At 50.2% G+C, this 140,318-nt stretch overlaps 5 protein-coding genes, 1 long non-coding RNA gene and 2 other non-coding genes across 15 annotated transcripts in view; 2 read left to right on the forward strand and 6 right to left on the reverse strand.

Moving 5' to 3' along the window:
• Window positions 1–28,068: 28,068 nt before the first annotated feature.
• Cdkn1c (cyclin dependent kinase inhibitor 1C) lies at window positions 28,069–30,753 on the reverse strand. 4 transcript variants are annotated; one of them, XM_055614667.1, is made up of 4 exons: window positions 30,622–30,753; window positions 29,552–30,444; window positions 28,880–29,018; window positions 28,069–28,758 (listed from the first exon to the last, which is right to left on the reverse strand). In XM_055614667.1, the coding sequence occupies exons 2-3, from the start codon at window positions 30,435–30,437 to the stop codon at window positions 28,885–28,887; spliced, it is 1,020 nt and encodes a 339-aa protein (XP_055470642.1). In that variant the 5' UTR covers window positions 30,438–30,444; window positions 30,622–30,753; the 3' UTR covers window positions 28,069–28,758; window positions 28,880–28,884. The 4 variants fall into 4 exon arrangements, with proteins under 4 accessions (XP_055470642.1, XP_055470641.1, XP_055470640.1 ...); XM_055614666.1 differs by having other exon boundaries at window positions 29,552–30,447; XM_055614665.1 differs by having other exon boundaries at window positions 29,588–30,485.
• A 2,152-nt stretch (window positions 30,754–32,905) lies between these two features.
• Window positions 32,906–46,474, reverse strand: LOC129682327 (uncharacterized). Its single transcript, XR_008720964.1, has 4 exons — window positions 46,390–46,474; window positions 45,945–46,030; window positions 34,380–34,434; window positions 32,906–32,991 (listed from the first exon to the last, which is right to left on the reverse strand). It is a non-coding gene; the product is annotated as an uncharacterized LOC129682327 (long non-coding RNA).
• Slc22a18 (solute carrier family 22 member 18) lies at window positions 44,482–69,270 on the forward strand. 2 transcript variants are annotated; one of them, XM_055614644.1, is made up of 11 exons: window positions 44,482–44,559; window positions 46,484–46,740; window positions 49,753–49,850; window positions 50,173–50,333; window positions 50,629–50,761; window positions 60,450–60,562; window positions 61,468–61,575; window positions 62,491–62,591; window positions 66,758–66,859; window positions 67,306–67,426; window positions 69,026–69,270. In XM_055614644.1, exons 2-11 carry the CDS (start codon window positions 46,621–46,623, stop codon window positions 69,211–69,213), a joined length of 1,245 nt encoding a protein of 414 aa, XP_055470619.1. In that variant the 5' UTR covers window positions 44,482–44,559; window positions 46,484–46,620; the 3' UTR covers window positions 69,214–69,270. The 2 variants fall into 2 exon arrangements, with proteins under 2 accessions (XP_055470619.1, XP_055470618.1); XM_055614643.1 differs by lacking the exon at window positions 44,482–44,559 and adding an exon at window positions 45,834–45,930.
• LOC129682409 (U6 spliceosomal RNA) lies at window positions 61,290–61,396 on the forward strand. Its single transcript, XR_008720973.1, has one exon. It is a non-coding gene; the product is annotated as a U6 spliceosomal RNA (small nuclear RNA).
• A 2,096-nt stretch (window positions 69,271–71,366) lies between the features above and the next one.
• On the reverse strand, window positions 71,367–72,302 carry Phlda2 (pleckstrin homology like domain family A member 2). Its single transcript, XM_055614645.1, has 2 exons — window positions 71,841–72,302; window positions 71,367–71,612 (listed from the first exon to the last, which is right to left on the reverse strand). Coding segments are annotated over exons 1-2 (414 nt in total). The 5' UTR covers window positions 72,254–72,302; the 3' UTR covers window positions 71,367–71,611.
• A 10,058-nt stretch (window positions 72,303–82,360) lies between these two features.
• Nap1l4 (nucleosome assembly protein 1 like 4) lies at window positions 82,361–118,750 on the reverse strand. 2 transcript variants are annotated; one of them, XM_055614575.1, is made up of 15 exons: window positions 118,695–118,750; window positions 109,728–109,758; window positions 107,878–107,936; window positions 106,143–106,242; window positions 103,763–103,904; window positions 103,510–103,596; window positions 101,279–101,410; window positions 100,015–100,086; window positions 97,289–97,428; window positions 95,073–95,218; window positions 92,771–92,793; window positions 92,234–92,353; window positions 89,730–89,759; window positions 89,040–89,096; window positions 82,361–83,398 (listed from the first exon to the last, which is right to left on the reverse strand). In XM_055614575.1, the coding sequence occupies exons 2-15, from the start codon at window positions 109,739–109,741 to the stop codon at window positions 83,360–83,362; spliced, it is 1,161 nt and encodes a 386-aa protein (XP_055470550.1). In that variant the 5' UTR covers window positions 109,742–109,758; window positions 118,695–118,750; the 3' UTR covers window positions 82,361–83,359. The 2 variants fall into 2 exon arrangements, with proteins under 2 accessions (XP_055470550.1, XP_055470551.1); XM_055614576.1 differs by lacking the exon at window positions 82,361–83,398 and adding an exon at window positions 87,490–87,525.
• LOC129682414 (small nucleolar RNA SNORA54) lies at window positions 99,253–99,379 on the reverse strand. The gene has a single exon (XR_008720977.1). It is a non-coding gene; the product is annotated as a small nucleolar RNA SNORA54 (small nucleolar RNA).
• Window positions 118,751–127,648: 8,898 nt separating the features above from the next.
• Cars1 (cysteinyl-tRNA synthetase 1) overlaps window positions 127,649–140,318 on the reverse strand; it is a 46,523-nt gene continuing 33,853 nt past the window's right edge. For 2 of the 3 annotated variants that reach the window (XM_055614689.1, XM_055614691.1), the window contains 8 exons: window positions 140,285–140,318; window positions 139,709–139,777; window positions 136,209–136,290; window positions 133,083–133,163; window positions 132,002–132,069; window positions 129,305–129,364; window positions 128,781–128,864; window positions 127,649–127,953 (listed from right to left, as the gene is read on the reverse strand). The exon at window positions 140,285–140,318 is cut by the window's right edge and continues 156 nt beyond it. In XM_055614689.1, the coding sequence (XP_055470664.1) occupies window positions 127,819–127,953; window positions 128,781–128,864; window positions 129,305–129,364; window positions 132,002–132,069; window positions 133,083–133,163; window positions 136,209–136,290; window positions 139,709–139,777; window positions 140,285–140,318 (613 nt within the window). In that variant the 3' untranslated portion in view covers window positions 127,649–127,818. The remainder of the gene's footprint in view (window positions 127,954–128,780; window positions 128,865–129,304; window positions 129,365–132,001; window positions 132,070–133,082; window positions 133,164–136,208; window positions 136,291–139,708; window positions 139,778–140,284) is intronic. The other variant, XM_055614690.1, reaches the window with a different exon arrangement.

Here is a 140,318-nt window from a genome sequence, read left to right on the forward strand (position 1 = left end):
TGTATTTGGGCAGCACAAATTGGGCTTGGGGGGGGTGTTTCTGTTTTCTTTTGGGGGAAAGTGGAACAATGGTGAGCAGGCAGATCTGAGAGGAATGGGAAGTGAGTGTGTTGGGGTGCATTATATGAAATTCCCAAGTAATTAATAAAAACATGTTGGGGTGGGGGGAATAAAGACCCGTGGTAGAAAAGTTAAATGGTTGTCCTAGAAGCCTCAGGACATGGAGAGATGACCTGCCTGAGCCAAAGCTGTCTTCCAAGGCCTTGGAAAGTCAGGGACCTGGGTGAAGAAAAGATGGAGAAATGTTCCCAGTTGGCCTGAGCACAGCTCCTCTGCCAGTACCACACAAGCTGGAAGTCACAAGCTGGCGCCATCCCTAGCTGAGGCAGCCACAGGCCAGAAAGCCTGCTGGTTCCAGGAAGCTTGCTGTAGCACCTGCAACATAGAAGGCCACTTGAATTTCAAAATGCCATTTATATACTGACAACTAACAAGACACCCCAAACATCATAGAATCCTTTCTGATTGTTTCTCAAGACTTTATCCTTCCCTAGTATCAACCCACATGAAGACAGAGAAAGAGAGAGGAAGAGAGGAGGGGCCGGGAAGAACAGGCAGAGCAGCAGGCTTTGAGTTCCAAGTGAGATGGACCACTTTTTGGTGGAATTGCCAGATTGAGCCTCAGCTAGTAGCAGTTCAGGATTCCAGGTAAGTATTGGCACCCATGGCTATTCTAAGACAGCTTGTGTCACAGTCCAGGCTCCCTGAGGGGTCAGAGGACCTGCCAGCAGAGGCTTGTGCGGGCACATGGGGAACACACATCCCAGCCTACAGCTCCCAAGGAGGCCTGCCTGAGGAGGCTCGGTTAAAATTGGAAGTGATCAGCCAGGCTTGGGAGAAGGACTTTCACATTAGAGAAGATCCTCCAAGGTGTGAGGGTGCTGAGGGCCCCAGCAGAGGCCAAGGGAAAGAGACTCCGGCATCACTGGGGAGCCAGGCCTGTCTTGGGGATGTCTGGAGGCCCCTCAATAGAGTCTTCCCTGATAGGAAACTATCAGCACAGTGACCAGTCATTAGGGTCCTGTTGAAGGACTTTGGAATACAGACCAAGGACAGTTATTATTCAACCTGGGTGTGCGCCAAGCAAGGCTAGCTCTATAGTGAGGGGCATAAGATCCTGTGCTTCATTGCCCAAAGGTGGGCCTATTCTTCTCCAGCCCTCCAGCTTGTCACTAAATGGCCCTGGGCAGACCAGCATGGCCTGCTCTATTCAGGAAGCTAACCTTTCAACCCTTCAACAGCTGAGAACAAGTGCTTATGAGCTTACAGGAAGAGAAACTGAGGCACCTGTGAGCTTTTCCTGGAGTGAGGGGTTTTGGCTATCACAGCCTTTGGAACATGAATGTCTTTTCACTTTCAGGGACAGGATCTCACTCTACAAGCCCAGGCAGACCAAGAACTTGCAATCTCCAGCCTCAGCCTCCCTAATGTTAGAACCACAGGCCTGTCCCTTTTAGGAGCTTGGATTTCTGACCTATGAACTTGGCTATGTATCTGAGTGTTATGCTTCCCACTCTATCCTATAGAATAAAATTAACGCTATGCTAGAACATTCTAGAATCTGACTATTTGCAAGTTGGGCATAGTTGGGGCTCAGTTGCCTGAGAAACAGCATCATACGTTTTGGAACCCCCGCCTACTTTAAGGCTCACCTATTCCTCAGTTCTAGAATGTTCTAGATGGCTCCCAAGTCCCCTCCAAAGGCTTGCCTCTTCTTTTAGTATTTTTCAAGGTACAAACAAACAAAAAGCTTTGTTGTGTAGTTCTCAGCACACCCTGAATCCAAAAGTGAGGAGGGGAGGCCTTTCTGTTCTTCAAATCCACCACCTCCAGTGGGCATACCTGCAGCAGCAACACCCAGGGCTGTAATGTCCCTGTGCACCCGCCTCTGCCTACCTTCTCTTTCTCACAGTGTGGGGCTCCGTAGCAACTATGCTCAGTTGTCCCTAGAGAGGGCTAGTCATTTATTCCTACCATGGGTGGGGCTGGAGACCGACCACACTCACTCCTAACACCAAGGCAGCAGCCTCTATGTCCCTGAGGTGGGGAAGAGGGGTGTCTCAGAAGACCCATTGTTTTGCCTGATTCCTGGCCTGATCCTGCAGAGCCACTTGGGAGAGTTGGATGAGAGAGCCAAATGAGTGAGTGATTCAACCCCAAACACCCAGAAAACAGTGGCTACATCCCTGAGCGGAGGAGTAGGGACAGGTGCAGCCCAGGAAGTGGGGAGGAGGGCAGTTGTGGTCCGAGGACTTCGAGCACATAAAGCATTTGCCACACATTCCCCCATTCCCAGCCCCCACAACTGTCTCCACAACTGGATGTGCTCACTCTCCATTCAATAGGTGGAGCCAGGCCGCGTCCAAGGACAGGATGCAAATGGAATACCTGGCAGAGATCGCCTAGGTTCCTGTTAGCCCATCCAGGAAGGTCTGCCCTTTACCACGGTGGAGGTTAGGGGATAACTGGTGGAGCCGGAAGCTTTCATATGCTGATAGCCTCGAGGCTACAGGTCACAGGAGGCCACACACACACACACACACACACACACACACACACATACTCACACTCACACAGCGTCCCTCACTGCTCTGAGAGCTGGCAGGCTGTGTCTACTACCTGAAGTCAGCTCTGCATAACAAGACAGCTCAACTCCTACAACTCTCACCTCAGCCCCAACTCTCATCTCTGTCCCCAGCTCAGCCCCAAAGTCAGCTGACTCTTCAGGGGTACTCATATATATCTGTAATCAAAACGAGGGTTTCTTTAATTAATCTACTTGGCTCATTTTGCACAGAGTTCAGGGCAGGAGGGGAGCCCTAGGAGACTGGAGGAAGCCATATCCCTCTCCTCTATACCACCCAGAACACCAATAGCTCCCCCAAAGTGCACAGAGAGAGCAACTCTCTAGGGATGGAGCTGTAGAAGGGCCAGCAGAAGCCAGTCCCATCCCCTTAACCCCACATACACACCCCTCTACCCTCCCCTCAGCCACCAGCCTGAGAACTGTTCTCAAAGCATTCTACCAGTGCTGTGTCCTGACTGCATCCAAGGGCTTCAGTTATGCAGCACCCAGCTGGCCTGGCTTCCAGAGAGCCCTGCCAAGGCCTGGCACCCTTGCCCCCAGTAGTCCCTCTCGCTGCCAGAAGCAGAGAGGCCTCAGGTCACCAGCAGATTGCTTTCTTGCAGCACTCTGGGCCCTGCTCCCCAGGGAGTCAGCCTCGGGAGCCATGAAGTCCTCCTCAGACCTCTGGAATCCACCTGCAGCCATACCTGCTCTAGGAAACTGAATCCCAGAAGCAGATGACAGCTGAGGGTGGCAGGGCAGAATGCCCATTCAGCCTCCACAGGAGCCAGCCTGCCAACGTGGCAACTGCTTCCCCACCTAGGTCCAGTACCATCAAAGCCTAATGAAATCCTGGGGAGGCCACACTAAGAACAGAAGGGTAGGATTACTCCACCCCAAGAGCCAGGACAACAGGGAGGATGGATGGGGAAGGAAGGCAGCTACCTCCAGAACCTCACAGACAAGGCAGCCCAGAGCAGAATTCGGGACTTCCCTACTCTGCCCCTGCTCCTGCCCCTGCTCCTGCCCCTGCCCCTGCCCCTGCCCCTGCCCTGTGCTATGATCTGGAACTAGGGTTGGGCGCTTATCCACCTGCCCGATTCCTCTGCAACAGAGCTAGAGAGAGCCGCTCTACCCTAAACGAGTAGAGGAATGGAAACCCAGTCTAAAGGTTTCCATTTATGAGGTGGGCAGGAAGCCAGAGGCTGACATTCACAGGAGAGGAACACAGGCTGAAGCCACTGAGGCATTGCCCACCAGTTGAGGTAGGCCTGAATGCCGCAACCAGGCCACATAACCCAGTGCTCTTTCCCTATTACCTGCTGAGCTGCCCCTCTAGCCAGGACTCCACCCCAAAGTCCCAGGCTCCCAGGCAGCCTCTCCTTCTGAGGTGAGGGCCACTGGACTGCCTGCCTCTCCACTCAGCTCCTCTGCAAAGCTGATCATCCTGCAAAGAGAACCCTGTGAGTGAGAGGTAGGAAGCAGCAGGAACTAGAAATCCTAACAGGAAATGCCCAGTCAGGGCCCAGAACCCTGTTCTCTACCTGCTGCAGCCCCAACTTCCCCAGCGCCACTGCCACTACCTCCGAACAAACTGGTTCTTCCTCGATTCTCTGTTTGCCAGTCTCCTGACCATCCTACTAAACTGAACACAAAGCCTTCCAAAGTGCGCCCAGACTCTCTGGTTTTCGGCCGATATGGTCCCCTACACATGAGATGGTGTCCTCCAAGTAGGTCACAGAGGGGACAGTTGACCAAAAGAACCCATAGAGATTAAGGAATGCTGCCCTGCAGAAAGCCAGCTCAAGCTGTGCCCCAAGACCTCCTGGGGACAACTACCAGGGAGCTACGCCCCCTCACAGCCTTCAGCACACAGGACTCGCTGTTTGCCTGGCCCCTCAGAGTGGAGGGTGTGTGGTGTGGATGAAGAGGCACTGGCTTTTCCAGTTCTCCACCAGCCCTTCTGCTAGCACCACGCAGCTCTACACACAGCAAATCCTCCTATGCCCCACCCGCACAGGATCACCTACGTACTCACTCCCCAGGGCCCCAGACACCAAAGGCACCCAGGACCCTTGCTGCACAAACTCCAAACCCAGCAGTAAGCCGGCTAGTTGTTATTCTGTGTGTCATTATTCAAAGGTAAATGCACACGCGTGACCTGGGCACACACATGGAGCTTGCCAAAGTAGGCGAGGCTAGGGATTGAAGTCAGGTCTTCATGCTCTCAAGGTAAGCACTCCAACAACTGAGTTATCTCCCCAGATCTTTATCATCCTTATTAATCACTCTATTGCAAGGCTACACCCATGCAAGCGTATAATACACTCTGAGTTACTCCCCTCCCCCCACACCCCGCCATCCTCCCTTCTCGCCTCCCTCCCATTACTCCCCCGGTTTCTGATTTATATTTACCACCAATGCATACGTGACTTTATGTTATCTCTGAAGTCTAGGGCCCACAAAGGACACCTGCAATATTTGTCTTTCTGGGACTGACATAACTCAGTTAACAAGCTTATCTCCTGCTGAATCCGTTTTTCTTCCTACCACCTCACTTCATTATTTTCTGTGACTGAAAAAAAAAATCCCATTGTATATATAAACCACATTCTCTTCACCTAGTTGCCTTCTCTTGCATAGCTAGACTGCCTCAGTAAGTCAGCCATTGTGCATAATGCCACGATGATGAGCAGCAACGTGCAGGTATCTTTGCGATGTGTTGACTTAGAGGCCTTTGGGTAAACAGCCAGGAGTGTATAGCTGGGTCATATGGAAAAATCCATTGTTAATTTTTTTGGACAAACCTTCATACTGATTTCCAGAGTGGCTGGACTAGTTTCATTCCCGCCAGCAGTGTTAATGTACAAGGGAACTCTTTTTCACACCCCGGCCAGTGTTTGTGGTTGTTCTTGATGGCTGCCATTCAGACCCGGGTGAGATAAAACCCCAATAGAGCTGGAGTCTTCGTGTGCCATCCACCTTGTCTTTCATTAGCCTAAAGCTGGCAGATTCTCCAAGGATGGCCCAGGGGTCTCCCTGTCTCACCTGGCCAGTGCTGGGATTATAAACCTGGCCTAACTTTAAAAAAGGGGGGGGGATTTCTGGGGACTGAACTCATATCATTATGCAAATGGAGTCACCTTCCCAACCCTTCAATGTGGCTTTTATTTGCACTCCTAGTGAAACTGAACAATGCTTTGTGTGTTTATTGGCCATTTGAAAGACCATTCTACTAGTTTACTGATTGAGGAGTTTTGGTGCTTTCGAGTTTATCAATCCCCCCAGCCCCAAAGACGAGATTCTTAAACCTTGGTCACTTACGCCAGGAGATGCCCCACAGGGCAGAACACCACCTCCGCCGCTGTCACGACCTGCTGACTGGGCCTATCCTGTCCATCTCCCCCGTGTTGACCAGACCTGAAGGTAAGCATCCCTTCTGTAGAACATCTTGGGGTGGGTGCCACTCCCCCCCCCACCTCCGCCCCCAACCCCACCCAGGCTGCTCTCCCAGCTCCCAGAGGCCACAGGGCTTCCTCGGCCTGTGCACAATGATTGAAATGCAAGGCCTGGGTAGAGATGCCAGTGTCCAAGGTCCCATGGCTTCAATCCCAGCTTCTTTGCTCCACCTCACAACCAGCCCAGGACTCCCCCTCCATTTCTGCAATGCTGAGGTTACAAATGAGTGCCACTATGCTAGTTTTTTTCCTCCCTACACATGAGTTCTAGGAATAGAACTCACACCTTCATCCAAACTAAGCCATCTACCCATCCCCACAGTGGTTTTTGTGTTTCTCTGATAGCTAAGACTGAACAATTCTTCCTATGTTCATTGGCCCACAGGTAAGGACGGGCCCACATCTAGGGAGGGTCCTAGCTGCTGAGCCACATCACTGATGAGAGAACCACAGCTCCTTGGTATATCTATGATTCAATGCCAGGCTGTGCCGGGAATGGCCCCATGCCCATACCCTTACTTCTCTGAACACCCTTGTCTAATATCTGAGGAGATGAGTTGAAAAGGCAATTCTGTCAATGAAATCTTCTTCCAACATTAGGTTTGCCCTTCCAACATTGTTACTCAGGGCCTACCTGCATCTCTCTAGCACTGTTCCCAGGTCCCAGGCCTGCTCTGCCCATCTCAGGATGAGCCATCTCTTGCTGGTCCTCTGCTTGAGAAACCTCACCACTTCTAGACTGGACCGCACACGATCCTCACCCCAAACAGCACCCCCAACACTCCCATTTGTCCACCGTGGGAAACTGAGGCCCACAGGCAGCTTCATACTGCTTTCCAGTCCAATGGAGGCCATGGGCTCTGCTATGGAGACCTCATTTGAGAATCTCCAGCGTCTGGGCCACACTCTAGAAAGTTCAGGGGCCTGGTAAGCCTGTAGAGACCCAAGCCACTGACACAGATCAGGGTCCTTGAGGGCTTGCAGTCATGATCTTCACTCTGAGGCATCCTAGATCACCTGGCAACTCTAGCGCGCTGGGGCCTCCTGGGTGCTGAAGGCAGAAGACTGGCCCGTTGGGGTCAGAGACTGATGGATCCGTGCAGATAGCTACCCCGTGTGTCTCCAACCCCTCAAGTCCCCAGCCAGCCCTGACAGGGCTTGGACAGGTATTGGGGCACCTGCCACCTGAGGAACTCATGAGGCCATGCTGGGCCTAGGGCCTGGCCTGGCCTGTTCCGGAGGCCGTGGTGCAATGTCGGGTGCAGGCGCCACACGGGGGTCACGGGCCTCGGGGTGCCGGGTCTGGCCAGGGCCGCCGGGGGCCATGGTGGGGGCGCGGGCCGGGGTCGGGGGTCCAGCGAGCTTTAATGCGCAGACAAAGCCTCATTTGCAGGTCAATGCCGCGGCACACTCGCCTCTCCCCTCGCCCGGCGCCCTTTGTCCGGCCGCGCCCGCTCCTCGCGCCAGATGGCCGCGGAAATGCTAATTTCGGGCGCCCCCCGCCCCCCGCGTTTAATTGCGCCTCCGCAGATGGGCCGCGAGTGTGCCGGCCATGTAGATGAGCGCGGCCGGGCCGGGACGCGGGGCTAAGGGGCTGCGGGACTGCGGGAGTGGGGGAGGGGGAGGACAAGGGACAGGGGAGGGGAAGGGAAAGGAGAAGGGTGGGGAAGCGAAGGGGAGAGGAGATGGGAAAGGTGGGGGAGGGCTTGTGGGGAAGGGGAGGGAAGGAGGGGGGAGGGGCGTCGCCCCACCCCCCAGCGCGCCGCCGGGCACGGGCGAGCACCCAGCGCGCCGGGCGCGCGAAGCGGGCTTTTCTCTTTTCATTTCTCCAAAATGGGATCTTAAGTGACTCTGAATGAAAACAAATTGGCCCGCTTTCTTCTCCAAACAGACTGCGCACGGGGCGATGGGGGAGGCGGGCGGTGGGGACACGGGACCCCCTGCCGGGCAGGCCCACAGCCTGCGCCCTTCCGCCCAGGCCTTGTTGCAGGGGCTGCAGATGTGGATCTCCCATAACTGGGAGCCCCGGATCCCCACTTCTCAATTAAGCAGAAAGCCGTCGCCGCCTCCCCAAGGCCCAAACTCTTCCAGGCTGGTTGGGCCGGCACTATGTGTGGTAGAAAGAGATGGGGTGTCATTCTCACCTCCTGCAGCCTTAACGGGGTGGGCAGCAGCAGAACTGGGCTAGGCTGTCTGTGCAGAATGCACTTCTGGGTGGACAGGTGGGTACAGGGATGGATGGTGAGTGGGTATAGGTAGCCAGATGGATGAATGGGTTGATGGATAGGTGGATGGGTAGGCGGATACATGGATGAATGCATGAAAGGATAGATTAGTATTGAGTGAAATACATGAATAAAGTGGATGGATGGATGGATGGATGGATGGATGGATGGATGAATGGATGGATGGATAGATGGACTGAAGAATAGATGAATGGATGGGTAGATGGATGAATGGGTAAGTGAAAGGAACTGGCAAGTCCCTTGTGGTGTGCCCATTTCCTACCAGGATGTCAAACCAGCCTTAGAGCCCCATACAGCCGTGATCTTCCTTGGGTGTGAGAGCACTATTCCCTTTCTCTGGGACATATCACTTAGAACTTTAGTGGGCTGTGTTTTTGTCATCTGTTCAAGTGAAGATGGATCCTAATTTATGTATGACACTGGGCCACTCTGAAGTCAGTTGACATGCAAGATCTGGCCCAACTGCTCCCAGAATTCAGTTTGTCTTCCAAGGCCTTACTCTCCTGGCCTGGGGGCAGACTGCAGCTCCTCCAGTTCCATCCCACAGCCTGGGCTGGCTAAATCCCCTTCTGCCTTACACACCTAGGCTTTAAACTCCTCTCCTCCTACACCTCCTCCTTGGTGTCCTTTGAGTGTCCTGGACCTGATGCTATTCCCTGGACTGTGGTCAGGGACCTCATTCTTTGTCTTACCTACCTCCTTGGCTCCTGCCTTGAGGAGTATCCTGCTCCCAAGGACTCTGCTGTTCCCCAGCATTCACCTTGACAGGCAGTGCCAATAATGACACGGGTGGGTAGGAAATGGCTCACAGGAAATGCACAGTCAAGAGATAGCATGGAAGTTTCCAAAGCTAGAGATGGAAGTAGTTTCCAGTTAATGTGGAATTCACAGGCCTCCTTCGACTTTCTTTCCAGCCCCTGCAGTCCCTTTATCAGCCAGAGGTCCCATCTCCCATCTGAGGCCCTACTCAGTAAAACCAGACCCCATCCCCATACAAGTCTTCATTGAATCTTGGATGAACAGTCCAGCCTGGGCCTCGATAGACACGCTGCTAAAGCTGCAATGTGCATGGCCAGGTGTAGCTTCTGGGGGGTGTTATCGTCCTCATCATATTATTTCTTCTCCGCAGAAGCTTCTAAAGCCAACCCCCTGGCAGCTGATCTTTTCCTGACACCATTCTGAATGGTGGGAATCTTCCATTTTATTTATTTATTTGGGCATGCAAATGTTAGAGGGAGGTGGGCATGAAAACGCATGTGTGTTAAGGCCTATGGGGGTCAGAGACTGTTGTTGTTAAGTAGGTTTACTCTATCACACTCTACCTTGTCTTTTAAATATATTTACTTAAAATTAAAAAAAAAATCAGGAAAAATTCAAAACTAGAGCACTGCCCATTTAAGAATTTTCAAGTATTAAGAATCAGGAATTGTGTTTTGTTTTGTTTTGTTTTGTTTTGGGGGGGGGGTTGCTGCTGCTGCTGCTGCTGCTACTATTGTTTTACCACACAGCAGTGTTGTTACCACAGGGGCATGAAATCACCAACACAAACTCATGAGGTGAAGAGAACTAGTGGAAACTAGAGAAGAAACAGAGGCAAGGACACAGAACAGTGAGCAGGTGCTTTGGGTGGAAGGCTCTGGCTGATGCTGAGCCTAAACTGGAGGTAGATATCTGGTCAAGGGGAAAGAAGAAAACTTGTAAGATTGGAGAGACGTACGTCACTGCAGCCTCCAAAGCAAGTCTCTACTTCTCATTCCCAGAATGATGTGTTCCTAGACTTCACCATAGCCTCCCCTGGAGGACTTGATGTCTGTGGCGGCTTGACTTTAGTGCCTACAGTAGGAACATTCCAGTACTCACAGCAAACATTGTGGACATTGCTTTTGGAAGGATTGTTGCTACCACCTCTTAGGTGGAAGGTCACTCAGATGGACAACATCAATGAAGTACTGCTGTGGCACGACTCTGACATCAGGGGAATGGCTGACATCATCAAGACTTTTGGTTGCATCAGCAGAACCTCTTCCATGCCAAGATGACATAGACTCAGTGGCAGCTCCGTTTCCTTGGCAGTTTCACTTCGCTACCACCTCTAGGTGATATAGGTGATAGGGGGTGTTGAGGCTACCCTCTGGATCCACCTTTGGGCCTGAGACCCACCTGACTTTTAGAGGCATAGGTCTCACAGAATTTGGAACTCACTGATTGGCTAAACTGTCTGACCAGTGAGCTCCATGGATCCGCCTGTCTCAACCGCCCCTCGTGTGGCAGACACAATCAGGCAGTTCTGCTGAATCTTGGATTCTTGAAGGCCACCAGTTGTGTGCTGTATTGCGCTGCATTTTCCCATGTTCTGTTTGTAACATCCTCATGTTCTGGGCCTCTTAAGCCTCTCACTGAAGTTAAAGATTTCTGGTTTGAACAATTGCAGAGGCCACCTGGAATCCGAGCATGTAGGAGGCTGAGGCAGGAGGATCTGGAGGCCACCCTGCCTTCTTAGCAAGTTCCAGGTCAGTTTGTACAGCATAAAAAGACCTTCTCTCAAAGAGGAGAAAGCATGTGAGAGATAGAAGTAGGAGAATCAGGAGCTCCAGGCCAGCCTGGTCTTCCTGAGACCCTGTCTCACAAGACAAAATGACGAAAGCATTCAGGTGACTCACACCTCCCTCAGCACAGCTTACCTGGGGAGTTCACAAATGTGATAACCCTTTAGTAGAAACCAGACTTTAAACTTTGAGTCTATACAGCTATTCCATTTTCGTTTTCAGTACAGAATTCAAAAAATTGTGTGAGATACTCCATGCTTTAGTGTGTGTGTGTGTGTGTGTGTGTGTGTGTGTGTGTGTGTGTAGAAGAAGTTTCCTAGGGAAATGCACTCCAGGAAGCCCAACACTCAGAAAGTGAAGGCAAGAAGATCAAGGATTTGGGCCAGCCTTGTGGATACATAGCAACTTTGAGGCCAGCCTGTGCTACATAAGACCCTGTCTCAAGAAAGGGAAAAAGGGGGGGGGGGATTGTCAGATGGTTTTGGTAGGCTGAAGGCTAACAAGAGAGTGTGAGCACCAGTTGAGTAGGTCAAGTGAAGTAAGGTGGGTTGAGAAGGCCACTGGATTCTGGACCTTGTCACTGTATTTTGGACTTACGTCATTTTCAACTTACAGTGGGTTTGTTGGTATATGGCTCTCTCAAAATACCAATGAGCCATCTCTGTGAGTGCATGTATGTTCTAATGCTTAACTATTTTTCCTCAAAGATGGATATGGTTCCTCTCAGTAGACGTGTGTGCAGGTCCCCAGACATCCAGCATCAGGCCATGGCAGAGGCAAGACTTTACTGAGGGAAATAATGCCTTTCTGTATTTGCCCTAACCCCACCGGCAGGCACATAGTAGTTCTACAAGCAGAGAAACACATTTTTATTTAGAGTGTTTTTTTTTTTAATATATAAAAAATGTCACTGACTCACCAGCCAGGTGACCTGGGCAGCAACAATGCTCCAAGCTGGCCTCTGGCCGATGGGGGCACCTGGGCCCCAACACATGGGGGAGTCCAGTGGCGGGACCATTTTATAAGAAAGCCTCTTCCAAATGCCTTCCTGGGGTGCCCAAGTAACTAGACCCCATTGGACAGAGGCCAGAGCAGACCACTTAATGCCAAATTCCACTCGGGCCTGCTCTCAGTTCCAGCAAAATTCCAAAGTATATTGTTGTTATTGTTATTATTTTTGCAATTACGTGACATTTTTTAAATGCCTGGAGTGTTTTTTCAGCCATTTTCATTAGCTCCTTCTCACTTTGCTGAAGAGGCAAGTCAGCATTTGGCTCGCCACAAAGCAATCTGGCCAAGGTTCAGAGAGGTCAGCCTACCCACCTGGGTCACATAGCAGTAGTGTAGCTGGTACAAGAACAGAAGGCATCATGCCCAGCCTGGCCATCCTTTTGGACTGTGGAAGATATCTGACTCATCAGCTCCTGCTAGGCTCTTATTCAGAGTTAAGAAAGTGTTCAAGTCAAGAGGATATATTTAAGAAGAAAAAAAATGAAGAAAAGGAGGGAGGGAATGAGAGAGGAAGGAGAAAGGGAACTTACAAGAGACTAAAGCACAAAGAATGGATACAGGGGCCTGGGGCACGGGAGCACAGGACCTAGCAGAATGGCATTCAGGGACCCCAGTGGAGAGCCAGCCTGCTCTGTCTGTAACTCTTCCTTTCTCACCTCTGGGTCAGCCTCAGCTTCCAAGGCACCTCCATGCTCAGTGAGGATGGGGTTCCACACACAGCCTGCTTCTACAGCCACCCTCTGGGGAGGGGGGTCGGGCCTAGGGAAACGGCAGGGTCTTCAGATGCGTCTCTGAGGAGCAGAAAACCTGTTCTAGTCAGGCACCTCATCCTGAGCCTCAGTGAAACAGCCCAGCTCCCACTGTTCTACAGAGGGACACAAGGTGGGAACCCAAGCTGAAAGCCTGAAGTAATGAGCTGAGTCAAGTTCCCTCCTCAAAAACAAACAAACAAAACACACACACACACACACACACCCTTCTGTTGAACTCTAACCTCAAAAGGTGATTCTATCTGAAAATGGGGTCTTCCTTATGAAGTCTTGTGGTGGTCCTAATCCACTCTGACTGGGGTCCTTGAGGAAGACTGGGGCATAGCCGTGCAGAGGAAAATCACATAAAGACACGGGATGGTGCGGTCTGCAAGCTGAGGACAGAGGTCCTGGGAGGGGCTAGCTCCTCAGCCCCTTTTTCTTCTGCTCTGACTTCCAGCCTCTGGACATGGGACAGGGGATGTGGACTGCTGAAGCCCCTGGCCGTGGTGGTTCCTATGAAAACCCAGCCTCCATCGCATCAGCCCACAGAGGAGATGCCTACTCAAAGAGACAGCAGCCTTGGCCTCTAGTCCTTAGGCAAGAGCCGCTGCCATCTACCTCTGGCCTAGAGACCTTTTTGCATCTTTGTTGACATGGCTCTAACCAACGTTCTTTAGAAGTCTCAACGCTAACATCTAGGAGACACAGGCCATGTGGAGGATCATGACAGCGTCCCCACCATGTTTCCTCACGCACCGAGACAGTCCGCATACAATCTCTGTGTCTCTTGGTTGCTAAGTGCTGACAGAGTCTGGCCCGAGTAGTAGAAAGATTTCTCAGTCTGAAGAGCCAGGATAAACGCTGAAGGACCAAGTCTTGCCTAGGCTATGGCACGGGCCGGTCCTCCCCAACTGGAGTTCAGTTGATCAGCTGTTTGTGTCCAAGTGACACGTGACACGGGGCCTCCCCTCCTATCTGTTTTTTCACCCACACAAGTTCAATTAGAATTTTGCTTTATGCCAGAGTGGTCTCTGACACGAACTATTCTGGTAGGTTCTGCATGTCTCGTCATGTCCTCTGGCCCGAAGTCAGTCCGCCAGTTTCAGAAAACACTCTCCTGTGCTGGACAAGGAGGGAAGAAGAAGAAAGAAAACATACAACATAAAACAAAAGCACAAGAAACAAAAGGGAGAGAGCTGGCTGCCTCTTCTGCAGAATCTTCCTGGAGGAGACAATTCATTCAGGGCAAACTGCTTCCTTTGTGCAGGGATTCGGAGAACATGCTGGTCGGGTTCGTCATAGATGTAAAGCCCCGTCTTTTCCTTTGATTCAGATATTTAAATTCTCAAATATATATTCTGTGACAATTGAATGGCAGCTGACCTCACTTACTTTCATAGAAAAAATTCAGAAGGCATGGGCCACAGTTAATCTAGGCCCCCGCCAGCTCACAGGGGCACAGTCAGTTGCGGGGTGAGGGGGCATAATCCTTTTATTCAGACATTTGGCTTAAAAGAATAACAAGGGGGAAAAGCTGGGGCGTAATTACATTGCATGGAAAGCAGAAAGATCTCTCTGTTTCTCTGTGTGTCTGTCTCCCTGTGTGTGTGTGTCTGTCTTCCTCTGTCTCTCTGCATCTCCGTCCCTGTCGCTCTGTCTCCCCTCTTTCATCTCCTCTCTGTCCATTAGAATTGGAGGCTCCTGGCCAAAGGCTATTTTCGTGGTAAAGGAGTGCTCTCTCCTCGCTGTCGCACCCACTCTGCCACCCCCTTTCCCAGGGAGTTTTGTGGCTGGGTAGGCTGCCACGGTGGGACCCATTCATTCATTCACCACGTCACTCATTCCCTTCATCCCAAGCAAAGACTTATTGTGTGCCAGGCTTAGCCAGGCCCAGGCTGGGCAGGTTTAACCAGATCCTACCAACACAGCTCTCTACTAAAAAAACCCTTAGAGGAAAAAAAAAAAAAAGCGGGGGGTGGGGGGTGGAGGAACCTAAGCTCCCGATAGGATAACATCAAAGTCCGGATAGATAGCATAAATCTTAAGGGGCCTCAGAAACACCTGAGTCTACAACGAAGGGGAAGGGGGCCCCCTTCCCTGGGCCAGCCAGGCAAAACTCTGGCACAGCCGGTGGCCAAATCATACTCCCAGGGCCCGGGTCCCAGAGGACCCTGGCCCAGTCCATCAGCAGGCTGGGCCTTTTAATGTTTAAAGATCTCTCCCCTCGTTTCAAAAAACTCCCTGACACGGTTTTCTGTGATGCGTGGGCTGTCGGGACATCTGTCTTCTATACCTAATAAAGTCGCCGGGACTCAGAATGAACTCCGCGTGGCTTTGAATCCGGGCTCACATATGGTTGGTAATTAGCTGGCTATCTCTTGGCGTTAAATGATTTTTTTTTTTTCTCGCCCGGTTCGCATCCATAATAGACACGAACAGAGTTGCGATTGTTCGCTGTTGCGGGACGTTCTGCGCCTGAATGAGCGGGGGGCTGCTGCGTCGACGCGGATTTGACATATGGTTGCGCGGAGCCCAGAAGAATGGGCCCCTGTGTGTTCGACCCGGACGCGGCGGCGCTGGCCGTGCCAGCCCGGCGGAGACCCGGGTGCCCGACGGCGCAGGAGGAGCGGGCGCCGCAGCCGCGGGCGCACCGTCGGGGCGCGGGGTCTCCGCAATCCAGTCGGGGCCAGGCGGCACGTGGGATGGGATGCTGGGAGTGCAGGGCCACCGTGCCGGGCGGGATGCTGTCGTGCGTGGATGGAGAAGCGGCTAAGTCGGGGTGGGCGCGTGGAGGCGTGGATGTGGTGGCTGGGTAGAAGGACAGATGGATAAAGAGATGGAGAGACGGATGGATGGCTGCAAGGATGGAGGGATGGATGAAGGGACCCGCGGCCCCGGGCCGGCCGTGGCGCCCGTGCAGGCCTCGAGGCGCGGCGGGGGAGGTAGTACGGCTGCCGCAGCCCCATTGTGAAGCGCGCGAGACAATGAGCGGCCCGAAGAGGCACCTGCTCGCCTGAAAGGCCCATAAATCGCCGCCGGGTCCAGCTGCCTTCCCGCCCCTCCCCGAGGACCGGCGGGCCGAGCGCGGCCAGGGCCGGGAGGGGGAGGCTCGGTCGCCGGTCCCGGCAGAGCGACCCAGGCCACCGTGGCGCGCGCCTGCCCTTGTGCCTCGGTGCAGCTGCCGGCACCCCCGACTGAGCCGCCGGGGCTTACTCCTGCCTGTGCCTTGGGGTGGCCTCCGGCAGCAGCCGTCCCTCCAGCAGGGAGTGCACCCCGCCGGGAGACTTCTGACCCACCACAATCGGGGTGTAACTAGGCAGCCTCAAAAAAAAAAAAAAAAACGAATTCTTGAGTTTTTGAAAGTTACAGATTCTGACTTGCACAGTGTTGGGAGCTTGGAAAAGTGTGGGTCTCCTTGTTTTTTCCAGGACCTGGGGAAAAACCGACCCTTGTGGTCCTCCTCATTTTGCTACACTCCCGGCCATTTGTATGAGTTCTAACGCTGCTTACTCAGGCAGGAACAGGCTGAAGCCTTGCCCTGCTGGTCTGGGTCCACTTCCAACCAGCTTCCCTGAGTCCTTTGAGTGGGGAAATGGAGCAGGCTCAGAATGAGTTCTGGGAAGTTTTCCTATGCAAACAGCACGAACTTCCCCTCACAGTAAGGAAAGCAAGCAAGCCCAGGGCTGTGGTCCTCTCCGGGGACCCTGCTAAGAGGAAGGGGCTAGTCTTCTCCAACGCACACATACCTCAGAACACACTTGGGAGGAGTAAGGGCTCTGATTGGACTGGGGGGAACTTTAAGAAGTTTGGACTGGCCGTGTAACTGCCTCACTGTTGGAGAGGAACACAGGGGCTGAGGTGGACAGGAAGTGGCAAGTGCCACCAGCAAGGCCCTGGCATTCTAAGGCTTCTCCTGGCCTCACCCAGGTTCATGGAAGATGCTTCTCTCCAGGACAGCCACAGAAGGCTCCTGGAAGGTCAGGAGCAAGGATAGAGAGCCCACTTATTATTTGGTTAGCTTAGGTTCGGGTTGGTTTTGCCTTTAAAGCAGGGTCTCACTCTGTAGCCCAGGCTGGAGCTCATGGAAATCCTTCTGCCTCAACCTTCTGAATACTGAGCTCATCAGCATGAGCTGCCCCCTCCCTTAGGAAACTGTATTTCACTCTACTCCAGATTGACCTGGAGCTCATTAGATAGCCCAGGATAGCCTTCAACTCTTGACAATACTCTTGACTTGGCCTCTCAAGTGCTGGGATTCCAGGCATCAGCCACCATGCCTGCCTGGAAGAGCCATATTTAAACGGCTAACAATTCATGACACAAGGGACAGGAGGGGCCAGACTTAAGCATGGGGGAGGGGATGTGGCCCCTGGCTGCACTCAAGCACGGCCACCATCCTCCCTCAGCAGAAGCACCCTTTCTGTTGGACACTCCATCTGTGTTCAACGAGAGCAGGGCTTGGCAGCTCCACTCCCTCTGGCCTCTTCAGGCGTTGGCATGCACCTACCAGGACTTTCTTCCAGGAAAAGGCATGTGTTCAGTCCCCAGGTCCTTGCCAGCACCAGCCCCAAGCTGGCTGCCTGCATGCACCCCACTGGACAGGCACACAGGCCACATCCTGGAGGCTAGAGGAGTTGGCACGGTGGAGCAGGACCACAGCAGGCTCTTGATAGGACAGAGTATATAACACACACACACACAGAAATGTCTAGGATTGAAGGTGTTACTATTTCTGACATTCTGGTGCCATCTCTATCCTTCCCCCATTCCCTAATAAAAGGCCAGCATTCCTCCTTCACCCTTGCCTCCCTCACATATGCGAATTTTTTCCATTTCCTTTGATGTCTTTTATAAGTTGCATCTCATTTCCTGCTTGGGCATTTCTAACCTCCAATGACTCCAGCTCAGGACACTTGCTGTGGCTGCCTGCCGTGGCTGTGTGGCTGGACTCCTTGACACCCCACACAGCAGCCAGTTTAAGAGGGTTCAGCCCTCTGTGTGCAGTGGCTATCCACCTTCCCCTCCTTTCTTCTAGTAGCTCCCTGGGAGGAATGGCCCTGTCCGTGGTGAAGGCATCATGCTCGCTATAGAATCTAATTCCTCCCCTAAGGTCTTTGACCATCTGCGTTATTCAAGCTTCCAACGTTATTCCCCCATGAGAGGACCACTTCTGTCCAATCTGCCACCTCATGCAGGCTGACCTGGGTGGAGGGGACAGACATCCCTAGCATCCCAAGAGCCCAGCTTCGGGGTTACTCAAAGCCTATGAGGGGTTGAGGCAGGCAGGTGGTAGATCAAGGGCAAGATTGGGGTGATACCTACTCAAGCCTGGCTCCATCAACCCTAGAACACAGCTAGAAAAGTGCAAATAACCCCTGAACTAAGCAACAGAGGGAAAACGAGACAAGTCAGCAGGTGAGGTAAGCCATCTTTCCCCCTCTTTCTTCCCTGTTTCCTTCTTTTCTTCCTCTTTAAAAAAAAATCTTTTATTATATTTCTATTCAGTGTGTGTGAGCACGCACCAAAGCCCACATGTGTGGAAACCAGAGGACAGCTTGTGGGAGTTGGCTCTCTTCCTTTACTATGTGGGGCCCCAGGGAAGTCAGGTGGTCAGGTTTGGCCACAGTGCCTGTATCTACTGAGCCCTCATTTCCTCCCCTTCCCCCAGCCTCTTCCTCCTCCTTCTTGTCGTCTGTCTTTTTCTTTTGGTGCTGGGGACAGAACCCAGAGTCTTTGCACATGCTCAGCAAGTGCTCTGCCACTAAGCTTCAGCTTCTCTTGTCTCCCCCAACCCTGAGTTCCTCTCTTCACCTTTCCTCCTTTCTCATTTAGTCACAGGTCTCTGACTTTGAGGCAAAGCACCACGAAAACCAATGTGAGCATCTAAGGGCAGACCCTGGACTATTGAAAAATATAATCCAGGAATGTAAAAAGGCACAGTCCAAATTCCCTGACCTGCTGGGGTACCATAAAAAAACACAACGAGAGGTTTCACTGTGTGAATGGGAAGACAGGATACAGGTCTCTTACCAAGGGACAGAAACTGGGCACTGCCTTTGTAACCTCTAGCCAAGCCCATATATATCACCATATATCACAGCTTACCACACAGAGGTGCCTGATGGCATCTAGGTAGGCCATCAGGAATGTGGAGTCCCTATGAACAGTGACTTTCTTCTTTTTAGGTGGTACTGGAGTTTGAACCTAGGTCCTTGCCCATGCTTGGTGAGTGTTCTTCCACTAAACTATTTCCCCCAGCTGCCCTGTGCACTATGACAAAACACTTAAGGCTGTGCTGTTTATGAAAAGCTGAAAAGTATATCCGGCATCTGAGAAGTTGCAAGTCCTGGACAACACATCAGGAGTTTAGCAATTGTTGTGGGTTGTTCTCTGCTTCTAAGATTGTGGCTGGTGCAAAGGACATGAGGGTGTTTGAGGCTTTGTGATGGAATCAACTCTCCCAAGCCTTAATGCCCAACACTATGACACAGGACTCCTGTGTTATAACACTGTAACATAGGACTTCCTAGACTCTGAGGCACCTTCACTTTGACCTCTCAAGTCTGCATTCACTCTATCTTTAAGGTTAAGGCCTTGTCATCCAAATCGTGGGCTTTCATCCAAGACTGAAAGTGAAATGTTAGGGCCAAAGGATAAAACCCCCATGAGGCCATCAACATGAAAGATAACCCCCTCCTGAGCCTAGCGATCAGGGCTGGGACTCCCTTCTACCTGGACAGACCAGGAAATGGCTCCCAGGTCTCACACCAGACAGTGGTGAGGATGGGGTTAACATCATAGGGGCCTTGAGCTCTGGACAGATGGGAGCCTCTTGGGAGACTAAGTGAAGACCAGAGTAAGTGTAATACACCCTGAGGACGCTAACACTGGACTCTTCATCCTATGCTCCACATCAGAAAGGAGAAACTGAGGCCCACAAAGGGAAACAAGGAAGCCAGACACATAGGGAGGGCAGGGGGAGGCAGTCTGTGGCAAGGAGAGGAAGCACAGAATAGGAAAGGCCCAGCATGACCACAGCCTCCTGCTGCCCAGAGCCAGACTGGACCCACCACAGCCAGTGTAAGCTGGACAGCTACAAGCCCTGTATTTGACCTGATACCAGCTAAGGAGTTTAGCATGTCCCAACCACCCAGCCTTGAGCCAACCATCTTAACCTAAGCCCCTGACCACAGCCCCCAGGGCCACCAATGTCCCCCGGGGCAGCCCCTTAGAATAAAATGAGTGGTTTCAACGGAAAGAATAAAAAGTTATATTTTTCAAAACTTACGTTTGTTTGTTTGTTTGTTTTATGGAATAGAGGATGACCTTGAATTTCCGATCCTCCTACCTCCACTTCTTATTCTGCGCCACTATGCTTAGCTAAGAAAAGATGATTTCTAACTGCAGACAAACCATTATGGTCCCAAAGGGCAGCTCATGGTGACTGAGGAGCCCAGTCTGATTCTCAGCTGGTGAGGTCCTCAGATTGCCAGGCTTCTTCAACCATTATCGTCCCCACATGTCCTTTCTTTTTAGTTCCTATTGATCACCCAAAATGGATCAATGACTCCGAAGCTCAGTAGCAACATAAAGACCAGTCAGAGCTCCAGAGCAAGTATAAATGGGATGCCCTCCTCCACCCAACAGGGAAGTGTGGTGCTAGATACATGGTAGTACTGAGTAAAAAAAAAAAAATTACCCAGCATCTCCTAAGACTTGGCCAGAAAGTGGCCAAGAGCAGGGCCTTACAGCGAACAAACGGTGTTAGACAGGCCTAGTTGATGAAGGGTCCTGGATTAGGAAATGCTGATGAAGGCCCCTGAACGTGGAGGAGAGGAGTCGCTTACTGGACAAAGCCAATGGCATGCACTTATCCAGTGAGCAACTGGAGGAAGCAGGGCGTGGGATTGGCTCGCCTCACTGCGGGGGAGGGTTCAGGGGCGACTGAGATGGAAACAGAAGCTTAAGATGAATAAAATGTAACCACTGTTGAGAGGCCTTGGAGAGCGGCCGCTGTTTGTTGCTTAGACTACTCATCACTGGCCCTGTTTGCAAACGTCCCTAAGAAGCTCTCGGGAAGTGTAAGCGATACTATTACAAGTTGCTGAGAAAAATGCAAGATCAGATACAAAGTTGCCAAAAAAGGAAACATTAGGGCCCAGATGGTTTTAAGGCCAAACCTGACAACCTGAGTTCCATCCCTGGAGCCCACACGATGGAAAAGGAGAGCTCACTCTCCCAAGCTGTTTTCTGACATCCACATATAGACTGCAGCATATGTACGCCTACATACACACATATACGTGCATACATGCCAAACAGATCAATAAATGCAGGGCCAAAAGATTAAAGGTTCCTTGGGTAAAGGCGACTGCCGCTAAGCAAGACGACAACCTGGATCCTATTCTCCAGACCCACATGGTGGAAGAGAAGAGCCAGCTCTCACAAGGTGGCCTCAGACTCTCACATGTTTCCGCGCACATATAACACACATGCACACAAACATTAAATTTAATAAAATGTGTAATGTAGAATCAAGTACAAAAACAGAAATTCGACACGTGTGTGCAAACATATACAAGCACTCTATGATAGGGCATGTGTGCATGCCAATTTGTATCGTGTACACACACATACAACACAGGAACAAAGGCAGAAAGAGCTGCCGGTGAGTACCTTGGCTAAGCGTTCCGGTGATGCGGTCTTGCTGGCTCCAGGATGCGGTGTCCTTGCCAACCTGTGCCAGCGGTCATCTGGTTCCTGCTTGCGTGCACATTTTCCTGATGTAGCGAGCAGAAAGTCATTTGGACATTTCAAACAGAAAACAAAAACAAAACAAAAACAAAACTTGTTTTGTTTTGTTTTTTCTTTTTTGACACATGATCTCATGCAGCCAGGCTACCCTTAAACTTTCTATGTAACAAAGATCACTTTCAACCACATCAACACTCTGTTGATGTGGTGCTAGGGACAGAATCCAGGGCTTCCTGTATGCCAGGCAAGCATTCACTGGACTGAGCAGCATCCCCACAGCCAAGTGGTTTGTTTTTTGTTTTTTTTAATCTCATCGTATTTTTAAATTTATCTGTGACTCCATGGTTAGCATCCATTAAAGGCTGTCTGTGTTTAACATACCACATGAGTTCTCTATTCACTGCTGACTCTTACAGCTTTCTAAATTTGGCCTGTTTCTTTTATTTTTCATATGTGGCGTGCATACATGTGATACGCATGTATGTGTACACACATGTATGATGTACATGAATGTGTGTTTACATGTGTGTGGCATGCGTGGTTCACATGTGTGTTCACATGTGTGTTCACGTGTGTGCATGGACACCTGAGGTTGACTTTGAGAGTCTTCAGTTTCTCTCTCTCTTATTCACAGTCAAATCCAGAGTTCAACGAGGTGGCTAGTCTAGCTAGCCAGTTTGCTCCGGGACTCTGCTGTCTCTGCCTTCTAAGTGCTGGGACTGGATACAGGCCATGATACACACCTGGCATTTACCTAGGTTCTGGGGATCTGAAGTCCTCCTTAGGTGACAAACACATTAACCATAGAACTATCCCTAGACCTAGTTTATGTGTTTGAAATTTTCCCGCATGTATAAATTTTCATCACATCCACCCCCATTACCTCCTCCCCGCACATACACTGAATTCACTGAAAGGGTTTTGATAATTTTTTTTTTAACTGCCAAATATTTTTGCTCAAGGGAAGATTTTTGTTTTTTGTTTGAAAAGCAGGTGACAATTATCTCAGGCCCTCAGGTCAACCCCACACCAAGAGCTGCTCTGGCCACCGTGGCTGTGGATTCTTTGTCCCTCCTGGCCCTGAGAAGTAGACTCTGCCTCCTGATCCCTAAGTCTGGAGGTCCCTGTGCTGAGAATGCAGCAGAGGTGGCAAGGTGCCGCGTCCAGGGCCAGGCTGAGCGGCTGCTCTGCTTCTGCCTGGGGCTCCCCAAACACGAGCACATGGCCCCTGGCATCCATGTGCTAAGGAAGCACAGACATGCCTGAGGAATAGACTAAGTGCAAGGAATGGGGGCGGGAGAGCTGCTGGCAGTTCCTTCCTGGATGCGGCAGAGGAGGAGCTGTGTTGGATGTTGATCTCCACCTCTGGCACGACACCTTTGCTATTGCCCCACGACTCTCCCAGCCTTCCCCAGACTCCCAGCGCATAACCACAGGCACTGTCCTCAACCACGCAGCACTGGATGGTTCTTGACTGGGCAAAAGACTTGGGACAGTATTAGCTGTGGAAGAGAAGAGGCGATCTGTACCTGACAACATGCCGTTGGTGTGGTACAGATAGCCATAGTGGGAGCTGGACAGCATGGGAACTGAGACAATGCTGAAGCCACATGGACAAAGGAGAAAGATCATTCCCACGGTTTTTAGGGGCAGTAAAGAGCAAATCATTTCTTCCCAGGTCCATAAGGCTGGCTGAGTAAGGCCACTTCCCATTTGTGCCCCATGACTTATCTACATTGCACATTCCAAGATAGTCAGTATCTCTACAGCTGCATTTGGTACTGGCAGGACCTGTCTACGACTCTCAAGGGTCTGTGAATCATTTCTGGACACATTTCCACATGTTCATATTTTGTAACTGTAACAAATTATATGAAACTGGATAGTTTATGAAATGAAAAGATTTGCTTAGCTCAGAGTTCTGCAGGTTTGAGGAGACGATACCAGGACCTGATAGTTTCTGGTGAGCTTCAGGGTATGTATATGGGAGAGGAAGAAATCACATCACAAAATGAGAAGCCAGAGAATGGCTGCAGTTCTTTTATAAGGGTGTACCACTATAAACTAAGGACCCCCAGCTATCTCCTCCATCCGTTCACACCAATGTCCTGGGGACAGAGCTGCCATCTCATGAGCCCTTAGGGGATACACTCAAACACTGTACACAAAGCACCAAGTCTCCAAAATGACAAGACATTGCCACCAGGCCCCTATTGACCTTCCTGCAGATGGTGAGCTGGAAAGTGTATCTGCCAACTTTGTTTTCACTGTGCCTCACAGCCCACACCCTCAGTGGCTGACAGAAAGCAAGAGACATTTCTCACTCTCTGACAGCCAGACTGGTGGGCTATGGCTGAACCCTCTGCTCTTTTCGCTGGGAAGGAGCAGCCAGTCTCGGATCTTGCCAGCCCAAGGCAGAGACAAAATGGCAGAACATTGGCCCAGGCAGGCTCATTTCAGAGGCAACATATTACAGTCATACTTCCCTAGGGGCAAGAGTCACGTGGGAAAGTCTAATAGAACACAGGAGAGGCAGGCTACCCTGTAGGGAAGGACAGCAGATATCTTGGTGCTAATGCAAGTGACCTCACAGCCAGTAAGAAGATTGACCACAGCTCTTGTTCTGGGCCAGGTCGAAGAAACCAATGGACTGAGAGAAAGCCTCAGCTGTCAGTGTCAATTTTTAGTTATGCTCTGTCCCACTCAGGCACAAGCTGGAAGGTGGGTTCCTGTCCTTCCTTTTTATTTTCCTCTTGAGATATGGTCCCCACTCTACAACTCCGGCTGACCCGGAACTCTTGAGGCACCAAGCGTGAGCCACACACTCATGATTCTCTAAGTTTGATTTTGTTGTTGTTGTTGTTGTTTTATTTTTGTTCTAGAGATTAAATCTAGAGGTTCTGAGCGGGTTGTTTTAGAGTATTATGTTTTGCCTAGAATGGCCTCAAACTCATGACAATCCTCCTACCTTGTCTTCTCAAGTGCAGAATGAACCATATCAACTTACTTTGTTGTTGTTTTATATTTGTTTGTTTGTTGAGACAGACGTCAGGTAGCTCAGGCTACCCTCTGTTCTTAAACTCACTCTCACTGAGGATGATCTCGAACTTCTCATCTTCCTGCCCACACTTCCCGAGGGCTGAGATTATGGGTTTGCACATTCACCCCCAGTTCATGCAGCACGGGGAGTCCGTAAATGATGAGCAATCTCTCTAACAGCTAAATCGCTCCTCCAGTCCAGACTTCCTTTCTTTTCTTATTTTCCTTACATCATTTATTTAGTGTGTAGTGCACGTGTGTGTACACAAGGCACACATAGTACAACTTGTGGGAATTGGTTTTTTGCTTTCCACCACCTGGGTCCCAGGGATCAAACCCAGGCTCATCATCCTTGGCATCAGGTACGTTTGCTTGCTGAGCCATTTTGCCAGCCAGTTTCTATCCTTCCGTTCACGTGAATTGGTGGTAGATGTGGTGCAAAGAGGAGAAGCCCTGGAAACCAGTCCTCAACAGGGACTCCCTCGTTGATGTCAGGATCAGAACACTGTAGCCCCTCTGGGAAGCAGCTTGATGGTTTCTCAAAAAAAAAAAAAAAAAAAAAAAAAAAAAAAAAAAAACAGGCTCCTTTCATAGGTCAATTGAGCTCCTTTGTATTTGCCCAAATGAACTGAAAACTTGGATGTATACAGATGTTTACAGGGACTTGAGTCAAACTTGTCTGAACTGAAAACAGCCATGATGCCCTTCAGTGGGAGGCAGAATAAGCCAGTATGGAGCACCCCTACAGCTACTATAATTGCGTGCTAAAAAGAAAAGAAAGCCATGGGGAGCCTCGGATGCATGTATCTCGTCTAAAAAGAGTGCACACAGTCATTCTGAAAAGGCAAGGCTACAGGGGCCAAAAAGATCAGGCTTGCCGGGGGTGGAGGCAGAGGGCAGATGGATTCCACTCTTTGATGGTGCGATAATGAACACAGGGCGTCACACGTTTGTCTAAACCTATAGCTGGAACAACCCACCAAAAGTGAGCCTGATTGTAAGTTGTGAACTTCCTTGAATAACAATGTGTAAAAAAAAGAAAGAAACAAACAAACAGAAGCCCAACTCAGTACTGTTGACCCCGGGGACGAGTCAGGCTCTGCACCGGTCAGTTCTCTCCTGTGCCTGACCAGTGGTAGAACTGGGCAAGCTCTCAAAGCCTCACTCCACACATCTGTGACGTGGGTGTGCTCAGACCTCACCACAGGGCTGTTAGGATAACCAACCTTCTCTGAGGCTCTCATGGCCTGAGAAGGGAAATCAGGGTGGTGAGCAGCCTGCATTGCAACTTACAACTTGGAGCAGGGAGCTTGTTTCCTTTCCCCTTCCTGCTTCCTGACTACCTGCTCCAAATCCCCATCCTTCACTTCAACTTCAGGAACCTCAGGCCTTCCAGCTAACAACATCTCCTGGCAGTCCCCAACCCCACCTCCAGCCACTCTAGCTCCCTATTCCAGGAATACCCTAGGCCTAGGCACAGCATGTTCCCACTGGTCTTGTGCAGTCAGCATGCGCTGGCTGCTGGGAACCCTGCTGTGCCGTTTTAAGCAAAACTTGGGGGTTGCTCGGCTGTCTCCAACACTGTTCTCAGTGTACTGTGGTTCCTGGGGTTTATCTTTGCCTCCCACACAGACGGTCTTGGGGGGCTCGTTCCTCTGGATTATTAGCCACACCACCCCTATAGCTCAGTACCTCCATGCGCTACCCTGCCTTCTTGCTGGCTTTCTTGCTCTCTGCCAGTAGTGGATCCCTTTGCTCCATTTGCCACTGCCTTGCACGAAATCCAACCCGTAGCCTGTCAAGCAGGCTCCGGAGGCCAGGGACAAAGGAGGCCCACCAGTCACACCCCAAAGCTCATACTCACCTTCAATAACACAACCCGTGCGGTGGTAGCCCAAGTCCTACCAAAGTCCCAGGCAGCCCCTGAGAGCCCGACAGCCCCTGTGGCCTCCCCTTTCTCCTAGTCCTCTGCTCCAGCACACTTATCCTTCTTCCCTTTCCTCCCTCGTGGTCCAGGGTTTTCTGCTATAGACCTCTGTCTATAGACCCCCTACCCACCATCTTGCGTCATCACCACTCATTAAATGGCTAATGTGTCAGACCCACCAACTGCCTTCCTTGTGGGCACAGGACTAGACAGTACCACATGACATCCTGCGTGCCCAGGGAAGCAGCCAGAGGACACCACATATTTCCCAGCTCTAACAGAGAAACTTACTCCCAAGGTCAAGGCTGGGGCCACCTGGGCTCAAAGCCACATGTGTAATGGTGCTTCCTAGGTCAGGCATCTTTGGACGTCTGCTAGAGCCCCTGCCTCACTCAAGAAATGACGGCAGCAATGACCTCTGTGTTCTCACCGGGCCCTGAGTGGTTTTGAGGAACACTCCCCCCAAAAGTGTCATAGAATTGGGGTTGCAGGCGGGCCGTGGGTTTAGTGTTTGTGAGAATCATAGCAGGAAACAGAGGCCTGGCTGACCTACATGCAGAGGCCTCACTGCACTGTGTGTGAACGCCACATAACTCATTCAGGTCCTTGAGACCCCATGGTTTCTGGCCCAGCATTCTCCTAACAGTCAGGACCTAACCCTTGCCTCCACTGCCCAGCGCCTCAAGGACCATGGCTACCCTCAAATCATGGAGAAAAGGGCCGCTCTAACACACAGGTAGATTCTGGGAGTTTCCCTCTCCCCACCCCCATGAGCACATACAGCGAGCAACTTTCCTCGCTGGGATCTAATTCCTGGGTCACCAGCAAGCTGAGGGCTGCTGCAGGCAGCAGGGCCTACCCTCTTAATGAGGTCTGCCTTCTCAACGGGGCGGGGGCATTTCTCAAAGCCTGATCACAGCTGGGCTCCTAAGGTATCCAGGGAAGGCTGAGTTAATTACACACCCCCACACGTCTCTAAAATCTTGGTCCGGTCTGGTAATGCCCATGAGTTCTTCTCTCTGGGCCACAAGGACTTTATGGGCCAATCTGTTTTATGTCATCTTTTTCCTTTTGAAAGCCGTCGTTCTCATAGGTTTATAAGCCAGGTATAAAGAACCCTTCCCCTGCTTACTAAAAGGGGTCTCACTGGATCCAGTGGGCCGGCGGGAAGCAGGGCATGGAGTTGTAGGAATCATAGCCTTGAATTCTCCCACAGAAGGGCGGGGCTCATCCCCCGCCGACCCCACCCTGTATTCTCTGGTGATTGTTCCTCTCATCCTCCTCCGAACTCCCTACCGAGTCATGCCTGCTCGTGGAGGTGCTCTGCCCTATGGACCTAGGGACCTTGGGGCTTTCAGGGCTCCACTGTGTGCCCACGCGCACATGGGCAAACTCTGCAGGTACACGGGAGCTTATTTTGCTCCAAGTCCTGCAAGCACCCATCTGGGTCCATCCAGAGTCCGATGAAAAAGTGAGAGTCTGTTGCAGGGAGATACACTCCCCCCTCCCACACACACACACACCCCTGAGTAGCAGGTCGGTAGGCCCCGTGAAAGCGGACCCCCTTTCTTGTAAGCAGCCAACATCCTGTCAAGTGGTGACGGCAAGGTTTGACGGACCCTCCCTTTGCCCCAGCCCGCATCCCCCCCATGTTCAATTGCCCCAGCTCTGGGCTCCGAAGGTGTAAAAGAACAAGCGGACTGCAAGTGTGACTTTTGTTGGGCCTCTTTATTTAGAACCTGGCAGAGGAGGAGCCCTGGGCAGTTGGTATGGGCAGCAAAGGAACCATTTCGACAGTCTGGTCACCAAGTTTAAGAGCAGTCTAATAAAGCGGGGGGACACTGTAATCTAACTGGAGATGAGCGTGTGGGGGCTTTTACACGACAGCCATCCCCTAGAGTCTAATATAAAAGGAGATTTACATTTGTGGGCAATCTGACGCTGGTGATTTCTAGTGCCTTTGGTAATAATCAATAACCCAGCAGTTGCGCGGCAAAGAGATCCACGCATGGATAAATACAAATATTAAGTTAGCATAATTTTTTTAACTTTTTGTACAAATATACATGTTTTTTTTTCCTTTTTCTCATCTTTTTCCTTCGTCCTACGTTTTCTAGTTTCTCTTTTTTATTTTGCACTGAGAGCGAGTAGAGAGATTAAACATTTTACATAAATGATTTAAAGCTTTACACCTTGGGACCAGCGTACTCCTTGCACTTGGCACAGAGTATTCTCAACACATTGCACAGTTTTCAGATTTCCACATAACCGTGGGCCGCTCTGCGCGGCCGTCTCCGGTTCCTGCTACATGAACGAAAGGTCCCAGACGAAGCCCAGAGTTCTTCCATCTTCCGCTGCCCAGGTGCCCAGCAAGTTCTCTGTGGCCGTTAGGCTCTAGACTGCGGGGGGAGGGACTCAGGTGAGCACACACACGCGGTGAGAACCCCCCACACACACCAGGGGCGGTCCCTCCGCGACCCTCATGGCGGGGGGTGGGGGGAGGGATGTCGCCGGACTCACCTAACTCATCGCAGACGTTTGCGCGGGGTCTGCTCCACCGCGCCCACCCCAGGAGCCACGGTAGGAGAGGGACACCCCGCGGGGACGTCGTTGGACGCCTTGTTCTCCTGCGCTGATCTCTTGCGCTTGGCGAAGAAGTCTGCGGGGCGACAAGCGCGCGCGCCGGTCAGGGCGGGGCCGGCCCCGGGGAGCCGGCGAGGGGACCCGCGGGGCGAGCGGGGCGCGGGGCCGGGGTGGGGGCGCCGTCCCCGCCCGCGCCGAGGTCCGCGGCGGGTCAGCTTTGTTTACGTCGCCGCGCAATGTGCTGTGTAAGCATTTCCCCTTGTCCCGCGGCCAAGCCCCCCGGGGCCGCCGCCGCCGCCGCCGCCGCACTTAACCCCCTCCACGCCGCGCACGCGGCGCCCCCAAGGGGGCTCCCGCGGGCCCGAGCCAAAGACCGCGAGCCAAGTGGGTCGCGGCCAGGCTCACCCTCCCACTGCGCGCTCGGGAGCCTTGGGGCTGCACCCCTTACCGGTAGGAGAGGGGTGCGGGCGCCAACCGCGCCCTAAGCGCCGCGGGCCCTTTAACGCCACGGGAGGAGGCGGGGACCGGGCGAGGCCCCCGAGGGCGAGGGAGAGCCCGGCCGGCCGGACAAAGCGAGGCCGGGCCGGGGCGGGGCCGTGCGGGGCTCACCGGAGATGAGAGGCCCCGACAGCTTCTTGATCGCACCGTTCGCAGTGGCCGCAGCAGTCCCGGCCGCGGGGCGTCCCGGAGTCCCCGACAGAGGCTGCTCCTTCGGCTCCTGGCCGCGCCGCTCCTGGTTCTCGTCCTGCTCCCCGTCCGGCTCCGCGCCCTGCTCGTCCGCCGCCTCCTCATCTCGCTCATCCGCCGGCTCCGCGCCCGGCTCGTCCGCCGGCTCCGCGCCCTGCTCAGAGCCCGGCTCCTCGCCCGGCTCCGCGCCCGGCTCGGCGCCCGGCTCCTCGCCCTGCTTGGGGACCTGCTCGGGGACCTGCTCAGGGACCTGTTCCTCGCCGTCCTGAGGCGCCACGTCCGGCTTCGCGTCCGGGATCGGGTCCGGAGTCGGGTCCGAGGTCGCGTCCGGGGTCACGTCCGGAATCGGCTCTGAGGTCGGATCTGCGGCCGGGGCCGGGGTCAGGGGTGGGGTGGGCTCCACGACCACGGCAGAGGCTGGGGCGCTGGGCGGCTGCTCAGGCGCCTCCTCTGGGCCGTCGGGGGACTCGCCGGCCAGCGGCCCGGGACGCGGGATGACAGCCACGGCCACCGGGGGAGGCCGGGAGCCCAGCACCAGGCGGCAGCGCCCCACCTGCACCGTCTCGCGGTAGAAGGCGGGCACAGACTCGCCGTCCACCTCCATCCACTGCAGACGGCCGGGACCCCTGAGAGGCACGTCCTGCTGGAAGTTGAAGTCCCAGCGGTTCTGGTCCTCGGCGTTCAGCTCGGCCAGGCGCATCCTCAGCTCGCGGCCCAGCTCCTCGTGGTCCACAGGCCCGAAGAGGCTGCGGCAGGCGCTGCTGCGCGCAATCACTGGGAAGGTATCGCTGGAGGCCAAGCGTTCCATCGCTGTTCTGCTGCGGAGGTACACGTCGGACATGCCCATGGTCGAAGGCTGTGCAAACGCGGGCGGCGAAAAAGAAGGGAGCGGGAGGAGAAGGAAGAGGGGAGAGGAGGAGGGCGGAGGCTGGGCGTGGGCGAGACCCCTTGCACAGCCCGCGTCCGACTATGCCTAGGGACGCGGCGGCTACCTGGCTGGTTGGTGGTGGACGGCTCCCGCGTCTTGATCGCTTGTCCTGTCCAGCTTGGGCCGCGCCCCCTCGGAGCTTGCCTGCCTGTTCGCTTGCTCTCAGTCGGGCCTAGCCGGCACCCCTCGAGCACAGAGCTCTCGGCCTGTGGAACGCCCAGCCCGCTGCGCCCCTTTATACGCGCTGGCCCCACCCCCGCGCGCGCGGGCCTCCTCGCGATTAGCATAATGTAGTATTTTCAGTTTCAACAACACCGCGGCCATTGGCGGACTCCCCCAGCCCCGCCCACAGAGGCCCGGCCCCACCCTGCGCTCATTGGCCGCTCGCACACACCCCCGAGGCCGGGCGGGGCGGGCGACGGGCGGGCGCTGATTGGCGGCCTGGCGGCGAGCGGGCTGCGCGGGACAAGGGGAGGGGCTCGAGTTAAAGAGCTCTGCGGGCGGTAACGTGACACCGCGACGCCCCTCCCCCTCGCCCCATCCCCCCCCGCCCCCCGCGGGCTCCTTTGTCTGCAGGCGGGGGCTTGCGCGGCCGCGACGCGCGCGCCCCCTCGGACCCTGGAACCGGGCACGGCCTCTCCGCGACGCCGACGTCGGTGCAGGTCCCTCAGCCCCCGTGGCCCGCGCTAGCGCTAGGGCTGCGCCAACTGATGGGGCTTTGACCCACCACTACCAGCTGGGTCCTAGCCCTGGCAGGACCATGCCTGGAGCCGCCCTCCGCTCCCAGGCCGAAGTCCCTGCCATCGAGGCGGCAGCACACCTGCTGGCCCTAACTAAGGGCCTGTAGCAGGGAGCTAGAGACAGGGGTCGGCTCCGTTCTTTTTCCCCCGAGGGACGGTACCGTGGAGATCTTAAGGGCCTGAACCCAGGGTCTGGAGCCTCATCTATGGGCCCACAGACCCAGGAAATGAGACACAGGCTGAGCCCATCCGGGCCATCACGACACTGATAGATGCCTAGGACCTTAGGTTTGGGTCAGGCTACATCCGGCCCCCAGTTCTGCTCACCCGGGTTGGCAGTGGTTGTGCTGGAAAAGAGGGAAAGGCCCACCTCTCCTCCACAGCAGTGCCTCTTGGTGGGTCCCTGGATACCCACACAGACACCCCCCCCCCCAACAACCGCCGCCGCCAAAAGGGGACCATTATTTAGGGCAGGGAGTCCAGAAGGTGATTCAGGCATGTGCCAGCAGCAGCAGGGCCCCCTTGTCCCTTGTCCCCTGTCCCCGTCCCCCACTCTCTAACCAGGACTTCCTTGAATGGCCCTGCAGAGCCCCACGCTCTCAGCTCCCAGCAGAGATGCCTCCGAGAATTCTGAGACAAAATCCTATTTGCAGGGTTAGGTAGGCCAGACCAACCAGAGGGTCAAGCGGTGATAACAGGTCTTTAGGCGCTGAAGCCAGGAGTCAGTCAGAACAGGTCGTCCCAGAACAGGTAAGAGGTTTAGAAGCTGCTCCGGCCAGCGCCTGAGACCCGTAAGGATTTATTTTTTTCTCAGTACACCATATTACAAATCTCATGGACATCGGCACATCACAGTATTTTTCTTGAAGAAAAACTAATGAAGGCCTCCAAGGGGCCCCCTGAGACACACACACACACACACACACACACACACACACACACACACACAAAAGGCTAAAATCAACAAGTCCAGGGTCAGAAAGAGGCAGAGCTTTGTTCTGTCTCTGTGTGGAGGCCGCACGGGCCTCCCCAGAGACCCTGGGCATGGGACCACGCCTGTTAGTCATCACCTGCCCCTAGGGTCTTCCCAACAGTCCAAATGCCCAGGCTGCAGCTGGCAAGGATGGCAAGGATGGAGAAGGCCCACTCTGACCACAACCTAGGCCAAAAGCTGCTGAGAGGACGGAACACACTCCCTGGGGTGCGGAGTTACCGTGTCCCGTTTGTTGGGAGAAGCAGTACAGGTACCCAGATGAGCTGAGCTGCAGGCTGCCTCACTGGGCATCGGCCTGGCTAGTACACCCCTACCCCAGGTTGCCTTTATTGCTTGCTTTCTACCTTTCTATTTGCCAGCGGATTTGTCTGCCTCTACCCGGGGGCACGCCACCCGTCTGCAAGTCTGGAACAGGTGAAATTCCACCAAGGACGGCATCAACAGGCCTGTTAAGCACACTGGTTCCGGGAACAGGGTTGAGTCCCGCACCTAGCCCTCCAACCCAAGGGACCCGTAGGTAAGTAGACGTCTGTCTGGCTACCAGAATCGCCTTCTGTTTCTGTCGCTAAAAATACACCCAGAGGAAGGAAAAGAAAAAGAACGTTTTTACTGTGTTGCTGCGGAGAGCTGGTGGGTTGGAACACTGGCGGGGTCTGGTGCCGGACTCACCGAGGGACTAGTTTCCTGGGCTTCCTTGGACCTGGAGAGGAGAGTGATGTTTCTCTCCTGCAATCCTCACCCATACCCTTGGGCAGGGGGCGCACTCCGCCTCTTGCCTGTCCTGAAACACGTGAGAAGACCACCCATCCAAGTCCAAAGACCAGTTTCGGCCACAGACCGTTGGCAAAATTTCCATGCGCACCCAACTGCACTGTGACCGTAGGAGCTGTTTTTCTGTGTTACCCACCCTGCCGGCCAGACGGGGAACCGAGGGCCTTGGCAAGGCTCAGGCACGGCCATTCTGCCAGTGATTGGAGTAGGAGATAAATTTTGAAGAGCTAGGGTGACTCAGTGGTAAGGCATTTAAGAAGTATGTACGCTGGCTCTGGGTTCCATCCCCAGCACGAAAAAATGAATGAATGGATGAGTGAACGAACGAACGAATAAATAAATAATAAATAAGTAGCTTTTGTGTCCTTCATCACTAAAAGTTTGGAGCTGACTCTAGGCTACAGTGTGGCTAGCGGCTGCAGCTGGAACTCCAGCAGGCAGGCGGACGCCGTAGCGGCCTATTCCGTAGACGAATCGGGCTGGCTGTATTAAAACATTGCTGCGGCAGGTCCTAGGTGACGAAGGCCAGCTTAGCCCACACTCTCCAGCACCTCGAATCGACTCCGAGATTTGATGAGTGAATTGTAAGGCCGGAAGGATCTTGGCCCCAACCCTCCTGCAGTTGAATTTTTAGAGGAGACCGGAGCAGCTAAGCCAGCTCAGTTTCCCCGGACCGTCCCAGGAACGCACTCCCAGCAATCCGCATAGCTGCTCAGCTGCGGGGCGCCCCCGAGGAAGCCCGGGGCCGTGCTCAGGGTCTCCCAACCCCTCCGGAGCAGTCGGAGTGCAGGCCTGTCCTTGGCTTCATGCTGCCCCCTGGTGGCCGACTTAGGCGGCACCGGTTTCCTAGCTACTCCTTGCCTCCCTTTCCTGCCTGCGTGGATAGCTCCCCTGGTCAGACACATCCCTGACCCAGAGCCCCAGGTTCTGGGGCCCTCCCGGGGTAACCAGCGTAGGGCTGAAACTTGTCCCCCTCTGGCCCTTAGTCAAACCCGCCCGAAGCTGCCTTCTCAGCTTCTGAGACCCTGAGCTGTCATATCAGATAAATTAAGGCCTTGGAGAATTTTCCATGAAGCCATGTCACCCATCCATCAAGGTGGAGAGTGCAGGCCCAGGGTCAGGACTAGAGGGAGAAGGCCGAAGGGCTGGGTGACACACTTTTTCTGCTTCTGGAGAGTCCTGGAGGGCCGTGGACAGAGAGCAGTGCTCCCATAATCCTTTTGGGGTCTCTTCATGGGGCTGGGAGGTGCAGCTGCCTGCTTCCTTGAAAATAATGCACCTTCCAATAAGCCGAAAGCGTCTCCATCTTGTGCCTACCCCAGGTTCCGACCTGTATCTTCTTCGGGCTCCCTTCCTCCTTTAGTCCAACACCCTAGAGAGATAGGACAGGGCAAAGACAAAGACTCAGAGAGGTTCGCCATCCTGCCCGAGATCACTCAGCAGTCAGGAGCAACGGCCGCTGCCCCGGTCTCGATCTTAACGAACGCTTGGGCCAAGCCCTGGACGGAGTCCGGCCCTGTCTGCGATGGCGGGAGCCCCTGGAATGTTCCCTCCACGGTCCCCCAAGCCTCCAAAGTCCTGCCGCCTTGGTTGGGCCGGAGGCTCCGAGGGGTGTGCGCGGTTTCAGAACCCCGCCGCCCCGGCGGTGAGCAGCGCCCGGCGCGCGCTTGGCGGGGCCCCAGGCAGGCGCAGCGCGAACGCCCTCCCGCACCAGTTCCCGCGCTCGGCTCGCCCCGCCTCCGGGACGGGCTGTTCCTGGGGCCGCTGCCAGACACGTCCTCCGCAGGTGCCGGCCTCTCTCCGGTGACGCGGCTACATGCGGCCCGGGCTCCGATTACAGGGCCTGCCTTGTACTCGGGGTCCGGGCCGGGGGTCCTCGCTCCCCAGGAATGGTTGGGAGGGGCAGGGCAGGCCGCGCAGAGGGAGACCGCGAACAAGGAACAGCCGCGGGCGGGAGCCGCCCCCAGACACGTGCGGCGGCCGCCTCGCCGCCGCCGCGGTTTGGAGGCAGGCGGGGAGCCCAACTGCATGGCTTGACTGGACTCAGGACCCAGTGTTTTAGAAGTCCAGGACCACTGGGTACCCCAGGATCCTGATGTCCAGTGTAGGGGATGAGGAGATCTAACGGGCTGGTGGGAAGAGAAGTCCAACCCTGGGCCAGATCCAAACCCCCGGCCTGCCCTCTTTCCACAGACCATGTGCAACCCTGGCTCCCAGGCCCAGCGGCCCACTTTACCAAGGAAATAACGTAGATCTTGTGCCCCTGGATTCTTCCCCCCCCACACACACACACACCCTTTCTTGTTGGTGCTAGCAGGACTCACAATCAGAAACTTCTGCCCACGGCCCACGAGGTGCACCCAAGACCCCATGGCCGTCCCTCTAAGACGCCTGCCTACCTTTGACCTAGCTTCCATTAACTACAGTGTCAGAGAGTCCAGGACCTGCTGAAGAGGCTAGGGGCTAATAAGGCCTCCCAGAGAAGAAGGTTCTCACACTCACCACACACACACACACACACACACACACACACACACACACACACAGACCACCAGACAACTTTAGGGGTAAAGGGGGTTGCCAAGAGATACTTTTATTTTATTTTATTTTATTTTATTTTATTTTATTTTATTTTATTTTATTTTATTTTATTTTATTTACCTTATTTTGAGACACGGTCTTCCGGCGGACCAGGCCAGCTTCAAACTCAAAATGTAGCAAGGACGACCTTGTAGTTCTTCCCCCCTTCCCCCTACCTCCTAAGTGCCGGGATTTCAGGTCCGCACTGTAAGCCTGGTTTATGTAGTTCTGGGGATGTGAGTGCCAGGCAAGCGCTCTAACACCGTGTCCCCAGACCACAAGACTGTTAGACAGTAGCTGAGCCTCCACTCCGTGTGACCTCACTCAAGCCAGTAACATCCCTGTGGAGGAACCAAGGCCAGAGAGATGGGCTGACTGCTCAGGAGACCACCATAAATGGAACAGGCTCACCTGAGCCCTCTCTGGTCAGGGCAAGGGGCCTTCTTCTCGCCCTTCATTCACCTAACTCCTACTATTCCCTTACACCCAGCCCTCCCTGGGCTGCATTTCAAAGAAAGCAGTTATTCAGGCTGGATGTTGGAGCGACAGTGCCTGGGACAGCTCCCAAGGTGGCAGTTTATCTTCACAGTGTCTCCTCCAGGACCCCATGGTAGGGTTCTTCCCTAGCTGGGTTGCTCGGAGGCCGCCGCAAGAATGGCAATGACAAACTTCAGCAAAGAGGCCTCCAGCCGCCTGAAGACCAAGGCTAACGTCCTGCTTCCCCCTGGTGTTCAAAGACCACATTACAACCCCACCCCAGCCGGCAGTGTGGAAGCTGGGCCTTGAAGCCGGCAACTGTGCTTCACACTGAAGGTGACTGGGCAGGGTCTTGCTGTTCCCAGGCTGCATGCCCTCAAATGACGATTTTTCCAAGGGTAGCCAGTTAGAACTGTTAAAATTCAAAGCCTCAGTCCTTCGGGAGCCAGGGCCATGACTCACACCTCAGCCAAACTGGCCCCTTAGCCGGTGAACCTGACCTATCCTGGGAAGCTAGTAAAATAGTAGGACAAAGGAAAGGAAGCTGTTGCAGGGGCAAAGGGCCTGCTCTAAAGACTAAGGTGCCCTGTGTGGTGGCACAACCCTTTAAGTCCAGCCCTCGGGAGGCAGAGGCAGACAGATTTCTGTGAGTTCAAGGCCAGCCTGGTCTATATAGTGAGTTCTGAGACCCTGTCTCAGAAAGAAAGAGAGAAAGAGAGAGAGAGAGAGAGAGAGAGAGAGAGAGAGAGAGAGGAAGGAAGAAAAGGACTAAGACAAGCTGGAAAAGAGGAAGAGAGTAAGACCCAAGGAAAATGGGGTCTTTCTTCCACCATTCCTAGCTTCTCTCACCCCCACCCCTCCCACCCTCCGCCCTCCTTTCTAGCCCCACCTGCTCTCTCACCATTCCCCCAGGCCTAGCCTGCCTCCAGTGTCTTCTGCCTTGTTTCCCTCCCCTGAATTTGCAGCACAAAGCCTCAGGCCTTAGAGCTCCAAATCCAGCTGGGCTGTGCTGAGACCTGTCCCCTAGCTCTCCCTTCTTGGGCCCGGGTGACCATGTGCATGGCTATGTGCGTGCTTTAAGGTACAAGGCACCACGGTGAAGGGTTAGCAGCCCTCAGGACACACCGGCCTCACAGTCAGAGGCTCTTGACAGGAGGGAGGCTGGGGACAGAACTCCCAGTCTGTGAGCACCCCAGCCTTCTCAGCTGGTTGTGGCAGAGAATGAGAGGGTGGGTGGGTGCTGAAGAGGCCACTGGAGCCAAGCAGGGAGGGCCTGAGGTCCCATCCCTGAAGGCTGTCAGAAGTACCCCCACCACACTCGCTCTGTGGGTAGGGGGTGGGGGGGGACCCAAGTGCAGGTGAAGGGGCAGGCAGAGGTGCCCTCGTGCACTGTATGACTCTCTCTCTGTGCCTCTGCTTTCTCATTTGTGAGGCTCCTGTGGAGGTTTGAGGACCACATAAGTGGCATGTGAACTGTCAAAACAAGCCTCCCCTTGAGGGTGCCCCACTACCTCCTTCCCTTGGTCGCCCCTAACAACGCGGAGAGGAACGCGCAGACCCTTCCAGGTGACCCCCTCCCACTGCGCCGCAAAGAAAACTGGACATTTCCTTTGATCCCCGGGCTGGGGGGATGGTGCTAAGGGGGACTCAGACAGCAACAAAAGCACTTGCACCGATAGTCACGTGGGGTCCCCTAATCCGCAGCCTAATTACCAGCTCTGACAACACAACCCCTCCCCCAGCAAGTCCGAAAGCCTCTGCACACACTTGCAAACACTCAGCACCTCTGGATGCTGATCCGGTGCGTCTGAGGGTTCCCGTGCTATGGTCTCTGTGCCAACAACTGCTTTCAATCCTCAATCCTCGGGAGAGTCTATGGGACAGAGAGCGGGGTTGACCTCCACAATCCATACGGGGAAAGCGAGGCTGGAGAGGACAAGAGCCTGATCTAAACCTGGCCAATCATTACTGTTGACCACAGAGGCCGCTGTGAACGCTCAACACTACTAACGTGCAACAGTTCAACCCAGGGAATGGTCAGTGAAGACTGAAAGTCTTTCTGACTTTTGGTCTTTCAGACATTTATTTTGGATTGGATTTTGTTTGTTTGTTTTGTTTTGTTTTGTTTTGTTTTGTTTTGTTTTGTTCTGACATGATCTCCTGTAAAGCCAAGACTGGTCTCTAACTCACAACTCTATCTTAGCGTCCTGAGTGCTGAGACTGAAGACAACACCACCAAGCCCCTGTTTCCACCAGGTCAGCGCTGAGCATTAGCTACACCAGGGCCCCCAAAGAGGACATGGAGGGTCTCCCCCTGGGCCTGACTGTCCCAAGCCAATGTTCTTCCCTGCCTGTTAAACCAGGGCACTGATGAGTTGGCACTTACTCTGGAACAAGTATGCCTAGAAGCTGAGCCCTCTGTGGGGAGGGGGGCTTCCAAGCAGGTGGGCAGGGAGAGAAAAAAGCCTCCAGTCAAGGCCCAGCAAGACCAGAGACAGAAGAGATTTCAAGGTGTTAACCTGTGTCACACCCAGAGGTGGAAGGGATCTGCAGGCAGCTGGATAAGAGATAGACCCACCCAGAGATGCCATGTATGACCGTGGCAGGCAGAATCCAGGATAGAAACCATGGCGAGGCTCTAATAGGCTGCCTTGGCTTAGCAAATTTGTTGCAAAACCAGTGGAAATAGAAAGACTCTGGTCTTCACTAACCATTCCCTGGGTTGAACAGTGCTACCTGAGGCCCTAGGGTCAGGGCAGAAGGGGTTTCAGAAACTCACCCAGCTGGCCAACTGTGGTGATGTACACCTTTAATCCCAGCACCCCAGAGGCAGAGGCAGCTCTCTGTGAGTTCAAGGCCAGCCTGGTCTACATAGTGAGATCCAGGGCAGCCAGGGTCTCATGGTGAGATCCTGTCTCAAAGATGAGAGGGGGGAGGGGAGGGGAAAAAAACAAAAGCACTGAAAACTGCTCTTCGCACCTGTAATTCCAACACTCAGGAGGCAGGGGCAGGAGGCAGCTTTGACTAGGCTACAGAGTGAGGCCCTGATTCAAAAAAATAAAATACAAGGGCTGGAGAGAAGGATCAGTGGTTAAAAGCACACACTGCCCTTCAGGACTTGAGTTTGGCTCCCCGCACCCACATCATGCTACTCACACCTGTCTCTAACCCAAAAGCCAATGTCCCTGGCCTGTGCAGGGAGCTGCACACATGAACACGTACTCTCACGTGCACAAGCACACACAAACACAGACGCAGGCATCCATAATTTAAAATAATAGAATAAATATTTTAAATATATACAAAAAAACAAGCCCGGCCCTTCTTCACTGGGTCGCAGGGGCAGCTGCTACAAGGGACAGGGTTCCCTGACACTGCTCTCTAGTCTGATTAGGAGGCCATCTGGGATATTACAGTGGTCTGTGAGGTTTCCGGAGATCAGAGGCGGGAGGGCCCTCCATCCCAATCAAGGCAAGAGTCTCCAAGCCAACTATGAGCTTCACCGGCTCCTACCCTGATCTCTGGACATCTGGCTTGGGTTGGAGGAATGGGACCAGGCTCTGAAGAGTAAACCTCAGCTATCACTCTGAAGCTCAATGGACACTTTTATAGACTTCTGGGAAAGCCTTAATCAGTCTCTGTTATCAGTGCCGGCCTGACTGCATAAACTCTCAGGGAACAGGCCTACAGAGGAGCTTAGTGGATGATGGGAAGCCATATGCCTAGCCTGGATCTCAAGTTTTGAAGCCCCCAGTCAGTTTACAGACTGTTTCTTTGGCGCCGACACCAAAAAATGCAACTGAGAATCTGCAGCTTTCTGGGAGCAGGGGAAAGAGCCGTAGACCTGGACGCCGCCTTCTGGCCAAGGTCTGAAACTTCACCCACTTTGACAGAGAAGGAACCTGGGGACAGACTGAGACCTCAAGAGCCTGAGCAGGGCTGTTAGGACAATATCGAATTCTGCCCCCTGCTCTACCTTCCCCCCACCCCCCCAGTCAAAGCCCTTTTGTTCCCAAGGATGTGACACAGACGTATTCCAAACTTCTCAAATGAATTGTTTAGACTTCACCATTGACCACACTGGAAAATGCTCATGTCGGGCCATAGGACTAAGTAGAGCACACACGTAACCGCACACAAGGTTCTGAGTTCTAGCCCAGCAGTCATAAGCAGACTCAGGCACAGCCCCACGCTGCCCACTCCCTTGTTGCCTGTCTGCTCACAGTTCCCTCTGCTGACAAGCCCAGGGCCCTCATCCTTCGGTAGAAATTCTGTTCTGAGGATAGCTCCATGCAGCAGGACTGGCAATGGGGTTAGCCCTCCTGATTGCTACCCAGTGTCTCAGGTCAACTCTTCTCTCCATGGATGTGTAGATCCCACTGTTGATGGCTCCTGACATACCTGAGACCCACTGCCCATCCCCTTCCACTTGGTCCATGGAAGAAGCTGCCTGTGCTGGCTGCCTCTCAGCTCCTCACTATCTCCTCAGCCAAGATATCCCTCTGCAAGCCTACAACAGGCTAGATCAGAAGCCCAGTGCTGTCAGGGGATGGCTTCCATGTTTGGTGGTTTGAAAGAGATGTCCCCCGTAGTCTTAGGTGTTTGGGTAGCTGGTCTCTAATGATGATACTGTTTGGGGGAGGCTCAGGAGACCTTTGAGGAGCTGTGTCACTGGAGGCAAGCTTTGAAAGTTTAAAGGCTCATACCATTTTGAATTCACTCTCTCTACTTTGAAGTTCAAGATGTTGAGTTCTTAGCTCCTGTCTCCAGCCATCATGCCTCTGTTCCACCAATATGAATTCACATCCTTCTGGAAACATAAACCCTAATGACCTCTTTCTTTCTCAACTCTAAGTTGTCTTTCTCCCTTGTGGTGTTTTAGCGCCTCTTAGAAAAACTAAGACAGAAGTTGGTACCAGGAGTAGGATATTGCTGTTACAGGCCTGACCATCCTGGGTTTTGGAAGACATTGAAAAAAAAAAAAAAAGAGCAGTTGAATGTGATAAGCAAAGCTTAATGGGCTATCTTAGTAACCTGGAAGAAATTAGTGCCAAAAGAAATGAGGACTGTGGAGGCCTGACTCAAGAGATTTAAGAAGGAAACAATATTAGCAAATGGGCTAGAGACAGTTCCTGTGATATTTTGACAAAAAAAAAAAAAAAAAAAAAGGATTTGCATTTTGCCCTTGTCTTAAGAGCTTGCCTGAGGCTAAATTTAAAAGCAACAGGCTAATTTTGTTAGTCTCCTCTCGACAATTCTCCTCTCGACAGAGGAGATCTTAAGACAGCCTAATATTGACTCTATTGGATGTTTATTATTAATTACTCTTCTGCAGGTCTACAATGAAGTGGGGCAGAAAGAAATACAAAATGTGCAGTTTGGAGAGGCCAGATTAATGCTACAGGCAAGGCTTGTGATGGAAGAGGGGCTGCAGTTCTAAGAGACTGCAAATCAGCACCATTAGGAGGGGCCTGATATGGACTGGAATAAAGCTAAGCTTCTAATTTGTAAAAGAGAGCAAAAACAACTGCAATCAAAGCTGCTGCTAAGGTGGGCCACAGGAGCCAGGATCTACCACAGGCCGGCAGCCAGACTTTTCAGTGCTGTCCATGTGGTGCTGGCTTTCAAGTCATGAAAGAAAAGGAGTCATGCAATCTTTCTCCACAGTTTCAGAGAGCTACTAAGGCCAGGCAACCGGTAGCAGGAGAGTCCCTGTCTGAAAGCCCTGAGAAGGTAAAGAGGCCCTGAAAGACCATTGTGGTGAGGCTGTGGAGGTAAAGCCTGTGTTATACTGAAGACTCCCAAATGTTGGGGTGCCAGAGCCATAGCATATCTGTCAGGGAGAGATGCATACAGGAAGTGAAACCAGCCCAAGAGAAAAAAGTATGTTGCAGGCAGCAAATCTAGAAAAGTGGAGCCCTCTAAGCCCTTTGACATGAGACATGGAATTACAGGTTTTAGAGTTTGCCTTGGTGGGTTTTAGTCTTGTTTTGGTCCAAGACTCATACCATTTTCTCCCTGTGTCCCCATTTCTCCCTTTTGGAATAACAATGTATATTCTGTGTCATTATATGTTGGAAGTATGTGATTTGCTTTTTCATATTGCATGGAGTTACAGTTAAGAGTTAAGTGCCTTGAGTCTCAGAAGACACTTTGGATTGCTGAACAGTGTGGAGACTGAGAGACTAGGGGGACTTTTGAAGTTGGACGAAACACATTTCGCTTTATGATATGGCCACAAAACCTATGCTGGTTTAAGATGAGATGTGCTCTAGAGTTTTGCTTGGACAATTGAATAAGCAGTTCCCAGTTGGTAATACTGCTGTAGGAAACCTTAGAAGATGTGGCCTTGTTGGAGAATAATACCATGGGAGCAACGAGTTTAAAGAGTCACATTTCAAGTTCATTCTCTCTGTTTCCTACTTACCGTTCAAAATACACATTCTCAGCTTCCAGCGCCAGCTGCCACGCCTCTGCTCTGCCATCATGGACTCTTATCCCTCTGGAAACATAAACCCATTAACCTCTTTCTTCTGTAGGTTTCCTCATTGATGGTGTTTTGTCACAGCAGTAGAAAAGTAACTAATACACATGTTGTCACAGCTGAGCTGTTATCTGTCTCTCTCAACACATACACTATCAACAAGCTAGCAAAGGATGCAGAGGTCTTGGGAGACAGTTCGGAGAGGGCTTTCCCAGAAGCAGCCTGGTATTCCAGTGCTGTGGAGGCAGGCAAAGACTGCCAACTCCTGGGGATCCCGGTGAGAGTGATGGGTGCTGTGGAATAAATAATTCCTGATAAATAATTCCTGTAAAGACTTCTGGTCTTTACAGGCCCCTACACACACACACACACACACACACGCACACGCACACGCACACACACACACGCACAAAGGACATAGACCCATTGCTCAGTGCAGTTTGATTACAGGATATGGAGAAACCAAGCTGGATCTGACCTTAAAGCTTCCTCCCTGCTGGCTAGCTTTTATAGTGCTGGAAGGTGTTTTGCAGGCCACAGGGGGAAAGAAGCCAATCATGGCCTTACCCAGCAGCAAACCCTGCACCAAACCAACCCACCAAACAAGATGTGTCCACTAATGCAATAGTGGCACACATGCTATAGGGGTAACCAACCACTCTTGGTTTGGACCGAGCTTTGCTCCACAGGAGGGAATTCATGCCTGGCATTGTAAACTCAGTCAAAAGTACCTGGCTTAGGGCTCATGGGCCCTAGGAGGGAATCTACTACTATTTTCTTGCTCACTAAATGCTATCAAACTGCCTTCTGAATGTCTGTTTATACACACAGATTCATGCTTAATCTCCGCCAGAGAAGCTTCTCTCTGCAGTGAGCAACAGCTGATGAAGAAACTCATAACTCAAAGTGCTAGGAATAAGTGATAGCTGAGAGCTCAGCTCTAAATGTGATATCTGTATCAACTTGACCTCCAAGGCTCAGGGGACATCAAAGACTAGGGCACAGAAAGAATGTAAGAGCCAGAGGATAGGAAGGAATGCCTTGAGATGATGTCTTCTGGACATGATACAGTTATTGTATCCATGAGCTCACGGCAGCCATGGTTCCCTGAACCAAGACTCAGTAAGTTGAGAGAGAGAGAATGGAAGAGGAAGGAGATATGTTGGAGATACGCTATGAGGGAGAAATGGGAAGAGATAGTTAGGTGTGCATATATTGAAGACACATTGTATACATGAATGAAATTGCCAAAGAATAAATAAATGATATTCTCTTCCTTTAAATAAGTCACAGCCTGCATACAGTAGGTGCTCAATGGTTACCGGATGAGGGAGGTTCCTGCTTCACCACCACTTTATTAGGCTCAGGAAATCATATAGGCAGTACCTTTCTTCTCGGGAAGCTCTGGGGTGTCCTGAACCCTAAAACATAGCAGTCACAGTGACTTCCTCTGCGTATGTGGCCATGCCCCTACCCCTCTATTTCTGCCCTAACCTCACTGGATCCCTTAAGTCCAAGCCCCATCAGGTGTTCTGAGTTGCTTGAGCTTGCCTCTGAGCCCTGCCACACTGTTCCCACTTCCTACACCTGCTAAGTCTGTGCTTCTCCTTACAACCCTATGACCCTGATGAGAAGTCACCTCTGCTGAGAAGCTGCCTCCCAGCCCTGCCCCAGATGAGAATCAGCTCTTTCTGCAGCTGTCTGGATTGTCCTTTGCAGAACTACAGCCATGTGAGTGATACTGGTCCCCAGAGAAAGCTTCTTCCTCTTCAGGAGGAGATTCCAGGTTCTAGGCTTCCCTGTTCCTCTCTAGCCAGAAGGGAAATTTTCCCACACTCCCTCACAACCAGGAAGTGCCCCGCCCTCTGGGAGCCTGTTTAGAACAAACACAAAAGCCAGGATTATTCTGCCTACCTGTTTCCCCCAGTTTGTGGCCACTGCAAGCTCTGTTTGTGGGTGAGTAGCCTCCCCCTTCTTGCTTATCAGGAACATCAGAGGACCCTTGCTTGGCCTTCCCCAACTGTCCTCAGGCAGTCTCACTCCTCAAGTTCTACCCCAAGGACCCTGGGATCAGTAAAGATATCACCTGCCTACTGGGGAAGAATTAACCCAATCAGGGAGCTTACCTGACAGGGACTATCTTGGAGTTCAGAAGGACCTGGACTCTGGTCTTCCCTCAGGAATCCTGAGATTCCTGACCCCCAAGCCCTCTCCTTTCCTTATCAGCCTTCATCTCATCCTTCCTGGAAGCCCTGGTTGACTAGATCTCCTCCAAGCCTCAGAGAGCTGTGGTGGGTTCTCCTACAGCCTCCTAGCAGAGGACCTGGGGACACTTGGAACACATCCATACTTGCAACACATCTCCCATCCCAATTCTTGCACTGGAATCTACCCTAAACAAACTGTGCACACCTGGAAACAGAGCCCTGGGCCTGGTCCAAGGTGCGAACTCTAATGGCCCTGCCCCTGACTGCCCGATTTAAGACATGTTCTCCCGCACCCCCTAGGCACCTCGTGTCTTCCTCACCCTGTCACAATTCCTCCCATTTCTGATCTGCTGAGCTGGGGAGAGCACACAGCAAAGGAGATCTGATTTTGACATTGTGGCCTATGGCCTGGCCCCTACTCTGCAAGGTGGAAAGGTGGGCGAGCGAAGGGGTGAGGGAGCTGCCTGGAAAGGAATGAGTATGGTTAGTACTGGCCAGGGCCAAACCCTGTGTTCCCAGCGATGTCATCAAAACCGCAGTGCTGTGTCCCTCCAGGGATGTGGGGACAGAGCAGACAGGGTGACATGGGGGAAAGAGAGCATTTCTGTAGCGCCCAGAAGCCTCCTGGTTTGGGCAGAGAGATCCGGCGCCCATGAGTTGCCCAGGCAAGTGTGGTATCTCTGTGCCTCCCCTGGCTTCTGCTTTCGCTTTTCTCCTGGATCCCCGAGGCAGCCTCTCTCCTTGTTCTCCTTCTCTTACTCTTCCTCCTTCTCCTCATCTTCCCTGCCCAACACTAAAGGGACACCCTCTGTTGCTTAACGGGTCAGAGTAAGCGAAGCGTAACACTTGGAAGGCTTAAGCCTGGCGAGGGCGGAGCCTCGGAAGGGGTGTTTGGATTGGCCAATGAATGCTCAGAAGCTGCTTTGCGCGCTCGCCTAGATCCCAGGGTAGTGGGGCGGGCGAGGTCCCCAGCGGGAGGCCCCGCCCGGGTGAAAGTGGGAGGACCCAATCTATTGTGGGGCGGGGCCTTCCTGGCTCACTGCGGAAGGGAAGGTGTCAGGAAACATCTGGAAGGGCTCACCCACCAGGAACACAGCCCACATTCTCCCGGCAAAGACAGGTACCCAGACTTACCTGTTGAGCTTCCAGACCCGAGGATGTCCATCTAGGTGCAGCTCAGAGTCCTTGACAGGATCTCGGGTGAAGACTGTCCTAGGGCCCTAATGGTGGAATCAATCAAAACTTTGAAAGGGGCTCACACTGGCCCCAACATCCGGTTCCCACCCGTTGAGGCGGTTGGGAGGGAGGAAAGGACCCCACTGTAAATTCGGCTGAGCTGCCGAAGAAGCAAGGTTCTCAATGGGGCAAGAAGACGCCTGCATAATGACTTGCATTAGCCCCATACCCACCAAAAGCAACAGCCAGAAATCAGATCTGCCTGCATTTCCCTCTAGAAATAAGGCATGAGGTCTCCCTGTGGACGGCACCTGGAGGCTCACCCAGATGCCCCTTTCAGGTGGGAGTGCTCCCTGCAGGGTTGGATGTGCCTGTCTCCTGTTCTCTGGAGGCCATGACCTACCAGGAGCTGGTACTTGACTCATTCTTGAAGGTCAGGGTAGCTGGCGAACCCTGGGAGCTCTGTAGTCAGCCACTCTCTTCTCCCTCTCCTGCAGGCACAGGCCATCCCTTCCAGCCTGGTGAGTCAACACCCAGTCAGAACCAACAGGACTTTTGCCCCTTGCCTGCTGCAGCAAGGCTTGCCCTGCTCTGGCTCAGGTCTCTCCAGGGCTCTGGATACCGCCTGCCCAGGATGGCTGGGCAGCTCCCTGGCAGCATGGGCGCTCTGCGCCGGCAAGGGATCATGATACTCTCCTATGTGCTGACTGCCCTGGAGCTAACGTGTCTCTTCATGCAGTTCTCCATCATACCAGTGAGTAATGCCCATAACCCACAGCAGAGGCCCCGAACTGCCTTCCTCCTGGGCGATGGCAGGGAGCAAGGTGGGGCTTGATGGGGACCCCTCCCCTCCTGCTGGGTAAAAGTTAAGGAACTGGACCCATTGATTACCCTCTACCAGTGAGTTGCCCTCTCTGCCCTTACTGAGATGGCACCCTCCTCCCATAACCACCCTTACTTGCTGCCCCTTTCCCCTGTTTTTCGCTGATCACCTCTGCCTGATACCTACTCAGCTCCTGTCCCAAAGGGCTCTCTCTATGCAGTCCCAGTCCTTTCTGAAACATCCGTGACTGTTCATCCCTTTGTCCTACTGGGCACTCCCTCTGTTTCCACACTTAATACCTTATTGAATGTTAGCATTCCATTGGTTTCTCTGCCACCCACCAAGATATGAGGGCAGGGACTTGATCCCACAGCCTTGGTGAACTCTCTCTCTGGATGAGGGCAGGGTGGGACAGAATAGTCACTACTGAGTACAGGGTCCCTACCCAACACCCTTCAGTTCAGTCCTACTTTTCACTATTAGTCATTCAACAAACCTTTGTGGAGTTGACCCACGAGGTGACTGGGCAGCTGCATCTATGAGAACTTAGAACTCAGAGGTTGACCTGAGTCCACAGACCACCTTGAAGTGCCCCCTTGGAGACTCTGAAAGCCCAAGCTGGCTTGAGTATTAGGTTGAGGTTGTCTCTGTGCTAGGCTTGGGTCCCACTCAGCCTATGGACCTGGCTCTCAGTGATGGTCAGAAGGTCAGGCTAGGCAGAAGTGAATTCCCGGGCACAAGGGAATTTTGATTTGAAGCCAGAACTCTGCTCACATTATAGCCAAAAGTCCAAGGTTCAGGAACACAGAGAACAGAGTTAGATGTGACCAAGAAGAATACTCTTTGTTCCCTGAGTCCTTTGTTCCCTGGGGCCCAAAAAAGCAGAGCTGCCTCTGCCTGCAGCTGGGGATATGGGTTAGAGGCAGCCCTGGCCTTTGTCACCATTCTAGGAGTGGCAGACACTCCCAGGTCAGGACCCCACCCTCCACCACCCCTCCTAAACTGAGCTCTGCTTGCTCACATATAGGGAGAATCCCCACCCCAAGCCTCCTTCCTGAAATGTGGGAGACTGAACAGGAGCCTTACCTCCCTCTTCATAAAAGAAGGGTTTGTATGAGGAGGATAATACATTTCAGCCTCAGGAACAGCCTGCAGGGACCTCCAGTGGCCTCCCAGAGAGAGGTCCTGGTTGGCCAGCCTATCCTCATTAAGTCCTGTGAACAGCCACTGGACTGTGACACAGCAGAGTACAAGGATCAGATGGCTGGCCCTCAGAGCTGGCTGCCGGCAGTGTTTGAGTGGTGATGATGTAAGAGTTACACTGAGCAGTGCAAGAAGAAATGGTTGGGAATGAGAAAGGGTGAGGGTAGTGTGGGTCTGAGGGCACATGGTAGATGGGGGGTCAGGACAATTTGGCTGAGAAGGCAACATGAGAGGGGAGGAGTGAAGGCAGCCAGTGAAGCATGGCCAGTGCAAAGGGCCTGGCATGGGGCTGAGCAGCTACAGAGGAGGCACTGAGATCCCAGGACCACACCCATCAAGTGATGAATATATTCCAGGATGGTTAGGGGGAAGCTGTGGAGAGGTGAGAATGTGAGGGTGAGAGAAAGGAGTTCAGGGATGACGCTGGGACTTTGGATCCCATCCTGGGAGGACAGAGATGCTTCCAGGTGCGAGAAAAAAAAAAAAAACAACAGTAGAGAGCTAAGTGACTAAGAGACCTGGCTGCTCTTCCAAAGGCCCAGGGTTTTATTTCCAGCACCTACATGGTGGCTCACAATCACCTATAAACTGTAGTCCCGGGGAATACGATACCCTCTGTGGGTACTACATATAGTGCAGAGACTATATGCAGGCAAAACAGCCATCCACAAAAAACAAAATGAAAAAAATAGCAATCAAAGAAGCAACCGTGGAAGAGCCAATCAGTTTGGAGGAGGACAGGTGCTCAGTTATTGCTACACTATGCTGAAGATAACTTCAGGCAGGGTACTGAGCAGAGGAGGCATGTGCTGGCAGCCGGAAGAGGCCTGGGGCTCTACGGGATGGGGGTGGTGACGTGAGAGGAGGCTAGTAGAGACCAGTGGACAAGGTAGAAGATCCAGGACAGTCTAAGGCATGGGGTCACAGGGGGAAGAAGCAAGCCACCTGAGGCAGGTGCCAATCGGAAGGGGGTCTTTGGGAGCGGCCCTTGAGATGACTGCTGGAGGAGAGAGGGATGAGGAAAGCAACTGCTTCAGGCCAGGCAGGAGAGACCTGGAGCAGCTGGACCAGACACAAGGCTGCGAAGACTAAACAAGGAGGCAAGAGGGAGAGTCCTAACAGAGCGACCTAGCTGGAATGAAAGACCCCAGGAAGGCCTCAAGAGAAGAGAAAGGAGCTGAAGGACTGTTATCCTTGGCCTAGGAGCCTATGGGGCTGGAGACTCAGGTAAAAGACAGGTGGGGCAGGATGGAGGAAGAAGGAAGGAAGCAGAGGTTTGGAGAGAGACAGCAGCTCAGGCTTCTGAAACGCAGCTGACGGGAATGGGGAGGGATAAGATCCTGGGATCCCAGGACTGCTTGGGTCCTCTATAGGGACACTGTCATCTCCTTTCTCCTATCAGAGAGTCACCTCCCAAGAGGAGCTGAGCCCTAAAGAACTCAGAGCAAGCTGTCTTGCTGGGCAATGGGCCACATCTCAGAGGTTATGAAGAGATGTTGGCAGTTGCTTGCTGGCCAGGACAACGCTATAAAAGCCTTGAAGCCAAAATATTGAGGATGGATGGTTCTTTGTGGCCCACTTGAAGTGTGTCCTACAGAGGGGGGTGAGCCAGAAGTCTTTGGCTAGGGAGGAGGAGCAGGGCCCCCACGGAAGGTCTTTTCCCCCGTGATACTGCCCTCTGTTCGCTCCCACTCCTACCCGTCTGAGGAGTTCTAACTCCAGGCCCTCCTTGTGTTTCAGTACCTGTCTCGGACACTGGGCCTAGACTCCGTCGCCTTTGGCTACCTACAGACAGTCTTTGGAGTGCTTCAGCTGCTGGGTGGGCCTGTATTTGGCAGGTATAGTATGTGAGGGATGCAGGTCCCCGAATCCACAAAAGCCTTCGCCACCCCCTCTGAGTCTGGGTCCTGCCAGGTCCCCAGAATCCCTGTTCAACGGAAGGACAGGTGCAAGAGAGGCCCAGTCCCTGGTTGGCTTCCAAATGTCCCTGCACCCCGAACTCCAGCCGGTAGGCCTACAGATTACTTCCTTGGTAGAAGCCCACATACCCACACATACCCTGGGCGGTCCTTCACCAAGGTCCAAGCCTACCAGCAGCCCTGAGTTGGGAGTGAGGAAAGGGCCCCGCCTGCTGGGGAGTGACCGGTCTTGTGGCCCCAGGTTCGCGGACCAGTACGGGGCAAGAGCGGCACTCTCACTCTCCTTCCTGGCGGCCTCGGCTCTGTACTTGCTCCTAGCGGCCGCCTGTAGCCCATCCCTGCCTGGCATTTTCCTGCTCTTCGCCTCGCGCGTACCCGCAGCATTCATGCACACGCTTCCAGGTAGGGTTTGGTGGGTAGGCCTGGCTCTAACGGGGTAGAGGGGAGAAATGAGCCTCAGGTAGGGGGTAGGTAGCAGGTGATGGATGGAGAGGTGGTGCGTGCTCTGGGGCAGGCCAGATAGAGTGGAGAGGTTTGTAGAGGTGTGGCCTGGCTGGAGGGGCTGCGGGGATACGGTCTGAGTGGAGGGGCTGCGGGGCATGGCCTAGTTAAAGGAGCTTGCGGGCGTGGCCTGGACCCCTGGGTGGACTCTTCGCAGGTAGGGATAGGGTCTAACTCAGCCCCCTCCCACCCGCAGCTGCCCAAATGATCATCGCCGATCTGACAGCGCCCGCAGAGCGACCCGCTGCCCTGGGCAGGCTGGGCCTCTGCTTCGGTGTCGGAATGATCTTCGGCTCCCTGCTTGGCGGGACCCTTAGCAACGCATACGGGTAAGTGGCCTGGCGACGCGGGTGGGGAACTGGGAAGGCACTGGGCAGACTGCTTGATCTCGGACCGTCGGCCCAGCAACACCACCGCTCTTGAGACTTGGTTTCCCCACCTAAATACCAAGCTTTTGGGGACCAGCCTGCAGGGCGGATGGGGCCTTGAGAGGGCGTCGCCACCAGACGTCGCCACCAGGGGGCACTAACGTGCCGCCCATGGGCTGTCCGGAAGGAAGAACTGGGATTGCTGACATTCATTCTTACCGCGGCCAAACCCATTCAAATTTCAAAACGGTCCCAGAGTCTCTAGAGGTGGCTGTACTCTGTGGCCGAGGCGGGGGAGGAGGGGTAGTGTTGCTGTGGCCAAGATCCCGTAGAGGAATAGGGAAGACCGGATACCTGGGTGTTATGCCCTTCTGACATATGGTTCCTCATCTCAAAAAGTTAGTTGTGACAGTGGCTTGCAGACTTGAGGGGATAAACTGAGCTAGGCTTCTACCAAGTGCCCCGCTCTCTGTCCAGGAGCTCTTCACCTGGCCCTGTCCTGGGGAGTCAGCTTTATTTCCGTCTGGGAAGATCCCCCAATACACGGTTCTAGGATAGTCTGTGGTGGGCTCTCCCGTCTGTCCCCTGCAGTGGAGTCAGACCCAGTTGTCTCTAAATTGCTGAGGATCTTTTGGGAGGAAAACCTCACTTTGGTCTTAGCACGTTTCCTTGCTCTTTTCCCCCCAAATTCCTGCACCACCCAGACCCTAAGAGTCAGCCTGCCGCCTGCCTGTCGTTCACACCTAAAACTCACATGAGTCAGCTGTGGTGCTGGGACGGGACACGTGCCTCATCTGGCAGGGACATTTACTCCTCTTCAGAGGAGCCTGTGTCCTCAAGATAGCCTTCCTAGTGCCTAAATATCTGTGCTTTAGGGGGACACTTTTGTCCCAACCAAACTCTCTGATCTTGGATAAACAATGCCATTTCTAGGTTCCCAGGGCTTTGACTTCCTCCTCGAGCCAGGTCCCTCTGAGGGCCTGTAACCTAGGCTCTCCACATTTCCTTAGACCAACCCCAGTAATGGTAGAGGCATCTGGGCGATGACTGGGCTCAGAGACCAAGGCATGGGCTGACACCACAGCCCTACCACAGCATGGTTTTACGGTGATCTACGGTGGTCTGTCCTGTCTGTTTGTCCCCCCCAGCGGGGACAAAACCGGCTTAGCAGGAAGATCTCTGTGGACATATGGCCCTGAATGTCCTCTCAACATGTGAATGAGAGCCTGAGCTTGTCTGTTCACTCGTGCACACTGGGCTCTAGATTCTGGAATACAATAAGGGATAAGACAGTCCAAGTCTCTAGAATGTCTTAGAAATGGGTCTGGGGTCCTAAGAAAGGTTTCATTTCTGCAGAAGGGGGCATAGCCACGCCTAGTCTAGCAGGCAAGCACACCATTAGGGGTGCTGCTAGTTTTTACTCCTAATGTGCAGGGGTCCCGTGCCTCACGTCGAGAGGTCAGAGTTCCATGGTCTGGTGTTTTTCCGTTGACTTCAGCGTTTGCACAAGATTGGCTGGTTTAAAGCAGTGTGACTGATAAGAAGAGTGCAATTTTAGGCAGAATTCCTGACTTTAAGCACGTATTTTGATTTCAAGAAGTGATGACCCTAGGGGAATTTGAGTTTCGGCCAAACAGCTCCTTCACTTTTTTTTTTTTTTCTTTCTTTCTTTCTTTAAAAAAATAAAAAGGATTTGCTGTAGAGCCCTGGCTGGCCTGGAACTTGCTATGTAGACAGACTGACTTCAACCTCAGAAATTGATCTGCCTCTGCCTCCCAAGTGCTGGGATTAAAGGTGTGCACCACCACAAACAGCTAGTTTACAGTTTGTTCGTTTGTTTGTTTTATGAAGTTTTGTCTTATTAAAAGGGTTGATAGAAGACAGTACATTTCCCCCAGGTGTTATAAAGTTGAATCGAACTCTGAGAGATATGGAAAGAACTCAAGATGGCGGTGGGGGTAGGTGATCATCAGGATTTCTGAGCAAGTGAATTTTGAGTAGAGACCCAATGCAGGAAAGGAGGGAGGCAAGTAATCAGAAGGTTCACAGACCTTGGGATCTAGGGAAGGAAGGAGGCCAGGTGGCTGCAGGGACCAAGGAAGGGGAAAAGCCAAGCCATGGAGCTGTGAAGTGGGGGTAAGCACACAGCAAGGAGATAGGGGGACATTCTGCACCATCCAAGTGGGTAAGGACAGTAAGTGGACCAGAGATGGCCATAGGGGTCAAGACAAGAAACAGATTCCTGACTGTTCCTGCCCACGGGTGGGAGGGAAATGCAAACTTGAGTCTCTACAGCAATGCGCAGTTTAAACTGTGCTCACTCTGGGGATTCCAAGCACCTGGAGGTCCCATGGGCACTCTCGAGCCAAAAGGCTGTGAAGGAGATGTACAGCCGAGCACCTCTTCCAGCGGAGGACAGTAATGGCTGCATCCTCCACGGCGCCCTGGATGCTCTTGGTCTTTCAAGTTTAGGAGGCAGAGGAGCTGAGGGACGTGTGGCTTGCAGGTGACAGGAAACTGAGCTGCAATAACAGGTTGACTTAAGCCCAGCAGGGGACAAAGGTCCCCCCTCCCCCGTGGCCATGGGGTCCATGGCTAGACCACAGGAAAGGAGGAGAGAACAGAGGAGTCAGCAAAAGCAGACTGTGGCTTTGCAGGGGAGAAGAGGAAGCCTAGGTGGATCTTTTTCAGAATGCAGGCACCCAGGGAAAGATAAAATTCATGGGGCCACTCTCCTGCTGCTAGGGGGGCCAGGGGTGCATCCTCTTACGTCGACAGGTTTTCCTCACATGTGTTGTGGGTGGTAGCGTGCAGTCATTGCCAGCCACACACACTTTCCGCCGGCAGCCTGCCCATCCAGCCCCTTTGGCCTCCCCTGAATTCCTGCATCCCAGCCACCGGTTCAGAGGATCACCACTCACTCCCTTCTCCCTCTCAGCAGCCCCCAAGATGGCCTGCCACACCTTCCAGGATATTCTGCCAGCCTCACTAAGTCCTTTTATCCCAAGAACTGAGACCCTTCAAATCACCATGGCATCTGTATAGAAAGAGGACATCCTCAACATCTAATTCAATGAATCGGGGAACTGAGAATCAAGAGGGGAGGCAGTCCAGTGCTCAAGCCTAGGGACAGTGAAAGCGGGGGGGGGGGGGGGGGGGGGGGAGGACTTCTTCAAGTTGTCACACATAAGACATTTGTCGGAACCCTCCTGATCAAAGCTGACCTCAAGCTGGCCAAAGTTGTGGGAGGTGCATGGGAGTTCTTTCTTGATGACTTATGGCTGAGGGGTCTGTCTTTGTCCCACCTAGATGTGACTAGCCTCACCCATAGCCAGGCAGCACCTCCGGGATTCATATAGCTGTGAGTGTGGGCATGTTTGTGAGGGCATAGAGGCCTGGGTGTTTAACCTGTTTGCAGCCACCTCTCGTTCCCATAGAGGCCAAGGAGGCAGCCCTAGGCCCCCGGGGTCCCACATGAGGGCTTTCCTCCTTGCTAGGCAGCCTGAACACTCCCTTTACCCTTTCACTTCCACACATGCTCCACCTTGGAGCCACCAAGTCTACTCCAAGCCTGACCTTGCCTCAGGCAAGAGTCGCCCATACCTTCCCTCCTTGATGGTAATCAAGGCCGCATAGGGGTCTTCCTGTCCCCTATCTCCCTGCTCACCTCTGGGAGCCTGTCCCCTTGGAAGGTCCCAACCATGCTCATCTCTGAAGCCCGAGGCTACAGGTGGGAGGAGGAAGTGGACTTGGCACTGGAGCCTGCAGGGGCGGGCACTGGTGTAACTGGTTTGGACCAGCCTAGTGCTCAGGACCAGGAGGCTGAGCTGCCCAAGGAAGGCCCTGAGCCCAGAGCCATTACCCACACATCAGCATGTGGGGGGTCCTGTGATTTGTCACCCTGAACCCCACCATCTCATAGCCTGGGGTCGGTCCTGAGCCACTGGCCCTCAGGACCCAGTTCAGGTATTAAGAGTCATCCTGGAATCTGAGCATGCCCAGGGCCACGGTGTAGGGCCAGAGAGGAGCCCTGCCTATGGGTGGGCAGTAGCATTTGTGAACTGGGGTGCCTGTCAACAGAGGCATAGTCCTATAGGCAAGATGCCCTAGTTATTTGAAAAGACCCAAGGATTGAGAGTAGCCAGAGCCCCAGGAAAATGGGGCAAAGTCCAAGAGGGCATTTGGGGGTGGTAGGGATACTACCTTTTCATTGTCTCAGGGTCCCCCATCAATACCGAGCACAAGACGCATGGAGCCCCCGTTGTTGGGGTGCTGGCTCTTTGGAGCTAGATATGCAGTGAGTGTGGAAGGTGGGTGAGGGTGTGTAGGCCCTGGGAGGGTTGAGGGCTGTCCAAGAGGGTCAGATCTTCAGTCTTTGGAAGTTGAGTCATCAGGTTTACTGATAGGTATCAGGAGAAGACCCTAGGAGACCTGTGGGGTTTAAAACAGCATGAGACATCTAAGCTCAATCCTGGGGGCTGTGGAAGTGACCTTGGTGACCGAGATCTGGGGCATGAAACAGTGACTGGCAAACTGGGCAGGCGTCAGCTGTCCCTGTAAGCCCCCAGTGGCTCTCAACCTTCCTAACACTGTGACCCTTTAATATAGCTCCTCATGTTGTGGTGACCCCAACCATAAAATTATTTTGTTGCTACTTCATAACTGTAATTTTTGAAGTTTTTGAAACTGGTACTGTTATGAATCATAATGTAAATATCTGAAAGGATTGTCGGACCCCCCCCCCAAAGGGGTTGCAGCCGACATGTTGAGAACCGCTGTTGTAAGCAAAGCTGAGGTGGTAGCCAGCCTTGGCTGTACCACCTCTCTAGGTACAAGCTTGCAGGTCCCATGGGGCTCAGACCAGGAGGTTCGGGGGAGTCAGAGGTGCTGAAGAATCATGCAAACCCAAAAGCAGGTGGCCCAGGGCCTCAGCAAAAAGAAGCTTCCTTCACCCATCCCAGTAAGCTCCAGCTCAGCCCATGGCCAACCAACAGGTCATTTGCCCAGCTGGACCTGCAGCCTAGGAGTCTGGGCTCTCAGGCACCCACAAAGAGAAGGAATTTGAACAGACGCCACCAGGTCTGGTAGGCCTATAAGGTATCTAGCCACAGACCCTGAGGGTCAGGTTGCCCCGAGATAACAGTGGCCACCTGCAAGCCCTCCTGGTTACCACAGTGGCTGTGGCGACCCCTGCTCACAGTCATACCCAGAACAGACCTCACGTTGGTTGCAAAATCTTATCTGGTCCCTCAGGCCTTAGAGCCATATTCCAAAGCCAGGCAGGAGGAGTGCTTCTCTCCCCTTAAGTCTGTAAAGGCCCCTCACCCCTCAAGTCTTCAAAGGCTCCAGGCAAGAAGAAACTGGTCATTTGGTTGGAGTCCTATGTCACAATGGAGAGGTGGGAAGAGGAGCTGGGAGGGAGCTCCAGGCTAGAAAGCACTAGGTAAAGGGGATTGAAAACTTGTTTGGGGGTTAGAGGAGCACCCCACCCATGGGACCAGATCCATCTTAGCCATGGGGCTTGCATGCCAGGCACTTATCAGGCAGGTGATGCAGGTGGCGGTGTCTCGCTGAGCCTCAGGCTGGGTGTTCAATGGTCCTCCGGAGTCTCCTGCCTCCACCTCTTGTGAAAGGCATCATATGCAAGCTGTCCTCCAAGTCTTAAGAGAGAATGTGTAACTAGAGGCCTTGAGCCTCATCTGCATGTTAGCCCTGGCATCAAGTCCTTGGCTCTACCATCCCCTCTCAGGGCCTTGGAGACACTGGGCAGGGGTCCAGGGTGGTGAGGAAGGAATTGCCATCCTGGAAACCCAGATAGGGTTGTGCAGAGTTTGTGCCGTGGCCTCCGTCAGCATTCCCTGGAGACAGGAGAAAAGAGCAGTGACTATTGTTTGCTGAGCTATGGCTGCAGTGCCAGAAACCTGTGGGTCACCAGGCTCCAGGACAGCCAGGACACAGTGGTGAGGAGACAGAGAGAGCTACTGGCTAGCCCTCATTTGCAACTGAGGAAATGCATTCAGGGAACCAGGGAAGACAGAGCAACAATGTCCACGGAGGACTCTAGTTCTCTGACAGAGGTATTCATGTGCCCACTCATCCAGTTTTCACACGCCCAACGGATGAAAAGAAGGTGAGGAGCAGGCAGTGAGAGGCTGAGCTAGTGTCCTTGAAGTCTTGGCTCAACTTACAAAAAAAAAAAAAAAAAAAGCATAAATAAAATACACCAAGTATGGTGGCAAATGCTTTTTTACTTATTTATTTGGGGTTTTTGTTTGTTTGTTTTTGAGACAGATTCTCACTGTGTAGCCTTGACTGGCCTCAAACTCACAGATATCCACCTACCTCTGCCCCTGCACCACTATGCCTTCTAGAGCACACCTTTAGTCCCAACACTTGGGAGGCAGAAGCAAGCAGATCTCTGTGAGTTCTAGGCCAGCCAGGACTGCATAGTAAGAGTGTGTCTCAAAAGAAAAGAAGAAAGAAAGAGAGAAAGAGAAAAAGAAACAAAGAGAATATTCATATTCCAGTAGCCACATGGCAGCTCAAAATTGTCTGTAACTCCAGTTACAGGGATCCAACACCCTCACACAGACATACATGCTAGCAAAACAACAATGCATTTGAAACAAAAATAAATTAATCATCTTTAAAAAAAAAAAAAAAAAAAAAAAAAAAAAAAAAAAAACAAAAAAAAAAACAAAGAAAGCCAAGTGGTAGTGACCCATGCCTTCAATCCCAGCACTTGGGAAGCAGAGGCCCGCAGATCTCTCAGTTTAAAGCCAGTCTGGTCTACAAAGTAAGTTCCAGAACAGCCAGGGCTACACAGAGAGATCCTGTCTTAGAAAGAAAAAGAGATAGAAAGAAAGAAAGAAAGAAAGAAAGAAAGAAAGAAAGAAAGAAAGAAAGAAAGAAAGAAAGAAGAGAAAGAGAAAGAAAGGAAGGAAGGAAAGAAGGAAGGAAGGAAGGAAGGAAGGAAAGAAAGAAAGAAAGAGAGAAGGAAAGAAAGAAGGAAAGAAAGAAGGAAAGAAGGAAATAAAAATATAAAATGGGGCACAAAGTGTAGGACGTTCCAGGAACCTGTCCAGTGTGGCCCTGCACCTGTGCAAGTCCCAGAGGCGGGACCCTGAGGGAGGCCCATTGGATGACAGGCTGGGGTGATAACCTGAAGGCCCTGGAGGGATGTCACAACATCCCATAATCTTGAAAGCCTTAAGGGTTGGCTGCCCTACCATTTTACTTCTTTTTTAAAGAATTTTTTTTAAGATGTAATTTTCGCCAGGCAAGGTAGTGCATGTCCTCCGCAGGTGAGAGTCTGCAAGTCTGAGGCCAGCTGGGTCTGCACAGCAAGTATTACATCAGCCAGGGCTCTACAGTCAGATCCGTACTAAAAAGAAAGATAGATATATACGATCTTAGTTATTTATTTATTTATTTTTAGGTTTTTTGGTTTGGTTTGGTTAAATTGGAGGGGGAGTTATTTGTTTTGTTTTGTTTGTTTGTTTTGTTTGTTTGTTTTTTCAAGACAGGGATTTTCCATGTCCCCCTAGAACTCAGAGATCTGCCTGCCTCTCTTATGAGCGCCGAGATTAAACACATAGGCCACCACCACCCAGCAATTATTTATTTTTACTTCTGCATGGTTGCCGTGTGTGAGTGTGAGGCCCGAGAAATCAGAGAAAAGTGTCCTGTCCCCTTGTTGGAGTTTCCATCATTGTGAGCTGCCTGATACGGGTGCTAGGAATTAAACTTGGGTCCTCTGAAAGCAGTAAGGGCTCTTAACAGCTAAGCCGTCACTCTGGCCCCCCTAATTTTTTGTATTACATGGTGTGTGTGTGTGTGTGTGTGTGTGTGTGTGTGTGTGTGTGTGTGTGTTGGAGCGAGCATTTGCTGCAGTGTGGTTGTGGAGGGCAGAGGACAATGTGCAGGGGTCAGTTCTCTCCTTCCTTCCGCTGTGTGGCTTCTGGGGCTCAGACTCTGAACATTACTCTCTGAACCATCTCACCCGATCAGAGTTCCACTCCCCATCCCCCAGCACTGGGGATCGGACTCCGGGTCTTGCACACACTAGGCAAGAACTTTAGCACTGAGCCACACACACACACCCCCACCCCCAACCCCAGCACTGCCTTTCTGTCTTGCCTGCTCTCCTTTGAGAGCTCTGTTTTGTGGAGCTCTGAGTGTGAAGACAGTGGCACCCCAGCTTTCACAGGCAGCAGCCTATTCATTCTGGGAGACTTGGGGGCTCAGGTTCTCCTGGGACCCTGCAGAGTATCCTAGCCGCAGGACCTGCCTTTCCAGAGAAGTACTGTCCTTTGATTTGTTGGTCGCCATTCAGAAGACAGACAGGGGTCCAGGAAGGGGTCCCCTGAGGCAACCACAATAGTCAGAACAAGATGCCCAGTCGCCCTGGGTGAGCAGGGAAAATGCAGGAGAGCTGCTGAGGTGGATTCTCTGTTAGCCGCCCTGCTGGTTTCCTTGGTATCTCCTGCCTACACGTGTATATCTGAGTTCTTGCTTAGGTATCCATGTACACCTATGCGTTCGTACGTGTTGTGCCTCTGTGTGTGTGAGAGAGAGATGTTCTGTATCGGTGAGCCCGTGTCTGCGTGCTTCTGTACACACGCCTATGGCTGTGATGTGGAGGGACGCAAGCAGCTTGAACTGGTCTTGTTTGGTAGACCTGGCTTTCACTCACGTCTGTCCAGGAGCATGAGCGGGGGCAGGTGTGGAGTGCTGCTAATGTCCTGAGGGCAGTGCCTTGGCAGTCCATGTGAATGGCTGGTCACATTTACCTGTCAGACCTTCAATGCAAGGTCCAGCCTAGGTCTATCTACTCAGGGGCTCCAGATTCTAAACATAGGGTAAAGAGTACCTTGCTGAAATCAGGGGTTGGCTTTGGGAAAGGGCCTGTGCAGAGTGTGTAGGAATTCACCCACCTGAGAAGGAAAGGGTGTTCCAGTCTGGGGTCCTTGGCTAGCTCAGAGAAATTCCCCACTCGGAGGAAGGGTTGGGCTGGGTGCTGGGAGATCTGAAAACCAGTCCCCAGGTGCCTGTGTTCCCAGAGGGACAGGCTATACTGGAAGTATTGGGTTGCTCCATGACTCATTGCAAGGCACCAAAGGGACAGTGAGTCTCTGGCAGGCAGGAAGTTTTCCCACAAAATCACTCATCAGGGGCCTGAGACAATGAACCTAAAGTCCCCAGCCCTTGCATCCCCTGACCCCTAGGGTGTAGAGAGGGGTCTTTCAGAGGAAGAAAGGTAATTTCTTAGAGACCTCCAGGCGCCTAGCCTATCCTCACTGGCGAGGGGACATTGCACCTGGTCTCGGGTCTCTAAAGTTGTTCTTGGGGACACCCGCAAGCTATCTGACCCTGGAGAACCTGGGGACCAACTGCACCCCAAGCGAGGCTGCTTTACCTCAGCCCTCTGGGCTCACATACTGCTCCAATCCCCACCCCACCCCCACGTCCCACAGGCTGCAGGGCCTGCATGTTGGGACATCTGTCATCTGATAAGTGTGCTTTAGGGGATCAAGTAGCTGGGACTGAGCACCCTTAGCAGGTGAGGCTTTAACCGGGCCAAAGGAGCAAAGGGTGACGGTGGAGCTGCGTTAGCATGTATTGCTGCAACAGCATACTCTTTCCCCAGGATCCAGTGTCCTGCCATTGTGGCTCTTGTGGTCACCCTCCTAGGAGCTGTCCTCAGCTTTACCTGTGTCCCTGTCACCACCAAGGAGGCCAGTGTCCAATCAGACCATCAGGGTAAGCCCCACCTGCCCACCGCTGGGTCAATGGGCACTACCTTGCCCCAGAAGCCAGCACCCTGGTCCCTCTACTGGAGATGAGGGAAAGACCAGCCAAGGGGTTCAGGGGACACAAAGAGGAGATGGGGTCTCCTCTCCACTTCTTGCTACTGATTCCTTGTGGGTTAAGCTGGGCACGATTATGGGAGTCAGGTAAGCCAAGTCACCGAGCAGGAAGGCCTTTTAAGGCAAGTCTAGAAAAGCCAAGGAACACACAGCGGACACAGGGATGTGGGCGTGGCTGCTAGTCTCTGGGGTGCTGAGTGTCCAGAGCCACATGAGTTACCGACTCAGTGGGTGATCCCACTGAGCCAGGCTGGCTCTCCAGATGGGTCAACTCTATGCTTTTGCCCAATGATTGACAAGGAGACTTCCCTCACGGACTCCTTGAGATAGGAGGCTATGAAACAAGAAGGAAAAACAGGGCCCCAGGGGACATCTATGCATAGCTGGGAGCTGGTGGCCAAGAGTGTCCTGGGTGTCCAGGCATGCCTCTGTGGCTGTCATTGCCTTCCACTTTGTCAAGAAGGTTGAAGATCTAAGAATGCTCCAGCAGAGCTGCCGGGTTCATCTTCTCCCTGCTCTGCCTGGGATGCAGGACTTCTGGGTTAGCCAACATGTGATGAGTGGCCCAATGCCCACCCCCAGAGGCTCTGGGAGGAGGCTGCCAAGAGAGTAGTCAGCCGCTGCTCACTTCGGCAGCACATATACTAAAATTGGAACGATACAGAGGAGATTAGCATGGCCTCCGTGCAGGGATGACGCACAAATTCATGAAGAGTAGTCAGCTCTAAGCCTGGGGGGGACAAGGTTGGCAGCAGAGCCCCACAACCAGTGTTCTGACTGATGTCCCCTGGTGGCCAGGTAGAACCAAGGCCAGCGTATTTGACCTGAAAGCTATCACCCGCCTGCTACTGCTGCCTAAAGTGCTGCCTGTATTCCTGGTCAAGGTCATCTCTGGCTTCCCTTCAGGTGAGTCTCACTGCCCCATCATCCCCACTTGTGTCCGGGGTCTGAGATGGCTGAGAACCCAAGCCCTGGGGACCCAGGTCTGTAGGTGATGCTTTGCTCTGCCTGTGAGTCCTTATTGTCCAGCTACACCTGTGGGGGCTTCCAGAACACACAGTGGGTGCAGATTGAGGTTGTGTGCTAACACAGAGGGAGGAGAAGGAGATCAGAGCCCTCCCCGCTGTGCCCTGGACCCTCTTGTGAATCATCACCATGGCCCACAGACCCCTGCTAACCTTAAGTCTCACCACCCAGGCCTGGCTTCCAGGGGTGCCACCTAGCTCTGAGAGGCAGCCAGACTTGGAGACTCTTGCTCTGACCATCTGGTGAAGGAACACAGAACCCCATACCTAGTCTGCTCAGCTTTGAGTATGCCAGAGTGACCCTATTTTTCAGGGATGGCCACACAGTCTGAAGGCTTTGTTTGTGGTACGGAGACTAGAACCCAAAGCCTCACAAAAGCCAGGCAGGGGTCCTACCACTGAGCTATTCTTGCTGCGGGTTAAGGGGTACTCTAACCCCAAAGGTTCTAGACCCCTGGCAGGAATAGAAGGGGCCACAAGAAAGTGCCCCACCTGCTGTCTGGGTCAGGGTCCAGCTATTGAGGCTGAATGTTTCAGCTACAGTGACCAGAACCGGAGAACACACAACCTATGTAGCAGGGGCCTCTGAGAGCTCCCGTTACTTCCTGGGTTCCCATCCTGGCACCTTGTGGCTTACAGGGACTCCTTAGCAGCAGCCCTTCAGGTCACCTTCTACAGAATCCCAGAGGGTGTTCCATGCCCTCCCTAGCCAAGCAAGTCCCCTCCCCAGGACACAGGGGAGAGGTGTGTGCTTCAGTGGGGCCTGGCAGCACAGCTGATCTGCTTCTCTATCCAGGACTCTTCATGGTGATGTTCTCCATCATCTCTATGGACTTCTTCCAGCTGGAGGTTGCACAGACTGGCTACCTCATGTCCTTCTTCGGGGTCCTCCAGATGGTGAGTAGGCACGAGCAGAGCACTGCCAGGCGGAGAGGACTCAGTTTCCCAGCATTAGTCTCTGGGAGACCTCCCTGGGTGGCCCTCCTGGCTCCCTCCTTTTCCACCTGGGAAGGTACTGTCTTCAGTGAGAGAGTGTCCATGGAGGCCCACACAGAGACACAGAGGATGGGGGGGGGGGTTTCTCAGCACTTGGCTTCCCATCCTACAAAATGGCAGAGAGCAGGGTCAACTCAGTACATGCCTCAGTGCTGGGCTGTAGACAGGTTTTGGAGGGACCGAAGACACCAGAAATAGGCACGTTGTGATGGGGGTCTGTCTGGAGCCAGTGTCTGCCCTCCCTAGCTGTGTAACAGCAAGTTTCTGGACTCCATCTCCTTTCTTCGTCAAGTGATGCTAAGTATGCTGCATGTTCCGTGAGGTAGCCAGGGATGCATGAAAGATTCTGGGCACTCGAGGAACATCTGATATGTGAAGAGCCATCTAATATGCTATCCTTATAGAAGCTAGGAGCTTCTGGCTGCTGGGAGTCTGGGGTGCCCTTGAGCCAGTTTGAAGCAGGGGATCACGTATTCTCTCAGCCAACCCTGCAGGGCCCCCTGGCTCCAAGGCCAAGGCCAGCATAGTCAAAGCCAGCTACCCCTTCTCTAGTTCCTACTGGCATTTGCCCAGACCCTGGGTGGCAGAGACAGGTGGTGATATGCCACCATGGCGCCGTGTGACTTGACTGTCAGTCCGCTGGTGCCCAGGAGTGGCTATTCTGAGACTTGCAGAAGAGGAGTCTAGATCACTCCGGAAGCTTGCTCACATTTCTGGCACCACTGGGCCATCTGTTCTCTGAGCTCCCAGGCCCAGAGCTGGCCTACTCCCTAACCATCCCCCCACGAAGGACAGTGAAAGCTTCTAATCTGCACCAGCAAGAAGGGACACACTGATGGGGATAAATAAAATAAAGAAAACCAACAATACTGACCAATGGCTGAGCGGAGCTTCGTCCTAAATGGACTGCGTGCTGAGAATGTAGCTCAGTTGATAGAATGCCTACCTAGCATGCACAAAGCCTGGGTTCCAGCAGCACATAACCAGACATGGTAGTTATAATCCCGACACTCAGGAGTCGGAGGTAGGAGGATCAGAAGCTCAAGATCATCCTTGACTACATAGTGAATTTTTTGGTCTAGACTGAGCTACATGATACCCTTCTCAAAAATTAGTGAATGAATGAATGAATGAATGAATGAATGAATGAATGAATGAATGAATGAATGAATTAGCCTTCCTTGCAGCCAGGCCCCACAAGCCTGTACTCAGTGTAAGTCCAGGCCCTTTTGAGACTCTTGGACACAGATACTTCTGTGGTCCATGGTTTTGGTGTGGTAACCTGGGATTGTTGCAGAGGTCTAGAAAGAGGAGTCCGGCTTGGGGACCTGGTGAAAGGGAGAATGGGAAGAGGAGGCAGAGGACAAGTGTGTCAGAGCTCTGGGCCCTAAAACCAACAAGGAGTGGGTAGACTTGTGCCCTTGAACAGAGGGTAAGGCTGAGAGCCAGGCATGTCCCAACCATATCAGGATGAGAGTGATCACCAAAAGTCCCCAAGAAGAACAAAATTCCCATTCAAGCCTTATCCTGCCTACGCCGTAAGCTCCTACAGGGGACTCGAGAGAGTGGCATGCAGGGAGTTCTAAGGTATGGGATTAGGATCACGGTTCCAGCAGGTGTACAGACCCTCTCCTCCCTCTCCCTCTGCCTCTTCCTCTCCCCCTCCCTCTTCCTCTCTCCCTTTCCCCCTCTACCCCTTTCCCCATCTCCCCTTCTTCTCTCTCTTTCTCTCTCTCTCTCTTTCTCACACACACGCACACATTGCTTGTTTGTTTGGGATTTTTTTTTGAGACAGAGTTAAAAAAAAAAAAAAAAAAAACCTGGCTGTCCTGGAACTCACTCTGTAGATCAGGCTGGCCTCAAATTCAGAGACCTGCCTGCCTCTGCCTCCTGAATGTGGGAATTAAAGGCATGCGCCACCACACCCAGCTAGTAGACCAGGTCTCTTGAGGACCCTTCAAGAGGTATTCCTATGGTAGCCCTGATACCTGACTGTCACCCAGAGCTTTTTCTAGGACACTCACCATGCAGAGGCCACTGAGGTGGGGACAGTACAGAGCTACTAGGGTACCAAATAAGATGCTGAGTAAGAAGAGAGACACTGGAAAAGAGGGAGGAGAATGCAGGCAGAAGGAAATAGCAAGGAGTGGAGGAGTGGATGTTGGGGTTAGGATCAGGGGTTGTAATCTCCATGGGAACAAAGACCCCGGTAGGACCAGATCAGGCAACATTTACAGGGGAGGGTGGCCTGCCGGTTTAATGGGAGTGGTAGAGGGTCTGAGGAAAGGAAGCCTTAGGCTTTAACTGCTAGGTAGAGGGGCAGCAGCAGGGACTGGCTTGGCTAGTTGGCTGACTGTGTGGGAAGGCAGAGGCTACAGCTGGGAAGACTGAGGGAAAGTGGCCTTCTTGGCTGCTTGACTAACCCCACTGTTTTGTCAGATAACGGCGAGGCCTTCACAGCGTCTAGAAGCTTATTTTCAATTTAATGGGGAAGTTGAGGCTGGGGTGGTTAATCAGGATGTAGGCCCAAGTGGCGGAGGCCAGGATTAAATGCTTCCATAAAACCAGTCTAGAGAGGATTTGTTTTTTTTAAGACATTGATGGTTCTGTAATAAGCAACCGGGTTTTGCCTGGCCTAAGTGGGGGTTGTGGCTGGACCGGTTTGGGCTCTATAGGCCTGAGTCCAACTCCCATGAACCCTGACAACCACTGGCCCCAGCAACCTGACAGCTTCTTGCTCGGACTCTATTTAATCCTGGCCTTTGGTCCCATCCACTTCCTTCCTGGTAGTGACGGGCACTTTCTATCTGAAAGAGGAGATAGGAAGCCTCACCCTGGGCTGCCTGGCCTGCTGAGTCATGTCTCTGGTGTCCCCCAGTGTCACTGGTAGGGATTCTCTTTCCTTTTTTGTGGAGAGGAATCACTGTCCTGTGACCTTGTGACTTTCTAGGATCCTCACGGTTCAAATGTTTCTTCTGGTGGCAGTCCCTGCTGGGAGAGGAGATCCTCTCAGGGATGTAGATGGTGACAGGCCCCCAGCCACCAGGACAGAGGTTTTCTTACTTTGAAGGTATCATCAGAATTATCAGGGTCAGAGCTTAGGTCGTGGTACCCTAACAACTTTGGCTCAGCTGCTCATTCTCAATATGTCAACCAAAGAGACAGGTAATGGTGAAAAGCAGAGAGAGGGGATTTGTTCAATGGGGCCACACTGAGAAGAGGAACAGGGAGGCTCAGTGACCCCCAAGTCCCTCTTTAGGGTATGGACATGAGGTTCAGGCTTAAGCAGAGGGCAGGAGGAGCGCATAACTAAGCAGTCCTGGTCAAGGGGTGGTCCTGTCTGTCACTCACCCATCACTGTCTCAGCAACAGTCTCTCTTGCAAGGTGGTCTGACAAGTTCTCAGAACTCTGGAAGGTCTCTGGAAGACAAGCTCCCTCTGGCTGATACCAGGTTTCAGCCTTTCCCTCCCCCAGCATGAGACTGCTGGGGCAATTCCAATCTCTTGGGATCCATTGTTTCAATAGTCTGATGGCTGAAGAGAGGCTCACGTGTCCCTTTAGAATAGCTTCTCTCCCGATAGAACTCTTTCAAAAGGCAGGCCATGGTCTAGAGCCGTGGTTCTCAGCCTTCCTAATGCTGTGACCCTTTAATACAGTCCCTCATGTTCTGGTGACCCCAACTATAAAATTATTTCTGTTGTTAGTTGGGCGGTAGTAACACACACCTTAAATCCTGTCACTCAGGAAGCAGAAGCAGGTGGATCACAGAGTTTGAGTCCAGCCTGGTGTACAGAGTGAGTTCCAGGACAGCCAAGGCTACCTGTCTCAACCTGTCTCAAAAAAACATAATAATGGTAATAATAATAATAATAATAATAATAATAATAATAATAATAATAATAAAATTTTCCTACTGTTATGAATCATAAAAGTAAATATCTGTGTTTTCCGATGGTCTTACACAACTCCTGTGAAAGGGTCATTTGACGCTCAAAGGGGTCACAACACACAGGTTGAGAACCTCTGGTTTAGGCTGTCTTCCTCTCCCCACTGTCACCCTTCCTAGGTGATCCAAGGCCTGTTCGTTGGGAGACTGAGCACCCATTTCCCAGAGGAAGCCCTGCTGCGATCCAGTGTGCTGGTCTTTGCTGTTGTGGGACTGGGCATGGTGAGAACACACACACACACACACACACACACACACACAATTTAATACAAAAATTATGGGGCTGGAGAGATGGCTCAGCCGTAAAGACCCCTTACTGCATGCACTTATGCATGAAGGCATGCATGAAAGCACACTCACACACACACATGAACATGTGCACACACATGCAAACGTGCACAAACACATACACACACATGCACAAACACATACATGCACACACACACACACAAACACATAGCTGCCCTGTTAAGCAGGTCTCAGCCATCCTCCACCCATGTCCTGTGTGTGCCCAACCCCCTGGCCTGCCTCAGGCCACATTGCACTATTCCTCCTCCCCAGCCCAGGCTTCTTCCACGGTGGAGCATTATGGGCGGGACCTCACGGTGGGTTGTCATATGGCTTTGTAACATCCCTGCTCAGCCTGGCTCTGCCCATTGCTCTGCCAGGTCCTGATGTCCAATATTCTCCACTTTTGCTTCCTGATACCTGGCCTGGTATTCAGTGTCTGTACCCTCAACGTGGTCACTGACAGCATGCTGACCAAGGCTGTGTCCTCTTCAGACACAGGTGAGCTTACTGGGGCCCCCACTTTCAGGATTTCTCCTGGTAGCCTGGGCCAGAGAAGGTGGGCTGACAAGAAAGAAGAGTCCAGGTAGAGATCCTGCCCCTTCCTTGTCCTGCTGATGAGTCCAGAGTCAGGCATGGAAACAGGTGGAGGGCTTCCTGGAAGAGGCATTTGGCTTGGCTCTGATCCATGCCAGAAGTTCACTAAAAAGAGGAAAGACCAGTCAGAGGTCAGATGAGCAAAGGACTGGACCTGAAAGACCTGCCAAGGCCACTTAGGAAGACAGCTGGTGGCTGAAGCAGTGAAGAAGCCAGAGAGGGCGAACAGCAAGGGACGCTTCCTAGTCCTGGACAACACAAGAGCTCAGCACTTCCTGACTAAAGGGTTTGAATCCACACAGCTAGGGGTATCTCCTAGCCTGGCCTCCAAGGATCTCTAGGAGGAGAAGGGGGTGTAAAGGCCAAGCAAGTGGAGGGCAGGGATGGCCAGGAGGAGCAGGACAAGCCACCAAGGCCACATCATACCTGCAACGCCATCTCTCAACACAGAAAGGGCAAGACCTGGTTTGCCTGGGAACAGGAGGTTCGGAGCGGGTGGTAACTGCCCTCTGTCAGTTAGTGTCTTCAGGCATGTAGGCAGTGAGAGAAGCTGCCCCTGAGTTTCCCCACAGCTGGCTCTGAGTGTGGAGAGGCCCTTGTCTTAGCTGAGTTTTAAAGCCTGGTCTCAGAAGTCCCTGGCCAATGAGCAGCAAAGCTCACTCACCTTCTGGAGCAGGGGGAGGCTGAGTATGACTCCCACCTGGGGATGGAAAGCTAGATGGGTGTGTCGGTGTGCCCGTGACTGCTGGCGTCCACTTGCAGTCACTCTAACAAGGTTCTGTGCAGGTATGTCCACACTAAGATAGCTGACCGAGAGGCATGGAGATGGGGGCTTACATGCTCAGGCAAGGACTCTGGTGCCCTGAGCTTGAGACTTAGATGTCCCCCTTTAGGCTCCCTGCAGCCCTGGCCCTGCCCTCGGAGATCTGTTGAATCCTTAGCAGGATGGTAGAGGGGCAAGAAAAGGAAGGGCTATAGGAGAGGTACCAGGGGCACCGTGCCCAATTAGAATGTCAGCCCAAGAGAACCCTACAGTGGCTCAGGGGACCCTCCATAGCCAAATCCATACTGGCCATCTCAGTCACCATTCGGAGAGAGTGTGAGAGCCAGCAGCCCAGATGTCCTAAGTGGAACCCAGCCTACGTATATCTGGTCTACACTGACAGGACTGGGAGGGTATGGTCTATTCCAGACCTTTGCCCTCTTTCCCAGACTCCTCCCTTGCCTGGAAAATATCTAGAGCAGGAGAGAGGCTCGGCTCCATCCCCACAGGGAAACTGACCCTGAGGGTGGAGGTTGCTGTGCCTAATTGGGGTTGGGGGAGGAGGAGGTGAGAGGCAGCTGTGAGGGAGATGGACAGGTGCTCTGAAAAGTGTCTCGAAGCATCTGCGAACGATGTGCAGGGCAGGTTGGGATGGGTAGAAGGCTGGGCTATGGCCAGAAGGTAGGTGGCCTGTCCAGAGACCTGCCCTGCCTCTGACAGCTATTCCCCCTTTCTCCCAGGGACCATGCTGGGCCTCTCTGCATCTGTGCATCCACTGACCCGCACACTAGGACCCACCCTGGGTGGCCTGCTGTACCGAAGCTATGGTGTCCCCGTCTTTGGTTACGTGCAGCTCATGGTGAACTTGCTTGTCCTATTGGTCCTCTGGAGGAAGCCATTGTCCCAGAAGGGAGACAGAGCCCGGTAACCACAGAGCCCAGGGACCTGGCCCAGTCTGTCAATAAACTGAACCTCCTCTTCTTAAGTTCTTGGGACTTTGCCTAGATCTGTGGGTAGAAAGCCTTGGGATCAAGGATGGAGCCAAGCCAGAGGGCTTTCTGAAAGAGCAACTACAGCTGGGCCCAAGGCTCTAAGGAGCACACATTTGCCCATCAGTTCAGGTCATTAATCTATCCCTTGAGTCCTCCAACACAGCCATTGAGGAATCCTCCAGAGAACCCAGACGGCTCTAGCATAGCCAAGAGACAAGGGTGTTCCTCTCCCCTGGCTCACACTGGGATCTGAAGTAGGTTGGTTTCAAGACAGGAGCCAGTTGTGATAGCGCATGCCTTTAATCCCAGAATTCAGGAGGCAGAGGCAGGCAAATCTCTGAGTTCAAGATCAGCCTGGTCAATATGCTAACTAGCAAGTTCCAGGACAGCTAGGGTTACACACATAGTGAGACCTCATCTTTAAAAGAAGAGGGAGAAAGAGGTCGTGGAAGGGGAGGAGGGGAACTAGGTCTTGGGGATGTGTGGGGGCTTCTGGGAACCAAGCACATAACCCCAGCCTTCCCAGCTTTAGACTACAGTGAGAACACTGGCCTAGCCCATCAAGCCTGGTCTACAGAGGGAGTTCCAGAACAGCCAGGGCTACACAGAAACCCTGCCTTGAAAACAAAACAAACAAACAAAAACTCCATACATGATTAATAAAATATAATTTAACAAAAACAAAAAACAAGCCAGGCACACACCTTTAATCCCAGCACTCCGAAGGCAGAGGTAGGCAGATGGATCTCTGAGTTTGAGGCCACCCTGGTTTACAGATTGAGTTCCAGGATGGCCAGAGCTACACGGGGAAATTCTGTCTCAGGGGTGGGGATAAAAACAACAACAAAAAAAAAACCAAAACAAAACAAACAAAAAAACAATCTTAGAATTCTCAAACCTCAGAATCCTGCAGTCCCCAAACTGTGTTATCCATCTGAAGTCCAGCTACAAGCTCAGGACCCAGTGTACACTTAAACCCCACCAGGAAAAGGGGCTCACCACCTGAGTGTGGTCATTTGACCATATGAGGAGCTGTGAGGGGGAAGGTCCTTAGAGGAATGGGATAGCAGGGTCCCGAGACCCCCCGCTGGTCACTTCTGCTCTTAGAAAAGCCCCTCCCCCGTTCGCTGTAAGAGAAACTTCCTTGTAAGAAAAAAACAACTCCAGCACCAAGCCTTTCTAAGGAGAAAGAGGTGCCCCTTCCAGTGCTGGCTTCTCAGGCCAAGCTGGGAGGCCTGTGGCACCCTCCATCATCATGGCATTTCCGTAGCCAGAGAGGCCCAGGAAAGACAGTGCCTGCTTGGGCAAGGACTCGTGTCTGTCATTAAGCCTTATGGGGCTCGTCCTCCAGTAAAACCTTGGGGGAAGGGCTATACCTCTGTAACAGGCCCTACCACCTGGCTGCCTGCCTACCTGACACAGACTTTGAGCCACTTAAGGAGAACACAGTCAGGTGAGCAGAGTTGACACCTAGCAGGTAACTTGAGAAGTGGGGTAGAAGTAGGACAGAGGGCTGGTGAGCTCTCAGGCTTCACACCAGTACCACAGGTCCGGGCCTCACCGCTCGGTCACTGGAGATAGCCAGGCCTGCCTCCCATTGGTGACAAAAGATGTACCCAGTGCGCTATCCCTGTTCCTAGACACTGGGCGGGAGGGCTGGTGGCTGGACTCTGGAGCCACTGGGGTCCAGTGATGGGGGGGGGGGGGGGGGGCAATGAGCAGTCAACGGTCCTTTGAATCAGCTGCCGGACAGACGGTATGTGGGTGGGAGGGAACAATGAGGGCGCCGAGTAGACAGAGCCACTGCTCAGGTGTCCAGGAGGCGTCTACTAGTGAGTGAACTCCTGAGCAAGCATGGCCACCAGCCACACCCAGGAGCAAAAGGTAGCCAAGCCACACCCAGAGTACTTCCTGACCTGGAGAGGCTGTGAACCCCACGGGAGGTGACAGTTCACGCAAAGGAAGTCTGAATGGCTCCTGGGATGTGGAGAGGGAATGATACTGGATGGGAGACCCTTCCACTCCCGCCCTTCCACTCCCGCCCTTCCACACACGCACACACCAGCAGGAACTACACGGACCGCGCAAGTTGTTAGAAAAATATGGCATTGTTTATTTGGAATGAAAACATGGTATAAAAATATTAAGACGGAATGGTGGGTTGGGAATAGTGACCATCGGTATAAAAACAGTCCAATAAGTTAGCGCGCCCGCACAGCAGGGCGAAGCTCAGCGAGCACGGGAATATCTTCAGTGAAGAGCGGCCGCGTCCTGGGCTCTCCTGTCTGACGCAGCCGCGTGGGCTGGTTCCCGGCTCAACAGGTCCCGTGCGTCTCTGTGGAGAGAGAACTGAGTCACGAGCTGTCGCGGTGCAGTGTCGTGACTCAAGTAGGGCGAGCGACTCCTGCCACGCGTCCCAAAGTGGTAGGATTCCCCACACTCTCCCCCTTGGCTTTTGGAATCGAAGTTTTCCCCCCTGGGCAGCACGAACCCTCATCCACACCCCACCCCACCCCCCGCCATGCCCCATACTCCGACGATGGCGGGTGATGGCGGTACTCACCACGGATCCCGGGTGTACTCATCACGGGGGTCCGGGTACGCGGCACACGCGGAGCGGTAAAAGCGGTGGCGGCGGACCTCTTCCAGAGCCCGACGGTTCTGGAAGTCGATCAGCGCCATGGTGATGGCGGCGTTCCAGCAGCTCTCGCTCGTGCATCGGAAGTCGATCTCCTTGTAGTGGTTGGTGACGATGGTGAAGTACACGTACTTGGAGGTGTGCTCCACGCAGTCCACCTTGAGGATGGAGTGGAAGTACAGCTCCTTGACGCGATCGCCGCTCCCGAAGAGGCGCAGGCGGTCGGCGGTGAGCACCGCGCGCTTCTTCTTCCAGACCTGGAAGAGGCTGTCGCTCCGCTTCTCCAGCTCGCCTTCGCGGATGATCTCGCCCTTGCTCTCCATGACGTTCGAGGCCATTTGGAAAAGCTGCACCAAAGGAAGCTCTCTGGCTCTGCTGCGGCGGGCCGCGGGCTCCGGCCTTTTAAGGACTCCGCCTCCAGGACTAGCCACGCCCCGTAGCCGGGCACTGTCCTGCCCAGGCAGGCTCCTGGAGCTGCCCCCACCAACCGCCCCGGGCTGCCCCTTACCCATTGCCTGGGGCTGCCGCTTATCGGAGGCCGAGGAGAGGAGGGGGGAGCTGCCCGGCGCCTCTCTGACGGGAGCCCCGAGCCTCCCCTCCAGCCCCAACGTCCCCTCCCATCCCGGGCTCCGGCTCCGCGTGCCGAGAAACGCACTGCAGCGACCCCGGCCCGCGGTGACTCACGGGGCCGGGAAGGCCCGGGAAAGCGCCCGGACCCCTAGACGGGACCACAGCGCTCAGAACCCCACTCTCAGGAGACCCAAGGCTCCTGAGCACGAGAGTTGTGGACCCAAGAGTTCTCTCCAAGCTCTGGCCGCCGCCACCTCCCACTTGGGGAGCATCCAAAGGCCACCCACTAGCCTTTCTTGGGAAACGGCTCTGCCACCCCTATTGCTCCCCGGAGTCGTGCCTCGAAGGAGTTCTCTGAGTTTCTTTTCCCTTCTGTAAAATGGGACGATGACCTTTATTAAGTTAGGCGGTGAGGAAGGGGAACGGCACCCCACAAGGCTCAGCCATGTTAGCCGAGAAGCCCCTCTCCTTCCGAGGGCCCTTGGGTGTTCCAATCTGGACGACGGACCCCTCGGGCTGCGACCCGACAATCCTGACTTGCAGAAAACTCAAAGGGCGCTAGCAAAGCTAGCCTGGGGAATGCCGGGACCCACCTAGGGGCCAGGAATGGCGGGGAAGGCTGACTCATCGCCTTTCGGTGCACGGTTTTATTTACCCTGTGCTTTTAAAGGTTTAATAGGGGCAGGAAGCTCCTCCACGGTTCCCAGGGACGGGAGAGGGACCCCTGTTGGGGTGGGATGGGGGGTTAGGAAACCCACCCCCCCCCCCCCCCCCCACCGCTGGAGAACCAGACACCCTGCTTCCAGGCGGGCTGGCTTCCAGGGAAAACGCAGGTCTCTCCATTTAAACAATTAAAATTTAAGACTGAAAGTTCAGTTCTGTGGCCTGGTGTGGTTCCGGGACGGGAATACCCTGCAATAAGGAGGCTGAGGCAGAAAATGACCACTCTAGGTCAGCCTGGGTGTTACAGTGAGTTCGGGACTACCCAGAGCCGCAGAGGAAAAATGAAATAAGGGGACTGGAGAGACGGCTCCGCAGTTCAGAGCGACTGCTGTTCTTGCCGAGCAGCTAAGTCTGGTCCCTGCTCCCAGGTGGATCTATCCGTAACTCCGTCTCCTGTCCTCTCTCCTGTCCCCCACCCAGAACACACACGCATATATAAAAATAAATCTTAGAAAGAAACGTGGGACCGGCCCAGGGGTAAAGAGTGCTTGTAGCTTTTTCAGAGGACCTGGGTTCCAGTCACCCACAGGGTGGCTTACAGTCACGCGTAACCCCACAGGACGTCTTCTGATTACATGCAGACAGAGTCACTCAAACACATAAAATGAACTAAATTTAATTTTTTTAAAAATACATGAACAACAAAAAGAGGCCCGGAACAGGCTGTTGACCTCGATGACTTGAGTTTAATCCCTGGTATCAACGGCTTGGAAGAAGAGGACGTGAGTTGCTCAGGTTGCCCTCTGACCTTTGCGCAAATGTTTGCTCCAGCTCTCACGCATACCAACGCAGTGTTAAAAAAAAAAAAAAAAAAATTCTTTTTAAATGAAGAAATAAATGAAATGAATGAAGCAATTCTGACTGAGGACCCACCGACTCTCACTGTGTTCCACGGGCCCCCTTTCCCCAGCACACACAGAACCCTGCCCTTCAGGATCCCTGAGGAAAAAGGAGCCTTGCAAGCTCTGACCATGGCCCCCGAGGGGAGGGTGTGTGAAAGAGCAGGAGCCTTGTCCTGGATATCTGTGCAAGAAAGGTGCAACAGTATAGAGAGAAAGGCAGCAGTCAGCCCTGTCTGTCTTCGATGAGAGCAGTCCAGGGGTGGCTGCGAGAATGCTCTTGGGACCATTTTGGGTAGGACAGGTAGTGAGCCTAAGATGGCGGCTTCCGGGAGAGTGTCGGCTCGCCCTAGCCTCCCTTCCCCAGGCTGCTTAGACACGCTATGGCCTGTGCTGCCTCTGTGTGGTGTGCTCCAATTAGTGAAGCCTGAGCCAAGGGGCCTCTCTAGAAAGTGAAGGGACAAGGAACAGGGTCTCTCTGCAGCTGCCCCGGCCACTCTTCCCATCAGCACTCTCCAGCCTGTTCTCCGTGCTCCGCGCGGCTCAGGGAAGCCCCTGCCCCAGGGCTCTCAGTCATTTGCTCCGGCACCTGTGCGATCTGCGTAAGTGCTGCAGAGGCAGGAGGGAGCTCTGCAGAAGTACAGCTGAGCGATGACAGTGTGAGAATGGGGGCGGGAAAGGGTCTCCAAAAGATTATGGAGGGCCTTTTGCTATCCAAGTTACCAGGCACGGTGCCCAGCTTCCACCACCATGCCAGGGATCCGGGCAGACTATTCTAACCTTTGTCACTGGAGAAGAAATAAGTGCAAGGGAGAGAGGGCCTGGATGACCCCCTCAGGGCAGAGGAGGCCGGTGAGCACTTAGAGAGGGTTGGGCAGGTGACAGCCTCTCCTTAATGAGAAGCCCTGCTGCTCTCTGGAAGTTAGGGTTTACCTGGGACAGGGTCCTGCGGGAGGGAAGGAAGTGGGGAAAGGATCTGGGAGGCTGGGCACAGGGCACAGAGAGCTCTGTCTCTCATCCTCCTGAGGGCTTTCTGTCCACACAATCCAGGGCCCTCAGACAAGGTCATCCCTGAGTGTGGGATGTGGCGGCTCCTGGAGAGCTGGTGCCCAGATAGGTAGAGCTGACTGACAATGCCAGTCCCTCGGCTGGTCACCAGACAGCCGTCAAACATCCCGTGGTGTAGCGTGGCCAAGTCAGTAAGAACCCTGTTGGTTGTCGGTGCTCCTGGGTAGGCAGAGACTTTTTTTATCGACACCCTTCGGAACACCTGCCCACACAGGTACTCAGAGCAGTGTTGTGTCAGGGTCACGCTGCCAGGAAGGTTCGGAACCCAACCCTCAGAGGCCATCTGAGTATCCTGAATAAGGGGACTGAGATGGCTGTTTCCCAGGCCGGTGGGGTAGGTGTCAGGAGAAATCTGACTCAGGAGCCCAGGAGAGAGGCATTGGGGCCCCAAGCCTTTCATTGAGACAGGGTCTCCTGCAGTCCAGGCTGGCTTTGAACTTGCTGTATAGCAGAAAACAACCCTAAGCCTTTGGTCCTCCTGCCCCCACCTGTCAAGTGCTGGTGTGCAGGACCCCTGGTTTTATGCAGTGTGCCTCAAACTCAGGGCTTTGACCACGCTAGGCAAGTGCTCTGCCAACTGAGCTACAGCCACAGCGCCCTCTTTTAATTTTTTTCCTTTGTTTACACTTGTCTATGTCTGTGCACAGGGGTTCTTGTGCCACAGCAGAAGGGGGTAAAAGGAAAAGTGTGGGGAGTTTGTTCTCTCCTTCCACCGTGGGTTCTGGGGACAACATTCAGGTCATCAGACATGAACAGCAATTGCTTCTACTTGTTGAGCTGTCTTGCAGCCACCCCCCCCCCAGTTCCTTTTATATAAACTCCCTTTTTAAAAAAAATTTAAATTAAAGTTGAAGAGATGGGTCAGGATTAAGCGAACAGGCCGCTTTTGCAGAGGAGCTAGGGTTCGTTCCCAACATCTACAGCCGCTCACAACCATCTAACTTCATCCAGTTCTTGCGGGTCCAGCACCCTCTTCTGGCCTCCTCAGGTACTGCATTAATATGGCGTACAGATGTATACACAAGCATTCATAGAAATCATAGAATCAAAATAAACAAATATCTTCAAATCCTTTAAATTTAATTTAATTTAATCATACTAGACATCAAATCCTGGGCCTTGTGTTACAGGCAAGAGCTCTACCTACTCCTGAGGTATTCCTCGGGCCCTGCCACCCTCATGTAGCCCTGGAAGTCAGGAGGCATAACCTTCAGCTGAGCCTCCACCCTCCTTCCACTGGTCAAGTGCTAGGATTCCAGGTGCACACCAGCACTCCTGTCCTCATGCAGTGCAGGGGACTGAACCCAACGTCTCATGCATGTTACACAAGCACTCGGCCGACTGACAGGCTCCTAACAGCCAAGAACAATCCTAGTGCAAAGAACAGACCTCAGTTTCTTGCAAGGATAAGCCTGGTGTAGACTGGGCTGTGCCCCTGGGAGGGATGTTTCGCCTGGCCTCTAGGTCAGCTGACACCCAAGGAGAGTCCAGTGTGGCCCGGCTCCATGCTCAAGCTGGGGTCCTCTCTCTTTCATTATGATTACACTGCAAAGGGGGACGGGAGGTGTGGACACTCAGAAAGGTGGGGTGACTCAACTGGTGTCACATAGCAGTCCATAGTATTCACACCCAGAAGTCTAATCAAGGGCTGAAGAGATGGCTCATCTCTTAAGAGCACTGGCTGCTGCTCAGTGAACCTAGGAGTTTGGTTCCTTTCCAGCTGCTTACAACTGCCAGCAATGCCTGGGGATCGGCTGCCCTCTCCTGGCCACAATAGGTACTGCGTACATGTGTCATCCACATGAATATCCATATACATAAATACAATTAAATCTTTTTCTTTTTTCCTTTCCTTTATTTTATATGTATGGGTTCTTAGCCTACATGCACATCTGTGTGTCACGCACATGCAGCACCCGCAGAAGCCAAAGGAGAATGTCAGATCCCCCGGGATTGGAGTTATAGATAGTGGTAAGCCACCCTGTGGGTACTGGGAATAGAACCTGGGTCCAGTGCTCTTAACCACTAAACCACCTCTCCAGATTCCCATTTATTTATTTTTTTTGATACAGGGTCTCATTGCGTAGCCAGTTCTGGCTGGCCTGGAACTGGCTACTAGAGCAGGTTGACTTTGAACTCAGGAAGATCAGCCTCTGCCTCCCGGTGCTGAGATTTAAAGTGTGTACCACCATGCCTAGCAAAAATAATCTTTTTTTTTTTTAAAGGGGAAGGGGTGTTGGTGAGATGGCTAAGCAAGTTAAAGTGCTTGCCATCAAACCTGACAACCTGTGCGTCCCTAGGACCCATGCTGTAAAAGGAGAACAAGTGATTTCTATAGGTTGTCCTCTGATCTCCACAAGCACACACACATACTAAATACATTTTTTTTAAAAGTGACTTTAAAAAAAGAAAAAACATGGCTCTATTGCACCCAGCACCTGGAATCAGGAAACAGTCCCTTAATCTGGTGTGGGGAATGTTAGGTTAGGACCTCTCTGACAGGGAGGGGTGGGGGTGGGGACAAGCCTCTCATAATCAGTCAGCATCACTGGCCAAGTTTACTAATATTTACTGGGGCAGTATCTGGATTGCCACAGCCTGAGCCAAAGGGTCTGCCCACCCAGGCAGGCTACAATAGGTCATGTGTCCCCAAACTTCCGGCCAGGACACTTGCTGCTCTGTCCAGCTGTCTGCCCTGTCCAGCTGTCCAGCCCCTTGGCGCTAGAGCTGAGCTGGGTGAGGCCCTGGCTCAGTTGGGAGGAACGAGGCACCTCTTTGAAACTCCCCAAATGAGGTCACCTCATAGTGATGAGGCCAGCACGATAGGCACCCGCCCAACCAGCCTGGTGAAGCAGCCAGCCCATGAGGAAGCTGTGTGGGACGGACATGCCAGGGTGTCGGAGACTGAATGCCATCCTGGGTTGTGAGCATGTCAGGGTGTTGAGGACCTCTTCTGGTGGGCTGTGAACTCACGAAGGCCTGGGGATGGCTCTCCTGCTCTTCTGCCTTCAGGGTGTCTGAGACTTGCCTCTCTTCAAGTGCAGGTAGGTGTTTGGGTGCACAGCAGAAGCCTATATCAGCACCTGATACCACTTGTCTTAGGCTACATAGTCCCTAATCTAGGATTTACGAGTTAGGTCAGACCTGGATCCTTCTTCCCCTCAGCTACAGCCTAAGCAAAGCAAGAGGCCTGGGACAGAGGAGGATCTATGCGCCCCACCTGATTCTCTGGATTCTTTGCTGTCATCCCAGCCTCAGCCTCCCTGAGCTATCCTCTCTATCCCTGGTTCCCATTTTCTGCAGCTGCACCGTACTGGCTCACAGGTGCTAGCAACCTAGTCAGTGCTGCCACCTACAGTAACCTCCTTGCTCTGCTTAAGTCCTCAAGGCCCTGTTCAGGGGTCATCAAATATGGACCTGCGATGTAGCCCGTGCAAATGCCCGCCAGAACCAGCCAAGGCAGTCAGATGATGCTAAGGACAGAATCTCCTCTGAGCCATTCCTTAGCTAAAAGCATGAGCTTTTCCAGGTGGCCAGAGATACCATCCCTAGTGGCCTCTAAGACACATGGAAAAAGAGAGTCCAGGTGAAGACTGAAGACAGACGGCAGTGATGGGGCCACAACCTAAGGACACTGGGGTCCTCTAGGGCTGGGAGCAGAAGGAAAGACCCTCTGGTCTGCGGGGAGCAAATGTGGACCTGTGTGTGGTTAAGGCCCCATCTGAAGAGTCATGGGACCAGCAGGTCTAAGGGCAGCCCTGGTGATCTCCCCCACGGGCACGCAGATGCAGCAGCTAGCAGTGTTTTCCAGGACCGCTCTTTTCAGGACTGGGAGTTGTAGATGGAAGTGACATGAATGGGCATTTGCACTCTGGGACGTGGGCAGAGGCTCCCTGGTGTTCCTCGGATATTGGTGGGGAGTCCGCTAGAAGCACTGCCAGGGCCAGGGCCAGGCCCGAGGGCAGGTTTTCCTGGCCTCCCACACAAAAGCTGTGTGGAAGCAGTGAAACAGCGGGGAAACGGGAGTGTCAGATGACCCTGTCTCCACCTCTGTCCTGAGGTGTGCCTCGGGGAGACAGCTGGAGGGGCAGTCGGCCCGGCAGGCCACTAAGGTTTCGGCAAAGGCAGGCTGAGGGCCCACCTGCTCACCCAGGATCACCCCCTTGCCTGACTACATATGCAGAGACCCTACTGCCACCTCTACATTCTTGGCGGCCAGCTTGAGAAGCCCCGTCCTGGATCCCATCCTACACAGAATCAAGCCCCTCACCGGCCTAGGGACTGGACCCCTCCCCCACACTGCAGCAGAGCTGGGAACAGCTGGCCAGGGGGGTAGGCCTTGTTTGAGTCTCAGCATATAATAGCCACAGGAGCCACCTGCCCTCTGATCCCCACAGGAACATGGGGTCTTAGGGTGCCAGTCCAGTCAGAGCCTGAGCATGTTGAGACCCAAAGGCGTCCTCAGGCTTGCTGGGGGCACCCTGCTGAGGACAGAAGCCGCCTCGCCTCCAGTATGTACGGGACTGGGAGGGCTGGTGTAGGCAGGGCTAAGACACTGGAGTCTTGGGAAGGGAGTTAGCTGACACTGGAGTCATTGAGGCACCCACAGGGAGAGTGCGATCTGCCCCGTGCACCACATATTGGGTTGTTATGGACAACATCTGGGCTCCACCTGTGAGAGATGAGTCAGCATGTCCACATGTTGGCACAGAGGCTCCACCCAGGCACTTAAAAGTGACTTGGACTTGACAGGTATTCCTAGGCCTCATTCTTCAGTCACTGGAGACCAAGAACTGTCTCTATGTTAGCGGCCGGTGTGCCCTGGGCAGTAACTTCCCGTCGGGACTTCAAGGTCCATATTTGAAAAATAATTCCACATAGACAGGAAACCATGCCAGGTGAACCCTAGGGCCCTGGAACACCTGCCAGGCCAGTGCCAGCTGGTGGGTGGAACCAGGCCAGTCTGGGGTGGAAGACTGTTGGTTCTGCCTGCAGGGGAAGGCCTGGAAAGTCACCACTGGCTTTGAGCAAGCCTGGGCCAAGATGCTCATTCACAGTGTCTAGGTGGCTGGCAGGAAGCCCAGAGCAATGCTGGAGACTGTTCTGGTGGCCTGGCCCTACTAACACAGACCCTCTGCAGGACAAGGTCTCCAGCCAGCTGGATCTGGAGATGGCACCCAGTGGGAGATCAGGCCGGAGCCAGGACTCAATAGCCAAGCAATCTGGAGACGGGGGTAGCAGGTAGACCCAACCGGGGAAGTCAGAGCTCCTACATGCCATTCCCACTTAACCCTCACCATGAGGCATGGGATGCCAACGTCTAACTCCTCCCAGGAAGGAGCTGGGACTGCACATTTCAGTAGCTGAGGCGGACGAGCCGGGCAGCATAGCATCTTGTAACCTGCGATGGCAGTGACCGCCTGTGGCTGAATGCCATCTCACCCTTCCATGGCATAGACTCTACCATACAGATGCAGCCGCTGCCTCGGAAGCTGCCACAAGAGCAGTGAGGGTTCTGGCTCGAGGCCATGCAGGAGGAAGCTAGAACGCACAGCCCTTGCCCAGAGGCTGCTTAGCTGCCTCATTTGGAATACTTCAATGACAGCCAGGTGCCTGGGGTACGGCAGCCCGAAGCCTAGGAGCAAATCTGGCTGCTGCCCCAAGTCTACTAGGTGGGCTAGTGAGGACAAGTTCCTTGGGGCCTCTGAGCACCTAACAGTAGCTGGTCAGGAATTTAGGCTCCATACTCATGAGGGGCCACCTCCCCCACCCGGTGACCCCAAAGGGCAAGCATGGAACCTCTGAGAACAGGCAGCCCTGCTCCATGAGCCAGTCCCAAACAGGGGGGTCCTTGAACACTTCATGCTCAGAAAGGAAACCTACCTCTATTCTGGGCCACTCGCCTCCACAGCTGCTCTCCTGATGTGTCTGTCCTCTACACCAAGGGTGGCACGGTCATGGCTCATCTGAGAATTCTGCCACAACACTGGGCACCAGTGTACTGCTGGCCTGTTCGACTCGCCTCACCCATTTGGGTGCAAACACCCTGTTGTGAATCGCTACACTGCTAGTGGTCCTTGCCGACTCTCCCTCACTGAGGCCTATTGCCCACAGGTGGTAAATTAGGAGCCAGAGGCAAGGCCAGCTCAGAAAGCAAGCCTTTCGTGCAAATGATGCCAGCTGGGTTGTCAGGCTAATGTGCCTCAAAACTACCCAAGCACATAATCTTGTGCAGTTACCTGATCTTTTAATAATGTGTGAAATGCATGTTTATAAATGAACTTAACTGGCTCAGATGGAGAGAATCTTTAAGTGGCCATTGCTCAGTGACTCCCAGACACGCTGGGCTGGCAGTAGGGGGCAGCACGCAGGGCTGTCACCACAGATGGGTCAGGATTTCCCGGGGGGACCACCACAGGATGAAGGGTGCATCACTGTCAAAGCCTGATTTCTCCTGCCACCGTGTCCTGTAGCTCTCAAGTGGCAAGGGACAGGGCAGATATGTTGGCAGTCTAGGGACACGACTTGTGGGCAAGAGTAAGCTACTTCTGTACCTAACTTTGAGCCTGCAAAGCAGGCATTCCAGGGATGAGCTCTTCCCCCATAAGGCTCAGTCAGAAACATCCACAAGCCTGACCTTCCAGCACTCTGGGAGGCTAAGGAAGTAGGGGTGCTTCAGGTTGGAGGAAAGCCAGGCCTATTGTAACATCTCATAGCCATTCCTCCCCCACCAAACCTAATAAAAAATTAAAAAAAAAAAAAAAAAAAAAGAAGAAAGCACTAATTCCTTGTGAGGTGTACATCTTTCCTGGATCCCGATCCACAAAGACACAGGCCCAGATCCAGAGGTGTTTTCATTTCTTATTGTACGAGTGTGTGCTTGCACATAGATCTGTGCACTATTCGCATACAGTGGCCACAGAGGCCAGAAGAGGGTACCAGGTCCCCTAGAAATTACAGATGGTTGTTAGCCATCATGTGTGTTCTGTGAATTGAACTCTGTCTGGAAGAGAAGCCAGTGCTCTTAACTGCCATCCATCATTATTCCGTCCCCCCCACCCCAACCATTTCCTAAGGTCTTTCCACAGTAGCAAAATATTTCCAGGGCCCCACAGTCAAACAGTTCTTTTCTAGGAATGAGCTTTCACAGACTCATCCAAGTGTGAAAGTCTTTGATCCAGCCACTCCAGAGTTCAGTCCAGCAGAGTGTGGCCAGCTGTGGGCTGTCAAGAAAAACAGTGCTCATTTTGTGTTTCACAACTTTAATAGAATATTCTAACTATTCTGTACAAATTGAAAACACCGTATTCAGTTACAAATGTGTTATTGGGTAAGGCTGAGCACACTCTACATGGCTGGTCACTGTGGACATGCCTGTCCCGGCTACCAGAGACCCCCAACCACACACTCGGATAACCCACACACACCAACCACAAACTGGTCACCAAACCCAGGTGTAGGCCTGGTATGCACAGTACAAGCTGAAGCTGTGCTGTACAGGCCGGAGATTCCCTGCACCCTGGCTACAGCCTGGCACCCTCCAGTGGGACAGTAACAGGTAGTCTGCATGGCACAGAACAGTTGGTGGCAGGAAGCAGCAGGGCTTCCTCCACAGGCCTCACTCCACTTGTCACATCCTTCTGATCAAGTCAGCAACGTGGTCTCATAAGTGGGAGGACAGTAAAGTTCAAAGCCCCTCCCCCCCCCAAGCATGAGTGAATAAATAAGTACAAGGATGAACCCGACAGCTCTGGCCTCAGAGGTGTGTGCCACAACCCACCCACCCCTAAAACCAAAACGAAGAAAACAAAATGCTCTAAGGCGAGCACAGCCTCCTCTACAGTGCTTGGGAGATGGCTAGGTACAGCAGCTGGAGCAGCTTCCCACACAATTCAGCGGCTGGAAAACCATGGGACCTCTTCAGTAGGGGAGGGCTATGTGCACAGAATCACTAGGGTCTGCCAATCCCAGGCACAACCCCAGCCCAGCCCAGGCCACATGGTCTTCAGGGACCAAGGCTACAGGTGCTACAACTAAATCTCCTATTCTGAACTGCAGCCCAGTCTCCACTGTACAAGTTAAGCAAAGTAAGAAGGGAAGGGGGAAGAGGGAACATGCACTTGGAAATGGTTAGATGTCACAGCACTGTCAACAAAATTCTGCTTCGGCAGGGACTGAGGCCCCTGCCTGCGGCCTGGGGTCCTGACAGCCGTCCACAAGGCAGCCCCACAGGGTCGCTGCTTCTCACTGCTGCTTGCACTCCGCTGGTTGGCTGGGTTCTTTCTGCAAGGAGAATACAGGATTTGAAGAGAATAAAATCAGTACCACTATCAAGCCTCCCCATCCCACAAGAACCAAGATTCAGTAAGTTCATTCCTTCTTAGCAAAAAGATGGCTCCCACAAACAGACTGTGGTCCAGGAGTTTGCTTTTCTGTTCTAATGTAAAGTCTAACTCAGAATGTGCTAGGCAGAAATCTGCTGGGGCCACAGAAAGGAACTAGCCACATGAGAGGCTTTGCTGCTAGTACAGATCATACCTGCCTCTGCCAGCAACCTCCTCTCTCTCAGGGGCAGCTCTGTCCTGGGTATTTATGCAGGGAAGGCTGTCCTTCCCAGCAGGCCGGTTTTCTCCACTAACACTGGAACAGATTCAGTCCCAGTGGCTCATGGTATAGGAGCAAATGGGCAGAGGCCAGCTCCTGTGAAGAGCCATGTCTAGATCACACCTGTCTGAGGAGCAAGGTGACTTCAATCTAACTGAACAGACAAATCTGGTGCCTTTAAAACACATTCAGGATCTGGGAGCTTTGTATGGAGGCCAATGAAAGCCTGAGAACAGACAAGGATCTCACTGCTACCTCAGAGCTAAGACATGTACTCTATTCATCTGCTACCCAGGATCCCTGCGAGCTACAACTAAATATCTCTGTAGCTGTAGCACATGGTGGTATAACCTGTAATTCCAGGCTAAGGCTGGGAAAAGCAGGTCCAAGGCTAGTCTGACCCACACAAGTGAGACTCCCCATGTCTCCGTAAGTAACAAGAACTGGTGATGCAGCCCAGCAATGGAGTACTTGCTTGGCTTGCCCAAGGCCCTGGGCTTCTCCTCAGCACCACATCAAAAACCAGTTATTTTTAGACACTTTTTTTGTTTGAGACAGGGTCTCATTATGTAATCCTGACTGTTCTGGACCTCACTATATAGACCAGGGTGGCCTTGAACTCAGAGATCTGCCTGCCCCCGCCTCTCAAGTGCTAGGATTAAAGGTATACTCTTATTATGTGCACACGTGTTTTGGCAACATGTATGTTTGCACACCATGTGCGTTCCTAACATCAACAGAGGTCAGAAGAGAAGGTTGCTTGGAACTAGTTATAGACAGTTGTAAGCTGCCAAATGGGTGCTGAGAACTAAAACTTTCTAAGAGCAGCCTGTGCTCTTAAGCTGAACCTATCTCTCCAAATAAAATAAAGTAAATTTATTAAAAGGTGATTATGGCTGGGCATGGTTATGCTGGCCTTTAATCCCAGCCCTCAGGAGGCAGAGGCAGGTGGATTTCGAGGTCAGCCTAGTCTACAAATCGAGTTCTACATTGTCCAAGACCCCCTGGCTGTCCAAGACAGCCAGGGCTTTTTACAGAGAAATCCTAACTCAAAACAAAAAAGTAATTCTGACTGGCTATGGGGAATTAAGAAAAGCCTGTATTACATGAACATGTGGGATAACACCAGAAGTACCTTGAGACATCACACTTCAGAGGCAAAAATATACATACAGTGCCAAGGCACAAAAGGGAACTTGGCTTGGTCTGACCTCTACTTTTCTTCAATTAAACAATGTTATTTATGTGTGTGTTATGTCTGTGTGAGAATAGGCATCAAGATCCCCTATAACTGGAATTACAGATGGTTGTGAGCTACTATGTGGGTGCTGAGACCTGAACCCAGGTCCTCTGCAAAAGTAGCCAGTGCTCTTAACCACAGAGCCATCTCTCCAGCCTTGGAACTTTAATTGTAGTAAGAAGAACACAGGGATATACTGAGCCTTCCAGTTTGGGGCTCCCATCCTACTTGAGTCTCAGGGGCCTTATAAGTAAACAAGGAACCCAAGCCCAGAGATGCTGAACTATTCTCAGTTGTCAATTTGACCAAATCTGGAATTAACTCAAACCCAAGCTGCTGGGCACTCCTGTGGGAGAGTTTTTTTGATTAGATCGTTTGAGGTGGGAAGACCCACCTTAAACCTGGACCACACCTCCTGCTGGCAACTTATGTAAACGATATGGGAGGAGGTTTTTGCTCTTTGGTGGCTTGCCCTCACTCTCTGGCAAGTCCATTCCTTCACTTAGCACTAGAGGCTACTTCTTTGGGATTCCAACGTATACACAAGACCAGCTGAGACATCCAGCCTTGTAGACTGAACAAGGATCAGATGTATGAACTTTCTGCTGGGAGATAGTCATTGCTAGAATAGTTGAATCAGACTGTAAGCCACTAATAAATCCCATTTATAATGGAGAGATTCATTCTATCAGTTGTTTCGCTAGAGAAGCCCAAAACAGATGCCAATCAAGCAAGAGCTGTCAGAAGACAGCCAAGGCTAGATCTAGAGGTAGTCAACACAAGTGGCTAAGGTCACTAACCCACTGACCTAGAGAGCATCAGAGAGGTGGCATGTCCCAAGCAAGTACAGCAGGGACAGGAAAGAGCAAGGCAAGCGATATACACGAGGGAAGAAGTGTGCGCTCTAGGGGTTGGGGTACAACTGGGGTCTACCCCAAGCATAGAGGGAAATAAAAAAGGCATTGCAGGTGGAAAACAGGTAGGCAAGAAGTAGGTACCTCCCAACCACTGCCTCAGAATACAGGCATCCTGCATTTTTTTGTTACTTAAATGAAGTGGCATTTTGGCCACAAGAATATAACATTTTTGTCTTCAATAAAACCAAAACTGAGAATGTAAAATCCAAAACATAGAGCACAGTAACTTAGGGAATGAAGCTGCCGAGAAGCACAATCTATACTATGGTGACAGAAGAGGCCATCAGCAAGGCAGAATGGTAAGGCAGATTTACACGGGGATATCACAGCTCCAGACCCCAACCCTATCAGGCGCTCCTGATGGGGTAAGAAGTTCTTGAAGGGGATTTTGCAAATGGGACACTTACTGGCTTTGTCCTATGATGTCAGAAACTGAACTGTAACTGCACTGTACCATCTGCTCCATCACAAATCATAATGACAATTTGGCCACTCAATACTAGCACTTAAGATGCACAAGTTGGCCAAAACCTTGCCCATGACAGGACTAATATAAGGTGGGGTTGTCCAAAGAACAGTGGGCCTGAGAAAAGTGGAGCTGAGGCCACTTACACTCCACCCTCAGCTGTTCTAGAGAGCAAGGTCCACGCCAAAGCTACCTGCAGGTGAACACCTCCCATGGGATCCTTTAACACTGACAGTCAACTGCACCTAACTGCTAGAGTGAAAAAGGCCCCAGAATGAGCCCACTAAAAGACAACAGGCCAAAGCTTTGTAGGACTCTGCTGTCATTCTGGACAGTTCCTTATAAACTGTTATCTGCATTAAAAAAAAAAAGGCAGGGTCCTACCCATGGGTTGGGACTGAGTTACTTGTGGTATCTCCCACTCTTCCTGGCCCTTTGCTCCTTCCCCTACAGCATTCAGTATATGCAAACGCTTTGAGCAGCCCACAGGAAAGGCCTTGCCACTGGCAAGGGCCTCCCCTTGCTGCTAGTTGCCTACAAGGAAAACAAGGTGCCCTACACCATGTCCTCGACTGGCTTGTCCTCCTCCAAACCAATCTGAGGTGGGACTTTATATTGCCCACACTAACAGGGACACCAGCCCACCTGACCTGATCTTTTTGTTCACTCAACTGGTCTGCACAATGCCTACTACAGTATATAAACCCTCAAAAGACACTGAGACAAACCCAGAGTGACTATAGTCACAGTGTGTCTGAGCCTGTTGCAGTGTAGCCAACAGGTACCTCTCTATCAGGGCTGTGTGTCCAGATTAGCTCCTATGGCCATCTGTCAGCTGCTGACCCCCCCAAAGCGTCATGTTCTGACTGTCATCAGTGACAATGCTCCCAAAGTACAGCTCATTGCCCAGTTAGCAAAACACACCAGGCCCTGAAAACAGGAGCTAAGCCTTACTGTTCTGGTTTTAGAAATGCATTAGCTATACAATAGGAGCCCTATACAAGCGGCGCTCACAAGGCCCAGAGGCAGCCCTAGCTCCTACACAATGTGGTGGACCACACCTTTCTGTGTCCCAGAAGTCAAAGCAATGCAATGAATCAAGTACAGACAGCATTTGGAAGTTAGGTATGAACAGATTCCACCTTACCTAGAAACGCATGAATGATTAACACAAAAATTACACCTAAATGGGGAAAAAAATTGAAAGGAACTGTCAGCATGAAAGAAAATGAAATGTACAAAATTATACAGGTGGCAGCAGCCACATTCTCATGATACAAAAGGCTTCCAGTAGGGGTAAGAGCAGGGTCAGCACAGCAGAGCTGTATTCCTTCCCAAGGTCAGAACCTCATTCCCACTTACAACAAACAACTCCCAGTCAACACTCTGTGCACTTTTTGTGTGCAGATTCCAATTACTCTTCACTTTGGAGGATGCACATAAAGCCACAGAACTATGACATCTTGACCCAAGGACAGCAGGAGCACCCTCTGGACTGCCTGCAAGAGCAGCTCTCCACCGTACCACATTGCCTACACTACTTCTGCAGCATTAGACAATGCAAAAGACCAGGTGTCTGCAGGGCTTTTTACTAATCATGTGATAAGATGGGTGAGACGCTTTCTTCAAAAACAGGGACATGAGAGAAGACAGAAGGCTCTACAGGGTGACAAAGGGAAAACATCAGGAAAAAGAAATAGGAGGAGAGGGATGCAATGGAGGCTAAGTGAGACAAGCACAGCACAGAGGCCAAAGTGCACCAAGTTGGAATGTGCACAAAACAAGCTGCCCTGGTCCTTGCCAACTGCACTCTGACCATGTGTCCATTCAGTGCTCACAGGGCATGAACAGCCAATACTCCAAGGCTCACCATGTAGTACAGTCTCTGTGACCCAAGAGTGACCCTTAGAGGAGAGTGGCATTTGTGACTGTGGCAGCAGTCCACCTCCCGTTTTTCCCTCCAGGAACTTGCCAGGGTGTGCATGCATTCCCAGCAGCACAACAGCCACAGCACGATGTCACTGCCAATAGCAGCTTTTAGCACACACTCCACACAGGGAAAACAAGGACAACAGATAGACACCAGCCAGGCAGAGACGCAGAGCACAGGAACACCAGGCAGGGATGCACTCCAAGAGACCCCACATACTGTCAAAAACAGGGCAGTACAGCTCTGCTAGAGCAGCTCAGGGCATCCTGTCACCGGGTGCCACAGCACCTAACAAGTCTCCTGAGGCCAGAGAAAAACCCAAACTTACACATAAAATAGGTAGAGTAGGGGGTCTTTTTTTAGCTAGTCTTCCTCAATCGTGTTCTCTCACTCACAATGCATATTTGCATGTATATACAAAGCCTAGGACACTTCTGAATCTTCTCAGCAAGTATGAATGGGAAATTCTGACCACAATCTAATGTTCTTTATTACCGCTCACAACCCAAACCAGGCCCTCTGCAGATGCACATGGGTGCTTTCTGTTACAGCATTCCTCTACGAGTTGAAGGTCATGCATGCTCAAGTTTACAGAGTGATCTAGTTGAATCTTTCACCTAATGCTCTAAGTACATGAGTTGCCTTTCCTCAACTATGGATTCTTCTGACATGTGTTATTCTTAGCATCACTGTTTCAAAGTGGAGAACAGCTTCAAAAGCCCCACTGTGGAGTACTGGTAGGCTCAGGAAGCCTCCAAATAACTAACCTTGGGGTTAACATCAGCATCATCCTCATCTTCTCCCTCCTCGTCACCTTCCAATTCCTGTATTAAAAGGAGACAGAAGTAAAGGGTGATGACTAGAGTTGTGGCAAAGGGTAACACCGCAACATGTAGAAAGTGATATACAGCTTACTCGGTACAACACAAGTTCATTCTTACAGACAGAACCAGGACTAAAGACTCACTGCTTAGGAGCACAAAGAGCCCTTGCAGGGGACCAAATTCAGTTCCTAGCACCTATGCCAGGCAGCTCACAACTACTGCATAAGTCTACTTCAGATCTAATACTATCTTCTGCATGACACAGGAACCAGCACACACACATGCAGACAAACGTGCATAAATTTTAAAATCTTTAAATCTTAAAAAAATTTATCTTTCAATTACTCTGGTTTTTTTGTTTTGTTTTGTTTTCATAGAGAATTCTGAAACACTTTGGAAAAATCAGACACTCCTTATTAAACTGTTACTAAGATAAATTTTTATAAGCAAAATCTATGGTCACCAAAAGGGTCAAAATAGTATGAGGGTCAAAATCTATGGGCACCAGAAACAAATGGTTCAAAATGGCAACTGAAACCAAAGCAAGGCCCTATTTTTTAACTTCCTAACTTCAAATAAAGAAGTCAAAGCCATACAAGGTGGGGTAACAATACTGCCTGATTTCTTCCTTACCTCCTCTTCGCCCTCCTCGCCTTCTTCAAACTGCAGGGGAAACAGAAAAACAACTTAAATTTCTAGGACAATGATGTAGCCCAAATGCCAAGCTGATAAGAACCCTGCTAGGCTAACGATAGCATGGAACTTGGTGCTGCTAGAGCACAGCTGGCTCCATCCAGGTGTCCGAGAGGCTCATGCTGTTGTAGCGGGCACAGAGCAACACTGCTGTCTGAGGCTTCTCACAACTGAAAGCTGATCAAAATCAGAGTTAAGGAAGGGGATGGGTAACAAAGACTTGCCCGTGGACATGCTGGATTAGATCCCTATCTTCAGACTAAAACAGGGGCCAAGTGAGGCCATTTGGGAAGAGACTCTCAATTAAGAATGCCCATAAGCAAGCCAGTGGTACACTTTTTTGATTAATGATTGAAGTAGGAAGGCCCTGCTTATTGTATGTGGTGCCAACCCTGGGCTGGTGGCTGTGTGTGTCACAAGAAGCACAAGGCTGAGCAAGTCAGCATCATTTCCTGCCTCCAGGTTCCTAACCTTACTTCCCTGGATAACAGACCACAAGCTGTATGATCAAACAAACCCTTTCCTCCCCAATTCGTGTTTAATGATTTTTTTTTTAAGCACAGCAACAAATACCCACCTAAGACTAATGCTAAACTAAGTTAATCAGCTGTTTAACTGCATACAGAAATTTTTGCATTTCATGGAGGGAGGGAGGAAAGGGGAGGTTGGGTCCTGTGGGGGATGACACACAACATGGACACGAGAGAGGAGCTTTTATTAGGTCTCTTTTTTAAATATTTATTTTACAACACTTATAAAATCTTGGTGTTTAGTCAAAACTACTGTCAAAGCACAACAAGGGCCTTGTGTCTAGCACATTGCTAGTCAGACAAATTCAAGTTCCAAAGAGCCAGTTCCTAAAGGCTGGTTACTCTAGTACCAGGGGCTACTGAATGGGCATATGGGAGAAGGCAGCTAATTTGTCATTTATAAACTTGAGACCATTCGCATATTCCTTTGAGAAAATATGAAAATGCAACTCCAAAAAACCAGAACTTACTGTCCTCCTGGCATCACAAAACAGTGAGGCAGGACCTAGCAGTGCCTTTCTCCCATCACATCCAAGGAGGTTTCTAAAAGGGAGGCCTTTTATTTTTAAGATGAGGGCTTCCCTACATAGCCCAAACTAGCCTTAAAACACTTATTCCATCCCAAGCCCCTGAGTGCCAGGATGATAAATGATAGATGTACGGATCCAAGAGAGAAGTTACATCTGGACTAGTCCAGCATCCAAGTCTTAAGATTCAAGTACAATGTTTCTTTCCTTGGGAGCCTATCTTTAGAAAAAGTCCTCTGGTGAGGTCAAAGGGCTCTGCCCCAAGTGCACTCCCACATGCATGGAGTACACAGGAGGAAGGGCCAGCTGCTTCCCTCTCCAACAATTCTCTATTCTTCGGGTGTCCGGTCATTTCTCACATTTCCTCTAAATGCCTACTGAGTAAGGATGCTGCAGCTACCTCCTCAGTAATGGGGGCAGAAGGGACTACGCAGACCTTCACCTGCTACCTTTAAAGTATATGCTCAGTGTCACATACTCTAGGACCAAACAAGCAAATCCACAAAGACCACAGGTACATGCAGTCTCACATTGCCAGCTCAAGCTTTTCAGACCCTGTGTGTTGAGTATGAAGACCACTGAACTGGGGGAAAGCTTTCCAATGACTTTTTAGCTAACTTCAACCTCAGTTCCATGGTTAGCCTTGATGCTACTATTACCTTGAGAATGGTGCCCTAGAATTACTGTGTAACTAGCCTGTCTTAAAACCCATGCACTATAGGAAACCACCAATGGTAAGCAGTATCCACAACCATCTCCGCCCAAGAAACAAGCAAGGCCTTGAAGCTACACCCACCAGGAGAAGTGTGAGAAGCAGGCCACTGGACCTGCCCGATCTCCTACTTTCACCTACAGCTCCAGAATCGTGAGCTCTTCAAACAGAGAACAACTTGACCTCTACTGACTGTGATAACTTGGAGCAACCCTAGCCTTAGCTACCACGAGGACCTGCACACCAGGTCACATTAGTATGGGCTACTAATACCTGGAGCACAATTCATAGGGCAGGAGCCTCTGCTGCGGGGCTCTACTCTGACACTGGCTAATATGAAGCAAATGCCAGTAACTATCTGCTGTGGCCCAACCTCCCCAAGGAAGGGCTTCTTTCATAATGGACTTTGCTCAAGTTCTCAGGCTTTCCACAGAACAGTTGAGCCCTCAGGTCTTAAGAAGACAAGGCTAAATGAGGCAGCATCTTGGCTTCCCAGGTGACAGGACTGACAGCCTCATGGACACCTCCTCCTCTTAGCCTAACACAAAAGAGCTGTAGGACTCTGGATCTGGATAATGAGGCAATACACAGCTCAGAGCTTTCTAGGCCACAGCGCAGAGTCTCTGAGCACCACAGGAGTAAGCACCCAGGTGACCACCCCCATGCCCCACATACATTGTCATCATCCTCTATGGCCTCCCCAGTGAAGTAGAGGACAGCCCGTGGCACGATGCGCTCACGGAAAAAATGCCCAATTTCAAAGTCAGAGGCTAAGGTGAACTCGGAATCTTCATCCTGAGGGAAAATCAATAGTTAACTCATTTCAGTGGGGTAAAGACATGCTTAGTACCTCCCTCAACCCTTACTTCTGAATCATCTGCACTGCTGGGTAACAGTCACCACATTCAAAGCCATTTAAAGCTACCTTAAAGCTAATGTTCAAAGTATAAGAGGAAATGACATGAAAACAAAACTAGAGAAGATAGGCTGCAGCTCTGCCACTTGTCCTATGTTTCAGAGCCAGGACTTTGGGGTCTCTAGAGGACTAAAAGGCAGGCATGAAAAAAACAAACATTTCTCCCCAGGCCCAAACTATAACAACTTCACTTTAACTACAGAAACTAAAAGAGCAAGAAAGGAATGGATCAGAAAAAGCAGTGCCTATCAGGAAATACTTGATAGAAAACTAGGGCTTTTGACAACACATCTTACCAGTGATTCTCCATCTCCAGAGGCTAGAAGAAAAGACAACACATTTACATTACAATGACAACCAACATTTTATCATTCACAATGAAGGGGACTCAGCTGGCAAGACATCTCCATCAGACCCCAAGGAGGCACTATGTAAACATTTTCATAAGTTCCATCTATTAACATTACGTCAGCTAGGGAAGGCTGTGGGCAAAAACACCTGAGAGTTTGAAGGATGAGCAGGAGGTAGGTGAATCAGCTGCCTTAGTCAATGAACTGGTACCATGTAGAGACTGACCCTACACATTGTACAATGCTGAATGGTGCATGCTTATCTGCAATGGAGGCACGAGAAGAGCGGGTGCAGCTTCTCACCCAAGGTTGATGAGGGTCTACACATAAGACTATCAGAGTGATGCTGACATTCACCAGGCCAAAGAGAAGTGGGGTTCTTACCACACTCCATGAAGCCAAGCAACCATCACCTGACAGATGATTTGGACCTTTGACAGCAAAGTGCTGTAGTTAATCTAATCCTCTCTGCTTAACCAGCATTTCTCACAGGACTCATGTCACTTGTCCCAGGCTAGCAACATTCACTGGTGCAAAGACACAGTGTTGGTTGTATGAGAGCTACCCACAAGAGACTGTTGCCATGTAGGCAAGGTACATACAGGGTCTGAGGGCTGAACCCCTATTTCCCCAATGACAAGCACCCCAGCATGTACCTTTTAGACCAATTCTGTAGGCTGAAGGTCAGTGAGGACTATACTATGTAGTGTCTCCTTCATCGCTAACTCACCCCCTAACACTATCCTTTTCTGTTCACAGAACTCATCATTTTATACTGTTATGGGCTGCCTGGCTAACATTGTAGCTACTTCCTTATTTTCTCCTCTTCAATTTCCTGGAAGCACTGTTTACAGTCTATATTAACTTCCCAGTAAAATGTGGGCTGGAAACTGAATAAGCTAATTTCAGAGTGTGTCACTGTCACACATCACCCCTAAAATCATGTCTGTTTATCAATTAATTCCACTTTCACTCTGTTGCCATAAGAACAGTTTTAGCGAAGTAAGCATGGTGGCACACACCTTTAGTCCCAGCACCTGGGAGGCAGAGGTAAGCAGATCTCTGAGTTCAAGGCCAGCCTGGTCTACAGAGTGAGTTCGAGGACAGCCACGGCTACCCAGAGAAACCCTGCCTCAAAAAAACCCGAATGAATGAATGGTTTTAGAAAACTTTCCTGAGAAAGTTTATCATTCTTTTTCAAGACAGGGTGTCCTATGTAGCTCTAGCTGTTCTGGAATCACTTCGTAGGCATCAAGCTTGCCTTGAACTCGGAGATCCACCTGTCTCTGCCTCCCAAATGTTGAAATTAAAGGCATACACACTATGCTCAGAGAAGCTGACTCTTGAAGGCAAGGAGCTGAGCTCCACATAGCCAGCCTGGTCCAACAAGTCAGTGTGTGCTCAAAAGGAATTTCCTTACTCAGGAAACTTGAGCACTAAGCATATGGGTGTTCTTATTTACCAAACTAACATACTTTGTATTTTATGGCTTCAAAGTTGAAGTCATAGAAAATGGCCATTACAACAATAACATCCAAATGTCCCATGAGGGAAAGTATGGTGGTCCCAGACCAGCAAGCTCTGGGACAAAGCAAAGCAAAGTGCCCAGATCCATGAAGAGACCGGCCTGAGGCTCCCCACCCCCAACAACTCTACACTGGAAAACCTTGGCCGCAGAGATGGACATTTATGCCCAATGATGGTCCCTTCATGGAAAATAACAAGAAAATGCTGTCACCTCATACCCATGCTCTAACACCGAGAAAGGGTCTGGGCAAACATCTTCTACTGACAACAGAGTTACTGTGGGACTACCAAGATAGGACTCCCCAAACAGACTGCAGTCATTACTACTAGGCTCAAGGTCCCATCATTATCGTACAGCTCAGAAAACTAACAAAAAGCTTCAATATTATGGTTTTGCTTCAAGCCTTTAAAAAATTGTAAATCTACCTTCTTGTGTTTATTACATAGAAATTCCAAATAAACCCCTATAGTCTGTCAAATCATGCAAAACTAGGAAAAACTGAATTTGTAAGAAAAAAAAGTTAGACAGGTAACTCAGAAACTACAACTGTTACTAGCTTGAACTAGGAAGGGTCCTAGAGAGCCTGGACCACCTCTTGCCTAGGAAGCTGGCCTAGAAAATGTCCACATGTCCAGAAAAGTGATCATCCTCTCCTGAGAGCTAAGCAAACATGAGGGTATGAAGCGACTTCAAACAACACACAGAGCTGCTCCTGCCCACCTTTCAGGGGGCTGAAGAAGTTGAAGAAAGACTCATTGGGCACTTGCTTGGTGATGGTTCGCACGGTGCCCCGGCCCTTGTGTTTCTGCTTTTTCTTGATGGTTTTGACTGTGACATTTTTTCCTTTCTTCCAGTCTATTGTACACCTGCAAAGGCAAGGCATCTATTACAGGCACTTGTCCCAAGAGAAATCCCACTACTATCCCAGGAAGGAAGCCACAGCTCTATGACACTTCTGACACCACTATTCTGCAAACAAAGAAAAAGAACCCCAAAGCCATCTGTATGGCTGCTTACAAGACTAGCTTGGTCTCATCATCCTTGGGTAACCAATGCTCAAAACATTACAGCTCTGAAATGACAACAGCATTCTCCCACAATAGTCCATAAAGATTCTGAAAAGTATTCTGTGTAAGACCCTGTCAAATCCACATAATGTTCAAGAACTCACTACCTATTGCCTCTGAGCACACCCAGGGTTATCACTCACATATTCCAACTCAGAAATCAACTCATGAACAGGATAGCAGGGGCTGCTGTCTCACAGCTCTGGTGGCAGCTGAATGATGTCTGCTCAGGAACTCAGAGAAAAGCCAAACCCTCTCCCACATGACATATTGGCCCCAGAAAAAGATCTCCCTTAACCCTAAGCCCTAAATACTCCAAGCCTTTGAATCAAGTAGAATTTTAGTGAAGCCCCAAATCACTTAGTGACATTAGCAACACTGAGCTTGTGTTAAGTGTTTTACTTCAACAGTCAGTTTCCTAAACATACACACACTCACAGGAGTCAACTTTATCTTTGAATGGTCTAGAGACTAACACTGACATCAGGTGGCAAATGCCAAGTTCCAAAGCTGTCAATGGGTTGTGATCTACACGAACTTCACCATTCAATAAATACTTCTGCTCCTAAGAGTCTGGGGCTTTGCTGGGCATGATGGTGGCACAGCCTTTAATCCCAGCATTCGGGAGGCAGAGGCAGGTGGATCTCTAAGTTCAGCCTAGTCTACAAAGCAAGAAAGTTTTAGGCAAGCCAGAGCCTGTCTCAAAAACAAACCAAAAACACTCAGGGTAGGCTAGAGAAATGGCTCAAAAGACCAGTATTTGCTTCCTAGCACCCACATGGTGACTCACAACCATCTTTAACTCTAATTTCAGAGCATCTGATGCCCTTATTCATCCTCTGTGGGCATACGCATGGTACAGATACACATGCAGACACAACAACCATATACATTAAGTAAAAATAAAAAGTAAATCTTAAAAAAAAAAAAAAAAAGACATGGGGCTGAGGACACAAGCCAGTAGCAGAGTACCTGGTCTTGTGTGTAAAAGTCCTGGGTTCAATTTCCACTGCCAAAAAACTAAACCCTTCAAATTCATGGTGTCTTGAAAATTGAACACCTGGCCCCATTCAAACAGAAAGTGAGCACAGGCTTATGAGTATATCTGAACCTCAAGATACGACACATCTTTTTTAGCTTTGGCAATGTCCACATTATAGCTTCCCAACTACAAGCTACTGCATATAATCTCTGCAGGGGTTTTAAGTGATTCCAGACTTTTAAGTATATTTTGTAAAAAAGTTATTGCTGGTCGGTGGTGGCACATGCCTTTGATCCCGGCACTCAGGAGGCAGAGGATCTCTGGTCAAGGCCAGCCTGTTCTACAGAGTAAATTCTATGATAGCCAGGCCTACACAGAGAAACCATGTCTAAAAACAAAGAAACAAAAAACTAAACAAGCAAAAAATTATTTCTGTAGATCTGTATGTAAGCACAAATGTGTGTTGGGGGAGACGACACAGGCCAGATGCCAGGCAGAAGAGGTGTCTTCCCCATCACTTTTCACCTATTCCTTTGAAGCAGGGTCTTCCTAAACCCAGGGCTTGAGTTGTCTTACTAGGCGGGAAGCCTACAAGTCCCAGTAATCTTTCTGCATCCTCAAAGCTGGGGCTACAGACATAAGAAGGATGCCTGGCTTATTATATAAATGCTAGGGTCTGAACTCTGATCCTCATGATTACACAGCCATCTCTCTAGCCCCTAAGGCTTTTTTTAAAACATCATTTCTATTTTCTATCTTCTTTGTTGTACACAGATCTTGCTACACAGCCTAGACTGGCCTGGAACTCATGTACCCCTACACCTGACTCTTTTCATTTTAAAATTCAAAACCATTATTGCTTTTATTTCAGAAAGACATGTCCTTACCCATCACAGTCCACAATTTCAGGACCTTCAAATGAAAACGGGTCGGCCTTGTCTGGCTCTGATTTCATCTTGTATGTTTTCGTCAGGACAGGATTGGTGAAGTAGTCGTTGGGTTCAAAGTGAAACTCTAGCACAAAAGACTGAAGCAAAGATACAGAGTAAGAACTACCTAACATCTGCAAAAGGCTTAGGGGAACATCTGACAACACCTCTCATGGGCTGTAGCTCCTCCTACTAAAATCAACCCTGGCAGCTCCACCCTGCTCCACTTCTTCTCTGTATGAAATCTGGATTAGACTACGTCTTAAAGTAAAAACAGGATCCTTCAGAGAAGGTAGATAGAGACGACAGAGTCAACTGTTCCCTTGAAGCTGCACAGTACTTAAGAGAGCACACAGGGAGACAATACTTGCAGAAAAATAGGTACATCAAGTCCAGGATGGCAGTAAGGAAAAAAACAAAAAACAAAAAACACATTCAGACAATTCACAAACATAAAAAAACAAACAACAGGCAAAATAGGAAATGGTGCACACCTTTAATTCTAATATTTGAGAGCAGAGGCAGGCAGATCTTTGAGTTCAAGGATAGCCAAGATAGCCAGAGCTACACAGAGAAACCCTGTCTCAAAAAGCAGAAATAACAACAAAACGAGCAAGATGTGCTTTTTCTGGAGCAAAATGTACCTAAAAAAGCCAAACAACAAACTATGTAGGACTGACCAATACTTTGGGCCTATTCATGTACCAAAAAAAATTAATGTGCTTGATTTTGGGAATTCATCCCGTCAGCGGAATTAGTGTGACGCATGCATTCACCCTGAACTTACTCATAAAGAAAAACAGACGCGCCTCCTCGACCCACAAAGAGAATAAGAGTCAATGGGTTCAAGAACGCCCACTAGAGAACAAACACATATATGTTCCCAGATGGGAAGGACCATGTGAAATGCCCACAGACACTCATGAAGTGAAGAGCTCCTCTTGCTTTTTTCACTGTGCTCGCTCTACCTAGAATTCAAATGGGAAGCAGCCACCAGAAGGAAGGATCTGTGGATGCTTTCTACATATAAGAATCTAAGATTATTTCTGTTACCAGATTTTTTTTTTTGGGGGGGGGGGTGGTGGAGGCAGTCTACTCTAGCCTAGCTGATCTCATTCTCATACCAATCCTCTTGCCTCAGCAGGAAGTAAGGGCCCTACTAACATGTAGATAAGACAAAATTGACTGACAATGGAAATAAACAGGCCTCAGAAATCAAACAGGCTTCTAATAAGACAGGAAAAAAAAAAAATCTTATCCAGCTTAAGAGTAGGTGGGTTCATGCTTTTATATTCTCAACACCTGGAAGGCTAAGACAGGGGGACTGCCATGATTTTTAGGCCTGCCTGAGATGGTGTCAAAGAAACAAACAAACAAACAAATAGCCAGCCAATGTAGCACAAGCCTGTAATCCCAGAACATGGGCAGGAGAGGCAAGAGTGGGCCACAAAAGACAGCTTAGTATATAAGCTTAGTATATATTCTTGGTTAGCCCAGGCTACACAGCAAGACTATCTTATAATAATAAAATAATTCATGTAAAAACAAACAATACAACAACTGAATCTGAACTGAAAGGAAAAAACAGTAAGAATCTCAAAACTGCCTCGTAAGGGGCAGCATAGCCAGAGCTTTGAGTAGGAACAAACTGCTGCGGCCACATGAGTAAGAAAACAGCCCCTGACCAAGCATGTTGAGCTCCCAGTATCCACGGCCCCATCTTCAGAGCGACAGCCAAATGTTAATATTCACAAAGCAAAGAAAGATGAGATGTGTTCAGCTGCCCCTGAAAAACTGATGATAAAGAAATCCCACCCACTGGCTTATCTCCCTCCACCTATTAACCAGGGCCTGAGGTAAAAATGAGAAGACAGAGACCTTTAGGTTCCTCTCTCAAGATCCCTTTGGTATCCCCTCACAGAGTATGTCTCCAAGACCTGAAACTGAAAGCCACCAGCCAGCCAGTCAGTCATGTGTCACTGGAAATCCTGTAGCACTGGAATGGAACCCGCCAGCTACAGCAAGGCTGACAGGTTACGAACAGTGCTCCTGAGTAGAGGGTGAGGCTCAGTAAGCACCAGCACTACACACACTAGTTAAGTCCATCTTCCCCAAAGCCAGACTACCTCCAATGTTTGACCCTATCAGTCACATCTACATTGGTTATTTTAAGCTAAACCCAGGAAGGTTACTTTCCTTAGTATCTAGATTTCTGCACCAGTGTTGTTCATGTTTGTGTATGTTCTTTTCATTCTTTTAAGAAAAGGTCTCACTGTGCTGTGACTCAGGCTGGTCCTAACTCCTATACTCAAGTAATTCACCTCCCTCCAGGGAGTACAAGCTCATGCCACCTCATCCTGCTACCTCCCATGTGACACCTAGGGAAAGTATGGTGTGCTCATCATCTCTATCAAACAAAAAACCTAAATTTGAGGATGACCAAGAGATAACCACAGCCCAGCAGTTAAGTTGAGTTCAATTTGGCACTAGCCTGAATCCAGCTGGCTGCTCAGCCTTGGGACAGGACATGGTCTGTGTTACTAGCCAAATGCTCAGCTCACATTGCATCTGCAACACCAAGAGAAATCTGAGGAGCAGGCATGCTCAGGGCTGCCCAACTTGAGTGACAAGAATCAGATCTTTTGCACCTTAGTCAATCAGCAAGGAGCTTGGTCAGTACTCACCATAGGCTGCCCAGGGTCTGAAAACTTCACTTTAATATCCTGCAGGTGTTTCAAGATCGGTTCATCATATTCCTAACAAATAGAGAGACTCCTGAACAACCTCATACAGCCCATACCTCATAGCAACCACAATTTCATGTATCCCAGAGGCTGGGTACTTGTTCCTATTGGAATTCTGTCTTTATCTAGTAGTAACTTCTGGAAAGCAATGCAATAGTTATTCACTATATATCTCTAGTGGCAGCAACAACATGCCAAGAATCATCTGCTACCTGTCTCTAGAGTGGCACCACAGCTACCCCCAATGCTGGCTACAGGGAAGTCCCATGCTCTCCTGCCACCACCTGACATTGCAGTTGGTACAGTGCCATAGACAACACTTCTGGCCCCCAAAGTCTAAGATGACAAAACAGAAGGCTTGGCATCAGAAGAAATGGCTCAAGTTAATTGCTGGTCTTCCTGCACAGTATTTATCAGGGACAATAAATATTCCAAATCTGCATATGCCACCTCTATAAGAACACAGAGTATGTCAAACCCTAACATACAGGAACTAATGACTCCCATGGCTCTGTGCTCTCACAATGACTATTGCTTAGACTTGTAAATAGCCTGCTTCATCTTGAGCTTGGCATTGAGTCCCAGAATTTAAGGTTCCAAAGCTCTAAAGACCACCTTCCAAATTATTACAGTCTGGTTTTACTCAAAGCATATGCCCAACTAGCAGTGTGGGCATCACCCAGAAGAACTAGAGAAAACACAACTTTCCCCATCACTCTTATTCACTCTCTTCATTTCTACAAACCTCCCATCCCATAAAGCCAAAGAAGACTATGAGTCAGCTTTCCTCTGCTACCAGCATGGGGTTTTCAGTTGCTAAGGCATACACGGATCATGTGACAAGAATCCAAAAACAAGGCTTCCCAGGATCCCTGCTTTTACAGGAAGAACTTATGAATAAGGTCTTGGGGTACAGTGCTGGACTCTGCAGGAGACTACCTCTCAAGCTCTGGTATAAAATGGACTGTCAGCCTTGTCAAGAACTTCAAAAGAAAATGTGGCCCCCTCCAGCAAAGATCTCTCCCCTATGGATCAGGGTTGTTGTCCAAGTGCTAAAGGAGACTTTTCATCTGCATTAAAGGATCTCCCAGACCCTAGAAAAGCAGTATGTGAGCACAAGCCAGTCCGTCAACATACTGTAGGAGTTATGCATCACCCCAGACCCCCAGTCTCAACCCACCTATCCAGTGGGCAGAAGGCTCACCTGCACCAGCTCGCTAAGCATGTCCACATTTCTGAAAATGGTAAACCAGAACTCAGGGATGCCTTTGGGGTTCAGCTCTTCCACTGCCGCTTCTTCTTTCTCAGCTATGACTACTTTATTCTTCATATCTCCCTACAAAACAAATTCAACACACAAAAATCATTGAAAATGAAATTTTAACACAGTTCAGGGACTTACTCTAAGATATTATTTTGGGGCCATCACACGATTTCCTTTTCCCTCTGTATGAGTGTCTCCAAACCATGAGTTGGAATTTTTGGCACTATGTCGACATATAATGTCACAATGCAAGTCCCAACAAGGGGAGAAAACAGAAGAGGTGGTAAATTGCCACGAGACTTGTAAAAGAATGTTCAGTCTGGTTTGGTGAGCTTCCTGCCATCATGCAAGAATAAATACTACAACAGCTTCCAGCAGACACACACGTGGTGTCACATCCATTACCGTTAAGGTAAAGAAAGCCCCTATTCAGACCAGGTATGATAATCCACACTTGAGAGGCAAAGGCACAAAAAAAAGACTGCCATAAATTTGAGGGCAGCCTGGTCTATACAGCAAGTTCCAAGCCAGCCAAGGCTATATGAGATCCTGTCTTTAAAAAAAAAAAAAAAAAAGGAAGGAAGAGAGGGAGGGAGGGAGGGAGGGAGGGCGGGAGGGAGGGAGGGAGGGAGGGAGGAAGGAAGGAAGGAAGGAAGGAAGGAAGGAAGGAAGGAGAGAGAGAGAAAGAAAGAAAGCAGAAATGAAGAAAACCTGCTTTGCTGCAGCAGCAAACTGTTCAGCAACTTGGGTATGCAGTTCCCAGGAAGACAAAGAACATGAAGGTAGATGTATTGGGCAAACACCAGCACTGTGATCAAAAAAGCCACGCACCACCAAGGAAGGGAGATACATAATACAGCCTTAGGAAGAAGGCAGGTTAAAGGAAGTTGAACCAAATGAATTCTGAATGCTTGCCACAATAGCCTGGTATGATGGAACAATATGCTGAGATCTTTAAACCATCAAAACAGGCTTTCTTGAGTCGTAAGGAACTAACTAATGCAAAACCACACCTTCAACACCTAAAAGAGCAACACTGGCAGGGTGTGGTGGTATATGCCATCTCTGTGAGTTTGAGGCCAGCCTGGTCTACACATGAGTTCCATGTCAGCCATGACTACATAATAAGACTGTCATTCCCCTCTTCCCCAAAAAAACTGTCCATGTAACCATAAAAGTTACACATATTTCAAAAAGATCCCTGAAAGAGAATTCTACTGAACCAAAGCTATCTGTTATCTAAACATAAAATCAGACTGACAAGAACTTGGGTGTGACTCAGTGGTAGAAAATTTGACTTTTGCTTGTGAGCCTCTGGGTTATATTCCTAGTACCTTAAAAAAAAAAAAATTAAAAGGGGGAGGCTGGAGAGATGGCTCAGAGGTTAGGAGCACTGGTTGCTCTTCCAGAGGACCTGAGTTCAATTCCCAGCAACCACATGGCAGCTCACAACCATCTATAATGAGATCTGGCGCCCTCTTCTGGCCTGCAGCATATATGCAGGCAGAATACTGTATACATAATAAATATATAAGTTAAAAAAAAGGGGGGGGAACATACCAGGATACAAGTTAAAGTTAACTTGTACCATGTTGAACTTTCCATGGCATTTGAATGAGAGAGACTGTCATAAAAAATAGATCAGATGTCATGATGCTGGTCGCTCACTCACCTGCTGACCTAGAGACAGAATGAGACTGAGTAGCCTGAGGTCTCCAGAAGGCCCCACTCTACATGTGCCTACCTCCCCACTGAAGAGGAACATGTGCAGTCCCCACCCATGCTAAACTCCATCTTTTCTGGCCTTGAAATTGAACTCTCACTGGTATTACAGTTAGTTTTGTTCTGGAGAAAGGATCTCCTACGTAGACCAGGCTGGCCTAGAACTCGAAATCTTTCTGCCTGTCTCTCTAATGCTGGGGTAAGAATCATGTTCTACCATGTCTTGCACACTACAACCAATTGTGCCTGCCTGACCTGTATTTCAGTTCTGTCTCATGATAACTGACGGCACTGCCTCAGATGCCAGATTGTCACCATGGACCCATGCACCTAGTGGAGAGAAGAGAACTACTGTAGGCCTACTCTACAAAGCTTTGTGGACATAAACCATAAGTGAAAGAACCACAAAAATAACTAGGATTAAACAACACTATACAACAGACACTTACAGCCAACTTGTCATCCTCCTCGTTCTCACTGTGCCATGCTGACTCTGCATCTGTGGGCTCCACGTCACCAGTGATGAATTCTCTTCTCTACATAAAAAGCCAAGAGTCCATCAGCACATTAGGCTCTCTGCAAACTCAAAAGCTAAGATGTTTACACAGACCTCTGAAAAGACAAGTCACAAAGTCCCTGGGTGGTACCATGTCTCACCCCACAGAAGTGACTACATGAGGCAAGCACATTAACAGCACACACCTTGTCAAACAGAGGCTGGTACAGGGCTGCATACTTCCTCTCCAGGTCATGAACTTCCTCATAAAACTTAGCTTCTATGTGCGCACACCTCACCTGGAGCTGCTTCAGAGCGTTAATTCTCCTTTTGACAGCTTTGGGTAAACTACGAGAGAACAGAAAATAAAGTAACTAGGATGCCAGCAAACAACCATCAAATACCATAAGCACCCTGACTAGAAAGAGCTGCTAAAATCCTACATGCAAACAAGCCAAAAAATGTCCAAAAATATGGACTGCTTGCTGAGCAAGGTAGTGCATGCCTTTAATTCCAGAAGAGGCAGGTGTATCTCTGTTAGCTTGAAGCCAGCCCTGTCTATTGTATACTTAACAAGTTCCAGGATAGCCAGGAATATATAAAAAGACTCTGTCAAAACAGTAACAACAAAGGATGAGGGCCTAAAAGAGGAAACTGGAAAAGATACAAACTGCCAGATGTGAAAACAGACTCAATCTTCTAACATAACAAAAGCAGAAATGGAAGATGGGTTTGTAGAATTGCTCTTTTGTCTCAAACAAACTGGTGGTGAAAAACAGACCAAGGAAAGCTGGACACACTTGCAATCCTACCATGTGGGAGGCTACAGCAATAAGAGAAGTTGTTGAAGGCTATTCTGGGCTAAACAGAGACCAAGGAAGAAGAGTGTAGATCTCAGAGAGAGCACAAATCTAACATTCAGACAGCCTTTGCTCAAATTCCCACCACACACACACACACACACACACACACACACACACACACACACACACGGCAGGGAGCTCGGCATGGTGTTATGCACCTATAATCCTAACACTTGAGAAGTCAATGTAGAATGATCAGGTGTTCAAAGCTAGCCTTGGCTACAAAGTGAATTCAAGGCCAGCTTTGGCCATGAGATTTTATCTCAAACAAAACAAAACAAACAAAAAAAAAAAAGAGGGGGGGGGTTTGAGCTGGAGAGATGGCTCAATAGTTATACTTGCAACTGTTACAGAAGATCTGATGCTTCTGGCCTCCATGGACATCTGCACTCAAATATACATGTACCCCCCCCCCCTTAATTTAAAACAAACAAAAACCCACCAAAGAAATGGCTCAGTGGGTAAAGGCACTTGCAATCAAGCCAAATGACATGACTAGGTCCCTGAGAATCACCAAGTAGAAGGAGAAAGGCAACTCCTTTAAACTGTACTCAGACCTCTACATGTGCACAATAGGATGAAACAATAAAGAACAAAGGCAAAACTCCCACCCAAGGACCAGACACAGGGAAGTTGACAAGGATTCAGTCATGTGGGCCCCGATGCTGTCAGAAACCACAAAGACATGAAGTCTGTAGACACCAATATTGAAGTCTCTCCTAATCACAGCAGTTTCTTTGCCTCTGTGTTCCAGAGCTTCTTTCTTTTTCTTTCTCTGTATTTCTTTGTGTGTGTGTGTGTGTGTGTGTGTGTGTGTGTGTGTGTGTGTGTATGAGTACTCCTAAAAACCAAGAGAAAAAAAAACATGTAGAGTGGTGGTGGTGCATGCCTTTAGTCCCAGCACTCAGGTGACACAGGCAGGAGAACCTTCTGAGTTGAGGCCAGCCTAGTATACAGAGCAAGTTCTAGGACAGCCAGAGCTACAGAGAGAAACCATGTCTTAAAAAAACCAGAAAATGGAAAGAGAGAGAGAGAAAGAAAAAAAGAAACCTATAAAGTTGTTTAAATTAAAACCCCAAAATTAACACCACCTAGTGAAAACTTGTTCACAGCAAATCTGAATACAGAGCCACATAAGCAGCTAGTCAGTGCTGGCCCACGCACTGTTCAAGACCAATACAAGTGAGGCTGTGCCCTCACAATCTATCATTACCCTGTGCCTCTGTCCCAGTGAGCAAATGCACTCCTTTTGCACACTTGCAAAAACCAGAAAACCAGACACCATTCTCAACTCCCTCACTATACCCTACCACCTATTCCATAAAACAAACAAACAAACAAAAAAACCAAACAGGACAAAGACAGACTGTACCCACCGAGGAGTAAACCCAGAAAGGCCTGTAAATGGATATAAGGAAATGTGTCTCCTCCTTTTGTAACAGCTAAGCCTTGTCCAAATGTTATGGAACCTGGCTCATCTCTTCCAGGGGGCAGACGGAGAGGCCCTGAGAAGCACTGCTCGGAGTGGGCATCTCATTTCTACCATACAACAGCCAGGACAAATATCTCCTGACAAGGGTAAAGATGTGGGTGATGGCCAGACAGCACTCTACCAGCCACATGGTGGCACTGTGCACCACCAAGCAGACAAGATGAACTGCTCCACACTTGTTCCTACTCAGGCAAGCTGTTTATTCTGTCACTTGACTGGCAGTGTACTCACGTTTCTATGTAGCTAGAAGGAGTGTGAGAGACGTTGTCGAGACGTTCCTGCAAAGCTGCCAGCACTTGTGGGTTCTGCATCACCTGGTCTGTGAGTTTTTCTATGAGGAGTTGGAAATGAGATCAGAGTTATTTTGCAGCCAAGAACCCAAACACTAACATGGATCTCTGGCTTGTCACCCAGGCTACTCAAGAGGCTGAAAGGGAATACCATGCCACGACCTTATCTCAAAATAAAAAGACACAAGAGAGCGGGAATGTAATTTAACAGCACAGTACCTACCTAGCACATGAAGCCCTGGGCTCAATCTTTATCACCACAAATGTGTGTTACAAATACATTCCCAACTGGGCGTAGTGGTGCACACCTTTAATGCCAGAACTTAGGAGGAAGAGACAGACAATCTCTGAGTTCTGGAGCCAGCCTAGTCTACATAATAAGTTCCAGGACAGCCAGGGCTACAGACAGAAACTCTATCTCAGAAAATAAACAAAAAAGTAGTACACATTCCCTTCTGCTTTTTAGGCCAATATTCATAGTAAGAAAAGAAGCTCGTGTTAGGCACAGACAAGGAGAAAAAAACACTACTGTCTCAGACCACATTTGCTTTAAAAATAAATAAAACCCCAACATATGTCTACTTAACTGCTACTAATTTCTAAATATAGTAAAGTGTAGAGACTTATATTTTAAAAGCATCTTTGTTGTAGGGTACCCAGGAGGCAGAGGCAGGTGGATCTCTGACTTTGAGACCAGCCTGGTCTACAGAGCAAGTTCCAGGACAGTCAGGGCTGTTACAGAGAAACGCTGTCTCCAGAAACAAAACAAACAAAAAGTATCTTTTTTAATTACCCCAGGGGGTAGTTGGTGATACTACTAGGCCTGTAGACAGCTAAGCCCTAGGCCCCTATCTGAGATCACTAACTACCAACCTTCAGGGGTGTAATTCTGGTTACACCTTGCTTCCCAGTCCCATTGGTGTTTGGAAGCCAGGGACAGGTCAAGATTAGCTTCTGAAGTGAAATAGCATCCACCCACTTCTCAGTCCAAAGAGATGGCTCTCCCCAGCTTGCCAGAAAGCCCTTTCTCCCTAAAAACCACCTCCAGCAAAAAGTACTCTGACCTCCTTAATCCTTCTGACAGTTCACATGCCTTTGTCTAGACTTGTAACACTGAGCTATTATTTAGAACCTTTTCCCCAAATAAAAAAAGGAGACACCAAGAGAGTAGGAACTGTCCTTCATTGGTGATGGAGCTGAACAAATTCCCTCTCATATAGTCCAGGCTCACCTAGAACTCGAGACTCTCCTGCTTGGACTCCCAAGTGTTGAGGTTATATCATAGTCTGCACACTCAGCTCAGAGACAGATTAAGAATCTTTTTTATTTTATCATTATTATTACATGCATGTATTCAATCAGATTTGCAATGTTCAATACTATGTGTGAGTTTATGAACATAGTGACATATCTAGATTTTGCTTCAAAATAAGGAGAGGGAAGTTTAGAGTGCAAGTCTGGCTAACATTCTGATGCCCAGGTCATGTGGATAAGCAGTAAATGGGGTTGTTGTTCTCTTTTGTGGAGGTCTAAATTTCTAGTCACTAAATAAAGTGCTGATTTTTCTCTTAGAAATTCGTTACTGCTATTATAATTACTGTAATAAGTGGTTCTGAAGAGGAGGCTCCCAGTCACATATGGAAACCCTCAAACACCATTTCATACATTAAACTGACCTGTATTACTGGCATTTTTAGTAGCTTCCACAGAATCTGCAGGGCCTCCATCTGAAAGACTAAAACAAGTTTACAAAGTATTATAAACACGAGTCGTAAATACAGCACCAATTGGATTTTCAGTGTCTGTCCAATGTATTAGGGAGGGATCTATGCAGCAAGAGACTCCAGGTCAGGTGAGGGTAACACTGGCTGGGCATGGTGGCACAGCCTTTTATCCCAGCACGTGGGAGGCAGAAGCACATGTATCTGTGAATCCAAGGCCAGCCTTGTCTACAAAGTGAGTTCCAGGACAGGCAGAGCTATATAATGAGACCCCGTCCCCCAAGGGGGTGGAGAGACAACAAACAAAAAAGATAATGACTTGTATTACTTAAGGGAGCCTTCCTCTCATCTAAAAAGATCACATCCACCCGGCTCCCTTACCTCTCATACCCAACACACAGGCTGCTTTACAAAGTTCTAAACTGCAACCCTTGCCAAAGCTTAATTTTCCTTTTTTGTTTGGAGACTAACTCAGTAGCCAGTCTAACCTAATGCCGTAGTCCAGGCTTCGTGGGTATTTGGATGGCAAGTATGAACCACCACGGTTCACCTGATTGTTTTTTAATTTATTTTATGTATGAGTACTGTATCTGTATGTGTGCCTGCATGCCAGAGGAGGGCATCAAATTGCAGTATAGGTCGTTGTAAACCACCATGTGGTTGCTGGGAATTGAACTCAGGGCCACTGGAGGAAAAGACAGTGCCCTTATCTACTGAGCCATCTTATCAGCCTCAGTTTATCTTGAAAATTAAAACAAGCAAAAAAAAAAAAAAAAAAACAAAATATATGTGTGCCATGTGAGGTTGTATACACCTTCAACCCAACACTTGGGAACAGACACAGGTGGATCTCTGAGAGTTTTGAGCCATCCTGTTACCCACAAGGTCTAGGCCACCTGGGGCTACACATTGAGACCCTGTCTTAAAAACAAAACAAAACCCCCAAACAAAAACTGTTTATGCATATGTCCATTTTTGAGTATGTGCAATGCCAGTGGAGGCCAGAAAAAAAAAAACTTCAGATCCCCAGAATTGGAGTTTGTGAGCTACCTAATTCAGGTGGTGGGAACCAAACTTAGGACTTTGCAAGAGCAGTACATATTCTTAACCACTGACCCATCTCTCCAGCCTTTAATCTTTTATAGTCAATCCCCTGATTGCATAATCGTCCTGTAGCACTTAAAAACCACACCACTCAAACAACTAGCTACCATGTGGTCAGCAGCACACACAGTGGCCTCCTGCAGTAGATGCAATGTCACAGTGTTCTGCCAGCCACACAGCATCACCAAACAATGGCCTTCAAAAACAGAGGCCTAATGGCTAGCAATAAAAACCCTTCCCTGATCCCTGGTACCTACATCAGGTTAATGACAGGATTTCACCAAGGGTGGGGAAAAATAGGTTAAAGGCCAGGGAGAACAGAAACTTCTACACAAGGCCTCCGAATATCAGTGTCTGAGACAATTGGTATCTGACATCAATTTCTTTGCCAGCAAAACTAAGAAAGAAGGCCATTATTCCTTGAAGTTTAAACTATTTAACTTTGAGGCCAGGCAGTGGTGGTATATTTCTTTAATCCCAGCACTCCGGAGGCAGAGGCAGGTGAATCTGAGCCTGGTCTACACAGCAAGTTCTAGGACAGCCAGGGCTACACAGAGAAACCCTGTCTCAAAAACAAAAACAAACAAAAAAAATCCCAAAACCAAAACCAACCATTTAACTTTGAATTCTAGTTTCTAAAATACAGTGGGCTCTAGCTCCCTACCTAATTTTGAAGTCCAATAAAGTCCAGTTTGGCTTACCTGTTTTCTGCCATCTGAATGCCTTTGTCCCCTACAAATGAAAAAGTTCACAGTTACATTCACACCAAAAAAATGTATCACTCTTCTAACATCAACTAACAATGGCACTCCACCAGACATGGCAATTGAGATCCTTCTGCAAGTGAAGGAAATGAAAATCTCCCAGATGTAGCCTGGCATTATTTGAGCACACACGTTAATCTCATAGACAAGTGCACTTAAGATCTAGGTTTCACTGGACATAGTGATACATGCCTTTAATCTCAACACCTGGGAGGCAGAGGCAAGCTGTGAGTTTGAAGCCAGCCTGATCTATACAGAGTTCTTGGCCAGACAGGTCTACATAGTGAGACCATGTCAAAAAATAAAATGAAATTAATCTAGGTTTCATTTATCTGCATGCTTTACTTTAAAAACTTTATTTTTTTGGAAACAGGATCTCATGTAATCCAGACTGACTTCCAACTTGCTATGTAGTTGATGACTCTGAATTTCTGACCCTTAGCCTCCACACCCTCAGTACTAAGGTGACAAGTATGCACCGTGATACTGGGTTTATGCAGTGCTCAGTATCAAATCCAGAGCTTTATACCTGCTACAAACTGAGCTAGAGCCACAGCATTCTTACCGACTAAAATAAAGTGACCAGACTTCACAGTAAGAAAACAGAATCTAATCTTCTCTCTACAATAAACCTAAAAGATCCACACAGCAAGTTACCCAAACATTTCAAAAGCACATTTGAACTGTCTCTCAGATAGAGTAATGCTAATCTACCTGCCTTTATCTTTTATGCCACCTGCACTGTAAAAACACTAAGACACTCAACATGACCACTGTGTAAGAATGCTTCATCTCAAGGTGCCCTCCTTACTTTAAAGGTACGGTGACTGAGGCACCATACAAAGCCCTTCACACCTGCCGAGTGCACATAGTGCAGACCGGAAAGCTGTGCTGGTGCGAGGAAAACAGAAGACTTGGGAAAAACGGTTCCAGCAAGAGCGATGTGCAACTGTTTCTCAGATCAATCTTCTATTAGGTTTTTACTGTTAAAAAAAAAAAAAAGTGTGCAGGTGGCTCATACCCTTTCATTTCAGGGTTTGGTAGGCACAGACAGGTATATCTACTGAGGTTCGGGGCAGCCAGGGACACCCAGTGAAATCCCGCCTCAAAGAAAACTAAAAAAACGCACAAAAACATAGCACATGATCCATAGTTAGGGTTTCTACTGCTGTCACAAAACACCATGACCAAAAAGCAAGTTGGTAAGAGTTTATTCTGCTTACACATGCACATTGTTGTTATCACCGAAGGAAGTCAGGGCAGGGAACTCAAGCAGAGCAGGAGCTGAAGGCGGGAGCTGATGCAGAGGCCACAGTGGTGCTGCTTACTGGCTTGCTCAGCCTTCTTTCGTATAGAACTCAGGACCACCAGCCCAGGACGATCCCATCCACAATGGCTGGACCCTCAAACGCTGATCACTAATTCAGAAAATACCTTACATAGAGGCATTTCCTTAACTGGTGCTCCTTCCTCTCTGATGACTCTACTTTGTATCAAGTTGACACACAAACCAACCAGCCAGTACATATGACTATTGTCTTTTTGAAACTAAGTTATTTATTTGGTTTCTGTTTTTTTTTTTTTTTTTTTTTTTTTTTTCTTAAGACAGGGTTTCTCTGTATAGCCTTGGCTGTCATGGGCTCACTTTGTAGACCAGACTACTAGCATGGCCTTGAACTCACTAGGATCTACCTGCCTCTGCCTCCCTGATAGCTGGGATTAGAGGCTTGTGCAACTGTGCCTGACTAAACCTAAGCTATTTTATGGAAGCACAAAAAAAGGGTAAGGTGACAACAGTACTGCAGATGACCAAACCCTCAGCAACACAGCAGCTTCTCAAACCCAGCTTCAGCTCCAAAGAACCTTCCACAAATCTAGCCAAACTCACTGGCCACATTATTACACCCACCCTACAAAGCTCACCCTTTTCAATGCCAGCAAACACTGTTGCCCAGATGGCCAACACGGAGGCTTTTCTGCCATATACCCTTGGTTCATGGTCTTCATGAACACCTTAGTCAAATGTGGCTTCCTATCCTTTGCTTTTCTTAACTTAGATGGCAAGATTTCTGGGTTAAAAAATGAGCAATACATACTGCTGAGCTGGTTTTACACACTGGCACTCCTTACACTTTGGCTACATACAGTACCCCATTACCTACCTATGACTAGATTACACTCATAGGCCTCCACCCTTTCCCAGCTGTACAGCACTTCTCAGCACCTGGGTCTGAGGACCAAAAACTCAAAAAACATAGAAGCCATACCCACCTGAAGCAATTGTGAAGCTCAACTGCCTCACCATAATGGTGCAGCAGGCCTGCACATCACTATGACCCATGCATACACAGCGCCCTACCCTGGACACTGAGACCAAGGCAACACGCTCCAGCACCATCCATTATTGTGTTTACCAAACACTGAAAGTCACAAAGAGCTATCAATTTGCAGGTACTCGATAAACATACATTTTGCTTTAAAGGCTAAGTGACAGGTTTAATGCTGGTTTTATTAAGCCACAGTTCAAAGCCTTGTCAGGCAAACTACTTTTAAAATGCATCAAGAGCCAGACACAATGATGCACACCTGTAATCACAGGACCTGAAAGGTATGGTTATGCTGGCTACATGGCAAGTGGCCAGCCTGGTCTACAGAAGTACCTGTCTCTGTATCTCTCTTTGGTTTTTGGTGACAGGGTTTCTCTGTATACCCTTGGCGATCCTGGACTTGCTTTGTAGACCAGGTTGGCCTCAAACTCAGAGATCTGCCTGCCTCTGCCTCCCGGAGTGCTGGGATCACAGTCACGTGCCACTGCACCCAGTTCAGAAGGACCTGTCTTAAAACAAAACAACAACAACAACAACAAAAAAAAAAAAACCTAGCAATCAAGTTAAATTATGACAGGCATCAGGGGACCTAAGTTAATAGACTACAGAGGTTTAGGTTCCCTTCCAGGGCCAACATGTTGCTTTTATTTTGGTAAGACAAGACAACAGCTCAATTACAGATTCATCTCTCTTGCTCCAAACATCAAAAAAACCTTTCAGAGGAAAAACTTTTTAAACTTCAATAGCAAATTTTAAACCAGCCACTTCTTAAAGATTAAACAAACAAACAAAAAGCCTTTTGTGCATATGAATGCCTGCATGCATGTGCAGCATACATGCTCAGAGGCCAGAAGAGGACACCAGATCCTCCCGCAACTGGAGTGGCTGCAGGTGGTTTAGAGCCACTGCACAGGTAATAAGAACCAAGCTCATGTCTGCTGCAACAGGAGCCAGTGATCTTAATTGTGAGCACCTCAACTGGCACCCCTGAAAGACCAAGAAAAGCCTAAGCTGTGGAGTGTCACCACACTTCACAAAACCTACACTTTTATAGATTATCTGTCTTCATAAAGTCAAAGGCCCTCAAAGTCTTAACACAGATAAGCAAATGATTACTATTAACCTAAACTAGCCTGGAGAAATGGGTCAGAGGACAAAAGTGCTTGCCACCAAGCCTGATGATCTGAGTTTAATTACTGGGCCCCATACGGTCAAAGAGAACAGATTCCCAGGTCCTCCGACCTCCATATCCAGCACGTATCCATGTATGTGCACGCACATAAACTCTAAGGCACAGTAACTTGGTTCACAGTCTGAAAGGTGACAGCTGACCCGGTGAAGCTGAGGATGTGTGATCAGGTCCTACAGAACTGACTTGTAACAACTTAGGGCCATGTAAAAGGGGCTGAGTGAGTGAGTGAGGCCAGACAATGGACATAGCTCATTACTACTCCTTTTATCCTAAGTGCACATGGTAAAATTTAAACCTCTAGGGAACTGATTCAGATTCTCAGACAATCACAAGGTGTTGCTAACTGGGCTGGAGATGCAGCTCAGCAGCAAACCACTCCCCAACAGAGTGCCTGGGTCCATTCCTAGAAAAGGAGGAAAGGGCTACTAATCACAACATTCATTTCTCTTTTAAATTGTTGAGTTCAAGGCCAGCCTTTGATACACTATAAAACCTTGTCTGTATGAAATACTGTTGTAGTTCCCTGCCCTTAACTAAAAGGGTAGAGGTATCCAATCCTAAACACACACGAGAAGCCTTTACCTTATGTTTAAAACAATTTAAACTATACTTAATGTCTACTAATCTAATGTATATGGCCTTCCTTCATCATTTAGCCTTTATGACAAAATTTAACTAAACCAGGTTGGCAGCTCTTCTAAAATCTCAACACACTGGAGGTTGAAGCCATGGAGTCAGAATATGAAGGCCAACCTCAACTGAGACAAGAGAACCTCTCAGAAAAATACAAAGCAAACCATACGAAGTCAGATGAAGTAGTGCACACCTGCAGGACACTGAAAGAGTAAGACTGAGGTCAGGCTGGGCTATACAGTGAGACTGTCCTAAACAACCCAGGCTTGCACTCGGCCTGGGTTTGACTGCAGCACTGAATAAATGAGTGGTGACTCATCATCAGGTGTATAGCAAGTTCCAGGACAGCCTGAGCCTTGTCTTTAAAACAATAACAAAACAGGAGACTCCCCCAGCCACAAGTGTTGACAGCGGCCGATATTGAAGTAATTATAGCTGCAAAGACCACAGCCATCAATCGTTACTACAGGTTTTGAAAGATAACATGGCCTTGACTTCATACTTCTAACCTCTGAACTATGACACAACAGATGTGCTGTTTGAAGCAAAACTAAGAAACAACAAAATCCCCAAGAAAACAATTCTCCATGTAACATAGTTATTTGACAATGTTTTATTTTATGTGTGTGTGCTGTGTACACCTCTGTTCACACATGTGTGGAGGCCAAAGGACATAGGGTATACTGCTTTCCCACTTTCCACCTTATTTTCCCAAGTCTCACTGAACTTGAAGCTAGCCTTAGGTAGGCCATAACTGGCTTTCCACATAGATGCTTGGGTCCAAATTGAGGTTCTCACAATTACGCAGCAAGTACTCTCGAACACTGAATCATTTCCCCAGCCCTAATAAAATATTTTATAATTCTTTATTACATATTTATTGTGTGTGGGGGGGGTGTTGTTTGTGCCATATACATGGAGGTCAGAGGACAATTTCCAGGAATCAATTCTCTCCTTTTAGTATGTGGAGGCCATGGAACACATTCAGGTCATCAGGCTTGGCAGCAGGCACCTTTGCCAGCTGAGCCTTCTTGTTAGCCCATAATATTTTTAAGCAATCAGATGTATGTTAGATTGGTAACTGCGGGTGCTAAGTGGTTTTTTTTTCCTTCTTTTCTGTTTGCTTTTGAAACTTCTCATTCAGTGTTTTTAACACTAATAATGAGAAACTTCCAGGAGGGCAGAGCATGTCCACTGACTCAATTCAGAGTTCAGGGCTCAGCAAAGGACTTAGTATGAAACAGGGTAGCCAAGAGTCTCAGCCCAGTTAATCCCTGCATTTAAGTACCTGTAAGTACAATGGCACTGAACTCCCTTTGGACACTTTGGCCTACCCTAAGCAATTTTGGAAGATACAGGAGGAATACATTTCCTTAGTCACACCTGCTTACAATATCTACTAAAATACCTCTAACAGAAAACAGCAAGTTATCTCGCCAGAGATTTATAGAGGCCATACCACCAGGCTTCAGGAGAAATGATGTTTTTTTTCCTCAAGCAAAATACTCCTCTAGTAGAGGAGGTAATGCTGCAGCAGTTGGAAAAGTCGTGAGAAGTGCACAAGCAGAGGGCCGTTTTGGCACTGGCTATCTCTTCATCTTATTAAGAAGCATTTCCTTTCCCCATACTTAAAATTACAACCTCCCAAAACGCCAGTGCCTCAAAAGTATTTGCCCCCATCTGACTCTCGCCTGCTTCTACTGCAGGAAGGGCAAGGCCGCTATTTACTACTTGAGACCCTCGAGATGTGTTGGAGATCTTGCATGAATATGGCACAAAGCCATAAAGCTACTCTGAAGTAACTGAGTGAGTGTGACTTTGTACATCAGCTCAGAGCTAATCTCACCTCACTAGACTGCCTTTCCTGGGCATAGGATAGAAGCACACTCAGTTACAAGAGCTGACAGAACAAACAACACAGAAAAAGGAATTTAAGGCTAAGTAGCAAGCAGTCAGAATTAAAAGGTAAAGTTCACAAAGCTAGCTTCTGTAGTCCATACTACAAAGATATAATGTTCCTCCTGTTACTGTAAAATTCAATAGCAGACTAACGTAAGGCAGCTGAGCTTCCTCTACAGAGGGCTGGGGAAGCCTGGCTGCTAAATGAAAACAAACTACACTACCATCAACTATGTCTTCAAAATGCTTGAAAGTCCAATACAAGACTCTGCTCAAAACAGGCCCCCAATCTGTGATCAATAACAAGTTTCCCAAATATGGTTCACTAACAGAGTCCTCCAAAAGGGCAGGGGGTAAAAGAGGAAGTCCCTGTGGTTCCCCTAGCAGCTTCCTCCACTACAGCAGTAATCACAGCAAACTGACATCAACTTCAATTTAAATGCCCAAAATACACCTCCTCTCTCTTGCTGTGGTGCTGGCTGGCCTTGAGTGTCCCGCTTCTACATCCCCCGACATAAGATAGCACAACCATTTTAAATAAACAGAAAACCTTGTACTCACTGGCTAGTGGTCCCCAACAGATCACAACTACTCCCTCTTTTTCAGAACAGGTCACCTGGGTCAGGATCCAAGCAGCAAAAATACTCACCTATCTGCCTATTTCACACAGAAGGCCCTTAGACCTTCACAGATTTAAAATACTTTCTTAAAATTCTAACTTATTTATACGTATGGGTATTTTCCCAGCTTGTCTGTGCACCACTTGAAAACGCCAGAAGGGGGTGCTGGAACCCTGGAAGTGGAGTAATAGACCATTAGAAGCCACCTCAAGGAAGTGGGACTCAAACCTAGGTCCTCTGTAAGAGCATGCAATGCTCTTAACTGCTAACCCATCATCTCTCCTGCCCCTAAATTACTCTTGCCCAGAATTTTTTTTCTTTCAAAACAAAAATTTTAAGTATTGGCAGAAAAAAAAATTTAGATAAATACAACAGAAACTTCTGCACAGGCCTTAAAATACATAAAGACAGCTAGCAGGGACCTAATACATGCTCTGTACAGGTCTTAAACTACACAGCATAAAGACAGCAAGAGGCAAGTTGGAAAAAAAAAATTGAAATAATATCTTGCTGTGTTGCCAAGACTGATTTTAAAGATCCAGAGCAGCTGGGACTATAGGTGTGTACTGCCACACCTATATTAGTTGGGACATTTTAAGATTCAAGAACAAAGTCAGACTGAAGGGATGAACTACCTCATCCCTAAGAACTGCATCTCTGAAGAAGTATTTTGTTGCCCACTGGTAAACACTATATTCTCAACTACACAAATCCAAGCGCCATAATGGCCATGCTTTCTGAGATGATCCCCCAAAATATCCACTTTCCCCAGAATTTTGGTGATGGCTTTTAATCTAGGAACCGATAAAACTGCCTATTATTTTCACCAGTTACTCTATATTAATTTGAAAAAGGTTAGGACTGAAAAGTAATACATGAAAATAAAGACATTTAGATGTTGTAACAATGTAAAACAATAATGGTCGGCCAAGAAGAAAAATACCTACAACTGAGTTTTACAGCATCTGCTTTAGACAAAAACATTAAAATGATGCAGGTAAATCTGCATCATTTACTGCCCCTGACAGATAAACCATCTCTCTTTAATTCTGGACTATACTCCAATCCTATCACTGCTCCCCCTCTTTCCTCAGAATCTCACTGTTCATCCGAACGCTATTTATATAATGATAAATACTTATCTATTATAACACTCAGCCAGGTTTAAATCTATCTGACTTTAAATACAAGCTACCATCACACTTAACCTAACAGGGCCTTAATTTGCAACACAGCCCGGACAGTCCTATGCCAAAAATTCAGAACTCCAAACCTCATTTCTTTTTGAGCTTTATGCTACATTCTGAACTTCCAGATTAGGTATGTTCATCTGCCAAACCTACAAATATTCCACAAACTGAACCGATTCTGAACCCAGGCGTTTCTTGTTAAGGCATGCTCAGCCTGTTGCACCTCTATCACAGATTATTGTGAATGGAGTTAAAATATTCGTCAGGAGCTTAACGGAGCCCCTGATGTGTAGTAAGCAGAGATTAGTCACCGAGAGGAGGCAGCTACTATGACGGGGAGGAGGCAGTAACTTAAAAGCATGTAACTTTTAGGACCAAGAACTTCAACGAGGGCTTTTTTTGCTGGGTAATTTGCATATGCCCGTTATGGTAGCGTACGTGCAGGCAGCTACCGCAGAAATTCCTCCAAAAGGCAGCAAAGGAAAGAGTTAGAAAAACGCAAGCCAACGTGCCCCAAGGATACCCCTGGGAGGAGGGGTACTGCTGGCGACCCCCAAACCTTCAGGGGCCCAAAGGTCTGAAGGGCTCAGTGTGTGTCTCTAGGCTGGCTCCGCCTCCACCGCTAGCTCTAAGAGTGAGGCCGAAGCAGGGCGCCGTGTGGAGACCATGCAAAGCCCGGAAGGGCGAGGCGGCGGCCCGGTGGACCCCTTCCTTCCCAGGCGCGGTTTAAGACAAGGCGCACCCAGGCCCACCTCGCTGGGGAGGCCTCGTCCCCTTCGGGAACCGCCTGCGCGGCGTCGCGTGCGCTCTTAGGCGGCGGGAACAAAGCGCGCTGACCTTCAGCCGGGGGCGGGGCGGCGCGGAGGAGGGACGGGCCCGCCATCCGCCGCCACCCGCCCCCCCGACCGCCGACCGGGCCGCCGCCCGCCTCTGCTGGCCGCCATGGTGCGTCGGCCCGCCCGCGCCGCCCACCCCCGCCTCCACCTCCTCCACCCCAGTCCCAGTCCAGCCGCCCGCCGCGCCGTTACCCGCCGGCACCGCACCTCGCGCCTCCTGCGGCAGTGGCGCCCGTGCTAAGCTCGCTCCGGGGCTGCGCCGCCGTGGCTGCCAACAAGACTACCTGCCATTGGTCGCGTCGCCAGGCCCCGCCCTCTGCGAGTAAAACGGGCTGCGAATGAGCAATAGAACTGTATATCAACTGCGCCCAGGCGCCGAGAGAGGCGGCATCCAATCAAAATTCGTTGAGGGGCACGGCACCGAGCTCAAGCCCTCAAGCTCTATGTAAATAGAGTAATGACGTATACTCTGGCGCACGCGCAGTTCCGTGCCTCTTTAAAGGGGCTGCTGGAGGACTTCGGGCTTACGTTTCTGTTGTTCCTGCTGCAACCTGTAGGGTTTGTTCCTCCTGGGCCTATTGGCCGCGCTTTCCCCAAATTTCTTGCAACCCCCAGCCTGGGAAAAGTACCACCTGCTTCTCAAGGTCTTTGGGCCCTCAGTCTACAGTGTCTGCCTGGCCTGGGGCTACCCTGCTGATAATCAGAAAACTTCAACACACCTGTGCTGGCTGGTTTTCCGTGTCAGGTTGACCTAAGCTAGAGTTACCTGAAAGGAGAGAACCTTAATTGAGAAAAAGGCCTTCATAAGATCCAGCTGTAAGGCATTTTCGTAATTAGTGATTGATGCGGGAGAGCCCAGTCTTTTTAGGGGGAGGGTCTGGGTTGATGGCCCTGGGTTCTATTGAAACAAACAAAAACAAAAACCAAGCTGAGAAAGCCAGTCGAAGCAAGCTAGTAAGCAGAACTCCTCCATGGCCTGTGGATTAGCTCCATCTTCCAGGTTCCAGCCCTGCTTGCTTTCCTGTCCTGACTTCCTCCAATGATGAGCTATATGATCTGGAAGTGTAAGCTGAATAAACCCTTTCCTCCCCAACTTGCTTTTTGGTCATGGTGTTTTCGTCGAAGCAATAGAAACCCTAAGACAACACCCGATTAAAAAACTAATAATAAATTGCCTGCAGATAATGTGTGTTTCCCTAAAAAAAGGGTCTTTGAAAACAAAGCGAAGTGTGGTGGTGCTGCATCAGTCCCAGAACCTGTGAGGTAACAGGTGCTAGTGAGAAGATGAGCAGCTTTGTCTTCCAACTATGCAGCAAGTTTAGGGCCAGCCTAAGCAACATGAGATCCTGTCTCAAAAATAAACAAAACTCCATTAAAATGAAGTGTGTTACTGAAGGACAAAAAGTTTACAGCACTGTTTTACTGTATTATTTCTCTCTGATGCTTAAATTGGAACTATGTACTTTATAAAAGTTTTATTTGCAAAACTAAGAAAAGCAAATAAGCTTATCAGTTTTTACTTAATTTTTATTCAGGGAGTGAGGTGTGCTTAAAGCAGACAACTACAGAAAATAGTTTGACAGCCAGGGACTCCATTTGGTTTGGGCTATTCACACTCTTGATAATAACATCTTGATAATACCCCTGGGCTGTGATGGCACACACCATTAATCCCAGCACTCAGGAAGCAGAGGCAGTCAGATCTCTGTGAATTCAAGGCCATCCTGGTGGGCCTGTCATAAAGTATTTCTGAGCTATACTATTACTTCCCTTTTGTATACTGTTTCCTTGCTACTTCACAATTTATATGTACCTTTATTTCAACTCCTTGAACAAAACACTTAGCCCCCAACAACTGGTAACAAGTTTAATAAAGATATTTCATTATTTGATATTTTTGAGACAGGGCCTCACTATATAACCCTGGCTATCCTGGAACTCCCTGTGTAGATCAAACAGGCCATGAACTCAGAGATATCTGCCAGCTTCTGCCTCCTAGATACTAGGATTAAAGGTGTGCACCACCATACCTGGATTAATAAAGCTATTTGAATATAGCTTGAAGCATCGGGGTTAAGAGAGGTGCTCAGAGCTTGGTAGCTTGGGAGGTGCTTGAGAAGCAGAGGCAGGCGAATCTCTGTGAATTCAAGGTCAGTCTGGTCTATAAAATGAGTCCAGGACAGCCAAGGTTATACAGAAAAATCCTGTCTCAAAATAAAGAAAGGAGGGAGAGAGGAAGGGAGGGAGGAAGGAAGGAAAGAAGGAAAGAAAGAAAGAGGTACTCAGAAGAGGTGTGTGGAAGGAGTCTAAAGCATGACACTACTTAATCTTTAAACCTTACTAAAATTTTAATATTTTTGTTTGTTTTTCTCGACAGCTTTCTTAGTGTAGTTCTGACTGTCCTGGAGCTAGCTTGCTTTGTAGACCAGAGGCCATCCTTGAACTCAGAGATCCACCTGCCTCTGCCTCCCAAGTGCTCAGATTAAAAGCATGTGCCACCATCACTTGGCTTAAATTTATCTTTAACTGTTGCTGTAAATTACATCCTCTGAGCAATCTGACTTAGCCACAGGATCATTTCAACAAGCTTCTCTTAAGGTAGGTTTGCCCGGCTTTCCGCAGACTGCATTCCATGTCTTGAATATGGACTGTGTCTTTCATCCAAGACTGTCCCTCTTGCTCAATGCCTACACTTAAATCCAAAGCACGAGCCATTTATCTCTGCTTAATAAGCTTGCTAGGTTTGATTCAGTATGACTTTTCCTGTACCATATGCAGGACTATGACTTTCTTGCACCATAGTCAAGGATCCAGTTTTATGTGAGTGGAAGGAAATGCGTCAGGCTAATGGTAGCAGTGCTAGGCTACATCTCTTCATTGCTGCTGACTAGGGTATCAGGGAGGTAGTCCCTCTATATAGCCTAGGGCTGGGGTAGAGAGTGGGTTACCAGCCCAGCCTTCCCATGCCAGTTTATAAAAAAGCATCCAATTTGGCTAGCAAATAAGGTTCCCAGGCAGGGATGTATGAGTTGTTTTCATAGAAATTAGTCCTTTTGGGTGATGGAGAGATGGGCAGTGGCTAAGAGCTCCCTTCCAGTCCAGAGGACCTGAATTCAATTGCCTGCACCCACATGGCAGCTCACAACTGTCTGTAACTCTGGTTCCAAAGGATCTGACACCCTCACACAGACACACATGTAGGCAAAGCACCAATGCACATGAAATAAAAATGATTTAAAAAGAAAAAGGGAAATTAGTCCTTTGGTCTGGTGAAGGTTGCTTTCCAAACAATTTGCTGCACTGTTTATAACAGTGCAAGCCAGTAAGCTGAAGGCTCCTGTTGGAGGAGATGACAACAGGGGTTGCTGTCTTAATTGGCTTTTCACCCTTTAAAGGGTTTATTTTAACTCACAGTACAAGGTACACTCAGTCTATCGTGATGGGGAAGTCAAGGTGACAGGAGCTTGAACCAGTTAGCCACATTACAGTCACAAACAGCAGCGCTGGTGCTCAGCCCACTTGCCATTTCATACAGTCTAGGATCCCCCCAACCCCAGGAAATGCTCCTACCCATAATTAAGAGGGGTCTTCCCACATCAGTTATCCTAAAGAATATAATCGCTGAGGTCCATCTCCCAGGTGATTCTAGTTTCTTACATTGGCAATGCTGGCCATGACAGCTGGTTACAAACCTCAACAGTATTCAGATTGTGTCCCACTGAGTTAACTATTTATGGGCATGCCTTCCTCTTCCTTCACCACCATGCTTTTGCTTTGGGTGAGAGTGAGAGAGAGGCGAAGAAGCACAGACAAAAGAAAGTAGAAGGAACAACAGCATTTTCAAGTCCTGCTAAGTCTCAAGCCTACTTTCTGTCATGGCATCTCTCCCACCTGGGTGTTGGGGTGGGTGCCATCAAGGTAGGAGCCCCATAGGAGCTGGTGCTGGCTTCCTGAATCTGACCGAGGTGGGTGACTGTGTGAGGTCTTTCCCTGCCGTGATTTGACCAGGAAGTGGGCAATATTCTCCCCAAACCTCCCATCTGTAAGGACTTTGAGAATGTTCTACTGCTTTCCTGACTTGGTATAACCAAGTAGTTCAAGTTGGGTGTCTTACTAACCAGAAATGTACTTTGGAGACTAGACTGAAATGAATATGTGGCAATTAGTTATACCCCAGGAGGTTTGGGATAGGGGCCTCCTCCTTGAATCCTCCACCACCTGAGGCTCCAGGCTTTCCGCGGCTGGTGTTTGCAATACTATAATCCCATGGCTGTCTGTACATGGCCTTTCCTTAGGTCCAAATCCTAGATTTACCCTCATGATTTCATTCTCTAGGGCCATCTCCAGATGGCACCTGCATAGGCACCAGGAACTGGGTCTTAAACAGAACTATGGGGGTCCCTGTGCATCTCACCTGACGTTAAAGCAGGGTGTTTGTAGTTGTCCTACATGTCAGAGGTTAAAGGGTAGGGACTCTCGGGTGAGACCCTTACCTAGCTGGTGACCCCGAGCAAGTGTCTGTGCCTGTTTCCCCATGTGCCTACTTCAAGAGGTTTGGGTGGGTTAGAGCAGCACCAGGTGAGCTGTCAGCTTAAGGCCACTATTAGCTGTTCTCCCTGGCTCCTGTCCACATATGTAGCAATAACAAGAAATGGAATCTATACCCAAGGTCCCAGCAGCCAGAAACTTGCAGCCTAGTAGATCCCTTTAATCCCAGCCCCCAAAGTGGCTCAGCCCACACCAAGCCCATGGGGGACATCTGGTCCTCCACAGGCCCTGTGCTCAGGAAAGTAAATGCTGGAGGCAGCCAGGAGCAATGCAAATGTGGGATTTATATGCTGGGCTAAAGACCAATTCTGGAAACTTTTCCCCCATGGAATTAAATCCAGGGCTTTGGCACATGCGAAGCAAGCTGTATTTTTTTTTTTTTTTTGGGGGGTGGCCTTGTTAAATTACCCAAGCTAGCTTTGAACTCACTCCATGGCTTGGACTAGCCTTGAACTTTAGCCTCCCAAGTAGCTAGGAATTGCAGTCTGCACCACTACACCTACCTCTAACAGCATTTTGAATGGCTAAAAAGACCAGTTCATAAGTTCACACAGTAGCTTAGATACCACCTGAAGGCCACCTGCCTGCACCTGGGGCTGTCTGTGCCCTGGCTGTCCCTCTTAAGAGTTTGAAAGAACCCAGGCATGGTGCCACATGCCTTTAATCCTTTAATCCCAGCACTCTGGGAGGCAAAGGTAGACAGATCGCTATGAGTTGGGGGCCAGCAGGGTTTACAAAGTGAGTCCAGGACAGGTAAAGCTACACAGAGAAACCCTGCCTCGAAAATATATATATTTTTTGGAAGAGAGTTGAGAATGTCAAAGGCCCTTCTGTCTGCATGCTCCTGCCTCAGCCCCTCCTTCTATCATTTAAATCTTGCTGACAGTCAGCTCCTCTGAGAAGCCTTTGCTTCCAGCCCAAACTCCCAGCATCACTGTTGCCTGCTTCCTCCATTTGATTATGCAGTTCTCTGAACACTTGTCCCCTGCCCCTACCTCCCTACCTCAAGGAGTGTCAGGCTTTTGGAGGAAAGGACTCGGGAGGTGATGGTGGCTAAGGTCCTACAGTAGCCAGCAGCATAACGCATTATAGGACCTATGACTATCTCAGGTTGGCTCATGTCCCTACCCAATGCAGGGGAGCCCACAGAAGAGGTGTCTTCAGGAGCAGATGTTTCTGACCCACTGACGTGACAGGGATTAGATGTGAAGGTCACGTCAGATGGAAACTCCAGCTAGGAGTGGGTTGTGTAGCTTAGTGGGCCGGGTACTCTGGCATCTTCTGGTGAGTGCCTGGCTCGGAACTTCCCAGCAGGAACCTGAAGAACAGCTCTTTGTCCTCAAGATGTCTGCTTCAAATTACAAGATAAAGCCATTACCATCTTCATCAACAGCTGTGACCTTCTCCAAGAGAGTCAAGATGGAATGTTAACAATGCCACTAAAGGTGTAGTGAGGAAGGTCATTAGAGCCTCATCTGGAATTCCAACCACTTCCTCCTGCACCTCCTACCTACCTGGATGTAATTTTACTTCAGCTGCCGTTTGGCAGATGCGGTCCACAGAGGTTAAAGTTAATGATGGGCGTGGGGCTCCATCCATGTATTGCTGGGGAAGCCTTGATGGAGTGGGATCAGCGATGGCTGCTTTGGGATTGTCCATGCCTCTTTAGTTACCCTTCACTCCTGCTCCTGGAAGCCCAGGGAACTCATTGATTTAGCAAGCTAGACTTGGATGGACTCTCTCACTCTACTCTGTCATTGGTACAATGGTCTGTTATGAGATTAGGTAACAAGCTAGGTATGGTGGTTTGTGCCTGAAATCCCATAATTCAAGAGGCCAAGACAAGAGAATCACAAGTTCTAGGCAAGTTTAGGCTACATGGTGTCCTAGAGCAGTCCGAGCCACAGGGTGAGGATATGTCTCAGAACAAAATTAACAAAATAGTGACAATTTCACTTGTCTATAGGAAGACTGTTTAGCTCTTGGTGGCCTGGAACTTACCAGAGATCCTAAAGGTGTGTGCCACCATGCCTGGTTTTGAGCATTCTTTATAGTGTCCTTTACAGTTTTAATGGACATGGTGATTGTACATAGTTAGGGGTAGAAAGTGACCTTTCTATGCATGTTCACCATGTAGCAATTGGAGCAACACATTTGCTACCCTAGACATTTGTTTTGGGGACACCTGACAATCCTGTCTACTAGTTATTTTGAATTGTCTGTGTATGGATTTGAGCACCTGTGTGCAGGTGCCCAGGGAGGTCAGAAGCATTGGATCCTCTGAAGCTAGAGTTACAGGAGGTTGTGAGCCATCTGAAGAGGTGCTGGGTACTAATCCACGTCCTCAGGAGGAGCAAACTATGCTCTAAACTGAAGCATCTCTCCAGTTCTACTAGGTATGCTGACGTACTGATTTTCCCCAGCCTCAGTTACACCAGAGTTGTTTTCCACACGAGATGGCCTTTTGTATTACTTCTGAGCAATACTTCTTAAATAAAACTAGTTTACACCTGTTTTTTTGGCTACAGAGAGCAGGGGTGGTGAGTGGTTGTCCGTCTGCTTCCTGTGGCTGCTGTGAGCAAGTATCACAAACTAGGGGCTTGAAGTATCAGAAACATTGTCACCGGCTGTTGTCACCAGGGTTGGGGCGGGGCCTGGCACCCACTGGAAGCCTCAACTTCTGTACTTCTGTGTTCATTTCTCTGCATGTATGGGTGTGTTTCCTCTCCCAGCAATACCAGTTGTAATAGACTTACTACCCCGACACATGCACTTTCCCTATAATGTTCCATCTTGAATGACTGGAGCATGAGATCAATGCCAGAGGCAGACACTGGCAGTAAGTATGGTTAACAGGCTGCCCTGTCATTGCCACCTCTGCAGCTTAGATTTGAAAACATCACTTAGGAGCTGGGAATGGTTGCGCATGCTGTTAGTCCCAGCACTCAGGAGGCAGAGGCAGGTGGATCTCTATTAAGATCCAGGCCAGCCTGGCCTACAAAGCTAGTCCAGGACAGTCAAGGCTACACAGGGAAACTGTCTTGACAACAGCACCCCCCCCCCCCCCCCCCCCCCCAAAAAAAAAAGATCACTTGGGAATCAGACATGTGGGACCTTTGAAGATTTGTTACTTTCTCTTAGCATAATGCCCCTAGCTGGTGGCTGTGTGTCACTAAACTGTTCCCTGTGCCTTTGTGGGCAGACCACTTCTCATGACTGTGCCCGCTGCTGTAGGAGAGGAACAGCATTTAAGGCCCAGGCTGCCCTGTTACCTGACTCTGCCAGCTTCCCCATCTGTACTGTCTGGAGGGACTATGTTGGTGCCTTCATTCTGCTTTGTCCAACTGACAATGCACTGCTGTTCTTTCCTTTCTGGGTTTTACCTCTTATACAACACTCTTGGATGCTGCCACCAACAATCCATTTGCCTTGCCTCAGATTATAGCTGGGGTGCAGCTCAGTGGTCTTGCCTATGTGTGCAATACCTGTAGATTCCCACAGCAGAGCTGCTGCAGCCCATTTCATCCCTCTACACTCCTGCAGTTTAGATACACAGTCAACTACTTACAGGCTGACTGACTTAGAGCTTTGCAGCTTCTCCAGCCCCTATAGTCTGTGGGAACCTGTTTCATCTCCTCATGGTGACATGGATGGGTAGAGCTGAAATGCTTCTAAACAGAAGCCCAGGGAGGGACTGTGCTGACCTGTGAGGCTCCGTCCTAGAAAGCCATCTGGCGCCTTCCCTCTCAGGAAGTGTACCCATGGAGCCATATCTCCCAGGTTGGAGATGCAGTTGTATCTCATTAGAGACCAAAGAGATACAAGGTACACACCTCAGATGCTTCCAGCCGATTACGACTATCTGAGACCTCGTATGGCCTCCTGCAGTCTCATACTATATGCTCCACAACACATGCCTGTTGGCACCCCAGGCTGGTACAGGAGTCTCCAGGACAGTTCTCAACAAGGTGCCACAGAGACTGAGTGGCAGCATGTTTACAGTGGACACCAGCACACTTGCCACATGGACTCTGTAGCATCTGGAATCCATGCCTGGCCCTGGTCCCTCTGGACCTTTACAGGTGCCAGGAAGGTTCTGGCTGTGGCCTTATTTATCAGAGAAGGCCAGACACGTTCGGCATGATTCTTAGCAGGGGTGAGCAAAGAGGCAGGAGCAGGTGGAGAGGAAACACACTTAAGGCTGGACCTAGAGACCCCTTATCTTACGAGCCAGTGGTGCTGATCTGGGCTTGCTGTTACAACAGTAGACCCAGGCAGCTTGCCAGAGCGCCACCCCACAGGGCAACTATCCTGCTGCCAGCCTGTCAGTTGCTCTGGGAAACCTGCAGTGTGTGTTTATTGGAGTCAGAGAGCCAACTGAGCGGCTTTTGTCTGGGGCTCAGGGGGTTCCATTGGGCTGAGTCGACCTTTTTCCTACTCCAATACCACGAAATGTGCCAACACAGCAGAGATTAGCCCAACTCGCCAATGTGAGGGAAATTCCTCGGGCAGACTGGCTGAAGGGGCTCAAGTGACTAGGTGGCCTAAGTCACAAGCTGCTGACCAGGCACCCGTAGGCCAGTTCTCCAAGTGCTGACAGGGCAGACCAGGCCTCACCATTCACTGGAATTTATTATCAGTGTCCCAGAGCTGCTACCACGCTGCCTGATTCAGGTGTGAGAACAGCTGTAAACATGATCAGAGCATGGGGCCTGAGTAGGTGTGTCATCAGTCCATGGTGGCCAGGCTGGCAACTGTACCCTTCTGGGCTGCTGCTGCGGCATCACTGGAGGCTGCCATTTTGCAACATCTGCAGATACTCCTTGTACAGTTTCTCCTGGGCTTCAAAGAGCTTCTTCAGCTTCTTGGCCTGCCCCTTGCTCAGCTCTTTGCCTTCATTGTCATGGGTAGGCAGACCCTGCAAAGACCACACAGATGCCATCAGTTCCCTCTGCCCTTCAATCCCCATCCCTGCTGACAGGAAACACCTCTCTCCCTGACTTGGCCATATTTATCTGGTATGGTTTTGAGATAGGGAACAGATCTCAAGATAGAGGCTGGTTGTGTAGTGGTGGCACATGCCTTTAATCCTCGTACTTGAGAGGCAGAGGCAGATCTCAGAGTTTGAGGCCAGCCTGGTCTACAGAGTTACACAGAGAAACTCTGTCTTGAAAAACACAAAAACAAAGCAAAACATAGGTGCTGGCTTCAAGCTTGAGATCCTCCTGCCTGCATCTCCAAAGTGTTGGGATCACAGGTATGTGTTGCTGCAGCTCTCTGTGGTTGGCTGGTCACCACCCTCTCTGGCAGTGAGGTTCTACTGGCTGAGACTAGAGAAGAGTCTGGAGCACTCTTCTCGGGGTGAGGAGCAAAGTCTCACTCAGGCCTATAACTTCTCAGCTCAGAGGTCGCCAGGCAATTATGTAGTGATCAATCTAAGAGCCCACAAAGAGACACCTAAGGGACAAAAGACACCTCCAGGGAGGGGGCAAGGCCATTGGGAGGGTTCCTGAAGAACTTACAGATTCCCTTTTCTGTAATCTTAAACTGGGCCTGGGATCATAGCCTCCAGTGCCAGGCACCAGAGCTCACCACATAAACGGCAGACAGCCTAGATTAGCCTTTGCCCTGATAGGAGCTGGGTGGTCCCAGATGGAGACCCACTCCAAACAGGAAACCCACTGGCTCAAGGCCGAAAGTCCCTGGACTCCAGCTTGGAGAATGAAGAGTGAGGGGTTGTCTTACATTTTCATCAAACTTGGAATACTTGTTGCTTTCTGACAGGAACATCTCATTGGGTGGAGTCCTCATCTTGGCCAGCTTTGCTGCCTGGAGCACACACAAGCATATATGTCACAGCCAAAGCAGTACAGTCCTGCCCACCGCCATGCTGCCCACTCTACCTCCTCCACTACATGGCTTCCATGCCCTTAAACTCAACATTAGGAGGCAGGAAGACTGGAGGGAAACCAAAAGCAGGGAGCCAAAGACCACCTAAGCATCTACTCCAGAGGCCTGGAGGGATGCAGCAATCCTCAGGTGGCAGGACTGTGGAACTGCTGGCACTGCGACCCTCCAAAGACACTCTGTCCTTTGCTGATGCCAGGACACCATCTGAGGGGTAGAGGCAGAGGCCAGCTCCCTCTGGGAGGCTCCATAGGGTGCCTGGTCCAAGCCCAAAGAAGGCACAGAGAACTGTGTGGCAGGCGCCAAAGTGTGATTTTTGCCCAGGAGACCCTGCACCCCAAACAGACAAGTGAAACAGTTACTTCTTGCTCCTGTTTCTTCCTGGCCGCCTCCTCTTTCTTTCTTCTCTTCTCTTCTTCAGCCTAGGGAAGCAGCACATGCCTGAGATGTGTTCTTGAGCCCACCCTGCTGTCCTGCCAGGCCCTACCTTCGCGGTGCTTGCCCTTGACACTCAATGTCAGCTCTCAGACTCCCAACTATCAACTTTGCTCCTCTCCCAAAGGTCCCTGGGAGAGCTGCTCTGAGTCTCTTCTCTAAGCTGTTATCCTCTCAACATGGTGCCTGCCTGTTCCTGGCCCATGATGCAAAGGATTCCAAGGGGTCCATTCACTGCATCCAGGTTTTTCTTTCTTTCTTTGTTTTTTTTGAAACAGTGTCTTGTTATACAGCTCAGGTAAGTCTGCAATTCATAGTAATTCTCCTGCCTCAGCCTCCTGGGTACTGAGGTTAGAGATATACATCACTACACTTACTACAACAATACATTTCTGTTCTTTCTCAAATTTGATACCCAAGTCCTCATGCAGGAGCCTTCTCCATCGCTGAGAACGGGGACAGGGAGAGGGACACTTAGAGGACAAGCAGACAGAGTAGGGCAAATGGCAGCACCCAGGACACTTGGCACCAGATAAAAGCCAGGTGGCACACACATGCTTCCTAAGTGATGAGCTTCACTTTAGCTGAGGGATCCTTTTTAAGAACAGGTCACTTGTTCCAGACAGTAGTGTCTTTCCTGTCAGGGCTGCCATTCAAGGGCTGTCGGCCTCAACAAGGTGACAAAGAACTCCAGGAAGCTAAGGCATAGCTATCACCTCACTGAACATGCCAAGTTCATGTAGGCTATGCCCCAGAGGTATGTGGCTTCATGCCCTGGAACTGATCAAGGACTCCAAGGCCAAGTGGGCACTCAAATTCATCAAGAAGAGGGTGGGGCCTTTAGAGTCAACTCACTTGCTGCTCTTGTAAAGGAACAGAGTTTTATTCCTAGCACCCTTTTCAGGTGGGCCACGACCACCTGTCAACTCCAGTTCCATGGGGACCTGATACCTTCTTCTGGTTTCTGTGGATACCTACACATGTGGCATATACTCATTCAGACTTGGACATAAATAAGAATAAAAATCAATCTTTAAAAAGGGATGGGGGCTGGAAGATGGCTTAGGAGTGAACAGTACTTACTGTTCTTTAGAAGACCCAATAGGCTTCCTAGCACCAATGTCAGGACCCAATGTCCTTTTCTGGCCTCTATAGGCATCTGTGGCATATTCTCACATATATACACATAACTAGAAATGCTTTTTTAAGGGGTTGGGATGTATAACCAAGAGAAACCAGGAGGAACTGAGAAAAACCAGCAGCCACGAGAAAAGCTGCACCAAGGGCTGAGCCACCCTGCCTACTGTCACCCCCAATAAATATTCATACCACATTAAAATAAATAAATAAATAAATAAATAATATATATATTATATTATATATGTTATATAATATAATATATATATTGGTTTTTCCAGACAGGGTTTCTCTGTGTAGCTTTGGCTGCCCTGGACTTTGCAGACCAGGCTGGCCCTGAATTCACATAGATTCACCTGCCTTTGCCTCCCTAAGTGCTGGGATTACAGGTGTGCACCACCACACCTGGCTACTAGATAAAAATTTAAAAAACAACAGTAACAACAGGTCACTTGAAATGGGAATGGTGGTGCATCCCTGTAATCCTAGCACTTGGGAGGAGAAAGCAGGAGAATTAAGAGTTCAAAGCCAGCCTTGGCTAAATCCTGAGCCTGAGAGACATGAGACCCTGTTTCAACAAAACACCATAGACTAAAAGGCTGACTCCACCCCTGCCCCCTTTATATTTTGTGGAGATAAGCTCACACTATGTAGCCTTGGCTGGCCTACAATGAACTATGTAAACCCAGCTGGTCTCATGGAGATTCAAAGAGATAGCCTGCTTCTGCATCCGGAGTGTTGGGATTAAAGGAAGGTACCACCACACCCAGACACGGGGTCCCTTTTCTGAAGTAGTTATCTACCCAGTTAACTTTTCTTCATGATTTTTTTTCAGGGGGGGAGTGGAGGGTGGTTTCAAGATAGGATTTTAGCCCTATTAGCTGGTCTGGAACTTGTTCTGTAGAGCAGGCTGGCCTCAAATTCAGAGATCCTCCTGCCTTTGCCTCCTATGTACTGGGATTAAAGGTATGTAACACCACTATCCACCATCCATCCCAAATAGCCATTAAAAAAAAAAAAAAAAAAAAAAAAGATTATTTATTTTACGGCTATGAGTGCTCTCTCTGCTCGTGTGCCTGCATACCAAAAGAGGGCATCAGATCGCATTACAGAAGGTCGTGAGCCATCTTATGGTTGCTAGGAATTGAACTGAGGACCTCTGGAAAAGGAACCAGTGTTCCTAACTGCCAAGCCATCTCTCCAGCCCCAAAGATCCATTTTTTTTTTTTTTTTAATTTTATGTACATCGGTGTTTGACTGCATGTATGTCTATGTGAGGGTGTCAGATCCCTGGTCAGACAGTTGTGAACTGCCATGTGGGTGCTGGGAATTGAACCCGGATCCTCTGGAAGAGTAGTCAGTGTTCTTAACTGTTAAGCCATCTCTCCAGTCCCCAAACATCCATTCTTAAAACAACAGAAAAATCCAACAGTGTTAGTGTTTTCATTTTCAGTAAAGTCAAGCTCCATCTCTTCGCCTTTACTAACCCTTTTCTTTTCTTCCTTCTCTTTCAGTAGAGTGTCTCTGTCCACCAACTTCACCACTGTTGGCAGTCCTGAAAGCAGATAATCAGTGAGACGCAGGGCTGTGGAGCAGCCCGCCTGGCCCTGAGCCTGTGGGCCAGGGCCACCAACCACTCCTGCATAGAGATCTGGGAGACCCTACCTCCTGGCTCACACAGACAAAATCAATGCCAGGTGAAGAAAACTGGTAAAAAGATAATAAAACAGGGCTGGGTTGCAGATCAGGGGTAGAATGCTTGCCTAGCTCTGTTCGAAGCCCTGTAATTTCATCCCAGCATTGCAAAAACACAAAACCATGGTAAAATAGGAAGGCTTTGCCTGTTTGAAGTCATTAAATTCAACTCATCATTTTAGCAGGCATATTGGCTTATACCTGCAATCCTAGCACTTGGGAGGCTGAGTCAGGAGGACTGCTATGAGTTCAAGCCTAGCCTGGGCGATACAATAAGATGCTGTCTCAAAAGATTGCACTTTCCACTGTCTTTTTTCTTCTTATCAGAAAAAAACAATACTTCTGGAGTGCTTAGCAAACCCTTGGAAGGAAATGAACACCATGCTCAAGTCAGCTATTGCTGTCAACCACCTTCAGATAAGCACAAGTGGCCTCCGACAAGCTCTTCCTTCCTACCCTGTATGACTCTTTGTATATTAAAAAGTTGAATTTTTTTTTCCTGTATAGTAAAAGGCTCTACAAAGTCAGAAAGCATGCATTGAGACTGGGGTACATGAAGCTGCCTTCCCCAAGAGTGTGAGAAAAGGCAGGTCATCTGCAAGTAGAAAACAAGTAACGTCTGCTCAGGTCCCCGGAGGAAATGAACCCGTCACCATAACAAGTAATGAGCTAAGCCTCCTGAGATGGGGTAAGGGAGCAGGGAACATCTGAGAAGACACCTACTCTGCCTGGGGTTCTTCAGCCACACATGAAGAATGTGCTGGTGCCCTTGAACCCCTAGACTACTGCTGTCCCACATTCCCTCCTAGCATCCTTCTCACCACCCACCTATGCCCAGCTGCTCGCCCTGTTCACAGAAAGCAGATCACTCACCTTCATGGTCTTCAAACCGCACCCCAAGCTCAGGCAGGATGTCATCCCGGAGGGCATCACTGAGCTGCAGAACCTCAAGGACTGTAAGCAAGAAAGAGCAGCTCCCTTAGACTGCAGAAAATGTAGGACCCCCAAACCCACGCTTCCTCCAGTGTTGGCGAGTGGGTAGCGGCTGCCGGATCTGGAGAGAAGCCAGGGAAGCCAGGAGGCTACCCATGCCACCACTGGCACAGAAGTCCAAGGTACAGCAAGGCCCACAGCTACCTTTATGGTGAGCCCATAGGGTCTAATGAGGACAGTCAGCTGTTCTAGCACTGCAGACTAGTGCTTCGAGCCAGGACCTGTCTGACAACATTCTGTGGATTGCTCCCAGAGGCACTGAGGAGGGAGAAGTCTGGCTGTCCTGAGCCAGGTGTGGACAAGTTTTGTTCCACAATGACAAGGCTCTATAACATCCAAAACTATGGTCATCACCAGCCTGGCTCAGCACTGAGGCCATGTCCCCTCAGGCATGTCTCCAGTTCAATGCTACACTTATTCAGGAACTCTGCCCTGAGTCATCCTGATGTCCTAAAGGGCTCCTCCCTCCCCTAACATTGTCACCTCACACACTAGCCACAGGACCCACCTCAGCAGTCTTGTCATACGTCTGAGGGCTAAGAGCTCCTTGGCTGCTTGGTAAGAAGATTCAGCAACCGACCCTCCAGCTCTGAATGCCCTACCAAATCAGAATGTAATCAGAGTGAAGGGTGTCCAGGGTTCAGACGGGGTCTCGTTGTAGCCCTCCAGTTGCTGCTTGTCTCACTTGGAGGTATGAGTCTAGTCATAGACAGGAGGTATGGAGGGGTCATAGACAGGGAAAGGGACCTGCACACAACCTCAGAGATGATACTGGATTTGGCTCACAGGGAGCTTGTTGAGCCTGGTCAGACCTGGCCCAGTCACCACAACAAGTGGCGGCTCCAAGGCTGAGTCAGAACACCAGGCAGAGACTGAGAGGAAAAGAGCAGGAGATAGAGAAGCCAAGCAAACAGAGCAGATGGGAATCAAAGGACTGTGGGTGTGGCCAGTCACTGAAGGCTTGAACATTCCTAACCTCTGAGTTGGTTTCTCTGTTGGTGCTAGTACTTTCAATGACCAAAGGCATCACCCTTCTCTGTGGAGGGCAAAAGGACAGACACTGGAAAGCCAAAAACTCAAGGGAATGGACTTTGTAAGGCCAGCATCATGGTCCATAAGAGACACAACACAGGTTGTCTCTCTGCTCAGGCTCACACTCCAATTCCCACTGCAATTAGGAACCAAGAGTCCTAAAGGCTTTGATCCTAGGTGGTTCTTCTGCCTTTTCCTGATGGAAATGTACCCAAGGGTGTCAGACTAGTTCTTCTACGGCCACAACCTCACAGAGCTGTGGCATGTGAAATAAGACAGCACAGGTCAGTCAGGCTGCCAGCTCTGTGTACAGGATCTTTCTACTGCGGCAAACTCTGCTTAGAACTATGAACATCTGCAGTCTGTGGGCTCCTTTCAAGTTGGCTTAGTTAGCTTCATCACTACCACCAAAACATGTAAGTAAACACAAAAAATTAAAAAATGACAGAAGGCCAGGCAGTGGTGGTGCACACCTTTAACGCCAGCACTCCAGAGGCAGAGGCAGGCACATCTGAGTTCGAGGCCAGCCTGGTCTATAGAGCGAGTTCTAGGAGAGCCAAGACTACACAGAGAAATAAAACAAAACAAAACAAAACAAAAAAAAAAAAAAAGAAAGAAAGAAAAAAGAAAAAAAGGGGCTAGGGACAGAAGCATGAGGAGCCACATTCGAATCCTAGCACCCATGAAAAAAGCCAGGTGTGATGCTGTCAGCTTATAATCCTAGCACCAGAGAGATGGCTCCCTGCTACTTGCTGGCCCATCAGCCATGCTGAATTGGCAAACCTCAGGTCTTAGTCAGAGAATCTGTCTTATAGGTGGATGGTTCCTAAAGAACAACACTAAAACATGTGTGCAAAAAGGCACACACACATTTTTAAGTGGGGGAGGGGAGATACAGAAAGAGAGAGACAGAGAAAGAGAGAGAGATCGATCCAGAAAATGGAGAAGATAGGAAACCAGAACCTGTGCACATGGCACAGCTCAGGACCCACGGATAAGCTGGCATCTCCTTAGTTATTGCCATTAGGGACTCAGGCACCCCACACTCTCACTCCTAGGGGCAAGCCTAGAAAAACTGAAATCCATTTCCAGTGAGTGCCTGGGTGCTGTCATTAGCAATACCATTCACAAATACTATCAAATGGAGCAAAGAGAAAGTGAGGTCTAAGAACAGGAGGCAGCAATCCACCGAGCCTTGAGAAGGAACAAAACACATGCCAGCTCCGGCACGTACAGACCTCAAATATGCCATCTTCCATAAAAGGCCAGAATGGGGCAGTCGGCGGCAGCAGCAGCAACACTGTATGACAGTGAGGGGCGCACTCTGGGGAGATAGGGGCAGTGGAGCTACACAAGGAGTCCTGCACCGAATGCTGAGAGCTGATCTGAAGATTACTTTTGTTATACTCTATCAACCTTAATAAATTATGTCTGCCTGAACTCAGTCAGAGGCCTGCTACTGTCACCTACATGACTCATGGAGGATATAGCCCAGGCCACTGGGGTCCCCAGTGCCATGGAAGTTTAGGTCTGAAACTGGCTGCTGATCTGAGACCAGGATGGAAGCCTGCTGGAGGACTGGGCAGTCCTCAGTTGGAGGCCACCCTTGCCACGGCCAATAGCATTCCTGCTGAGAAGCACACTCTCCAGTGTCTCAAGCCTGGGTCACCAGTAACAGAAAGGAGACAAGTGCAAACCAAAGAGCAAGAGGGTTGCTGGCTGTGCATAGAGCCCTCTATCTTGCCTCCATTAGAACAAGAGCTATGCAGATACCTGGCCTCAGGCCCAAGGAAGGGTTCTGCCTGAGATGTTCCAAGTCAAAAGAAACTCTGCCTCAGTACAAAGCTGCCCCGAGGGGGTCAGTGGAATAAGGCAGGTCCAGCTGGGGCTATACAGCTACAGCCCATGGGCAGCTATCACAGATAGCCCAGCAGGGGGTGAACAGCAAGGGTGAGGTACCCTAACAGGCCTCACCTTTTTTCTCTCGAGCAACCTTCCGCACCCCTTCTCTGAATTCCGATAATACTTGCAGGTAGGGCATGACTGTAGATTCGAGCTGTTGGAAAAAAAATGGATTTGAGTCACAGAAGTGATTGTTGAATTTGTAACCCAATACCCAAAAATTCAGTGGCTATGCCACAGAATACATGCTGCCATACCCTGTGTCCTAAAGCCCACAAGTTCTTGTCGTGCCACGTGGTATGAGAGTGACATGTGCTAGAGTGGAGCTAGACCCTATCTCCTGCCTTCTTGGACGGCTTCAAGAAGCTACCCACCATACAGACAACCTTAGCTCCTAGTACCTATCTAATAAAGGTGTTGTGGGCTAGGGAGCAAAAAATCACCTTTAGGCTTCCAGCAGGATACACTTCAGCAGACGCTGCTGACACAATGTTTTCCTCAGGACAGACACAGTTGCCAGAAACCTGTCCTTGCCATTTCCAATGGGCTGTCAGGAGGAATTGACCATTTGTGTTTATATGTGGGCCTGCTGAGGACTAGCCATCTTATTAACTTACACGCCCAATAACAAAGGCTCACTACTTACAATGACACTGAGGATAAAAGGATCTAGAGCCACACTAGGTAAGATCCAAACAGGAATCTGAATATAGAACTATCTTACAGTGTGTTTCTCTATCTCCACGCCCAAAAAGGTCTGGGGCTTCTGAGCCGGCTCTCCCTGTGTCTCAACTACACAGTAGCTGCAGAGCCAAGATAAGGAGGTGGGAGAAGCACTGGCTAGAAGGCAAGGGAGCCCTGAAGTCTGAGCTAACTAGGCCTGGCCTTCCACCAGACTGACAAGGGAAACTGTCTCACTGCCGCAGAGGCTCTGGACTTCTGGTGTGAACTACACCCCACCTCCAACCCCCTTGGACAGTTTAAACAGGCTAGTCACCATACAGCCAACCTTGGCTTCCAATAGGCCTCTTCAAGGAGGCATCCTGCTAAAAGGCAGGGTCTGCCTCTAAGAGTTCTGGGGCTGGTATCCTGCTGCCCGGCTTCCACCTGGGCACAAGAGGTTTCGGCTCAAGTGTGCCTCTCTGGCTCACACAGAATATTTAAACTTGGAAGTCAACCCCTAACCTTCACAATGGGAGCTGTGGGAGAGAGGATGATTGGCCTCACAAGCTTACTACATTCATTTGTGGCTGCTACTACTTACAGGGGGCACCTAGGAATACATGACATCATCTATCTTAAGATGCCTCCCCAAGACCACAGCACCACTGGAGCGATGGCCCAACACTTTGGTGGCTCTGCAAAGGATCCAAATTCAGTTCCTAGCATCTATATCGGGTGACTCACAACCACCTGTAACTCCAGCTCCAGGGAATCTGATGCCTTCCTCTGAGGGCACCTGTATTCTATGCAAATACCCATCCCCCCATACACACAAGTAAAAAAAGTGTCTGAAGTATTGGCACACGCCTTTAAGCCCAGCACTTAGGAGGCAGAAGCAAGCAGATCTCTGTTGAGTTCAGGGCCAGCCTGGTCTATACAGAAAAACACTGTCTCAAGACAAAAGAAAAAAGAAAGCTGGCAGTGTTTTTGTTAAGAGGACAGAGGAGCCATGTGTGAATGTCTAAAAAGCCCCAGCAGTGTTTTCATGTGGGCAGGTCTAGAAGCCACCACAGCCAATAGCTCACACTCAGGCCTCTTCCTTCATGGGAGCTGGGCTCAAGAGCTAAAAGCCCCGTGTGGAGGAGGGGCCTCTTGGGTTGCTCATCTATTGGTAGGAAGCAGCTCTGAGACTGCTTTGTCTTTCCATTTGTACTGAGCTACTGTTTGTATTGGCATAGCAGATGTTCCATCTAAATATTTATATACACTTTCTTAATACTGTAAAGTGTGCTTTCTGCAGGAGTGGGGGAATCTTAAATGAGCTGTCCTCATGTTGTAAAGGGACATAACTGATGTGTGTCCATTAGCCCGCTAGACCTGCAAATGCTGAAGCCAGCTGTGGACCACGGGTCTATTCTAACAGGGGCTTCTTTGCATGCTTAGACATACACAGATGCTCTGTGGGACCATGGCTTTCCACTTTCTTGGCACTGGCTGCTGGAACAGAGGCTCAAGCTGTGTAATGACTTCTGGGCTGGTAGGAGAACCGGATCTGGCCTGTCATGGGCTTCTGCCCAGCTCTGTGGGTCAAAGAGCAATAGTGGGAATCCCCTCAGGGTATCATTGTAGTATGTGAAAATGTGACCTTTAGGAGAGTGTCCAGTGATTACAGCATCCACGCTCCACATTCTTAGTGGCTTGAATAGGAACAGCCCCCATAGACTCATGTGTTTGAATGCTTGGCCCATAGGGAGTGGCCTTGTTGGAGGAAGTGTGTCATTGTGGGGGAGGGCTTTGAGGTCTCCTATACTCAAGCTATGACCAGTGTGGCACAGTCTCCTTCTCCAACACCATGTCTGCCTGCATGTTGCCATGTCTCCCAACATGATGATAATGGACTAAATCTCTGAACTGTAAGCCAGCCCCAATTAAATGTTTTGTTTTGTTTTTTTTAAATTTTGGGGACAGGGTTTCTCTGTGTAGTCTTGGATGTCCTGGAATTCACATTGTAGACCAGGCTGGCCTCAAACTCAGAGATCCACCTGCTTCTGCCTCCGAAGTGCTGTGATTAAAGGTGCTATATTACCACACCCGAAAATGTTTTCTTTATAAGAGTTGCTGTAGTCATCTCTCTTTACAGTAATAGAAATCTTAACTAAGACACTCAGGTTGAAATATCTGGAGGAGAAACAAATCATATATTTGTATTGAACATGTACCATTATTTCCCAAACTATACAATGTAACCATCTGAACAGCAATTTTTTTTTTTTTTTTCCTTTTAGGAGACAGGGTTCTCTGTGCAGTCCTGACTATCCAGGAACTCACTCTATAGACCAGGCTGGCCTTGAACTCAGAGATCCTTCTGTCTCTGCCTCCTGGGTGCTGGGATTAAAGGTGTATACCACCAAGGCCCAGCTCTGTACAGCATTTATAACATGGAGATTCTATACAACCTAGAGGTGACTTAAATACAACCTAGAGAAGATAGTTGTTGGTGAGGTGCTATTGGACAAACATGAGGTCCTGAGTTTGATACCCAGCACCTACATAAAAAAGCCAGGGTGATGGGATATGCTTATGATCCCAAGGCTGGGGACGCAGAAACAGATGAATCCCTGGAGCTTGATGGCTAGCCAGCCTAGCCTAATTAGCAAGTCCCAGGTCAGTGAGACCCTGTCTCAAAAAACAAGGCAGGTGGCTTCTGAGCCTGACCTCTGACCTCTACACACACACATATACACACACACACACACACACACACACACGCACGCACGCACGCACGCACGCACGCAGGCATGTACATATAATAGAGGAACTATTATGAAAAGGGAAAAGTGGCTTCAAGGCATGCAGCCAGTGGCATTGGCTGGGTGGCAGCAGCTGGCCACTTGAGGACCCTTACTTACATTCAGGTTGGTTCCAGGCCCACCAACTGGGAAACCCAGGGAGCTCTCCTCCTCTATGGCCCCAAAGATCTGAGGGAAGAAACAGAAGGGACTCAAACTGTGTGCAGGATGAACAGGATATACAGAGGTGAGGTGTCACCCGTGGCCAGTAGCTCAAGAACTGTCCTGACTTCTCTGGGGACAGGCAGCCAGGTCAGTCCCCACGACTGGCTAAGGAAAGGCAGGAAGGAGCAGTATTAATCCCTATCCCAAGGTACCTGCATCCATTCATGGTGCACCCTGGCTCTGAGCTGTTGCTCCACCCCTCTTCCAGCTAGAAGCCACTGGAGGCTGATAACAAGGACAAAAAGGTGAGGCAGGGAAAGCCCCACTGGCCTAGAGGGGGTGGCCGGAGCCAGAAATGCTTTGCACAAGATGTGCTCAGAGCAGAGACCGACAGCTGTGACTACAGGTGGCTCTGAGGCTTTAACCACAACTCAGACAGGCCTCAGACCAGAACGGGGTCAGGCAACAAGCAGCAGCTTCCTGCATCACCCAGGAGCTGAGTTCCCACCACAGGCCTGTCGCAAGGCTCACTTTCAGCATGTGGGTGAGGTACAGGGCGATGTTC

This window comes from Psammomys obesus, unplaced genomic scaffold (genome assembly GCF_907164565.1).
Source record: "Psammomys obesus unplaced genomic scaffold, mPsaObe1.curated_primary_1811, whole genome shotgun sequence".
In the NCBI taxonomy this organism is placed as follows: domain Eukaryota; kingdom Metazoa; phylum Chordata; class Mammalia; order Rodentia; family Muridae; genus Psammomys; species Psammomys obesus.

What these genes read in the sequence shown, in the direction of transcription:
- Cdkn1c (XM_055614664.1), bottom strand. Translation starts at nt 30,476, where the DNA reads ATGGGCATGTCCGACGTGTACCTCCGCAGCAGAACAGCGATGGAACGC. An exon ending in GTCGGGGCCTCTCATCTCCG is followed by an intron (nt 29,019 to 29,551) that starts GTGAGCCCCGCA and finishes GTCGCCCCGCAG; the next exon opens with ACTTCTTCGCCAAGCGCAAG.
- Slc22a18 (XM_055614644.1), top strand. Translation starts at nt 46,621, where the DNA reads ATGGCTGGGCAGCTCCCTGGCAGCATGGGCGCTCTGCGCCGGCAAGGG. An exon ending in TGCAGTTCTCCATCATACCA is followed by an intron (nt 46,741 to 49,752) that starts GTGAGTAATGCC and finishes CTTGTGTTTCAG; the next exon opens with TACCTGTCTCGGACACTGGG. An exon ending in CTGTTGTGGGACTGGGCATG is followed by an intron (nt 66,860 to 67,305) that starts GTGAGAACACAC and finishes TTGCTCTGCCAG; the next exon opens with GTCCTGATGTCCAATATTCT.
- Phlda2 (XM_055614645.1), bottom strand. Translation starts at nt 72,253, where the DNA reads ATGGCCTCGAACGTCATGGAGAGCAAGGGCGAGATCATCCGCGAAGGC.
- Nap1l4 (XM_055614575.1), bottom strand. An exon ending in AGGAGGATGACAAGTTGGCT is followed by an intron (nt 101,411 to 103,509) that starts GTAAGTGTCTGT and finishes TTTGTTTTGTAG; the next exon opens with GGAGATATGAAGAATAAAGT. An exon ending in GCGAGGAGGGCGAAGAGGAG is followed by an intron (nt 89,097 to 89,729) that starts GTAAGGAAGAAA and finishes CTTTTAATACAG; the next exon opens with GAATTGGAAGGTGACGAGGA.